Source organism: Vanellus vanellus (genome assembly GCF_965231255.1).
Source record: "Vanellus vanellus genome assembly, chromosome: 15".
NCBI classification, from domain to species: Eukaryota; Metazoa; Chordata; class Aves; order Charadriiformes; family Charadriidae; genus Vanellus; species Vanellus vanellus.
Genome location: NC_138920.1, coordinates 7,008,646 through 7,118,096, shown reverse-complemented (window position 1 = coordinate 7,118,096; position 109,451 = coordinate 7,008,646). Strand labels below are relative to the sequence as shown.

At 52.8% G+C, this 109,451-nt stretch overlaps 2 protein-coding genes across 3 annotated transcripts; one reads left to right on the top strand and one right to left on the bottom strand.

The window, feature by feature from the left end:
* Positions 1 to 48,830: 48,830 nt before the first annotated feature.
* On the top strand, positions 48,831 to 53,512 carry ZHX3 (zinc fingers and homeoboxes 3; the record flags this gene model as incomplete). Its single annotated transcript, XM_082491189.1, has 2 exons — positions 48,831 to 51,401; positions 53,161 to 53,512. 2 exons carry the CDS (start codon positions 48,831 to 48,833, stop codon positions 53,263 to 53,265), a joined length of 2,676 nt encoding a protein of 891 aa, XP_082347315.1. The 3' UTR covers positions 53,266 to 53,512.
* Positions 53,513 to 59,540: 6,028 nt separating this feature from the next.
* PLCG1 (phospholipase C gamma 1) lies at positions 59,541 to 109,056 on the bottom strand. Of its 2 annotated transcripts, none has more exons than XM_082491015.1 (32): positions 108,794 to 109,056; positions 85,567 to 85,719; positions 84,322 to 84,415; positions 83,715 to 83,762; positions 78,740 to 78,824; positions 77,779 to 77,862; positions 77,414 to 77,436; positions 76,180 to 76,252; positions 75,069 to 75,170; positions 74,189 to 74,307; positions 73,346 to 73,431; positions 72,895 to 73,015; positions 72,287 to 72,455; positions 71,736 to 71,858; positions 70,733 to 70,834; positions 70,312 to 70,499; positions 69,810 to 70,010; positions 69,222 to 69,341; positions 68,752 to 68,932; positions 68,333 to 68,410; positions 67,786 to 67,889; positions 67,444 to 67,540; positions 67,246 to 67,315; positions 66,290 to 66,447; positions 65,649 to 65,745; positions 64,966 to 65,190; positions 63,961 to 64,109; positions 61,973 to 62,087; positions 61,642 to 61,803; positions 61,247 to 61,335; positions 60,506 to 60,693; positions 59,541 to 60,171 (listed from the first exon to the last, which is right to left on the bottom strand). In XM_082491015.1, the coding sequence occupies exons 1-32, from the start codon at positions 108,993 to 108,995 to the stop codon at positions 60,129 to 60,131; spliced, it is 3,849 nt and encodes a 1,282-aa protein (XP_082347141.1). In that variant the 5' UTR covers positions 108,996 to 109,056; the 3' UTR covers positions 59,541 to 60,128. The 2 variants fall into 2 exon arrangements, with proteins under 2 accessions (XP_082347141.1, XP_082347142.1); XM_082491016.1 differs by having other exon boundaries at positions 60,506 to 60,690.
* Between the last annotated feature and the right edge of the window lie 395 nt (positions 109,057 to 109,451).

Below are 109,451 nucleotides of genomic sequence, written 5' to 3'. Positions count from 1 at the left end.
CCCCACCATGAGTGGAGGAGGTCCATTAGGGAAGTGAAGAATAAGTTACACTCTGGAGAGAGATTAATAGGTGGACAGAGCAAGAGAAGGTATTTTCAAGCCACCACAAAGACACCAAGCCACATTCAACAAATAAACCCTACAGAGGAACAGGGCATCCCCACCCCTCCACCCCAGAACCAGCAGGATCGCAGCTCTTCACCCCGCAGCTCTTGCGGAGGGCAAAGGGAGCAATCCTCCCCCATGGAGGCAACACAGCTCATACCCACCTCTCCAGTTAAAAAGCATCCCAAAATAAGCCAGATGCTTTGCTCACACTAGCCTGCTCTGCTCCTAGGTGGCAGCAAGCTTGACCACCCCACAAGCAGCACACCCTTCCCACACTGGCCACCCATCGTGCGCTGCAAACTGCCCAGCACCTTCCCCGTTACCTGGGCAGCTGCTGAACCTCAGCACCTCCTCAACTTCGGGGCAACCAGCCCAGAAAGCCCAGGAGCTGCTCTCCGCCAGCAGCAACACTCACCCTTCAGCTCCTCCTCTCCCGGCTGCTTCCTTCCTCTCACCTGAGCAAGGGGAGGGCCCCGTCTCCCAAACAGCACCCACGCCATGCCTCCCGCTGAGCCTATGAGGGTTCCCTGCGAGGCCAGAGGGCGGATTTGGGGAGCAGCTGTGTCTCATTGCAACCAGATCATCTGCTCCAAGCAGCTCTGGGCACAGCTGCCGACTGCCCTGCACTGATGGAGACCCTTCCTCCCTCCTTCTCCAACCCACCATCCTGCGAGGCCACTGCAGACCGACCCACCCAGCTGGAATTGCCAAAGATAGTCCTTCTTTCATTTTCCAGACCAGATCTCCCAGCGTTTAACCCCTCAGGACCCCAGGGGAGGCTGAGCCCTCTGGAAAAGGTGCTCGAAGAGGCTGAGCATGCAGCTCTGGGAAAGATCTGCCCCTCTTTAAAAAGCTGCCTTGCAATGGCTGGAGAGCATCCTCACCCAGCCATGGCCAGGCTGAGGACAGTCCAGAGTGGGAAGTATCTTGCCAGGGAGCCCATGCCAGGTGCTAATTTCTTCTTCCTCCACGGGGCTATAGGGATTGCTATAAGGTCGTATGGACTGGGACTGCAAAGGGTGGGTAGGGCGATAATTGCTGTGTTGCTCACTTAATTGCTCCTGGATGTAAGATTGGATGTGCCTTGGCTAGGTTTGGACTGGGAGGAGTGTGGAAGGTGCTGGTGTGTGGTGCTTGTAAGGAGGAATGAAGCTTCACCAGCACCCAAGGTTTTGGGGGATTTGGAGCTGCTCCTCAATAACTTCAAACTTTGGAAGAGTGAATTTGGGTGAGTTTATTTCATTGTGCAACTTGGGACCGGGACATCAGGACCTCTTGCACAAGCCAGCCTGTGCTGCTGGGCAAGCAGGGGAGGGTAACGTTTCCTACTGGGGCATCACAGGCTGTGACAGAGCTAATGACACCCACCCTCCTGCAAAGTCCTCCAAGGCTGCTGCTGTGCCATACGCTGCAGGGAGCCTGGTCTGTTCGCTGCGCCCACCCTCCGCACTCCTGGGTGCAGCCCTGGGGGCTCCACAGAACTGTCGCCACAGGGTGGTGGCTTTCCCTCCCCTTCCAGCCCTCCCTGCCCTTCCCCTGCACTGCACAGCCCCAGGGTGCGGGTTCCCTGCACCCCAGCAGTCCCTGCCCACAGCCCCGCGTCACCTCTCCACCTCCATCATTGTCGCTTTCTGCCTTTTTGGGGTTTCCGGGTTTTTGTTTGTTTGTGGTTTTTTTTTCTTCCTCCCTGGCCTTAGGAAAGCTTTAGGACCCAAAGGAACACCGAGCATCATTTTACAGAGGCACCACCAAAGCCCACAGTGGAAGCCTTAACAAGACATAAAGGGAGGGAGTGGGTGGCCAAGCTCCAGGGGCCCCTCTGCCCTGTGTTATCTCCAGTGGGATGAGAAAACAGAGCACAAGTTGAAAGCAAAGCACAAAAAAGGAGTGACTTAAAGAAGACTGAAGCTCTTCAGACCTCGATGGCCCTGACAGCGCTGGGGAAGTGATGCAGGAATAGCCAGGTGGGACTCAGGTGAGGAACTGAGGTGGTGGGGTGTTTTGTGCCCCCAAAAAAGTGCTTTGGCTCCCACCGGACTATGACTCCCCACAGGTAGGGAAGTGGCTGCTGTGGGCTCTGCCCCGTGTCCGCCCGACCTGCTGTGCAGGTGATTCCCCAGCACCCTCTGTGCGGAGTTTTGGAGTGTACATGGAAGGAGTGGCTGCAACTCCTGGTCTGCACAAGAGCTGGTGGCACTTTCAGGACGAAGGCTTTTCTGCTGGTGTGCGTTCATGGCTCTCTCACCCATCATGTACAGAGCTGACATTGCTCTGTGAGAGCAGGGAAGCGCCCAAGTTGGAGGGTGGCTGCTTAGGACCTCTTTAGTCCCCGAGAAGAAGCATCCAAACCACCCAAGGTCGCTCACAGCTGATCTGCAGAAATGCCACAGCTCATTCCCAGACAAACCCTGTTACCTCCCTGTGCCTCAGTTTCCCCAGCTGTGCCATCCTGGTAAGGTTGATGGCAGTGGGAGGCATGGAGATCCCCCCTGTGCCTGTACAGCGCCGAGCACAGCCTGGACACCAGGTCCCAGACCCAATATGGGAACTTTCCTAAAGGCGGTGACCATTCAGCTAAGGAAGGAAGCTTGTTTTCCAGCAGCTTAATATTTCTGAGCGCTCTACCCTTCGGTGAAATTGGACTGAAAGCAGTTATTGTGGGTGGCCAGGCACGGCTGTGGTCCCCGAGGAGGGTGGGCTGGCACCGGGCAGCACCGGCTGCTGACCCCTGCAGGGCTCGTGGGGAGCCCGGGGTGGGTGGCTGCCACCGAACCCCGCAGCCCATGGCCAGGTCACTAGGCACTCACCCCTGCTGTAACCCCAGCCTAGACACCTTGGGATGTGACATCTCAGGTGCTTTGTCCTTGTCACGGCATGTTAGACTAGTGCTCAGAGATGCCACCAGAGCAGGTCTCACCCGGGGCAGTGGTTTACACCCTGGAAACCCTGGGGCTGTAACACAACCCCAGGGCTGGAACGCAAAAGCAAGGACAAATCTGGGATGCAGATGCCTGGTACCCGGTCAAAAATGCCACAGTGCACTTTTCAGCAGAGGACACTATTTCTTCCTTATCCAGCTGAACTCATCCTCAGGTGGGCGCAGAGAAGGGAAGGCAAAGCCAGCAGGACCACGCGGCAGCTCAGCCTTGCTATGGCTCCGATCCCCCACCCTCCGGACACGGGGGAGAGCACTTGGCGCTTGGGCACCCTGCAGAAGTAGCTTCCCCCATCACTTACCTCCAAGGCTCCTTGCTCAGCTAGTTTTCCCTGCTGGCTCTTACACCCAGCTCCTGACACACTGGGCTTTCCTCGTCCCCCAGCGGTGCCATGGCTGTACCTCCCTCTGTGCTACCCTGCAATCCAGCCCCGGGGCGTTTTACTTACCTCTTTCTCCTCCAAAGAGCTTAAAGCACTTTTAATTGCTATGGTAATTTTTTGCAAAGCCAAACAATCATTTTTGGTTTCTGCCAGCCACTTTTTATACCCTCTCTTGCCCCCCCTTTCTCTTTTTTTGGAAGGTGAGCCCTGCAGATCCATCCCTCCCTGGGCTTGTAACCCTGAGCACCCCAATTTCTCTGTGTATCTTCTGCATCCTCCCCCCAGCAGCTGCTCCAACAGGGAGAGATTTCTTCCCCCTTTTGGGAACTCCACAACCCACAGATGTCTGCAATGAGCCTTTGCAAAACAAGACGGGTTTTTTATTAGTCAACTGAGATGCAATATTTTCAGCTCCTTGCATTCCAGAAAGCTCACACCCGCATCCATCTTGGCAGCTTTCGTCCTGCATCCCTGGTGCTCCCCATCCTTCTTGGATCACAGCCTTCACCCCGCATGGGGTAGCAGTGCGGCCGGCCGCACTCTGGTCCCTCGGCGCTGCCTTGCGGGCTGTGCCACGCTGGCAGCACTGCAATCCATGATCCCGGCATTTCCAGTGCCTCTCCAGAAAAACTGCATCCATCCATCCATCCATCCATCCATCCATCCATCCACTTGGCAGTTGGGACCACCCCAGGCACTCGCTGCCTGGGAGACTCCTAAATTTTCCTCTGTCCCAGAAAAACAAGTCATGTCTTCAGTTGCAGGGCGGGAGAGGGGACAAGCCGTGTCAAAGACGGGCTTGTTTTTCCCCCTCTTTGTATTTTGACAGCTGCTGCAGACGAGCCAGGCCACAGCCAATTCTTTGGCTGCCTCCAAGGTAGGAGTTGATGGGGGTTTTGCCTCCTCCCTCAGTCGTCACATTATTTCTCCGGGATTTTCTCAGCTGATTAAGCTCATCTTTGAGCAGCCCCACAGTCCCTCGGGACACTTCTCCTTGGACACCCCCCAGCTCCTTGCCTCCTGCTTCTTCATGGGTCTGGGGTGAAACATCTGGAGGGAGGACGGACAATCCAGCTGCAAAAGAGAGCCAGGACACTGGCCAACCTGCCTGCCTCCATGCTGGCTGAGGCCTGACAGAGCTCAGTTCATCAGAGAGGCTGCAGAGGAGCAAGAAGCTCTCCCAGGCAGGAGGGGAACGGAGTTGACAGAAAGGGTCCCGCTTTGCTGTGCGGACAAGCGAAGCTGGGGCTGGGACAGGGGCAATCCTTGCAGCCGAGGGGCTCACATAGTAACTGGGGACACCAGTACCATTTGACGGCTGGAGGCCCACCTTGCCAAGCCACTTACTGCAGCATCCAAATCCTCTTCCCACCCCTGAGCCAGGGTGCCGCATTCTCCTGCTCCCTTTCCCACACTGGAAGGATGCTCCAGGACCTTGCTGCTCTGGGGCATGATCTTTTGATGGCCACTAGCCTGGTCCATTTCTCCCTGGGCTTGCCCTGTCCTTTAACCTCACCAGCGTCCCCTTTACACCGGGGTTTCCTGGGATGCCAGCAAAATCCAAGGCCGTGACACAAAAAGGAAAAATGCCTTTCCCTGAATTCCATGCAGCCACTGAGCAGGATGCTGCGAGCACCAAACACCAGGTGTGAGATGGCCAGAGCCATTGAGTTTCTTGGGCTGGGTGACCCAGATGTGGGACTGACAGCTGTCAATCAGCCCAGCAGGTCCAAGGTCCCTGTGCCCGGCAGCTCCCTGGAGCACCTCCCTGCTGCTGGCGGGGCTGTCATCCCTTACCGACATCCCTCCACTGTGACCCTCCAGGGAATCCCCGCCAGAAGCTGGGATGTAAAAGGGCTTTCCCGTTATCACAGCCCCTACTCCCAGCAGAGAGAAGCAGCCTTTCACAAGGAGCGGGGGCGCAGGGAAGGCTGGCAGAGCTTCCTGCCCCTCTCAGCTAGCCGAGCAGGGGCTCCTATTTCCTTCCCCGGATCATCAAAGAGCTCCAAAGGCTTGTGAAAGGGGTGATTCAGCAAAACAGGATGAGAGAGGCAGAAACAGCAAGTCAGCACAGCTGGATGGGGTTGCATTCCCATCCCGTGAAAGCTACATGGAGCAAGGCTCAGGTGTCCTGCTCCCTTGGCGATGGGGGCAATTCCTGGAGGACCAGCTGCTCCAAGTGCTGGCCCTGGAACCAAGAATACAACAGAAAAACAGTGTTGTTGGGTTTGAGGTTTTTTTTTTATTCCCAGAAAGATCAGGTCAGACTAGTCTGGCGTGTGATGGAGTGGGTGGGAAAGCCATTTTGCCTGAAGAGGAGGAAATGCCATCCTGTCGCCAATCACAAGCATTGAAAAAGCTGAATTACAGCCACAGGACTGGTCGAAAACCATCCATTCTGGTTTATAAACATGCTCTGCTGATTTGGCTCCTAGTTCCTGACCTGTTAAAAGTTCACATTTCTTCCGTAAACACAAGAAAAACCAGAAAGTTACAATTCCCACGCAGTTGTGTGGCTCCAAGAGCCAGGGCTCACAGAGAAATCCAGCCATACTCTCAAACCAGGAGAGCTGACAGCCCTGAGCACTAAATGGTCCTGAAAAATGAAGTCTCTGAACTTGTGATACACTGAGTGCCCTTAGTTTTTTTGTCCCAGCTGCCGATAATCCAGACCTGTGCTCTAAAGCCAACAGCTTTAGATAAGCGACATCATATTTACACCAACGTAACTCTGAGCAGAGTTTGACCATTAGCTCTGAATCCAGGAAAAGTGGAATGACGTTCACATTTAGGCAGCTGGAAAATCTTTTATCTTTTGTCCAAAGCTGGTGTCTTATTTCAAGACAGACAATGTTTCCAAGCCACACTTTTTTTAAAAAATAGTTGGTGCTCTGTTCAATCTCCGACCTGCTCATAGTGTGCTATTACTAAATGCTGCCAAAGCCCTGGGGGAGCAGTGGTTTGGCCACCCCGAGGGCACCTCTCCAGCGCCCAGAGCACAGTGATGCTCAGAGCCCCCCACCATGCAGCTGGACCCCCTCAAGCCCCCAGTGGCCTCCATCCTCCACCGGGGAGCCAAAGGTCGGGAGCAGGAAGGGGCAGGGTGCTTCCAGCTGCCAAACTGCCTGTGCCAAGCTCCACCAGCGCTGGCACAAGGCGCAGAGCTGCTCACGGCTGGGTGGGATTTTCTTGGTAGCACCGATGGTGCTCATGGACAGACCATGCCTGACCCATGGCCCTTCTCCCAGCCCACAGCATGTCAACAGCGGGGCATACGGCCCCTCTGTCCCCCTGGCCAACCTCCGCTCAGCCAGTTTAGCTCCCTAAGCCGGCAGGAGCTGCCTGCTCGGCTTTGGATGGGGCTGGGGCACCGAAAGGCTGTGGCAGTGACACAAGGTGGTTGGGAGCGTCTGTCCTTTAGCCAAGAAAGGTTGGACCCAACATAAGAAGGACATGGACCTGTTGGAGCGGATCCAGAGGAGAGCCACAAGGATGATCCGAGGGCTGGAGCACCTCTCCTGAGGACAGGCTGAGAGCTGGGGCTGTTCAGCCTGGAAAAGAGAAAGCTCCGGGGAGACCTTATTGCGGCCTTCCAGTACCTAAAGGGGCTCCAGGAGAGCTGGGAAGGGATTTTTTACAAGAGCATGTAGTGATAGAATGAGGGGGAATGGCTTTAAACTGGAAGAGGGCAGATTTAGATTAGATATTAGGAAGAAATTTTTCACTTTAAGGGTGGTAAGGCACTGGTGCAGGGTGCCCAGAGCAGCTGTGGCTGCCCCATCCCTGGAGGTGTTCAAGGCCAGGCTGGACGGGGCTTGGAGCAACCTGGGCTGGGGGGGGTGTCCCTGCCCAGGGCAGGGGGGTGGGAACGAGATGATCTTCCAAGGTCCCTTCCAACCCAAACCACTCTATGATTCTATGATCAGGTGATCGCCGAGGTCCCTTTCGACCTGGTGTGCAGTGATCCCGTGATTCACCCACAGCACGCCCACGCCATCCTCCCGCACCTCTGGCTGCACACTCCCCCTCCTCCTCCTGCACCACCCCGCGCACACCCCCGGGACACGCACCCCACCAGCACTCGGCTGCCCGGTGCGCGCTCCTCCCGGCCTCCCCGGGGCCGCACACCCCCGGTGCAGACGCCCGGTGACAAGGCCGCGGTGCATGCACAGGTGCCACCCCCCGACCTCCCCGGTGCAGGGACCCGGCGCAGACGCTGCTGCCGCCCCCCTCCATGCATGGACCCGGTGCATGCCCAGCTGCCGCCCCCACCCCGGTGCCCGAACCCGAGCCCGAACCCGAACCCGAACCCGAACCCGAACCCGAACCCGAACCCGAACCCGGAGCCCGGTCCCCCGCACGCGCCGCCCCGCCGCCAGCTGTGCCGCACGCAAGCGCATTCGCCGCCCTGGTCCGGCTCCGGTGACGTCACCCCCCCCGCCCCGTATCCCCGCCCGGCGATGGAGCCTGGCTAATGCCGGTGTGTGTCGCGCCCGCCCGCCCCGCGCTCTCCCCCCCTCCCGCCTCCCTCAGTCTTCCCCTCCACCGCCCCCCCCCCGCCGATGCCTGGGCTCGGCGGCGCCCGCCCGGCAGCCCCGCTGCGCCGCCCGCCCCGCCCGCCCCGCGCTCGCCGCCGGGGCCGGGGCCTCCGCCGGACCGCGCCGAGCCAAGCCGAGCCGCCACGGCGGCCCGGGGACCTGCCGCGGGTGAGTGTCGAGCGCCCGGCGCGGCGGGGAGGCTCCCGCGCCTCTTGCCTCGCCACCGCCGTCCCGCCCGCACTCTCTTCCCCCCCCCCCCCAGCCCCGTTCCCCGGGATCGCAGACCCCGGGCAGGTGTGGGGGGCCGGGGGAGAAGGCGCTCCCGCGGCCCCCCTCCCTTTGCCGGCCTCCAACCCGCGGGGTCGGGACACGCGTGTCCGGTCCCCCCCCCTCCTCCTCCGCCGCCGCCGCCCCGGTCCGCCCAGCCCTGCCGCGGGGCGGGGAACCGGCGGGCTGCGCTGCCCTTTGCTGCCATGGGCTCGCCAGCAATTAAAATTTAAATTAAAATCAATTACATTAAAAATCTGCCGGCCCGGCTGCTGTGGGAGCTCTGCGTGAGCGCCCGGCTGCGTGGGGCTGCCCGGGACACGGCCCCTTCTCCCTCGGAGCGGTGTGGGTTTGTCGGTCTTTTTTTGTTGTTTTTTTGTTTGTTTTCTTTTTTAAATCTGGGTCTTTAGAAGAAGAGAAGTCCTTTTTTTGTTTTCCAGCCCTCACTGGCTCTGGGGACTGAGGGGCGGCTGACCCCACTCGTGTCGCAGCTGGGGGGGTGGGAAGGTTGGTCACGAGTGGGCTTTTTTGTGTCTCCTGGTGTTGACACGATGCCGGGTTTAACGTGTGTGGCCTTGGGACAGCCCGGGATGGGAGCAGGCGGCATCTCCCTCCTCACACAGGTAGGAAAACCCACCCGCGGCTAAGTGACGTGCCCGAGGCCGTGTGGGAAATCCGTGGCAGAGCTGGGACCGACCCCCGCCTGGCTCTGTTCTGGGTTCCCCTCGGGTCCTTGCCTTGCCCGGCTGGGGACGGCAGTTCGGCCGGGCACCCTGGGGCTGCCAGGGTAAAGTCCTGCCCGGGCTATGCCAGCTCCTCATCAGGCTCCCGGGGTGGCAGCCGGGTGCGTGGCCGGTTGCCAGTGGGGTGAGGCTCCCCCGCTGGGCTTGGGGAGCAGGAGGTTTTCGGTAAGGGGGGTGCGGGTCCAAGGTGAAGAGTAGGCACGCGCCCCTCGGGCACCACGTTTGCTTGGACGTGTCTGAGAGTGACTGCGCAGCTCATGCTCAGGGCTTGAAACTCCATCCTCCCGTTCGGGGTGTGCTTAGTCTGCGCCCACAAAACTCAAGCAATAAGGTTTTTCCAGGGGGTCCTCTTCTGTTGTGGTTGTGAGATGGGAAACTTTTGGGGCAGAGGTGGGTGATGGGGGAGATGTAGATGGTGTGTCTCATTAGGCCAACTGACATACCCGGGGAAAAAACGTATCCAAGAGCTTCTTGAGCTGTGTTTTCCCATTTCTGCTCCGTTTCCCATTTCTGCTCTGCCCGGCTGTGGGCTTTCCCCTCTGCCCAGCGTGGGAGGGTGGCTCTGGCCACGCAGGGAGGGTCTCGCTGCTCCTGCCCACCTCCTCCGGCTGTAGTCCCCAACCCAGAATCACGCTGTCCTGAGGAACCATTCTCCACGGGTAGGAAGCCAGAAGTTTACTTCATTATCTGGAACAGCTTATTCTAAAGTAATTTCTCTTTAAGAGATGAGGAGGAGGAGAAAAAAAAAAAAAAAAACAACCCAGAAGATCAGAGGCATTTTATTTACCATAGAAGAAAGCAGCAATTTAATGATAACTTCTATTAACTAGATTGAGTCCGGGACCTTGATGTATTTCCCGACTCGGGATGCGTAGCTGAGAAGAGGGAGCAGACTGTTCCAGTCTGTTTATTGTTTCCTCTTCATTCATCCCAATAACTTGCCGAATGCGGATGCCCACACAGTTTTGGAGCCCTGACCCACCTTTGGGGGTGGCTGTTGGATTGCGTTTTGCTTCAGAGACAGCCTAATCTGTAGGTTGTGTTAATTATATTATAGATGGGTTGGGGTTTAGCATGGGGTTTTCCAACAGGGCTCAGCCTCCGCAATTCTTGCTACAGTAAGAAAGCCATAGTAACTTGAAGCCCCGAAGTCACTCATGGGAGCACATCTCTATCAATAAAATCCTTGTTGGGAAGCCAAGCAAAACCAACCCCATGGGGGCTGCTGGCTTTTGTCAGGGGGATGTAGGGACCGATGCAGGCGGTGCTGACAGCCCGGAGCGGAGAAGCTGGGAGCTGGTGAGCCGAGCTGGTAGTAAGAGCTGCCTGGGTTGTCCATGGGGGGAGATTTAAGCAGCAGTGTGGCTCCAGTTCCCCTTTATACAAATGTGTCCCCTCGTTCCATGGGAAGGTTTTCCTTCTATTTAGACCCCCTCTTCCTCCCCTCCAAAAATGAGGTGCCCTTGTGTATGCAAGCTTTATCATCCGCCTCGGTTACTATGGTGTTACTACGTAAAAGCAGCTCGTCTTGTAGCTCCTGGAATTATCTACAACTTGGGTTTGCAGCCCAACCTGGGGACGCGGGACTGCGTCTGTCCCTTGCCAAGCCTTTCCCTGGTTGTGGGGTGGGACGGGTCCGGAGGCAGCATCGTTTGCAGGCCACGGCTGTGGCTTGGTCTCCCCGGGAGCCCTCTCCAGAGGGCTGTGGGTGTTCTGTAGGTGCATCGTTTGCTATTTCTGAATGTGGGGCTGTATCCTGGGCAGGGATGAGCCCTGGGAGACCCACTCGTGTTCATCCCCCCCGCAGGCAGGGCGTTAGCTTCCCCAAGAAAACTGTTGGGAGCAGAAACAAATAATTGAGGGTCTGTGGAAATCTGTGCAAATAAAAGGCAGAAGATGGGAGCAGACTTCTGCCCCCTACACCACCGTCATGCTCAGCACCCCCAGTCCCTTGCTCCCCGTCTCCTGTCTTTTATTTGTTTTCTTTCCCCCCCCCCATCTTTTCCACCAGATTTGTATGTAAAAAAGCACAAGGGAGATTGATCCTGCAGAGAGGTCCTTGTTTTGCACACTGTTAATATAAGTTATTGTCACCCTTGTTCTTGCAGGGAGCTGGCACGGTCCTGAAATAGGGGGATTTGCTTGGGAGAGCAGGAGCCCAGAGCCGGGTCCGGGTTCTCCCCACCTTGATCATCCTAAGGGTGATTTGCCCCCTGCAGACTTGGAGTCACCCCCCGAGGTACCACGCTCTTTACATTAACTCACCAGGAGCCCAGGATGATTATGTTTGTAACTTAGGCACCTGTTCTAGGTGGGATGAGTCTAGTCCTGCTACGGAGCCTAATTTGGAGAAGGTCCTGCTTGCTTCAGGTTGTTGGGGTGAAGGTCAGCAGCATCTCTCCCTCTTGCAGCTGCAATGGCTTTTCTGCTTTGTTGAGTAGGAGAGGGGTGATGTTTCTAATTAAGAAGAAGAAAAAAAAAAGTCTTCTACTTCCCCTCTTCTTTGTTTGTTTGTTTTTTCTCTTTTTTTTTTTTTCTGGACAAATGTTCTAAATAACAATGCTTAACATACAAATGGAGTGAGTTTGCGTGAAGTCACTGGAGAAGCCCCTGGTCAGCTGAGGACTGCGGTGGAGTCAGAGGAGCTGGTGATGACACATGGCACAAGAGCAGAGCCGGAGCGGTTGGGTTGTCACCAGATGCAGTCACAGCCATTGCAGCCAGGGCTTATCCCTCCGTGGAGGGCGTTCTCCTGTGTTTCAAAGACTTCATGGTTTCTCTTTCCTCTCCCCTGTTGGAGGGATGCTGTGTGAGGGTGCCCTCTCCTTTTTCTACATGCACGATAAGGGGATATTTAACTGAACTCCCTTCTTATCTGCATGCTCACTGCTCCTTATTCCTACTTTTTTTTTTTTTTTTTAAGAAATAGAAAAATTGGAGAATGAGCCTTCTAAACTGTGCGTTCAATTGCAGTGATGGCATTTGTAATGTTTCTCCTACTGAAGGCAAGCACTGCCCTCCCTGCTCCAGCCAGCCCACCCCCCCAAGGTGCTTTAGCACTTGCTTGGGGGAAAAAAATGAAATAAAATAGCATGGTGTAAAGGTTGCAAAAGTTTCCATTGTAGCTCCACCCGAATGCTCCTGCCCAGTAACGCTCAGAAAATTCAGTCTGGGTGATGGGGCTTCCCTACCTGCTGTGCCGCTGGGCTGCTCAAGGGGAAGGGGAAGAACTTTGGGGGTTTTGTTCTTTGTTTGTTTTGGTTTTTTTTTTCCCTTTAATACAGAGATGCTCTAGAGGGCCATGTCAGGAATAGGGTGGGGAATGAGCCCTGGCATTTGGCTGGCAGAGTGTCCTTAATAAAGAGCCTGGGTGGGACAGGTTTAAGGAGCCAGCGCTTAAAAATCCACTGAGGCAAGAGGCAGGTGAATCAGTTGAAGGGGTCTTCCAGCAAGGTAGCTCTCTGCTATTTGTGTCGGTATCTCTTAACTCTTCCTCTCCTGAACAGGTGTCTTGATGTGGGTTTCAGGCTTTTTCATCCTGCTGATGTAAAGGGTATGAGTTTGCTCCCGCAAAAAGAGAGCTAGTCACTCCTGGAGCCTGGCTTGGCCTGCGGGATGCTCACGCATGCTCTGTTCTCGTGCTTTGATAAATGAAGAGGTTTTCATGGAACTTATAAAAACTTCTCTTTTGGAAATAGGTCAAGCAAATATTTATTTCCCTAAGGTGTCAACACCAGTATTGCACAAATACTTAATGGATAGCCATTTTACTTTTCTCTGCTTTGTTTCTTTTTAAGCATATCCAGTGCTTTTTTTCCCAGTGGTGTAGAGCCATGCATTAATAATTGTATGTAATCAGTGCTGTCGGTCTCTCTTTCCACCTGGAAGTCTGTGCACCTCCTATTTACTCGTGCTCTACAATTGCAGTGCTGTAAATCAGAAGCTGTGACACCACCTTCTTTATATCCAGGTGCTTATCAGAAAGCTGGGGGGATATGTGTTGTTCTTGGGAGGAGTTCAGGTCAGCTGTGGGATCGACTGCGTAAATCAATTTAAAAACAAAACTCCCAGAATACAGCGAATCTTAACAAAATGGCCATACCGGTGGTTTGCTTTCCCATCCTGCAGCCCCAGCCGTGGTGTCGCTGGGTACTTGGAGTATCCTTAGTGTAAGAGGGCGTTTGAGACGAGGTTGTCTTGGATGCTTTTTGATGTGTAGCATATTTAATGGTCTTGGGTCTGTGCATCAAGGATGCAACCATATTGCCGGCTCCTCATGCCTGTGCAGAGAGCAGGCTTCAATGGATGGAGACCTTTCTGGTGGCTCCAGGTCCTACCTTGGGGCACAAAGACCATTTCAGCCTCTAATGCTAGCCGATGCGCTGGGCTTTCTCTTGCAGCCTGTGTTGTGCTTTCTGGCTGTGGTCAACCTTGTAGAGGTGGCCACCTCTAAACCAGCACCTCGAGCGTGTTCTTGGTGGCTTTGGAGTCCTTGATGGCTTGGATGTGACACCAGTGGGGCTTCTTGATATGCAATTTTTCACAGCCCTGGCAAGACGGGTGTGTTTACTCTCTGCATTAAGGTTAATTGGCTCTTACGTGTGTTCCTAGTTGTAGGGTCGTCATTAGAGACAAGTCATGCTGCAGCGCGTGCAGGAGGTTATGTGAGCCTGTTGTGTTGGCACTTTGGTTTGTTAAGTGGGATGTAAAAGCAGACTCCTCTTCTGAAGTGTATCCTGCCCCCTTTTCCTTCGCTAGGAATCATTTCCATGTCAGAAGATATTTAAGACAAGGGGAGTGTCTCTGTTTTATAGAGGCAGAGCTAATTTAAAACCAAGAATCCGGACACAAAACCCCCTCAGCCGTGCTAGCAGAGGGCAAAGCAGACTTGTGGTCTGGACTCGGAGCAAGCAGATGAATGTGAATATTTCATTAAGACCATAATCCACCTGCTAGGCTCCGCTCCTCCGCTCCTGCGTGTACTGGGAAGGGCAGCAGATGTTTTAAATAGCAGCTTGCGCTGCCTGCTCCCAGTGTCTGCTGTTTCCATGTTGCTTTACAGGCAGGAAAGACAGAGACCGAGGGTGATCTATCAGCCGCTGTGGGTTTGCAGGTCCTTTGCTTTTTAACCTCTTTCCCCCCGTGGGCGATGTCTGTCTCGGTGGTGTCCAGCTCACCCAGCCTGTGTTCGGCGTGCTCGGCTGTGTTTTCTTGGCCACGTGCGGGCACTGTTTCTGGAGGTCGGAAATTTGGCCCTGGTAATCATGGTAGTGCCTAGTGTGCTAGAAATGAAGGTGCTTTGGAGGAGGCATCTTTGGAGCCAGTGCACTGGAGGTTCCTCATGCAAAACCCCTTTCTGGTGAATAGTCATTGCCGTGTCCACCTGGACCTAACCCCTTCCCGAGCTACTCCACGTTCTCCTGATTTTGCTGGCATCCTCGTCTTGCCGACCTGCACGTCTGGATCACAGCAAACCCCCCGATCCCCCTCTGCCTTAATTTTGGAGTGCTGGCCCCACCGCCCAGCCCTCAGGAGGTGGCAAAATGAGCCTCACCAGGAGCCACCCTGGTGCCAGGCCGGACCCCTCTGCTAGGCCGTGCTGCTGCTGCCTCATGGCTATCCATTAGATGTGTTTTTTCAATCTTATTTTCTGCTCTGGGGACACCTGCACATTTTTCTGGGGTGGTGTTGATTCCCTTTGGCGTTGCAGGTCTGTGGGTTGAGGGACATTTGCTTTTCTTGTTGCCTTCTAGGGAGGCCCCAGAGCAGCTTGTGGGAGCACAGCGGTGGGTGGGGAGCAGGAGATCGGGTCATTTAAAGGAGCTTTAGAGCTTTCATGCTCCTACTTTGATCTTCTCTGACACCTAGGATAGGTTTTGGGGTTGGTTTTTTTAATATATTTTTTTAATTTAATTGTACTTTTCAATAGGCCGGTTGGAGCTAAGAGGGTGGAGGTGAGAAGGACCCCTTGCTTTCAGGGGTAGCCCCCCAATAAACAGCGCTGTGAGGCAAACACAAAGCCCTTTGTGTGCTCCAAGCCCTGCTGTTGACAATACTGGTGTACCGACACGTGTCCTTGCCCAGGTTAAATGAGGTGGTAAATAGTGTTTGAGATTCACTCAGCAAAATTAGGGGTCTCTCTGCTGGGTGCCTTCAGAAGAGGGTCTCCACCAGGGGCCTGTGCTCAGCTGGTAGACCTGGTAGCTGGAGAACCCGGTCTTTGCCCGGTGAGTGTTGTGGACACGTGTTGCTCTGTCCCTCTCGCTCTTCTGGGGTGAGGATGAAGCCACCCCAGTCCATCAGAGCTGCTGATGGGGCGGGGGCCATCATGGGAAGCATCTGCCATCGCCACCTCTGGTCCCTGCTCCTGCCTCATTCGGGTGTTCCAGCATGGCTGGAGTCCTGGGCTTGGAAATGGGGGGTTATTTCCCACACCTGGGGAGGTTTTCTTTCTTAATGATGAATGTTGGCCAAGTGGAAAAGGGTACAGGTGGCATGAGGCAGCAGAGGATGCTGTGAACAACAGAGATACTGATGAGCACGGGAGGCTTGCTTTGCCTTCCCGGAGTGTCTGCTCCGGAGATGTCACTGCTGTTCTGCCCCTCAGCGCTGGGAAACGCTGCCTTGTGCATCTGTGCTGCTGGGGTTGAGTTTGTCAGGTCCTTGTAGGCATGGGGCTCAGAAGAAAATTTTTTTAAAATAATGTTGAATTTAAAATGTCATTGATTTTTTTTTTTTCTCTTGGTATTTTTCTTCTAATTTAATCAATTCCCTACTGTGCTGCAAATTCCAAATGTGAATGGGAAATAATCCCACCAGTACAATAATTAGCATGTAACCAGCAGATGAAGAAAACCCAAACTGCTGAGCTGATTGGTGAATGCCAACTATTTTCCGAATTAATTTCAATAATCACATCTCCCATTAAAAAGAAGACAGGGTGGGGAGGAAGTCTTAAATTTTCCTCAAGCTCAGTGTAGTGAAAAATGGTATGTGCGGCGCTCTCCATGTGGTTATAAAAAAGAGATGAGGGAGCTTCTTGAAACTGAATTGCAGATACAAAGTATTGCTAATTTTGCAACTGAGCAGCTTAATTTCAGTTGCTTTTGGGGGGGGAGAAATAGAAATTGTAAGTCCAATATCCGTAATTTTATGTAGGTGTGTGACAGTAAATAGTCTACTGGAAGAAGAAAACATTCTCTACTTTGCTGTAGGATGCAAAAATAAGTCCGCTGGAGGCCATTAACAGTGAAATTTGTTTCTGTGTTTACCGTGCATCCATCCAGCTCACGAATATTTTGTTGTGCTTTGAAGGGGTGGCTGGAGTTCAGCATTTGGGAAGGGGCGATTTCAGAGCATCCAGGAGCTGGGCACCCTCTTGCCACAGGGATCTGTGGCGGTTTTCTGCCCTGCCTTCCTCTGCTGCTTTTTTTGGCTAGTTCTGCCCCAAAGGTGGGTGGTCGGAGAAGTCCTCTCTCTGCCTTGCTACCTCCATGGTGTCGTGTCCAGGCAGCCTCAGGAAAGGTCACCTCTGCAGAGCTGTACCTGGCAGCTGGTGTAATTACGCACCTGAATTCACAGTCAGTATTAACAGAGATGATTTTATCTCCTAATGATGTTTTTCCCCTCCTGGAGCAGCTCTGGTCATCTCCTGGCCATGGCCACCTCACCCTCAGGACTTCCTTTCCAATAGCAAAGCGCAGGCGATGCTGCTACTGGGTGTCGAACCAGAGCATCGCTGTAGAGATGCTTTTTCATTTCAGTTTGAACTTAATTTTAGGAACATTTGCTAAGTTGTGATATAGTTTGGTGCTCGTAGGCCTAAAAATATTTTATTTAGAAATATAGGGGATGTTCTGTTGAAACCCTGGCCCTACCTACGAGCGTACCGCACTGCGCTGCAAAGGCAAGAAATCCCAGTGCCTTTGATGGAGCAGCCTTTTTTTATTAAGGTGTTTGCAGGATTAGGGCAATTGGAGGTGCCTGTGATGTGAAATGCTCGCTCTGGCATCATGCTGGTGATCCGGTGTGCCCCCCTCTGTTTTCGGCATGGGGAATGAGAGCTGCCCAGAGCCACCCTGTGGTGTTGACAACCAGGTCCCAGGGAGCATCCCTGGTGTGTGGCTCTCAGGTCCTCTCCCTCCCAAAGGCTCAGGATATGGTGATGTTGTCAGTTGTTATTTAAAAAAAAAAAAATTAAAAAAAAGTCAGGCCAGTCCAAGTGCTTTGAAACAGTATTTATTATTTTATAAACTCAAGCCCGGCGCTCTGTGGGAAGGTATGCAAGCGGATCACTACGGTATTTTCTTTGCATATTTTCCTAATGTTAGAGACGGTGTCAAAAAAGTATCGCATTGTTTCATTTCCCTTCCACACTTCATGTTTTTCTAAAAATAAAAGCTAATGTCAACAATCCTACAATAACGAATGAGTGAATGTGCACGTCCTGCACCCGATTAATTTTTTTCTTTTTTTTTTTTGGTTAAAAGCAAGATTTAGCTGGTAATCACATTATGAGCAATGGATAAAAATGTATCTTTTAAACCACCTCACTGATGGCTTTTTCTTTTTGCCTTTTAAAAATGCCATTAATCAAGTTAGAAGCTGAAAATACTCTGGCTAAGCAGAGACCAAGAAAAGTCACTTGAGGTGAGTAAACAAGTTGTTGTGTTTTTTTTTATGGAAGCCAAAAAAATGGCCCGCTGCCGCTACGTGTGTTAAGGGTACCTTAAAAACAGTCTCCTTCGGTGCTGACAGGCGTCCCAAACACCTTTATAACAAACCTCTAATTATAGCTTAGTGACTCTATAGGTTCTTCAGAGCAACTTGGCAATATTGCACCAAAAACCAGGGAGAATATTTATATTTTTTACGACTGATGGGTGAACCAAATTTAGAGCTGGAGCTGGTGAGCGTGGTACATAGTGATGTATTTATAGAGTATTGGAGAGTTGTGCTTGCTGCTGCATGATACAATTCTGGGGTTAAACTCTGCATTTTGGGAAATACTTCCCGAATGCATCGGTGTGGATTCCAGCTGAGCTGGATGGAAAAGGGTTCGGCTGGCGGCCAGCTCCTGCAGGCCCTCACTATCTCCTGACCTCTGATGCTTGGATTAAAGCCCAGCACTCGGAACTAGGAACTTTAGTGAAAAACTCAGCTTTTTAAAGAAAAAAGACCTCCAGAGCTTTGTGGTTATGGAGAAAAGCTGGAAAATGGGAATTCTTGGGCAGAGAGGGGTAAGGAGATGCCTTACTCACCACCCTGCATTAGCCTGGCTGTTTCCCAGTATCCCAGACTGGGAGCCAGTGCTGTGGTGTTTAGGGCTTGACTTATGGCTTTAGAAGTTGGCATGGCTGATACTGGCAAGTTGATTCTTTTCTCCTCCGTTTATTTATTTCTCCCCCCATCTTCATTTTAATACCGTCTCCTGGGAGATTCCAGCTGAAATCTATTCATTGCTGAGATGTTTCTCTTCCCTTGTGCCGTGCATGCCGAGTTGGGTTTGGCTGTGGTTTGTTTCTGGCATGGAAGGGAAGAGCAGCAGGACAGAAGAGCTGTGCTTGCTGTCAGGTGTGTGTGCATACGTCCCTGTGAAGATACCCTAGAGGTGTTACACACTTGTTGTGTTGTGGGCTCAGCCCCTCTTCCACAGAAACAGCAAAGCTTGCCATCCATGCCACCAGGGCTTGTCCTCCTTCATCAAGACCTCCATCTCCTGGGCTTTGATGGACTTGCCTCGCCATGCTACTGAGTCAGCGTGGGGTCTTATTTCCATTTATATTTCCCTTGTAAACGTAAGTTAGAGGTTTTTGAGACAGCTGGTCTGACGTGATGGTTAGGGATAACAGCAGACGGCTTTCTGCTGGTGCAGAACCTCTTGGAGAGGTCTGGCACATGCTCAGGGGTAGGGAGGGACCACAGGGGCAAGGGTAGGGAGATGTGGGGGTGAGTGATGGCAGAGCAAGACCTGCTTTTTTTTTGGTGGGGTTAAGTGGCTAGATCGTGGACGCATACCCTTTCTTAGGCAAGTAGTGTGTCCCTGTTCAGCTGAGCTCCAAAGTCCATGCTTCCAGCCATGTGGGACCTCTGTGGCTCTGCCTGCATGTAGTTGCTGAAGAGTGATGTGGCACTGGGGACAGCCACTGTCCCCAGCACTTGCAAAGCATTTGTTCTGATGGTGTTTCCAGGGCTGAAGTTCACAGCACGGTTCCCCCCCACACACACACCAAAATATTCCGAAGTCACCAGTAAGACTTTGCGAAGTCCTGAAGCTGGATCAAATCAAGTGATAATCCATCAGAGGATCCCTCTGCTTGGTCTTCAGTCCTTGGAAATCTGGGTCACGTTTGCAGTCCTGCTTGAGAGTTTTTCTCCAGAATTGTGTCTAGACATCTGTTTTTCTCTCCCTTTTTTTTTTCCCTGATGAAATCTGAGGTTCTTGTGGCCCCAAGAGCTGAAACTTCTCCTAGCTGATGCTCCCAGCAAGCGCATCTTTTCTTTCTCCAAATATTTTTGAAGCTCGTGATAAAATTGCGAGGCTTTGGCAATGCCACTTTGGCTGCTATTTGTGTGCCAAATCCTGCTGAATACGTCTTTTATCGCAGATTTGTAACAGTAGCTGTTGGAGGGGGAGCTTCACAGGAGAAGTGCTTTCGGAAGAATGCTTTTATAAAGGAACGCTGTCCTGAAAAAAAAAAAAAGTGCCTTCCAGGGGGAAAAAAAACCTCAAGCCCAACATTTTTCTTGTGTTCATGTTGTAAAATTTGCCCATTAATTTGGGCGAATAAGGTTTTGCTTCTATTTCTAGACAATTTTGTTTGTCCTCTTTGTACAAACAAGCACTGTTGTGCTCCAGGCATTTTGGGGGGGCATGGGGGTGCATTTAGATTCTGACTAAGAAATGCCGAAATCCTTGTTTTGTGTAACTCTCTGCAGGCTGAGCCCCAGCCAGGTCCCTGGAGGAGCTGGGATCGGGACACGACGGGCGGTTTGCTCAGACAGGGCTCGCTTGTTAGTGGGAAGAGCAAAGATGGGCCCGTTCATCTGTTCCACCTCAAGCAGAAGGAGAGTTTAGGGAGAAGACAAGGCGGTAGGGTTTCTGAGCAGCACATGTAGTACTAAGAGAGGATGTAGAGCCTCTGGGAGGGGGCAGTGGTGTGTTCAGCTCTTAAATCTGCTCTGGGTCCCCCTGACCTTCCCTTTGTGTCCACTGTTGAGTTGAGCTGTTTCTGGTCTCTGCAAGAGCCGGGTATTTCTCAACGGCAGAAGTGTAAAGCTTGTCCTCCCATGCGTTTGCCTCACGATTAAAAATGCTTTTCTTAAAAAAAAATTTTAAAAACGGGTTTTTCAAGGGAAAACCTGCTTTAAAATTACTCTGGCATCTGAAAGTGTTTTGGCTACTGTGTTACAGCCAACACCTAAGGACACTTTTGCTGAGCATCCCCCATCCCCGCGAGGATTTGCAGTTTTTGTTTGGATCATCATACACAGTTCTTAAGTAGCCATTTACTCTCTTTCCCATCTCTTTGGCACAGAAGCAAGAAAATAAAACATTAAAAGAGGAATGTGATTATAATCCCGTAAAAATTGACAGAGGAATTTGGCAGTGGTTGCAGACTGTGAATGTAATACATAATATTTTATTCATTTTTTAAAATGATTAGGTTTCAAGCTGACAGTTTAAATGACAAATCACCTTAAAAAGATATTGTGGACAGCGTAAAAACTGTCAGTGTGGTTTCCTTTGCAAAATGTGGTGTTTGCAAGGTCCGTGCACCATAAAAATAGGATCCTTTGGCTTTAGGCAAGCTGCATGTGGAGGCTGGGAGTGATGAGGTCCCTCATATTAATAATTTGCATTATAATAGTATAGTCGCTGCTGGCTTGCAGGTTTTTTTTATACCTGAGTTAACAGCAGTGCTGCCTGTCCCAGCGTGCTCAGGGGGACTTCTTGGTCAAAGGGAATTTTTTTTTTTTTTGAAAAAAAATTATTTTTGCTTTTGTTCTTGGCTCCTTGCTCCTGCAAACCGTTTGTGAACGGGACCAGTAATTGTAGCTGAAAGAGGCTGGAGTTAAGGGCAGAGGAACTGTTCAGAGATGTTACTGAACGTATTGACTGTTTAGATATGTTATTCAGCGTGGAAAGCAGATCCCAGGGGACTGACAGGGTTCCCCATCCCAGAATATCCTAGCTCTCAGCGGGAGCTGGAGCTAACGATGCAAAACCCACCAGGCAGTGCAGGAGCTGCAGCTTCCCACGTCCTGCGGGATGCTGCAGGCTTGAGATTTTTGGACGAAATGGAAACCAGTGCTCTTCTGTTTCAGCCGAACTGGATAATCACACAAATGATCAGAGCCCCATTAGGCCTTGTATAAAACATGTAACAAAGTGATGATTTCTGCCTTCTAATAGAGAGCAAAATTTAGATATTTGCGTCCCCTGTAGTCCTCAGAGCATCCCTGTGGGCAGTGAAATGAAAATGAGAAGAGCAGGAGTCTGCTCTGTTGTTTCCTTTTCTTGGAGCAAGAAGCTGACTGTCGTTTGCTGAGCTTTAATGCTCAATGATGTGTATACCTCTTTTTTTTTTAAAATCCAACCTGAATTGGATTTAAAATTTTTAACACTCTGCAATAGGAATTTTTAGATTAACGAGAATATTCCATTCTCTTTGTGATGGAAAAAATGACTAAAGTAGACGTGAATTGGACCATGTCTCTATCTGCTTGTAAATTCTTGCAGATTGGGCATAAAACTCATCTCTCCTTAGCTGAAAATAAGCATCCTGGAGTAGATAAGTGTGTAGCGCAGTAGGCTGGGGGTTCAGCCCACTGCTCTGAACAAACCCGAGTTGTTTGTCTCTAGGTAAGAGAAGAGCGAGGGAGGAAATCTATCTTCAGGTCCCTAAAAGGGAAGGTTGTGTTTGCTTTCTGCATTCACTGTGGATAGGGCAAGAGGTTGTGATCCTAAAATCATAGAGAAAAAAAATCAAATTAAATATTGGGCAATACTTTCCCTAACAGTAACAACCGATTTGATGGTCTGAAGAGCTTGTGGAGCATCAGTTGTTGGACGATGAAAATGGCTTGGAAATGGCTTTCTAATATTTCTTGATGGTCATTCTCATGTGATGGGGGTGCAGTTTATTCTCCTGCAAGTGGGAGTTGTCTCGATGCTTTCCTGTGCTCCCTTCCTACAGTGCTGGCATGGCGTGGTGAGGCTAGAAAAGGGTTGTTTTCAGTCTAAAATAAGCAAGAGATGACAAATGGTGTTCTGGGGCTTAAATTTTCAGGCACTTAAAAAGATTGAAGTGACTGAAGATAATGTAAGTTTGCATGCCTCTCTACAAAAGCGGATGTTAGCTAGAAATATTTTATGCTCTTTGATTCTAAAATTGAATGTTACGGATGTTAAATTGTATGACTTGCCTCTATGATACAGCCTTTCCAGGACACAGGTTCACTTGAGTTGGAAGAGACAGAGAGGGGGCGTGAGTGATGTTGCCTTTAGTATAGCTATTTCTCTTTAAAGAAATATCAGTAAAGACAAGTTCCCAGCTCAGTGTATATACTGGAGAAATAGAAACAGCCACTTTAGAGACCCTAAATGGTAACTTGGCAGTCTTTTAATTGTACCTTGGGAATGGGAACCTTCTTCAAACAGCATCCCATGCGCAGCAGAGCCTGCAGGACCAGACAGTCTCTGCTGGTCTGTCTCTGGAGGTCCCACGTGGCTGAGATGTTTCTTCCACACGCATCCTTTGCAGGTCAGGACCATGCTCTGCAGCGTCCTCTGCACACTCTTTCCTCCAAGAGCCCAAGAGCCTTATCAAAGATGCCAGTTTTCTTTCTCTTTCTTTTTTTTTTTTTTGTTTAACTGTGGGGATCAAGTGTTTTATAGTGAAGAGCAGGGAGCAGATCTGTGCTGTTGATTCACAAACAAGATGCAAAATCTCAGGCTGGCTAAGAAAGTTAGTTCTTCCTTGGCCACAACTGTGCATCACTGCACTTTGCGTTTTTTTGTTAGATCCACACAAATCAACTCAGGTCTCAAGGTATAAATGCACTTTTTGCTCCTTGCTAGATATAGCACTATCTTTAATCAACGTAAAGACCATCTGTGAGATCTGCTAAATCATAACTGTTGTAAACTGGACTGCCGCGCTCGTAGAAGGGAACAGAAAGATGTGTTTTGTTGTGGGTGTTGGGAAGCAGAGCAGCAGTGAGGAAACCGTGCCATGTTCTTGGCTTCTGAGGCAGAAGGTCCCGTGGACCACAGGAAGGTCCACATGGGCACCACCGTAAGATGCCCATGTCTGTCAAAGTCCTGGGAACAGCAAGAAAAGGTGAAGCATCCCCCAAAGCATCCCCTTTGGGGACTGCCAGGCAGGGAAATAATTTTTGTCTTTTTCTGTATCGGTTTTCTCTTCCTCGGCCTGCCCTCCGGTGGGGCAGAGTGCTGAGAGCCAGGCTTGGGGTGCCTTGTCTGCTTGTGCGAGTGTCAGGTTGAACTGGCTTTGCTCTGCAAGGAGGCTTTGTTCTGGGACAGCCTTGTTCCCTTTTGTGCCCAGTGAAAACAAACAAACAAACAAACAAAAAAACAACAACAAAAAGCAAAAACAAAAGAGAGCAAGAAGAGAGCTAACAGCCATTTAAAAAATAAATAAATCTGAGATGGGGTTGCCAGGTGAAAGGAGAACAGAATAATCTCTATTCTTGAGGCTTTGCAGCAGTTTTGACCTTTAAATGTATAGATCCTTGGTGGATGCCTGCCCAGGGATGCTGCCGGGAGGCTGGCGTTCCTCCCTCCCTGTTCACAAGCCTGCTGTCCCAGCTGGTTCAGCCGTTACGGTTTTAAACCCTCAGGTATATATGAGGATGACTTATTCTGTGGCGAGTCTGATATTTGGGGAATATATTCTCCATTCTTGAACTGTTTGCAGGTTGTGAGCTGCTCAGTCAAGCCTGAGGAAACCATAAGGCTTGGAAAGGATGGCAGCGGGCTGGTGACGATGATCAGTGGCTCCAGCAGACAGTGGAAATCCCTGAGACAGAAGGACCCGAGTGTGTCGTGGCTATCAGATGCTGGGATTTTAATATCTGAAATAGGTTAGGAAAAAAAGCATGCCTTGGTCGTCCTTGCTGCTGTTCCAGTTTCAGTGATAAACAGCTGAATTATTGCATGTGCTGCTTGGAGGAAACCCCGACCCTGCCCCCTTGCCCCAGCTCTCTCCTATATTATTTCACTTGAAGCAGCAGCTTCAAGCCATTCAAGGAGGAGCTGCTAGGATAATAGTGGCTCACGGTGCCAGATTTGCAGGGTTTCTGCTCCATATTTCAGAACAGGGTTTTGGGGAAACTCAGATTTTTCTCTGCCTCCAGCTTAAGTTTCTATTTAAACCTCCTTTAATTTCAGGAAGCGTGAAGCTGCTCAGGCTGCTGTGATCAAGGTCACTCTTCTTAATTTAGGTACTTCAAGGATCACAAAATCTGTTTGTTAAAGTCTTAGGCGTATGTTGAATCCCTAAAGGAGCGTGTGAATGATATTAAACTATCATAGCAGAGAGAGCTCGTGTAATACAGGGAGAGGAGCAATAGTGTTCTCGAAGGAGGAATGGCAGATAAGCAGCCGGAGCTGTGCTGTTATCACTTCATTTGGGAGATGGTAGTGTTGTGCAAGTCGTTACAGGACATTTACACAAATTGCTGGAATAAAAACCCACTCCATCAGCAGTCTAATATTTGTTTCTTATTATATGTTAAACTTTTTCTGGCACAGAAAAGCTTGTCACCTGTTATGTCAAGGTCCCGGCATTCAACACTGGGCTCTTTCCAAGTGTGTTGAAACCCAGTGGGTTCAGAATAAGCCTTTCCTTCATTTTAGCGGAGGAAAAAAGAAAAGCAAGGAAAAAAGAAAAAGCTGTGGCATCTAGCAGGCATTTAAAGCATTTTTTCTTGTTCTCTGAACTCCTGTGATTTGCCAGACTTAGGGCTGAATTTTCTGCCAGTTTTGTGCTCTCTTTGCCTTTCCTGTGAATTAAATTGAAAAAATAATATACAGCAAATAACATAGAGCAACCAGCACTGTGGGTCTGGGGGAAACTTTGTCCAAGCGTAGCTCTTCGGCAGGGAGCATTGAGACACCTGAGTCCTTAGCGAGGGAAAACCTTCATATGTCCTTCAACACTTGTCCAATTCCTTTGCTTTTTTTTTTTTTTTTCTTTTCTTTTTTTAACTCCTGCTGGGGTCCGGTCTGTGCGGTTACAGCCAGAGTAGATGCTTCTTGTCTGCAGGACTTTGGATGGGGTCTGGGAGCGCCTTTCCAAGTTTTAATGCATCTGTTCTAGTTATTTGGTGAAATCTCTCCATGCTTTTTATTTACTTATTTTAATCAAAGAAACTCACTGGTTGTGAGCAAGGGGGACGGTCAGCAGGATCCAACCTGAGAAGCGGAGCAGCAGGGCTTTGGCAGGGGAACTTTAGCTTGAGCACGCACACGCTGGCCGAAGCAGAGACACTTGGGACGTGTTGCTGGGGGAGGAGAACCTGTCATTGGCCACGCTCCGGCAGGACCATCTAACGAGCTTAAATTTTCCTTTACTCAGGAATCACAACATAATTTTCCTATTTTTTTCACCCTTGTTACGAGCTCTGGCTCACCTTTTTCCAGGGTGACTCTTTGTTTTTCAGTACACTGTTTTCTCCCCCAGTTTGAACTTGATCCCAGAAATCCACTTGGCTGGTTATCCCTTTAGACGGTTAAGTTTAGAAATTATGAAATACATCAGGCTGGCTCTGCTGCTTCTCTGGGGATGAGGGACCGGGGACTGGACAACAGCAGAGGAAGGTGGAGGGGAGAGAGGAAGCCCACAGCTCCAAGCAGAGCTGCAGGTTATATATAGCTGCAGGCTGCGGCAGTGTCGGCCGGGGTGCTGTGATTGCTTCTCTAAATATGTTCTTGGCCAGTTGAGGTTTCCAGTCCTGTTAACGAACTGAGCCCCTGAGTGGTGGCCGAGAGCTGGGAAGCAGCGTCGCTGGTCTCCAGCCCATTGTAGCTGGGAGGTTTTTACTTTTACTGGGTTGAGAGCAGCACGGTTGAGTGCTTGGCGATTAATTCAGCGTACTTGCTTAACGTCTCATAAATGATGTCTTTGCTAATAGAGTGGGGAAAAAAAAGTCAAAGGTGTGTGTTTTGGGATGCTTCAGTGAGGATGTGCTGTGGGAGCACACCTGGGTGGATGGCATGGGCTGGGAGACCCCTTAAACTGATCGATGTTTTATTTTTACTTTTAGCATTTACTAACCAAGGGTCACCTTCTCCTTCAGAAGTGCAGCAGTAATTTTTGATGTGATGCCTTCTCTTCCAGCCCTGAATCCCGGCGCTGCTGAAGCGACTACAGGCACTTTAAAGATGCACGTGAGCGTGGAGGAGGAACTGGAGAAGGACAGGCTGAGGACATGGTCCCTCGTGCAGGTAGGTCACTGTTGCCACCTCGAGCTCCATGCATGATATGGACCTTAGGGAGCTTTAAGAATCTTTCTGTCTTATGTAGTTTGGGCAGAGAAATGGGGCTATTTCAGTGTCCTGCAGGATTCTCCCATGAAGGCTGTTCTAGCCCGGTGGCTGAAATAAATGATCGTGCAATGGTTTCTCCATTAACCTTTGAGCCTTGCTCTGCTCTGTGCTCAGTACAGGTCTTGGGTTATGCTCCCAGGTGTCCCTGAGATGGGGGCAATTTTTTTGCTTCTGAACGTCACGCTTTGGACAGGACAGAGTTTAAATGTCCTGTGCATTTGTACTCTTCTCCTGGCTAGTGCTCCTCTGTCTTTGTGCTAGATAGCTAATGTATTCCCCCCCTCCCCCAGTATCCATATAGCTTAATAAATGTTCATCTGTCCCATCTTGTGGATGGGGGTTCAGGAAAGCAATGTGTTTTTCTCCTTGGCTTCTGGGGATGGAAGAAGTGTGCTTGGAAATAGCACTCTGGTTTTCCATTATGCCGATCCAGGTTTTTGAAGAAGAAAATGAGTCTCATACCAGAGCAAAGCCATTTTATTTGTAAGAAACGAAGCTCCATGGTTAAGCATTAGTGAGCAGACTGGTGGAGAATTCATTCACCCAGTTCATGTCTGTGTGATAAATGACAGCGTCCCCATGGAAATGGGGATTTTCAAACCCTAGAGTGATTTCTGCCCAGATTGTGGCACGCCTGGAGACTGCTTGCTTCTAGACTTTACTCAATAATCGGTGTTGGGAGTACAACAGCTGGACTGATGGTGTTTGCTGTAGCTTTCCTGACACACTTCCAGTTCTGCAGGCTAAATCCAGCCTGTTAAACTGGTAGGAATAAACTAACGGACCTGGCTGTAGGACATGATGTACTGGGACCCACCTGCACCCTCAGTCTCCCGAGAGCTGTCCTCCTTGAAGTTGCCTCAATTAATTGCGTACTAGGTGGCTCCTCAAATGCCTTATGACAGTAAACTTGCAAACGCAGCGGATGTTGTTGCTCTCTGGGTTGTTTTACCATTGTAGATGGAGAGCTCAGCAGGAGGAAGAGCTTCACTCTACCTTGGTAAACAGAGTCAGGGCCTCTTGGGAGGGAGAGTAGGGAGAAGGGACTTAAATTTTGTATCCCTTGGTATTTGCCACTGAAAGATAGTAATGATGCATTTGGATGCTTTGTGTGGAAGGTCACTGGGTAAGTGGGAAGGATTCCTTTGTGTTACATCTGCAGAAAATAATGTCGTTTACTACTGAAGGGCTTGCACCCAGAGACAGATCGTGGCATTGTAGCAACATGTGTCATCCTCCCTGCGTGCTCGCCGTCCTGCGCCGGCACGCACGGGCTTTCCAGTATCTTCTTAGGGAGCTTTAAGAACCGAACTCAGGATCTCTGCTCTAGGACTTGGCCCCTCTTTCTCCACTCCTCCTTTCCCCCTCACCCTCCTCTGGTGTCCTCTCCCTCCCAATTCATTTGTTTTTAAAACGATTGTGCTATTGTGTGCATCAATATGCGCATAGTCTGTCTTGTTTTTCTCTTGGACTGAAAGTGCAAAGCAAATCTGTTTATGGTTTTGGTGAGCTAATTCTTCCCCACCCTAGATTTTTAAATAGACTCTTTCTTTACCAAGCTTGCAGAGCTTGCAGGATGTATTGAAGTAATGGGAAAAATATGTTGTGTGTTAACCTTCCTTTTTGGTAAAACTTTGTTTACAACACCCTATTCCTAGCAGTGCGTTTGGGAAGTGCATATCTGGATGCTGAAGCAAGTAGAAGACTTTGAACTAGAAAAATGGGAATTTAATGCATTCAGGGGGAAATGTTTTGAGTTTTCAACTTTCAGCACTTGGATTGTGGAACAAAATCTAGCGAGCTGTGCTTAGTTCTCCCTTCAACGATTTACTTGCCTTCCCCTCCTACAAATCCCAGTTCTCAAGCTCGGCTGTTCCCTGGGCTGCCTGTTGCTTTCAAACAGGCTTCTCCAAAGCTGTTGTTGACTCGCACCTTACAGATGAAGGTAAGAGCAGCGAGGAATGCTCTTGGCCTGTAAATAGTCCATTGGATTAAGGGCTAAGTATGTCACTGGTGTGTTGGAAATGATATTTTTACCTCTTGATTTCATCCTTCCTATGAATGAATCTCAGACCTGTCTGTTTAGGTTAACAACTTTTTTCCGTGTCCTGGCGGGGGGTTGCAGAGTGCGGTCCTGCTCCCTGCGCAGCGTTTTCAGCGGGGCGTTTTGGCTGCTGGAGGCAGGGCTGAGCTCTGCTCTGGGAGCACTGGAAAAGCCCTGGGGACAGGGGTGGCTGCAGTGTCCGGCTGGTGGCTCAGCTCGCAGCACTTCTGCAGGAGCTCTCTCTACAGCCCATCACCCCACTGCTGCTCCTCCTCTCCTCAAAACCTGAGCCATGGTGTTTATTCCTACTGTAAAATTATTAGCTGCTTGTTCCTGGCCACGAGGCGGGAGCTCTGCATGGAGATGGCCACTACATGTGCAAATGCACTTCTCCAGCCCGAGCTCTGTAGGGCAGATGTTGGCTTGGCTGAGGCCTCTGGGTACTCCTGTTAACATAAATAAGCAGGAGTAGGATTTCAAAGCAAGCAAATTTTTGACATAGTTGATGTCACGCCTCTTCAGCCCTGCGTTTAGGGCCCATGGACCTGGAGGCCCACGGCTGCTAGTTTGGTCTTGTTGCTAATAACCTGCTGGAGGTGCTTCTGCTGAGCTGGTTCTTGCAGAAGGCTGAGGGGTTCAGCCCGGCCGGACGGCGTGGTTGTACTGAAGACAGGACCCATGGCGTGAAAAGAGTGCGGTGCTTTCACAAAACTATGTGCTCTGCATGAAATCTCTGGTCCCGGCTACAGCACTGAAGGTGCTCCTCACCGGGGTTTATGGTCAGGTGCTGCGCAGTTGACAGCGAGGTCTCCTGGTGAGTAGCCTTAAGGCAAAATGGGCTGGGGCAGGGTTGTTAACGCTCACAGGGCTGCGAGCGGCTATCCCACCAAACAGCTGCCTCTGCTCCACCAGTAAAGAAGAGATGGGGAAAAGATATATTTAACTTTCCCATCCTGAGAAAGAAATTTTTCCTGAGAGCAATTGTTTACCTGCAAATCTGCAGCGGAGCACAAAGGAAAGAATTCCCCACTCAAAGGCTTTTGCAAAAGGAGTTGTCCTTTATCCCTTTAATTTGGTAGTGCTTGGGTGTTTGTTTTTTTCTGTAGCAGAGTGTTAGTGGAGGCAAAGTTCTCTCTTTTTTATTTTTTCTTCTCTCTTCCTGTTTAGCCAATGGAGTTCAGTGCTCCCTAGGAATGTGGTAGTTGGGGGTCAGTACCGAATAATGCTCCTCGTTCCTCAAGCAGGTGGCTGTAGCCCTGAGCATGGAGCTGTGAAGCTGTTCTGGGATCTGACCACAGTGGTCTACCTCTGTTTTCATTTTCATATGTCCCCAGTCAGTACGTAACTGTAAAGTTTTCCCAACTTACAGCTCAGATGCCGTTTTCCTGATGGGGATGTTTCCCTGGGGTGGGGATGGAACCTCATCCCTCCCTCCCTACTCTTATTTCTTATTGACATATCTGCTCAGGGCATGTATACAAGATCAGTGTGACAAATTACATTGCTTGTACACAGAAAGATGAGGCCACTGGATATTTAAAAGCTGCATAAGCTTCTTGGTTAGACCCCTACTAACTGTTTTGACTCCCCCCCTGTGCAGCCCACATTGTATTGCATGAAAGGTGAATTCCATCCTGCGTGGCCTTTTCCAAACCTATTGCCCAACACTTTCACTATTTGTCATCAGCTGAAAATTATCTGAGTGCTGTAGACATCCGTGGACGTGGTTTGGTTGTCTGTTGTGTTAAAAATTGCATCTATCTGTTGGAAGGTTTGGGGTTTTGTTGTTCCTGTGTGCATGTGCGCGGGCTTCTCCTCGTGCTGGGGAGCGATGCTGCAGCCTGGGCTCTGCTGTTCCTCTGGGCTCTGTGGGCAAGGCGAGCTGGCCCCCAGGAAGGCATCGGGGTGAGTAGGAGGTGGTACTGCTGGGGCTCCAGCAGCAGCCGTCCCCATCCCGCAGACTCACAGGAGCAGCCAGCCTGGATGCTACCGAGATGCTTCCAACCAGCCCTGCCTGGTGAGGGTACCCTGAGGGTTTGGAATGCTCCAGCAAAGGCCATTTCTAGTTTCTGTGAAGGGACTGGGGTATGCTGAGAGATGCTGTAGGCACATTTTCTTTAGCAAGGCAAAGAGCCGTGCTCATGGCCCATGACAGCATGGGTAAAGTCCATTTGGTTGTTTTTGTAGCAACACAAACTCATGGCACACTGGGTTCAAGGAGAGGCCTCGTGCGAAGGGAAAGGCTTTTTGCCGTTTGGTTCAGTGCTAAGGCTGCAATATTCTGTTTCATCCAGAGGTATTTATGAATGAAGATGCAAATCCAAGGTGAAACTCTGGAACTGGTAAGCTCTTACTTACTGGAGGCTACCCTTCAAAACAACATGATTAACTGCGGAGGAAAAACACCTCCTTATCTCCCAGCTTGATCTGGAGCCTTACAAGCACTTTGGTGGTTCATCTGTCTGCAGTGCTCGAGGAGTTGTCTGTTCCGGCACACCAAATATGCTGCAAGTTTTATTTTATTTCCAAAACAACCCTTTGAGCATATTGGGCTGGAAGGGAAACTTGTAATAATTCTCTGTGCCGATGCAATTCAGCGTAATCTCTTGGCAGTGCTTTTGTATACAAACTGGGAGGATTTCTGACTATAGGTGACCAATTAAAAGGATTATCTCTGATAAATAACTAGACTGGGGGCTCACAAGTCCTGAGTTCAATTACTTGCTTTGCTGTAAGCTTCCTGTGACCTTGGGCGAGTTATTTAAAATTGTTCTGTGCCTCATTTCCCTTTCTGTAACACGGCGGTGACAGCATTTCCCTTCCAGCCAGGAGCTGTGGCAGTGGGAAGGCAGTCCGTACCCTTTTCCATAGCCAGTATGTGAAGAACCTGGATGGAGGAGAAAGCACAATCATCTCATGGGGCTTTCTTCTGTTTCTGAACAGGATGGTCCATTTAAATGGTTTTATATGTGCCCAGAACTCTTGCTCTGTGAGATCCTGGGCCTCCCTGCAGAACTGCAGACGTGCACTAGGAAGATGACTGCTCCTTCAGTGGAGAAGCCTTCCTTAACATCACTTTCAGTTTTTACTTTAGCTTTAAATTGATAGCCAGTTTGGGTAGGGCAGGTTTCTGGTGCTCCTGTGGCCTTGGCAGGAAGTTTTCCTTTAATGTGGTGTTCCGCATTTGCTCCTGTGCTGTCTTTCTGCTTTAAACCCAGGTGGATGCTAGGGAGAGGTGATGGCTCTGTGAATAAAGATGCTGATACCTGGTGCTGCACCCTGCTGCAGTGTGCGGATGTACCTCGGGCAGATTTTCTCATCTCTCCCCGCTTCTGTTTCTTCCTTTCCAGTGGGGGGTAACAGTGCTGACCACCCCTTTTACCACTAACTACATGTCAAGACAGGCTTTTCGGCATCCCTGAAACATGCTAAAACCTCCCAGTTGGGAAGGCAGACAACCGGGGGGGGCAGAGGGCTTGCTGGTTCCCATGTTTTGCCATGAAGACCCCTTGCCATTCTCATGGGAAGCCTCCACGTGACAGCCGCATCCAGGCACGGGAAGGAGCTGCCTCCAGCTGCCTGCATTTCAGGTGCAGCAGAGCTGCAGAAGGAGTGACACTGAATCTCCTTTGTCCTCAAGGCATGCAGCCACTCTTCATCAGGCAAGAGCCTGATGGTCCAGGGGTGGATTTGGGAGAGCCGCTGGCCTGAGACCCCCTCCCTGTGTTGGCACCTCCAGCAGCCACTGAGCTCCAGCTGGTGTGGGATGCTGTGGTTGAAGAGATGGAAATGAGCATCTTTAAGATGTGGCAGAAAATCTGGCCTTGTGGTGTTTGTGGGTGGGTAAAGATGCTCCTGGGGCATATCTGACTTTCCAGAAATAATGAAAATACAGATATGTGTATTTCCCTCTGGTCGTATAGTTGGGTTCAATGGCTTGTGCAGCCTGTTGAGAAGCACACCAAAACAACTTAGCAGCAGAATGTAAATTGGGGCCAGCTCTTTCATCTTTGGTGGGAATATTTGTCATATGAAGTTTTTATCACTTATGCAAGAGGCATGGCCTAGCAGTTGGGAAAATCCACCCCTTTTGGACAGAAGCTTTGTTTGCATCTCCATTCTGCCCTCCCAAAAAAGAAAACCCCCAACCCTTTCCTCTTTAAGGTATCTTGAGTTATTTCATGACATGCCGGGTGGGATGCTGCGAGGCTGGGCAGCTGTCTAGGGCAGGATAACAAGTTGGGGCTGCTTTGAGACCAGGAGGTTGTAAACCTCAGACTTCAGGTAGGTCTGTCAGCTCTGCTCTTACGCTCTGCCTGTAGCTGGGAACCCTCCTGGAGTAAAACTGTCTTGAACAGCAACCCTGACACTGGTAAAAGGGAAGAAATCAAATTGTCCATACAGGGGATGTGGTATCTACAGGCACTTATCCTGTCTAACCACCTTCTTTTCCCCTTATGTGGTTTGTGTGAGCCTCATGCTGGGACAATGCACATTTAGGGCTGTAGACTTTTCCCAAAGTTGTGGGTCTTTTAATCAGTCAAGCCACTTTGTGCATTGAGGAGGGTGAGCTCCGGACTGGGGGATGTGTGTGTATGGAAGTTCACACAGACATGTGACTTCTGAGAGCGTCCAGAGTTGTCTCTTGGAGGATCCTAAAAGGAGGTGCTCCGGGGAAAAGCTCAGCAAGTGTCCCTTGGGGAGAATCTAAAATGCCATGGAAATAATAAACTAAAAGAGGGTGGATTTTGACTAGATATAAGGAAGAAATTTTTTACACTGAGGGTGCTGAAACACCAGCCCAGGTTGCCCAGAGAGGTGGTGGATGCCCCATCCCTGGAAACATTCCAGGTCAGGTTGGACGGGGCTCTGAGCAACCTGATCTAGTTGAAGATGTCCCTCCTCACAGCAGGGGAGGTGGACTAGATGATCTTTCAAGCTCCCTTCCAACCCAAACCATTCTATGATTCTCTAACTGCTGGCAGAGGAAAGGAGGCATAAGGAGCAGATGCCAGGCAACAAGGAGGAGGCTTGCGGCAATTTCCTAACATTAATGATCCCTCATGAATGGTTTCAGAACACCTGTGTGCTCTGGGGGATGGCAAGTGGTGTGTTGCTCACTGTAACTTGAATATCACAGCGGGGAGCTGTGATCCCGTGGGACTTTGCCCAAGATGACAACTTGTGTAACTAAAAGGTGAGGGTATCTTCTTCACTACCAGCTTTTCACCACTCAACAGTGCTTGCCAGGTGGTGATGAGACTTGCGCCTGATTTTAGAAGGGATGAAGGGTATGGATGGGAACAGCTGGCCCTGAATTTCATGTGCTGCCCTGAGCGATTGCTTAGGTCCATTTGATGTGAAAGCAGATGGTCTAGAAGAACCTCAAAAAGAGTGGCAGTATAGGTCTTCAGTATTTTGGACAGTGCTGCAAACCACTTCCTCAGCTGTCACTGGAAGGTACGTATGCTTTTACAGCATTAATCGGGGGAGAGTTCACTTAATGAACCCTTTCGCTCAGCTGCTCTGCCTGATCCTGGGCACTTGGGTAAGCAGCTTGACACAGGGATTTGTGTGATTGATCTTAAGAGCATTACCCTTGTGGGGTTTCACTGTGAAGCTACCTTGTCTGCTTCTGACTTCATTGGGGACGAGTCCTGCAGACTGTGAACACGTCTTCCCCTTGCTCCCCTGACATTGTAGACATCTATTCGCTTAATCTTTTGTCGGTAGCCGAGTGTGGAGGGAGTTCCTGCTGTCCTGAGCTTTATCCAGGGTGACACGCTGTCATTTTGGTGCAATATTGTTGAGACGCTTCCAAGTCTGCTCTCTCCCAGCCCAAGGAAGAAAGCAGGTGCCTGGAGGTCCACGTTCTGCTAACGCGGCTACGATTTGGACTGCTGCCCTAGAAATGAAAGGCTCCGTTGGGCCATTACCAAGCCCCTGAGCCAGCCGGTCATCCCCATTCCTGTATTTGCAGACTGCTTGCTGACACAGCATAAATGTTATTTTTACATTAAAGCCCCCCTGCGCTGACTCCTCCTGCACTTGAGTTTATCCTGCTGTTTTCTTAGTTATGTTAAGCAGAGTTAATAATATATACTGTGCGATTCACCCTAATGATGATGATGATGAATGTTTTAGACTGGTGTAATGAGACCACTCTTCATTTTTTTCTGAAAAAGGAGGAGGAAGTCTTGATTTCTGTTTCTCTGAGGTTCCAACATTAGGCCGTGATGCTTTTGGTCGTGTAAATCAGAAATATTTCTGTTATCCATAGTATACTTTGCAATGAGAACTTTTCCACATTCAGTTGAAGGGCTGGGAAATTTTAGGTTCCTGAAAGACAGCTTTTCTCCAAAGGCTTCAAATTAAATTGGCTCTAATGCAATGAGAGCCTTCAAACAGGCAAACTGATTTATTTATTTTTTTTTAATTAACTCTTATTTCATTTCATTCTTTGGTTATTCCCTTATTCCCCTGGAAAGATGTGGTTCCTGTCCTGCTAGTCCTGCACCCAGTCTTGTCTAACTCGCACAATTGTTTGCGAAGGGTGGGATGATTTCAAAAGGGCAAAATGCAGCAGTTGGCTCTGCTTTAAGCAGTGTAAGGATAGAAAACAGGCACAAATCCTTTCCCTTTTTTCTTCTGTCTCTTCCCTTTATGTCACCTGTCTGCATGTCTGATGGGGCAAATAAAGCAGCTGTTAGTAAACTCTATTTGCTGTTGTCACAAGAAAGGCCAAAAAATCTTGGGACGTGTCTGCATTTTTTTCTTTCTTTCTTTTTTTTTTTTTTTTTTTTTTTTTTGAGCAATTCATCTGAATTTTTGAAAGAAGTGTTACTCAACGATCTCTGTAAATTACACAAGTGGCCAGAAAGCTATTCTGTACTCATGGAGCAGAAGGTTGTAGGAAGCAGGAGCTGGGTACTGATAGGCAGCTTCGCCTGCCTGGTGAAGAATTGATGGAAAAGGCTTTGCTGGGAGCTGGGGGTTGGCCCAGATGTCCTCCAGCGGTCCCTCCCAGCTGCAGTTGTTATGTGTTTCTATGGCACCCGCAAAGGCCCCAAAATAGGACACCGGGGAGCCGAGCCAGCAATGCGGCTCAGCAGTGGCCTTAATTCTGCAAAGGGAGCTGCACAGAGCTCTTCGGAAAAGCAAGTGGTGTCGTTCTTTCAAGGTGAGCCAGCACCCGCTTGTGAGGACGGGGCTGAGGTTCCTACCACGCGGGCAAGACCCAAACACGTGTGGCAGGAGCCCTGGGGCTGGCACATTGCTGTCAGGACCCAGAGCCGCCTCTCTCCTCTGCGGGACTGTCCTAAGCAGACAATGAGCGGTGAGGTGGCAGCAAGCCTCGCTGCACTTGTATGAACATATTAAATATTTAGAAAACTCATCTAATACAGCTGTTGGAGATGTACTAGTAACTTCACACTTGGCTGCACGCACAGAAAGCAGGGATTTCCTTGGGTTGTAATTTTGATGGGTGCATTTTTGAAGCCTATGGCCAAGACCTGAAGACAGGTTCAGCATGGCTTGGCAGTAGTGGGGCAGTATTTGCATAATGATAGTAATTTCCTCTTTCTTATTTCCTAAATTTGGTTTACAAGACCATGCATCAAGTGACTTAAAGCTGTAAGTATTTGTCTCTGTTGGCAGTTGGAAATGTAGTATTAGCTGTGACTCTTTACAGAAATAACTGTTCAGTGTTGGAGCTAAATTGAATAATATGGTGGTGTTCAAATCTTAATCTTCCAAATAGCTCTCTTAAGTTCGCTACATTGATGTCTGAAAGGTTTAAAAATAATAAACTCCATTGTATAGAGTTTTGAATACAGAGTGGAGGCTTGGTAATTGCTGGCAGTTCATGGGTAGACTTGCTAACACATGGCAAGGAGGCAATTTTCCCAGCATGTCTGTTTTTTTTTATTTTTTTATTTTTTAAAGAATCTCCTTGTATCAAGGCCTTGTGATCCACAAATCAATGAGTACATCAATATTTTGAATAAAGGCTTGCAGGAGACCTCAGTCCAAAACCCCAAACACTTTACTTGGGCCATCATACCATTTTCAAACGCCTCTTGTCTTCCTCATCAGTCTGCTGAAGGCTGTTTCCCTCCCCCGGCTATTGAGCAGGGTAGGTGGAGGTGAGCTCCTCTTCCAGCCAGCAAGATACTCCACCAGTTGGCCATGGGCAGAGAGCTGAAGTCCTGAGCCCCTGTCCCCTGGAGCAGGGGAACAGCCCAACTCCCAAACTGCTGCTCTTCACAGGTGAGGGGGGAAAAAAGCCAAGTACTTGTTGGCTTGTACTTTTTTTTTTCTTTTTTTCTTTTTTTAACTGTGTTCAACAAATGAAGTCCTTGGGGAATCAAGTGTCAAAGGGAGAGCTCTGATAGCAGGGATCTGGCTTGGGTGATTTTTCTCAGAAGATGCCTGTACCATCCCCTGCATCCTTGTGAATGAATTTTTAAATGAGGAGTGGCTGAGGGCAGCTAAGGAAAAGGCTGGTTGTACCAGCAGGCGTGATTTAAAAAACCAACCAACCAACCAAAAAAACAGGAGAAGGAAAGAATGAGAACATGATTTGTTTATCACAACTCTACTTGAAACTAACTTTAAAAGTCTGTCTTCTGAGAGTAAGGAAATCCCTTTAGCTTCCAGCAGTAAATAACTGGGATGCTTTCAGCTCACAGCTGTCCTACAGAGGATAGTGAGTTTTCAACTAAAAAAAATAATTGACTCTCCAGTAAGGACAATCCATTCCAAGTGTCACTAAACAGCTGGAGAAGGACAAGAGTCCTGACAAGCACGGTTCATATCACAAATAACCCTTGAACTTTGTTCTGTATGTCTGCGTACTGTCTGGGGTGGCTTGACAAATGGTTTTGAACAAATACAGTTTTCAACTCAGAGAGCAGACGACAAGGATTGCGTTTGGCTGGCAGGTGTGCGCTTTGGATGCCTGGATCTTGCCCACTGAGATCTCAAATGAAATCCCAAATCCGTTTTTCTCTTACAGTCAATCCTAAAAGGAACGATGACTATTTCAGAGGAAGGGAGAAGGTTGTCACTTGTGAGCTCTCAGGGGTCAGCGGATGAGGGTTTGGTGGTAAGGATGATGTAGGTCTCCATGCATGCTCTTCTTGGCAACTGAGTTGGCGGAACACCTCGTGTTAGCTGCACCGAGGAGGACTTCTAAAGCTCAGCTTCTCATCAGGCATACCTCAGCAAAGGGTTTGGCCATTAGAGTGCTGAGCTCTCTTAATGGTCTGCCCTACTCTATACCGGCAGGACCTTTTGGGAAGTGGGGTCTTCTGGGAGTCTGTCACTTATGTAGATACTAAAAAGGAGCTGGACTTTTTTGGAAAATGGTGTTTCAGCTGAAGGAGCTGAACACTTGCCAGTCTGACCATATGCATCTGAAGTTCTTGTGGTTCAACGCTTTAGACCAGGGCATTGTCTATTTAAGGCAATGGAAGAAAACCCTGTGCCACTCTTGCAGGGTAGGCATGTGAACTGTAAGCATTGGGACCGAATGGTAGTTCTAGAATTAGATGGTGTCCCTAATTTCCCTCTTCAGTTTTAAGTGGATGCAGCATTCTTCACTTACCGTCTCAACTGTTGTGTTGCATTGTTGTATGGGGTTGAACATCTGCCCCTTCCAGCCACAAAAGTGGCTGTGTTCCAGTGGTGGGTGGTTTCTTTCTATTCAGGGATCCTCTGAAGCCTGGAAGAGCTTGAGTATTAGGCATGACATACTGTCAACTGTTGCAGATCCCCTTGGCTCCCCTCCTCCCAACATCTGCAAGGGCAGAGTTGGCCGTCTTGGTTTGTCCGTGCACCATGCACAGCAGAGAAAGACACCGACCCTACCAGCTGCTGCTGCTGAACAGGGAGTGGGGCCTCACCAGCAACCTGTCCATCCAACGCCAAACACATTTGTGGTCCCAGCCTCTAGGAGAGGGAAGATCTGTCATCAGCTCCCTAGGGAGGGCCGTGTTACTGGGACCACAGTGCCGGGTCCTTCCCCACCCATAGCACCCTCGCTAGTGGATGCTTATCCTCCGTGCAGCATCTCTGCTCCAGTGGTGTTGTCCTGCTGTGTGGCAGGGAAAGGAGCAGGCAGAGTGGCCGTGGCACCCTGCAAACCTCTGCAAGAGTACTTTGCCCCATGTTAAAATGGTTGGGATGCTAAAGCAGAGCAGGGGACAAGGTGCCAGTCCCACGCAGGTCTCTCAGCCCAGTATTTCTTTTCCCCAGCATTGTGCTGGTGATTGACTGGCATTCACTGGGCAAAAGCCTTTTGAATATTCATTTGGCTGACGGGAGATGAGAGTACGATAGCTCCTTGAAATCAGCTTGGGGAGGGGAAGCAAATAAGACTGCCTTTTCTTGCTACTAGTGCTACTTGAACTCTCTCAAATGCATACTTCACACAGATAAACGATTGCGGAGATCTCAGCCTACCTAACAAGCCTGCTCTTGTAAAGCAAAATTATAGTGCCTGCATACTTGCCATCCTCATTCAAAAACCCATTCCTCATTAATATCACTTTCTACGTATTATTGCAGCTCGAAATGCCATTCCTCTTCTCCCCACCCATTTCCTTGACTGGCTGTGACATACAGGAACTACACCCAGTGCTTGACTCGCCTCTCCTGACCTTTTGTAACTTGGCTCCAAACTCCTTTTTTTGGGTCTTTTGCAAAACACTGTCAGAAGGGAAAAATCCTTTGTTAAAACACAGCCAACTCCTGCCTCAACGTGGAACAGTTTGTTCTGCTGAAAGAATGAGCCAGTTCAGTGAACAGAAAAACATTGCCATAAACCAGCGGACTCAGTAAGCTGCAAAAGCCATCGGCTGCACTCAAGGTCTGAAAGGATGACTCTGAAGCAGGATCCACAGGGGAGGAAAAAAAAAAAATCCACGATGCCGACCTGCCAAGGCCCGTTTCCTTGCTTTCAGCCAAAGTATTTTGCAGTTGTCTTTTTGGTTATAGCAACTGTAAGTGGGGGAATGGGAGCCGATGCTGAGCCAGAACGTACTGCAGCGTTCGAAGCTAGCATATTGCAAAAGGGCACAGTGGATGAAGTAATCCAAAAATACTCAGCTGGGAAGGGGCTGCAGCGCCGTAAGAGTCTTCAGTCTGTGCTGCAGATGATCAGCTCCAGCGCCCTACGCTTGCTGTCTGGTACTATTTAGTAGCTCAGTTTAGTCCTTCCCACCCACATCTCGTTTTAAAGCTCTGGACACTCTTTATTTCCCTGGAATTGCTGCGGGTCTGTCCCTTACATGGCCGCTCGGTAGCTGGTGATCAGCCTGTCTTCAGCAAGTGTTTCTTCGTTGCACGAGGGACTTGGATGCTCGGTGAGAAAACCGTGTGACCCTCTAGCAGGTTTTTGGGTTTGTGGTTGTGCAGCGGGGTTGTTTTGGTGCTGGTATAAAAGCTGACGCTGTTTTTCTTTTAACAATAAATTTGGTGCTAGCGTCTAGCGCTGTGGTTCCCTAATTTGGGGTGATGGCCCCCAAATAGGGTCACCCATATGGAGGTGGATGGGCAAACCTGGAAGTGGGGTTGTGAGCAAAAGTGTTCCACGGGCTCAGAGGCTTCCCCCAAAATGCCTCCTTGGGACCGGGCAGGCTGCAGCAGCACTGAGAGCACGGTGGGTTCTGCGCTTCGCGTCCTCTGTTGCCATCGGCTGTGAACTCCTCACCAGCTTGGCCGAGCGTTTCCTGCTGATTTAAAAGACTCGCGTTACCCTTGTCAGAAGTTTAGCACAGACCAACATCTACCTCTGGTTCTCATTTTGCTTTGGGAACCAGGAGTCTTTACTCCAAGATCCCCAATAGGGTTTTTTTTGGCTTGGAGCCAGCACAGCAATTTCAGATAATAAAAATACGAAGTAGCATATTTTAGGTGTAACCTACCCCTTCTCACATGCATTCCAAAGGGCTGCATCTGCCAAAGCTGGTCTTGCCCTACCTAAATGGTGATGCTTGATAATAAGCTGTAAGCATGGGGTCGCAAGGTGTGTGGCAAGTTTGAATGCGGCATGGCAGAATATTACTGCCCTGTGTGGGGCCCTTTGAGGAGCTGGTGATCAAGCAGCAATCACAAACTGATCCCTGACAATGCAAGCGAAAAGAAAACCTCCTAGAGAAAGCACAAGGGGCTGAAATCGGAGCCCCTGTGCATTTAAAAACATGACTGATGTTCTCATGCTGTCCTGTTCCGGCACCAACCACCCCACTGGTATTCACCAGCTGAGTGCGAGGTGATGGGAGACCCAGATACCGATGAGCTGAGGGACTTCTTGAAGCTCCGTTAATGCTATCTGGTGTCCTCTGCTGGTAGCGTTAACCTTGGAGCTGGCTCTGTCGAGAGATGATTATCTGTCTGCTGGACCCTTTCCTTTGGGGAAACGCCAGGAATGTTTTGCAACATGGACAAAATGTGAGGATTGAAGCTATGGAGATGGGTCCCCGGGATGCTGGGACTGTGAACCCTGCTAAGGTAGTGTAACTTGGAGCAAATCTGTAATGAAGCCTCTCTGCCAAAAGAGATTATTATTTTTTTTGGAAGACGTTAATGGTATGATTGCATAACATTTATTTTGTGCTTGATCAAATGGATGAGGGCAGAGGAAAAGGAGTGAGTGAATTAATGTTAGTTGTTAGTGATGTTCAAACAGAAGCACGCAAAGCTCCGAGGGATGATCAGTGGTTTTGTTTTGATGTGCGTTGCGGTTTTTTTTTATTCCTGACATTCTCCTGAAATATAGCACGCAGGCTTGTCTCTAAGGGGGGCACATTGCCAATAGTCTAAAGGTTATATTATCCTAGTGACCTATTTTTATACTCTAATCGCGTTCTGTTTCAGCTGCCCCTTTTCAGCCTTCTATCTCGCTCGGTTTTGTGCTCCTCTGAAAAAACAGCAGAGATAATTACCGTTAGTCCCCAAGTGCTAAGGCAGCAAGGCAGCCTCTACCCAGGTAACAGCAGCAAAGGTGTTTTGGAAGCAGGAGGGCAATCCAAAAACACAGCTCATAAATGGGCAACGACTTGAAACAGGGCGAGGAGGAGTGTTGCAGGGCAGAGGAGAGAGGTCTTCTCTTAAAGGCAAATTTTAAATGGAGAAGTACAGCAGTTTGTAGAAGGGTGAAATTTTAATGAATAGCTCTGTTTAACTAGCCTAAATGGAAAAGACGCTTTTCTACTCTAGGCCTGCCAAGTAACGGAGAATGAATACGATTGTTCGGTCAACCAGCTTCCACTGCCTTTAGACTGTACATGCATTTTCAAAGCCAGGCTTAAGCTACAAAGCACCCTGACCAGTCGACATAAAGAGAAATTGTTCCTTAGTACAAATGTTGACTATGTGATGCTGTTTGAAGCTCCAAACTGCTGAAATTTGTGCGTGTGTTTGTACATTTGTGCAGTGCAAAATAATAAGATGCAAAGAGGCTTTTCCTGCCTGCGTGGCTTCTCTCAGGTTGTAGTTATTTTATTGCTAGTTGCTTTCTTTGTTCTTGTTGAGAGCACCTGAATTTTGAGTGCCTGCAGTGTTAGTGCAGTAGCCATCTGCTCTGGAGGAGAAAATCCCATTGGCTGTTCGTTCATGGGAACTTGCAGTCCTGTGTGGGGTTAAACCCCAAAAGAATTGTGTCACCCCTTGATCTGGGTTATGGACCAGGCTCTGGATGGCAGATAGGTGACAGCCTGATTTACCCTTTGCCAGTGCCAGCCCGAGGCAAGGGCATGGTGTGGAGACACGCACCGCTTGCTGGGAGGTGGGGTGATGCTCTGCTGCGGGCATTTTTAGGCTGCTGGAGATGGTCCCATCCTGTGACTTCCAGCTGCAGGCTTTGCAAAGTTACCCAGGGAGGATGGCTGGACCCCAGCTAGCCAGGATGCACAGCCACAGACCAGGAACAGAGGAGCTTAGCCCTGCCAAATCTTGCCTTTTCTTCTCTCACAGAGCTGTGCTGGCGCACCTAAAAGGGAGGTCCCATCTGCACCTGGGAATTTGCTCTGGAGAGGTGGGCTGTTCCCTCTAACTGTGTCCACATTGAACCACAGGGATGTAGCCTGGAGAGGTCTTTGCCGAGTTGCCGGAGCGTGTCCATCCATGTAGTGTGTCCCTGAGATGGATTGACAATAGCTGCCCTGTTCCTGGCCGGGGACTGTGTTCTCGAAGCCCGTTGGTGATGCTGCTGCATGCCCTCTTCCCGCACTTTGTTATGCTTTTGTCTTAACCAAAGCCTGTGATTCCAAGTCTGTGGTGATGAAACCCAGGTGAGAGCTGGCGTAGGGCAGCCTTTGGCTGGGGAATGAGCCTGTGCCCTTCTCACCTGGGTCTGGAGAGTGCAGAATTCTCCAGCCTTCCTCTCCTGCCAGTCCATGCTGGACATGTTTTGCCAATAAATTAATAAAACTGGTGAAACTCCTACATGACTTCTCCAGAACGGACTCCAAATGCAAAACTAATGTTAATGCCCAGCCAAAGAGAAAGAATCCTGGGAATGCCATGGCGGGCAACAGGGGTGGCCAAGGGGCTGTGCCTGCGCTCACTGCTGCCTGGACCTGTTGCTTTCCTCCCCTCTCCAGCACCCGGGTAAATGCACCCAGTCCCAGGCTACTGAGCTGGCACCCAGCGCTGCCCAGAGCAAACTGGGTGTCTGTCGTGCTGGGGGGGACCACTGCGAAACACGGTGGGATTTCCCTCTTGGATGCTTGGTGGTGGGAAGGGGAAGGCAGGTCAGCTCTTGAATCTGGGTGCTGCAGAGAGAACCTGCTTGTTGGTGCTGGCCATAGGGATCTTTTCTTTACTGGCTTTTACCTGCTAATTACCAGTGGGGAGTTGGGAAGTCATCTGTGGACTTCCCAAAGACAGACGTGCATCTTCTGGGCCTGGCTGGAGGTAGGGCCTAAAGGGGAGAGACAAAAAACTCTCCAACGTAGACTTTTTTTTTCCTCCTTTGTCTTTTTTCTTCTTTCATTCCCCCCTTCCCCCCCCTCCCCCATTATGCTATCAACTGGGGCCTGCAGAGTTTCAGCTTAAAAACAAACCATTATTATTTAAAGTGCCAATATTGTGCTTGGCTTCATATGAGACAGAAACATCAACTTTGTCTCTGACCTGGGGAGTGTGTCTGCCTGCCTAGCAGGCACCAAAAGTGTTGAGAAAACTGTTATTTTACTTCTATTTTGGTGTCAATTTTTTTTTTTTTTTTAGATTTAATTTTTTTTTCAGCTGAGCATTTACTCTTCAGCAGAGCTGCATCAAACACCAGAGCGCCCAGTAGAGTACATAGCCATCCTATGTGTCCATGTGGAGTCTTGTCCCCAGTGTGAGCATTGGGCACCCAGGAGATAGCTGGGCTGGGGGCAGAGAAAGGTGACTGTCCCGTCGTGCCTGTGCCTGGGCGCTGGGACCGGAGCTGCTGTGTGCGGCGGCGCGCTGCGTGGCCGGTGATGCTGCCTGGTGGGTTTTCTGGTTGTTGTTTCTAGGCGAGGTTTGCAAAAGGTCACAAAAATTAATCTTCTAACTGGGGACCTTGGCACTGCGCGGAATGAATGTTTTGCATTAACAACCTAACTCATTAATTCACTGAAACATTTAAAACCAAACCAGTTATATCCAGCCAAGCTGGAAAAAGCTGAAAGTTCATACTCAGCAGTGCAGATTTCGAAACCTCCCTTTGTTAATCTCTGCAGAAGTAAATTTTCTGAAATTGCTAAGCTCACTTTGACCGGTCTGGGCATTGTTTTATTCAGCAGAGGCAAAGCTGCTCTGCAGAGGGTTAGCAGTGTGTACCTGGACCCGCCGATGGGGCTGGGAAGGCTCTGGTGCTGGGGAGGAAGGAGGGCTGGTGTGGGGTGCATTGCAGGAGGGGAGTCCTCGTAGCAGCGTTGTAGGTTTTGGGCTGTCTGTAGCAGAAATGCATTGTTTTCATAGATTGGGATCCTGGATTTCACAGTTTCCATCTTCCTCCTCTATTATTATTTTCTGAATTGCTATGGATAGTTGAAATCACGTCTTGTGGTACACCGCTGCCTTGTTTGTAGGCTGGAGGTGGGTTGCTGGTGTGTGGCCTTCGTGGGTCTCCTGCAGGGAGGAGAGCTGGGCAGAGCCAGGCAGCGCAGGAGCCTGTGGTTCCCCTGCCCTCGCCGCTGGCTCTGAGTATGGGACTTGCCACTTCTGAGCCACAACCCGCAAGAAACTGATGGGTGGCCACCAACCTGGCTGTCCCTATAGACATCATGTGGTGACAACAGCATAAAACTGCATCTGCCACTGGAGATGATATTTCCCATGGTGGTGTTTTTTGGTTTGGTTTTTTTTTTAGCTGTTTTAAGTTGGAGGCTGTGCAGAGAAGCAGTCATGGCTGTGCATGAAGGATGGGGAACCACAACCCAACCCAAGCTGTTCACCTGGGTTCGTGCCTGCCTGGTGCAAAGGCTGGGCTGCTCGTCCCTGTCACAGGAGCGGGGTGTGCAGCGTTGTCTCGCTGTCCTGTGAGCGAACATGCATCAGCCCCAGGGATCAGTTCCTGGTGCTTTAGATAGAATGTACCTCCAGCCACGTGCTGGGATCCGACCTGGCCAAAGGAGCCTTTGAGCTGCCTTTCCTTCCAGCGTTAGCCTCTCTGGAAGCACCACTGGGACCGAATCAGTTTGACTCTGCTTTAAGTCAGTTTTCCAATTTCCAATAGCAGTGGCAGGTTTCTCTGCTACCTCACTATTAAGTTAGCAGGTATAAATTAAATAGGAACCATGAATTTAAGTACAATCCTTTTGTCTTCCTGGCTGCCAGGTAGCTATTCCATTCAGCTAATGTCTCTTTATTTCCTGTGTATTATTTTATGATGAGCTGGAGCAAACTTCTTTGCACATGGCTGTGCAAATTGGTATGAGACATTTGCAGTGGTGGTATGCTGAGCTCCGTTGTAAGGTTGGTTTTTAATTGATTAATTTTTCTGCCCTTAATTTACCCTATTCATTAAAACAGCCTCGCTTATTTTAATGATGGAGAAATCGGTGAATTATCCATTCTGTTATATATTAGTGGTGTATTAAAGTATTAGTGCATTCCAGAAGGTGAGCAGGGAATAAAACATGCTCTGAACATGTGGTTATGCAACTGTTCCATGGAAATGAAACGGACAAACAGTACACTTGATTAATTTTTTTTTCCCCAGTAAATTGGCACTGTGATTCACTTCCAGCTAAATTTGCAATCTGTGTTCTCAGGTGGCATTAATATTGGAGCCCCAGCAGGAGAGCTGTGGCGGCTGGGGCTGCTTTGATTGCATTTTTAACGAAAGTTGTTGGAGAGAGCACAGAGCTTGATGCAAATGTGCTGGTAAATGAAATGCAGAGCTTTTAGGTTCTCTGTAGGTGGGTCAGGCCGTTCACATTTACCCAAAATAATAGTGACGGCGTGCTCAGGAGAGGCACTCTGTAAATGTGGCACAATGGGGGTCTTTGTGTATCTCCGTTGCTCTGTATCAAATTTACTCTGTTCACAGATAAAAATCATCTTTTTGATATCTGGTGACTCCATAAACACTAGGTAAGATCCATCTGGGACTCGAGCTGTCTCAGTAATGGAGACTTTGGAACTGGATCTCTATCATGAGTTTGATGGAAATGAAAAAGCTTGCAGAGGGCCCAGCAGTTTCCCCCTGACCTGTGGCAGAGCTGCAAAATAAAATTAAATGAGAATTCACTTTTACCGTTGCTTCCCTGACACGAAAATCCTTTCAGCCTTTAAAGCTATATTTTGTAGCCTTCAGGCTGGTCTTATTGTTTTTTTCCTAATTGACTCGACTTGAAAAGGTCATCGCACCCTGCTAGATTGTGTAATATTTAACTTAGCATCAAAAATGAGGATCTTGGAATTGGTGTCAAATGGATGCTGTTCCCCACTGAATAGCAAAGCCCATTCATAGTCATCCAAGTATTCAACTTGCTAATGCTAATGAATAACTTTCTGGCCCTCTGCAGAGGGAAAGACTAACCACGAAAAGGTGGGATGAGAGAAGCATAAAGCAGGTATTGAAAGCACGCAGTTCACACCATCTTAATCCAGATCACAGCTGTAATACCCTTTTTTTATTTATAGATGTTTTTAAAAGTCATAATTTCTAGCCTTTCATGAAGCTTTAGCATAGCAAACAGTCTTTTCTGATGCCAAGTTCAGTGATGACTAACACTATTTACAGGACTGTTTTGTAATCTCAGATCAGCCCACATTAACGGGAAGTTACGTTTTCCCATCAGTCTTTTAAACGGTGCCTGAGAGTTGCTGAGGCCAGAGCCGGCCATCTAGGCTCTCCTGTTTGGAAAAAATGATGTCAGCTTTCAGACAATTTTTAAAAAAAGTTCTAAAGTAGTTAGGGAGGTCAAATTGTACTTCCTCCATTTGATTTTTTGCATTAGGACCTTTCATTCCTCTGTTCTAAAAGCTACTGACAAAAATAAGCAGAGGAGGTATTGCATAAGCACCACCACGAAGTCATTCGCCCGATCTGCATTTCTCAGTGCATGAGATCAGCTCAGAATATCTGATATGAGAAAGCTACTGGTACACAACTGCCGTAACTGATAGAAGTTACCTCTGTGAGTCATCTGGTAGGATGGTAAGTTGTTGGGTTTTTGGTTTGGGGTTTTTTTTAAGTTCAAGTTTTTATGAGTGTTTTTATAAAGCTCCATCGCTGTTACTGTAAATCCTGGGAAAATCTGGCACAGAGTCTTTGTAATGTGAAATCATGCTTCCAAGTGACCATGCAATCTGGAAAAATACCATTTTATCCCCATGTTTAAAAGAAAAAAGCCAAGTTGTTTTATAAAAGGTTGGCAGAGGGATTAAGGCAGAGATGTTACTCCCTCAGATGTGCTGCCTTCCCTGCCATCGGGACCCAGTCACCAGGCAAGTGACTCCTGGTGCCAGCTACAGCAGACAGCCTTACTGCCCTCCGGTCATGATCTCGGGCACTGAGCATCCGCTGTGCAGATGGTGAAGCTACATCAGGCCAGAAATAAGGTTGTGGCTAATGCCCCAGCCAGCCTTAGCCTTTCACAGGCTGGAGCAGTTTGGGAAAGACTTTAGCTTCAGGGGGGGGAAAAAAACAAAACCACAAACCAAACAAACAGAGTGGAAAAAAAATTACTCTTTTTTTTTTTCTTTTTTTTTTTTTTTTTTAAATGTGACAGTTCTCTGGTCACCCCATGACCAGCAAAATGGGCTTGTGTTGTGGAGAAATTACACTTTCCTAGGAAACATCTCCAGTGCATTGGGAGGGGAAAGCTGGGAGCCAGGAACATGTGTGTGATGCTGCCCTTGAGTTTTGGGGCCTTACCTTCTCTTGCAGCTCCAGCTGAAGACTCAACAGATGCTGTTAAATCTGTAACAAACTGTGCGTGGGGTGGGAAGAGAATCTCGCAAATGCTTTGGGCGCTTGCTGAGCAAGGAGGGCTAAAACACATGGCCCTGGCTGCAGCCTCCTTGCTCCCCGCAGCAAAGCTCCAGGCGTCTCTGCAGGCAGAGGCCCTTGGCACGGTGCTTTTAGCTGGCGAGAAACTTCCTGACAGGATGGTTGGAAAATGCCGATTTTGAAGAAATCGAAACGTTCTGTGGGGAACGTGTTGATTTTTCATCAGGTTTTTCTGATGGAAAGCAGGCGGGTTTCCCAGAGTGACCCTCGCCTCCTGAGTGCTGCTGAGCTGGGAGCCCGGGCACGCAGGGAGCCCAGGCACTGCTCTCCCTGCCGAAACACTGATGATGAGTCTTGGCAGGGCAAGGTGAGAGGAAATTTTGGTGGTTTTCCTCTTCAAATGAGAATTTGATGTGGGCTGTAAAAGAGGCATGTTTGTGTGTTTGTTTTTAAACAGGTAATCCACAGATTGTATGTGTGAAAATACAGTAAATCCAAGGTCAAGTTAAATTTTTCCAGCGAAAGAGGCTGAAAATGATTTATCGAGTGAAACAGTTAAATACCAGGACAGTTGTGCTTTGTCTAATGCCAAGGGAACTAACCCTTCTGCCTCTCCTTGTCCTCAGGTTCAGTGGCAAATATGAACATTTGTCAACATTTGACAACATTTGACAACAGCTTCTTGGGACATCATGAATTTGCTGGAATCTAGACCACGGAGCACTTGCAATAGCGCTTCTTAAATTTTAATTTCATTTAAGTGAAAGAAAAATAATCATCTGGATCAACTGTAGTGATGGCTAGCAAAAGAAAATCCACAACTCCCTGCATGATACCAGTAAAAACACTGGTGCTTCAGGAGACTGAACTGGACTCTGTAGAAGGTGGTCGTGAAGGAACGCAACAAGATGCTCCTGTGGAAGGGCCAACAGCTAGTGATGCTGCTGCCAGTAACAGCAATAACGGAGCTTTGTCTAACGGGCACCGTGGTATTGCTGATAGTGACACTTATATCTGCAAGTCTTGTGACTTTGGATCTCAAGACGTTCATCACTTCTTTGGGCACTTGGACTCTGAGCACTTAGACTTTAGCAAAGACCCTGCATTTGCGTGTGTTGCGTGCAACTTTCTGGCAAATAGTCATGAAGGGCTCTCACACCACAATACAGAGTTGCACACCAGTGAAACAAGCTTCATCTGGAGGGTGACTAAACAGGACAATCGTACAACTGTGGAGCAAAGTCTCTGTGAGGCTGCCAGCAGCCATGATCTTCCAGGAGAGGTCCCTGAAGAAGGGGTGGATGGTCAGTCTGAAATTATCATTACCAAAACCCCCATCATGAAGATAATGAAAGGTAAACCGGAGGCCAAAAAAATCCACACGCTGAAGGAGAATGTGTCAAGTCAAATGGGCAGTGAGTCAGAAGTAAAAGATGGAGAGCACTCATTCCCAAACGGGTCTGTGCCGGTCAGCCAGCCCACTGCAAGTTCAACAAAATCATCTCATATAGTGAACGGCTCCATCATAGGAAACGTGCCTGTCCTGCAGGCGGGCGTTGCACAACTTGTGTCTCTGCAGCAGCAACCGCCGTTGCATCAGCAGCTACCGACGTCCAAGTCCCTTCCCAAGGTGATGATTCCCCTGAGCAGCATTCCAACATACAACGCCGCCATGGACTCCAACAGCTTCCTCAAAAACTCTTTCCACAAGTTCCCCTACCCCACTAAAGCTGAGCTCTGCTACTTGACCGTGGTGACAAAGTACCCAGAAGAGCAGCTGAAGATCTGGTTCACTGCCCAGAGGTTGAAGCAGGGCATCAGCTGGTCACCGGAGGAAATCGAAGATGCCAGGAAGAAGATGTTCAACACTGTTATTCAGTCCGTGCCACAACCCACGATTACAGTTTTGAACACGCCGCTGGTTGCGAATCCCGGGAGCGTCCCCCATCTTATTCAGGCAACTTTACCAGGCCACGTGGTGGGGCAGCCAGAGGGGACGGGGGGTCTGCTGGTCACACAGCCCATCATGGCAAATGGGTTGAAGGGCACCAGCTCCTCTTTCACCTTGGCGGTGACTTCTGTCCCCAAGCCACAGCCGGCAACGCAGCACAGCACGGTGAGCTCCAGCAATGCGTCGGGGGTGAAGGTGGTCAACAGCGGCCAGTCACTGCTCACCGCCTGCCCGGCCATCTCCTCACAGACCTTCCTGGATCCCAACGTATACAAAAACAAGAAGTCCCACGAGCAGCTCTCGGCCTTGAAAGGCAGCTTCTGTAGAAACCAGTTCCCCGGCCAGGCTGAAGTTGAGCGGCTGACAAAAATCACGGGCCTCTCCACCAAGGAGATTCGAAAATGGTTCAGCGATAGGAGGTACCACTACAGGAACGTGAGAGGTGGCCGGGCCATCTTCCCTGGAGACAGCGCTCTGGATTCCCTGCCTGAAATAACCTTTGATGTCTCACCCAGAGGAGCTGAGCTGAGCCCGGCGGCGGCAGCGACCACCCCGGCCCCTCACCACCCGCCGCGGCGGCAGTCATGGCACCAGGCACCCGACTTCACGCCCACCAAGTACAAAGAGCGGGCGCCGGAGCAGCTGAAGGCCCTGGAGAGCAGTTTTGCCCAAAATCCCCTTCCTGCGGAGGAAGAGGTGAACCGCCTGAGGGGGGAAACAAAGATGACGCGGAGGGAGATCGATAGCTGGTTCTCAGAGAGGAGGAAGAAGAAGGTGGCGGAGGAAAATAAGAAAGTGGAGGAGGTGGCTCGGCAGGAGGAGGAGGAGGCGGAAAATGATGGTGGGGAAGGGGAAGACTCCTCGGATGAGCTGAGGGCTGCGAGCGAAAATGGCTCAGTCGATGCCTCCGGCAACAACCCAAACTCGGTGGAGCGGAAAGTCAGTCCCATCAAAATCAACCTGAAAAACCTCCGAGTGACTGAGTCCAACGGCAAAAGCGAGTTACTGGGGGCTGGTGCAATCGAGAAAGGGGACGGCAGCTCCAGCCGGCCGCCCACCCCTCCGAAAACCAAACTGAACTTTAAAAAAACGGCCCAGCAGCGGCATTTGCTGAAGCAAATGTTTGTGCAGACCCAGCGGCCCACGAACCAGGAGTACGACGCCATAGTTTCCCAGACGGGCCTGCCGCGGGCCGAGGTCATTCGCTGGTTCGGGGACAGCCGCTACGGCTACAAGAACGGGCAGCTGAAGTGGTATGAGAACTACAGGCGGGGGGTTTTCCCCCCGGGGCTGGTGGAGGTGAGCCCCGCAGGCCGGGAGGTGCTGGAGGACTACTACGAGAAGCACAAGGGGCTGCGGGAGGAGGATGTGCCCGGCCTCTGCGAGCGCTCCCACCTCAGCGCCCAGCAGCTCAAGGTGTGGTTTGCGGTGAAGGCGGAGGAGGAGAGCAGGGCCGCCGGCCCCGAGGAGGCCTGCACCAGTGAGGCGGCGGGAAGCCAGAAAGGGCCGTGTGAGACCGGCTCGGAGGTGTCGGAGAGCAGCGAGTCGTGGGAGCCAGGCGGCCGGGAAGGCAGCGCTGGGACCCCCGACGCCCCCGGCCCACCGCCCACGGCACGGCTCGGTAAGGGCCCTGCGGGAGGGTCTGGGGGAGCACGGGGCACCGGGTGATTCCCACTTGGGAAACGGAGGCTTTAGGGAAGGGTTTAGTGTCTGGCCATGCTGTTTGGGATTTAATGGAGGAAGCGGTGAGGAGCTGCCGCTGGGATAGAAGGGGGTCAGGGAAGGAGGATGAGGAGGGTCTGGTGAAATGCTGTGGGTGCCACTGCCTGCTTGCCCCTGCCTGCCTCAGGCACTGGGTGTGGGCTCCATGCTGAAGCCAAATCCTGGCTTTATTTTAAACCTAAGTAAAACCATCAGGAGTGTCTGGTCCCTTTACCTTCCCCGCGGGAAGGTGGCCCTTGGGTTTATTTATAAAGAGGACTGGTATTTGGGAAAGAAGGGTCCTGGCTGCTCTGTCCCATGCCACCAGCTCCTTCCATGCCTCCCCCTGGCCTTGGGCAGCAGATGTAACCCCTGCTTGCCTGCGCAGGTAAGAGCCTCCTCCCTCTGCTCTCCTGCTGCCCGCTCTCCAGATGTGATCATCCTTTTTTGGCATGGGGCAAGGCTCGGGTGGTGAAGATGCAGGCTGCAAAGAGGAAAAGGACATGGAGGGCTGGCATTCACAGCTGCTGGCCCTATTCCTCCTCCAGGACTCACTTTTGAAAGGCATATGTGTGCGTGCATGTGCGTGTGGAGGAGAGGAGAGGTAGTTTCCAAGCCCTCCATGGGCTCTTCAGGAGTGCAGCTGGGGGCTGTTTCCTCCCTGGCGGGGTTCCTACCAGATGGGGATGGCCAAGCGCTCGCCCTGTCCTGCCACGGGCTGCACAGCCCCTCACCTGCTCCACGCACGCAGCCCCTTGTCAGCGTGCTGTGTAGCTGGGATCTTCTCCAGCCCCACTGCCTTGCTTTGGAGCTTCCCACACCACCTCTGCCATGGCTGCGGGCTTTAAAAAAAAAATATAAAAATATATAAAAATTTACAAAAAATCAACTAAAATTCATTGCTTCCCTCCCCTCTCTAATGCAGAGGAGATGGCACATGGGTTCAAATGGGGCTCTGTGCCTCTTGCAGCTGGAGGTCTGGACATGCGCTGAACATGCGCTCTGCTGGGGAGCGTCTGCAGCCGCAGGAGCGGGATGGGGAGGCGTTGCAGCGGGAGCAGTTTGGGGAAGGGTGGTGGGCCAGCTTTTGTGCCCGTGCCAGGGCGATGGCAGTGCCCCTGCTAGCACCCTCCGAGCATGACTTTATGCCACCCAGAGCAAGGTGGTCCCCTCACCCCTCATGGCACAAAGGCTGAGGTGCTCAGCAAGGGTGCACAGCTTTGGACCACTGCGGGTTGCATCCCACCTTAGCCCAGCCGCTGGCCAAAGCCCAGGTCTGCTCCCATGAGGATTTTGGGTTTCCTGGCCCCTCTGAAAGGGTCTGGCCTCTTCTCCACAGCTGACACCATCAAGGCTCCTGATTTTGCCCATCCCAAGGCCCTCCTGCACTTCTTCCTCCCCACCCAGCACCCCACCTGGGTTGCAAGCCCCTGCAGTGAGCTGAAGCATCTCTCACATTTCTGTTCTTTTTCAGAAACAGACTGAATTCAAACCATCAGCCCCGGAGGATCCGCTCTTACCCTTGAGAAGAAATTTTTGGTCTTTAAGAAACCCATGGGCCGGCCTGATCCAAACCTAAGGAGCAGGACGTGGTGATAAAGCACTGCCATAAATGAGACCTTTGAGCACAGCACAAGAGAGAGCACGCGTGCAAAAACTGGGCACTTAGTGCAGAGCTCTCGGTAGCCTGGCTGAGGAGATGGATGAGAGCTGGCGGAGGCAGGGGCTCAGCTCGACCCAGGAAATAGGATGCTCTTGTTTGCTTTTCAGCGGACAGACTTTCAGATTTCATATTCATATACCGATGCCTACAGCTGCCTATACAAGCATAACTGAATCTCAGACATTGTGTAAACAAGGTCATTGCTTAGATATGGACTATCATGGCACAGTACTTTTTTTTTTTTTCTTTTTTTTCATCTGTCCATTAAGGTGTTTGTTCTCTAAAGGTTGGCATGGCTGCATATATCCTCTCCGCCCTTTCTGGTCCTTAAGCCCTGGAAATGAAGGGCTTTGCAGGCACACGAGTGTGTATGTGTGTGTTAGGAAAGGAAAGGTATCTGAGAAGAAAACTGCCAGTCTTGCATTAAAGTCCAGTGGGATCTGAGTGAGATTTTCATCCCTACAGATGAGGTTAGATTTAGCGTTGCTACAATAAGTAGCAGGTTCCAAAACCCAGACAACCCAGGAGATGGAGTTTGGTGTCGTTTGTCCCTTGCTGGCTAGAATATTTTCCTTGCGCTCCTGGAGACTGACTAGCAGGCTATTAAATGTCCAAGTCTCCCTTTAATCACTGAGAAGTAGCACATAATAATTTTTCCATCCTGACCTGGAATCCTTTTCATTGTTCAGCGAGAACAAGCTGTTCTGCAGAGAACAAACGCAGAGAATATGCAGTGTTGCTGTGAGTGGTTCAAGTCATTGTTGTCTCCAAGGGATCCGTGAGGCAGCAGCTCTTCTGCAATCAGGAAGTTTCCCTCTTGCAGCCCTACATGGCAGATCCTGCTGCAGCAGCACTCGTAACTTGAAGTGTTTGCTCCTGTCTGTTTTTTTCTTCTTTTTTTTTTTTTTCTAGTCCATTTGCAATAGTTCTGGCGAAAGAGCAAAATAAATTTCTCAGTTAACCTTCCCGCTTCTCGGTACCTGTACATTTTAACGTGCCCATGTTGTCTTGGGTAGTTGCTGTGTGATGCAACTTCTTGACGATTTTTTTAATACTCTTTTCTAATAGAAAACAAGGTCTAGAAGGGAAGCTCTTGAGCTGAATAGTCCAGCCAAATGCTGTGTCAGACCGTTCTGTCACAAACTAATCAAATCCCAGCTCAAAATTGGTTCCATGTCTTGCCTTCACTTTTGCTCTTGGAAGGCTGTTCCAGAACTTGACTGCCTTTGAATGGTTAGAAACTTTATTTAAATTTCTAGTTTGAATTAATTCGTGGCCGGTTCATTCCTGGTTTGTTTTGGAGCCAACATTGTCCTTTAACTTAAATAGTTTTTGGTGTTTATCCGCTGATGTATTTATGGAGAGTAGTCATAGCTCCTTATTTTTGCCAAGCTAGCTCAGCCAGGCTTTTTCAGTAGAAGGTTTTTATTTAGTGAGAGCTTTTTAATGTGGGAGACTTTATTGTTGGTGGTAAATGATATTTATTAGAAGGGTGGGTAGCAAGCCCCAAAGGATCAGATCCAGAGATTTACAAAAAAATCTGGTTTAAAAACAAAAAAGCTCTTTCAGAACCTCTTCCAAAGATGGTGTCCGATTTCTACCTTTAATTGCCCTTGCTTTTCCAATTCTTTCTTCCTCCCTTCTTTAAGAGGCCGCCTTGCTCAACTGCTAGGAGGGATTTTATCTGCCCAGTGCTTTGCAAGAGAGAGGAGGGAGGCTTCCTCTCCCTGGCAGTGCCTACGTGGTAGGTGCCAGCGCCTGAGCTCGCGTAGCTCCCCTGGTACAAGGTGTAACCCCCACTGCCAAGTGTGAGCATCTGCTTGGGAAGATGACCTGCACCCTAAAGAGAGCTGGGGGCGACGTGCTCAGGTGCAGACACCAACACTGCAGCCGTCCCTTAGCAGTCAGACGAACCCTGCCCAAAACGCTGCGAGCAGGGGTGATGTCAACCCGCAGCACCCTGCTGACACCAGGGTCCCTAAATCTCTTTCTCTTTAGAAGCACTATTGCCGGTCATGCCGTGGTTGGAGGCATAACCGGCAGCCATCCCGCTTCAGCCTTGTGCCGGCTCTGCCGGGCAGCATCCCTGTGGCTCTTCTCCGGCAGAGCAGGGGTGACCGCACTGTGAAGATGGCCAGAGCCCCAGGGGTTCACCCTCGCGGGTGCAATCCTGCGTACCCCAAAATCCCGCAGGTGACGGGGGAAGCTGGGTGGCCCTAGAGCCGGAGGTAGCAGATCTGGGAGTGTTGCGGCCTGAGAGTATGAGTGTATGTACGGTGTTACCTTCAGAGAACAAATACAGGTAGGTCATTTACTCTCTAGTGTCTATGTACATGCAGGTTTATTTAAGTACACATGTATACAGTTCAGATATGCCATTGATTCTTTATTGCATTAAGATGTACATTAAAAATGTACACTTTTACTAACTACTTGCTATATAAATATGTTGGAAGTGTAGTTTGCCCATTCAAGGTGATTTTCTGTGGGATTTTTGGTGTACACTTAAAGGCCTAAGGCTAATTGGAAGAGTGGTCCCCGCTCCACCTACAGAAATGCTTAAGGACTATAGTATGAACTGGCCCCTTTGAACCATTTTTCCATGCACTAGCTGAAATTTTTTGCACTCGGATTGTATTTGGCCAGTTTTCCAGAAAAATTGAAAAGAGAAGTCTTGTGAGCTGGAGGGAGAATTTCCCGGTGTACACAGAAAAACCAGCCTTGAGGGTTGGAAGCTGCTGAGGTTTTTGAGCTTTGTCTCCATGCATTCATACAAGCACAGCAGGAGTTTTCTTTCTTTTGGGTCAGAGGAATTTTAAAAAGTGGTTCCATGCAGACTCCCCTCAGACGCGGTGACCGGGCTGGCAAGCCCCTTTGCGTGGGGAGGGTAAGATTTAGAGGCAAAACCATCAAAAAGTAATCGAGTTCCCTTTCTAACTCCCACATTCCTTGTTATCTGCATTTTTTTAGTTGACTTGAAATTTCCATGAAAGTATAAACTGAAGATTTTTGAGGGCTTAGCTCTGTGGTCCTCTGTTTCCGTAATCGTCATTTTTGAAGCTGAGGAGAAGCAGGTGCCATCTCCAAATCGACTCAGGTTTTGGTGCAGGACATTAAAATATGTTTGCATCTGAAACCAAAAGGAATAATTGAGAGGTGGCTTGACAGTCCCAGCAGCAGCTCTTCTGGTGTTAAGAGGAAGCATCACCACAGTTCTACACAGCGTGTGAATATTTATCATCATCTAATCAAAGATGACTATCTCGACTTGAAAGTAGGGGTGTAAGTTAGAGGTCGCATAGCCAGCATCAGTAAGGAAGGGAAATAAATTCTTCACCTCCTTCTGCTGTGTGTGAGCTTGGGCTTGACAGACACAGTAACCATCATTTTAATCCATGTGAATCTTGTTACTTATGTCTCTGAGGCTGCAAGGGCACAATCCAATTGCTTAATAACCGAAAACCCTGATTTGTGCCGTACCTGGCTTGCTCATGTAAAGGGCTGCTGGTTCTCCTGATGCAAGGAACAGTTCCTTTATTCATTATCAGCGGGCCCTGCTATGAGATTGAGATTTTTAGACGTGGCTCTGCGTTTCATTTGGGTAGCTTATTTTTCAGCTCTTTAATTAGCATCATCCTGGAAATCATTCTTTTTTTTTTTTTTTAAGCAGAACACTAAACAAACCATGATTTACTGGCTCCAATTTCCACTTGCCTGAGAACTGAGTGCTGCTGCACGTGAAGCCCACAGCCATGGCAAGCAGAAGGGGCTCGGGTGCTTGCTTCGATGCATGGCATGCAGCGGTCAGCATACGCCCGCAGAGCTCCAGGCACAGGTATCGAGTGCAGCTGCATGTCCCCTCCCTGCCAGGGGCTTGCGTTGGTCACCATGAGAATTCACCGGCAAAAGCAGTAGCTGCTGGCAGCTGTGATGAGAAACCCTGTAGTCAGCCCACAGCTGAACGCAGACCCTTAACCTGCCTGGGTGACACTTGCACAGAAGCTGGAGCTGCAAGATACCTGCTTGGTTTTGGTAGGTGTCCCCTGTCTGCTCAGGAGGAAAAGGAGGATGTAGAAGGCTGGTTTTCCATTTAGGGCTTTGGGTATATATTTAAATTTTATTTTTTTTTAATGAAAAGTGAGAATTTTTGGTCACAGAAGTGTTGCACTCTGTCTTCCCTGCAACCCCTCCCAGAGATGCTACAGAGGCAACCTGATCAGAAGGCGATGTTTGGAAGCTGGGTCACTGGGAATCAGAAGAGAAAGATGATTTTCAGCACTTAGGCACAAATCAGAAAGTTAACATGATGCTGCACCTTCCCGTCAAGTTTGTAGTATTTAAAACGCTTGTAAACTTCTCTCTCCTGTTGCTCAGATAATTTTGGCTTTGCTTTTTTCAAATCAATCAGTGGCCTGATGTGATTCAGCTCACTGCAGTATCCTTTGTTGTAATTTCTCAGTTGATCACACAACCAGCAGGGTAAGATTAGGCAACACTACAAATGGAGGAGGGGATGAGACACTTTGAAGATGTTTTTGGTTTTGTTTTTTTTTTTTTTCAAGTTTAGTTTCTGCTGTATGTTTTACTGGCAGTGGTCCCTGCCAGGAATGCTGGATTGGCATGGCAAAATGTTAAAGCAGAGCAAGGGAGCTCTGTTACCTAAGCAGTGATATTTTTTTTATTATTATTATTTTCTTGTTATTGCCTGTTCCAGTAAAGAGTGCTCTGTTGGCTGACATTGGCCATATTTTGATGGCACAATTCAAGCCACTGTTTCCCTGTACTGGAGGGTGGTATTAGGAGGACTCTTGCTTACTGGTGCTAGTGAAGGTTGGGCTAGGAATCCATGGCATAGAAAACTTCTTGCTAAAAATTGCACTTTCTCTCTGCCCCATCTGGCTCGTGGTGGTGTTATGGGTACGTGGCTGTGATTCCCCTTGCACATACTAACATTGCACTAAAAGAGAGACTTTGGGAACAGCGTGTTGATCACTTTGTTTCTCAGCAGACCACAAAGTCAGCCTAATGGGGGTCTCTTTTTTTTTTTTTTTTTAATTATTGTTATTTAGAAATCATGCTGGTGCTGAATGACCTGGAATTTTTGCTTGGATTTATCCAAAGGAAAATGTAATTGTAGCTGCAATGGGACCTTTCATAAGGGTGGCCGTGCAGCTAGGGAGCAGAGCGAGGGCTCTGCTGTGTAAAACGTCTTTGTACCGGGGAGGTGTGGGGGGGTTCCAGTGGGGTTATTATTGTGTTGGGTTTTTTTTAAGACCACAATTTTAGATGGTCACCTTGGCAATCGTGTGAGACAGGAAATAGTTTTTACTTTTGGTAAAGGTTTTAAAGAGGAAAGAAAAAAGTGAAGCTGCCTGTGATTGTGGGCTGTGGCTATTACTAGGGCTAGGGTAGCTTGTACCTGCTATGGACTTTACCTGCTCTTATTCTGAGGGCAAGAACTCCCTGTAGCAACAATGCCACTTCTGAGAAGTGAACGGCAAGTTTCCCTTCCTTTTGTATATGTGGATGTGAGGGTGGGCGAGGGGAAGAGCTTGCTTGTACAGTTTGTTGAAATGAAACCAGACATTTTTGGTTGTTCCTAAATAAAGAGCGTAAAAGACGAATGTGAGTCGGCTGGTGATTGCACTCGGCTGTGGGGAAGCCTGTGGGGTGCTGCGGTGCCATGGGGATGGCTGCTGCTGATGCTGGGTGATGGCAAGAGCCACCCCGTGCAGGGAGATGTTTGCTTGTCCAGGAGTGGGGAATGCTCTGTCACAACCCTCCCAATTCATTTTAAAAGCATGACAACTTAAATGCGGGGTAAGGCCGTGAGCGAGTGACCCCGGCAGCGTGCTGGAGCCCGAATCCCTCCATCCTGGGAGCCCTCCTGCAGCCAGGAGTCGCTGCTGAGCCTCGGTCCGATTCACAAAAACGCGGTCAGCTGTAGCGCATGCCCTTGTTTTACCCTTTTGAGTGAACATTAAACCTGGGGCTGCTCCTGGTTATTTTTTCCACCAGTAGCTCCAAATTCCCCAAAGGCAGGAGGGAGCTGTGCAGATCCCCCCAGGCAGCAGGGCTGCACCCCAGCTTCCCCCGCGGCACCGGCACTGCTTCAGGGGGGCAAACTGCCAGGCACCCAAGCCACCACACAGGTAATACTGACACTTTTATTGTCGTTTAAAGCTAGAGCGGCCTTGTAAACGTTGAGTTTCACTACTGGACCCAGAGGCAGTGGCTATACAGGTAGGTAGATGCGATGCCACCAGGACAGAGATAGGTGCTGCCTCGGTCGCTTAAATTGTCCCCCCTGCCCGGCGCGCTGGGAACGGGTACAGCAAAGGATGGCTGCAAAGGGCCTCCGGCAGCAGCGTGGGAGCAGGATCGCCGGGAATACAGGCAGAGCAGCGACGGCAGAGGGCTGGTTGGAGCTTGGGGTTTGTTTTTTTTTTTTTGGGTCTCTTTCCTTGAGATTATAGACAGTTGTGTCTCACCTCGGCGGCTCGCGGGCTGTACGCACCCATGCGCTTCATTAAGGGCTTGGTGGTGAAGGTTGGTGGGTGTTTGGGGTTGGTAGGGCTTTTTTTTTGTTGGTTTTTTGTTTGTTTGTTTTTCCCCCAATATTTTTTTTTTTTTTAGTTCTCCACTGGAACACACTTCAGCAGAGAAACTGGAAAAGCTGCCTGAAAGTAGGCCATAGCAGTGCCGTTTCCATAGAAACCAGTTCACAGCGTGCCGTGAGATTCACAAGCACTGGAGGTGCTTTCGCCCGCCGAGATGGGCTACAGCCGGTTGTCCCCGTTGATCCGGGTCCTCCGCAGTACCCTGCAGGGGGCACAGAGAGAGGGGACACAGCTCAGGATGACCAAGGGCAACGCTCCCCTGTCAAAAGCTGCCCCCCTGGAGGAAAGTGGGGCCATGCTGTGGGAAAATGCCACCGGCTGCAGAGTGGCAGCTCCTTGTCCCACCCTACTCCCACGGTCCCCAAAGCAGCGACTCCCATAAGGACTGGCACAACTTTCATGCTGAAATTCAGGGTTTCCACGCAGCAAATGAGGCTGCAGCTCTGCTCTGGGTCTGCGTTTATCAGCCTGCACCAAGGAGACCAGATGCTGGGGGTCATCTCATGCTGGAAAGAGCTCAGCCAGCAGCGGCATACCTTCGCTCCCGGCTCTCGAAGTGGTCAGCTAGCTGCTCCTGTGACACACGGAAATCTTCAAAGGGCTGCTGGTACCGCGACTCAAAGGATCCCTCCCTGCCCCTGCTCGCCAGCAGCTGAGTGGAAGCATCCCCTGCTCGTTCCCGTAGGGCTGAAGCACTGAAGAGGTTTATTTCGCCATTCTCCTGCTTGGATTAGAAAAAAAATTAAAATATAGTAATGGGGATTTCAAAGTATATGGCTCATAGCAAAGGCTGCTGCAGGGACCCGCTGCCCTGCGAGCTGCCACGCAGGGTGCGCAGGGCTCCTGGGGGTTTGCAACGCACAGCTGCTATGTCCTTAACAAACATCACTTTAAATGAAGAAATAAAAGAAACAGCTGTCTCTGAAAGAGCTCTGCCCTCCTCTTATGCCAAGGCCGATGGCCCCGGGCCAGCCGGGCTCCGTGATACTGAGCTGTAACTCCCCCGGAGCGCAGATGGAACCGGGACAGAGCAAATCCGCCTTCTTTGGCTTTTGCTGAAGGGATATCTGGGCAAGTCACACACAGCCCAGGCAGGACCCCGACTGAAACACCCCGGCTCACTGCAGGAGGTGAACCCAGTGCTCGCCATCCCACCAGCCCTCCGCGCAGCACTGGAAACGCAGCTGTCCCGCAGGCACTCTCAGGCCAGGCAAACCTGAGCTGCAGAGCCGTGCCGCTGCGGGGACGAGCAGACCAGGACACTCTCCTGTCCTTACCTTGCTGGGGAAAATGTCAATCTTGACGAGTAAGGAAGCCAGCTCCAGGTTCTCGCTGTAGTTGTTCTTCAGGGGCACAGCTCGGAAACCTACAGCAGGGACAGCCCCGGCATCACTCCCGGCACCAGCAGTGACGTGTCAGTCCCCTGGCACAGAACTCAAGGGGGTCTTCTCTGCTCCCCCCACCCCAGCTCCCCTCAAGTGGCAGTTGGCCCCAAGGGATGTTAGCAAACGGCTTCTTGCTTCCTTCAGCTGGTTGGGCATGGGGATGGGAGGGACTGTGCCACCCGGGGGACTGACAGCGTCCTCCCATGAAACTCAGTGTCTCCCCAGCTAACAGTGCAATTAGCAAACTGGTGAGGACCACCATGTCACCCCCTCCCCGAGCGCTGTACCTGTCTTCAAGCCTTTCACCAGGAAGGTGGCCTGAGCCAGGAAGTTCTCGTCACTGAACATGTCCTCCTCGTACACCACGAAGCGCAGGAAGGCAAAGTCAGGGTTGCTGACCTGAAAGTGGAACTGCTTCGGGGTCCAGAGAGGGTTCAGTCCATTGTCCGCTAGTCAGAAAACCCTGGTGTCAATGGCAGCCCCCGCCGAGCCCCCTGCCCCCCTGCTGCCCCCCACAGCCGATGCTGAGCCCGGGGGCAGCCCCAGCCTGGAGCTGGGCTTCGCCATGGCCAGGAGTGATGGTGCATCCCTCTCCCTTCCCTTCGCTAACCCACTCACCCACGATCTCCGTTTTCTGCTTGGCGTTGTCGTACTCAGCCCCGGACACCTCTACCTCCACGAAAGGACAAACGATCCCCCTTCCGTTTTTGGGAAGGTGCCGGGCACCCAGGACCTGGGCAGAGAGCAGGAGAGACTTGGTAAGAGATGGGAGCAAAGGAAAAAAAAAAAAAATTGTTTGTATAGCAAGACATTTTCTTTCCAAATAAATCACCCTGGCTCTGCTAATTGGAGAAAGAAGAGGCACTGACAGCCAGCCCAGCCCAACCTGCCTCTTGGAGAAAAACTGTTCCTGCCCCTGGAAGCTGCTATGGTGTTACCGATGACCAGTTTGATGTGTAAGCCCTAAAAAAAGGCAGCTGAACTGCCCCAGGTTCCTGTCCACCACCTGCACAGCCAGGCCTGGGACCACAGCACCCCTGGGACCACAGCATCCCTCCTTCCCCTGCCTGCAGGGCTATGCCGGACACCCCCTTCTTCGACCAAACTTCTCAGCCCTCCTGCCTTGGCCTGAGGATGAGAAGGAGCTGCTCTCTGCTGCTGCTCTGCCTCCTGTGCGTAGCACAGTCTGTGCTCAACTCAAATGACAACCTGTTTCCTTGCAGGAGAAAGAAATCCCAGCTCCCTCTTGCCAGTGGCCATATGTCACTCCAGCGTGCTGTCGGCACGCTGCTGTTGCAGGGGAAGGACGCGCTGCCAATGCTGGATCATGTGCTTTGAGTCATGCTGGGCTCGAGACGGCTTCTCCGTCCGTGAAAGCTGGCTTTGGTGGGGACATCGGGCAATTTTGCCAAGGGACAAAAGGCTGAGCCCGTCTCTTAAAGGAGACGGTGACAAGCCACGTCACAGTGACTCTTGACACCTGGTTGCTGCAGCCGCATCCCGGGATGCAGGAATAGTTTGGAAAACAGACGGTGCAGGGAAACCGTGCCAGGGATTTTTAGGGAGACAGTAGATACAGGGTCAATGGTGCAGATGGGACATGATGGGGTGTGCTCACTGAGAAGGGCTGTGGCTGTCTTAGGTGGGATCACTCCAGAACACAGGTGGCCTCAGAGGAGCTGCAGTTCGCGCGTGTTGTCAGAAACCTGTGAGCACCTGAAGGCAGGGTCTCCGCTGCCTCCTCCTCCCCAGGGTCTGCTTGAGCTGAAGGGAATTGCAAAGGAGACTGCCGACCCACAGCTCGGCTCCGAGACCACGGTACAGGCTCGTGGGACAGCCACTGGTGACAGCCATCTGGTTTGGCACAGCCACAGCCTTCCCATCCCTCCAGGAGCTTTGTCTGGCGAGCTGCCCCATACCCCTGCAGACCCTCTGCTGCGCAGCTCTGTGAGCTGACATGGGAACGGTCCAGCCCCAGAACCGCCATCCGGGAAGAAAAAGATTCACTGAGCACCTGCAGTCCATCCTCTGGTACCCCCCACCAGCAGCCCCCCCTCCTCTTATCATCACCAGTCGTACAACACAGAAATGAGCTGAAAAGTCCGCTCCAACCTCAACTGTCTTCCCAAGAGGGGCCATGAGCAATGGGACACGGAAACGTGAAGCCCAGAGCAAGTGAGCGACAAGGAGGGGACAAGGCACAGCTCCTCTGTTAGCCTGTTGGGAGCCATCCTGTCCTCGGGCAGTCCCAGCCGAGCTCTGGGGACAGGGATGCCACCTCCATGGCTCGTGTATGCCACCTGCCGGCATGGGGCCCTGGGCGGGAGGGGTCCTGGGGGAGCACCCAGGGATGCTCCTGCTACTCCTCTGCAGGCACCCGGGGAGGTTGGCAGTGCTTCCCTCAGCAGCACCCACAGGTCTCCCCCTCCAGCGAGGGCTCTCCGAGCCTGCGCTGCAAGCAGCTCGTAGGCAGGGCTGAGGGCTTTGGAGAGGAGCAGCTGCGGACACAGGCCAGGAACCCGGAAAAACCATTTTATCACCCCAAGCTTGGTATAACCACCTGGATCCGACCCCGTCTTCCTCCCACGCGGGGAGGAGGTACTGACCTCAATGGAGATGGAGAGCGGCTCAACCCCCCGCAGCGTGCTCTTGTCGAAGGGGTCGAAGATGTCATCGCGCATGTTGGTGGGCTGCAAGACGTACCCACACTGGCCGCTGGACATGAACAAGGCCTGGTTCATCTGCATGGGCTTGTCTGGAGAGCACAGGCAGGAGATGGAGGGAGGAGACCCTGTGCCCTTTCCATAAGCCAGATCACCTGGGTTATTGGTGCCTCGTGCGAAGCCCTTGGCAGGGGGACCTGGCCCATCCCTTGGCACTGCCTCGGTGCGCCACGGCTGTGCTGCAGCCTGTGCACACGCTGGGGACGTGAGGTGACTTTTTCATGCGCAACCTGCCCAACCACCCAGTGCTCCGTGGCTCACCCCCTTCTTTTCCTCCCTCTCCTTTCAGCTTTCCTTGTGCTGGCTCTAGCGTTTGCCAAACTGCCCTGCGAGACGGTCGAATTCACAAAAGGAATGAAAAAGCCAGCGGGGAAAAAAGAGGCAGGCAGTTTTCTGGTGGGTTGGTGAGCTGAACGGGTCACAGCAGGGTTTGGCAAGGGCCAGGGAAAGGGGAAGGCTGGACTGCACGGCAGGAGCTGGGGAAAGGTGAGCAGAGCGGCGAGCTTGACTCAGACCCTGCACCCTGCTGGTGTCCCAAGGCTGGGGCTGCACCATCCCCTTTGGTACCTCCCCTGCCCATCACCAGGGACCTCAGGGAAACTCCCTGCTCCGTCTCCAGTTCTTCTTGTCCTCGAGGCAACCACCACCTCCTGGCTCAGCCCAGCCCCCCAGGTCAATCCAGCCCCCTGGAGCACATTTCCCCTGTGGCAACCACACGCCTGGACATGAACACCAGGTCTCGCTCCCTGCAGAGCTCCTCCTAGACCCGGAGCCCCTTCTAGACACCTCATTTGCCAGGACCAGGTTAGCAGGGGTGCAGGCAGGTGGCTGGGAGGAGGCACCGGGTACCCCAGGAGCACGTCCGCCTTCCCTGCCTGCTGCCCTCACCTGGGGTCTGGAAGTTGAGCGCTACCAGCTGGCTGCCGCAGATCCACATGGGCAGGGGGTCGTAGTTGGAGGAGTCGAGGCGCTGGCCCTTGGGGTAGATGCGGGAGAGCTGCAGGCGGTTGTACTGAAGGAACTTCTTGCCTTTGATCTTGTTGACGTACTTTTCCGCCTTGGTCTCGGGGAAGGAGGACATATCTCGGTAACAGGCCCTCTCTGTGCCGATCTCTGGGAGGAGACAACACAGTGTAAGCCAGGAGCACATTCCCTTTCAACCCTTCAACCACCTTAGGCCCCTTCCTAACAAACATCCTCTCCTCCCCTGGCTCAGCCACCACCAGGTTGTGCAGACCCTGCTCTGCCCCGGTGGGGATTTGCCGGGTGCCCAACACCGATGGCTGAAAGCATCGAAGCTGCTTTTTGTGACCGGGCATGATGCTCCTCAGCCCCACTCCCTCAGCAGCTGCTCTGGATGGTGACATTTCCCAGCAACAGAGGGATGAGGAAAGGAACTTCCACCCTCCGGAGAAAGACATTTCTAGAGCTTCAATGTAAACTGGTTCCAACTTGCTTTGGACACCTGCCCTGTGCTGACACCTAACCAAAGCAGCACCTCGGGGGACACCACGGGGTCTATAACACCATGGTGACTGCCTGTGGTGGCCACCAGACCAGCAGATGCTCACTGTCTTCATCGAAGGGCACAGGTCGGCAATAGACCACCAGCTCTGAAAGCTCCAGGGCAATCTTCTTCCTCCTCTCCATCATCTTCCCTTCGGAGAGCTGCCAAGAGAGAGAGAGAGGTGTCAGGGCCAGGTGGGAGCAGTAGCGTTGGATAACCCACCTCACCAACTATGGTCAATGGCAGTGCTGGCCTAGTGTGGCCGCTCCTGCCCACACTGTGGGAACCACTAGCAGGTCTGCATGGGGGGACAACACAAAAACATTCATTGGAAGGGCCCTTGGTGGGTCCTATCTCCTGGAGCAAGACTGGCACTGGTATCAGTGCAGGACAGCTGTGGCCTTGTAGCTGAGCCTTGCCACCCTCCATGGACGGAGATCCTCTACCTCCCGAGGCTGCAACACCCTCCCGATAGACCAATCTTTCCAGATGTCCAGCCTGAACCTCATAAGCCACAATGCGTGGCCACCACCCCTATATTGTCAAAGATTACTCTGTCTTTATCGTCTACGTAGCTGCTCTGCCAGTTGCCGCACACTGCCATCTCACCACCTCCCCCACCACCCTCCACCTGCTCCTCAGCTCCTGGGAAACCCAGGACTTGGCAAGGAGGTGTCTCCCCTGCCAAGGGCTCTCCAGACTCACCCGTGCGTCAGCCGTCTGGGCTGCCTCCCGGATCTTCTTCACCCAGTCCAGCAGGTCCTCGTGCGTGTCGGCTGCCACATCAAGGGACAAGCGTGACACCGAGGCCATGCTAATGGAGAAGACGAAGAGGCGGTTGTTCTTCCCCTCGGGGCGGATAGCTGTGTGGGAAGAGGGAGCAGACAGCAAGGTCACAAGCAGATGCTGAGCCAAGTCCTTCACACCATAGAGGGAGGAAGGGAGAGGACAGACACTGAGGTACTCTCACGGCTGCCCCAGGACTCTCCAGCTAAGAGGAGAAGCTCCCATTTCTGGTCATTGGAGGCAACAGATGGAGCCCAGGAAGCGATAGGTGAGGATGCAGAGTGTATCCTGAGGGGGCTGAGAAGCCTCATGGGGCCTCTGTAATTCCCTCCTTCCTCCCATTCCTGCACCTTTTTCACTCTGTGCCCTGAAGTGCCCAGGTGGGAACAGCCACCTGAAGCACAACGTCCTCTGGGGAGCCGAGGGACGGCAGGGAGCTGCAGGCTGCACCCATGTCGGCCAGCACCCAGGAGGCCCAGAGCCTGGACCACATGTATGTGAAGTAGGACAAATCCTTACAGAAAAGAAGGAGCCTACAAAAGCGGTCTGAGCTCCTTGCCCGTGGGGTGGCTGCTCCCCGAGAGCAGGTTCAAGGTGTGCTGGAGCGGCTCCTCGGAACAACCCTGGGGTGCTCCTCGGCTGTACTCAGGCTGCAGGGACACACCTGAGCCCCACACCCCGAGGAACCCTCTGTGCCGGCAGCAGCAGCAGCAGCAGAGTGTGCCACTGCACGGCAAGCACACACCATAGACATGCATTCACTCGCGGCAGGCACAGGGGTGCCTAGAGACAGATGGAGATTAAAGCCCTTCAGCCCAGAAGACCTGCAAACGGCTCTAACACCCCCCACTTCTCCATCCCACCCTGGCACTCACCAATCTGGCAGGAGGGCACATCCAGGACACCTCCAAGCAGGTCTCCTAGGGGGCTGTTCTCATCCAGCTGCTGCTGGGAATGAAGCACAGGCAGGATGGTGCTGGGCACGGTGCTGGGCAGCACAGCCGAGCGCGGGGGGCTGCACACACACGCTCCTCCCCACCGCCCCTCCTTGCTCCGCGCAGACACACGCTCACCTCCCGCTCCGGCTCCAGGCTGCTGGGACCAGTAATTTCCTCTACGTAGTTGGAAGGGAACCACAGCTGCTTCTTGCCGCCATAATCTCCTCTCCACCTGGAAGAGAGGGAAGGGGCAGCATCAGCACCCACCACAGGATCCCGAGCATCCTGACTAGGGGGTCACGGGTGACAGGCAGCTCCTCCATCATCTACTTTTTAGGGTTCGTGAGGCTTTGGGGTGGTGCAGCTTGTGGGCAATCCCCAAACGGACCCAACCCTAGAGGGGACACACCTTTGTATGGACGGTGACACCAAGGTTTGTGTCCCTGAAGGGAAAAAAGAGGCTCAGGACCAACTCACCAGCCTCCTTCCTGTTTCTCCACATTCTGGATGATGGCATTTTTGGTGAAGGTGAGCTCGTCCTCCCGCTGCGCCTTGTAGTCGAACAGGGCTTTGACTGCGCACTGCAATGAGGAGGGGTCCCGTGAGGCCGGGCAGTGGATGGACACATGGACAACAAGCCCATGGGATGAGGGATGTGTTTTCTGGGGGGGCTGTGAGACACGTGGTGTGCAGGCAGCACCCAACCCTGCTGCCAGAGGCTGCCAGACCCTAGGGACTCTTGCAGAACAAATCAAGACCCCCATCTATGCCAAACCAGAGGTCACAAGTCTGGTACGGCCCCACAAAGGCATGTTCCTTTGCGCCAGAGCCACTGATGGGTTTAGTTTGGAAAGTTCAGAAGAAGAGGCAGTCCAGCCTGGGAACCTGCAGGCTCAGCCTAGAGCGTGTCTCCCTGCATGGTCTAGAAATGAGCGTGCAAAATAACACAGCTCTTGGAAAATAAAGAGACACCTGCTAAACCCTCAGGCCCTGCAGGTTGTTTCATGCCAAGCAGTGAGTGTACCTTGAAAGTGGGCATGGGGTTGGCTTCCACGTAGAACCCGGGGTGGCGTCCTTCGTAAAGGGCTCCGTAGTCCGGCTCCTGTGGGAGCAAAGGGCCAGTGGTGATAAGTGTGGCTTTGCAGAACAGGGCCCCTGCCTTGGGAGAGGTAGGGAGAACGCCCCAGGGAAGGCACAAGACCGAAGATACTGCTGCACACAGCAGACAGAGGCCTGAGCCCACACTCCCTGCTGGCCTTGCTCAGAGGGGCAGCAATAGATCTCGCTCAAGCCAATAGGTGTTTCCAAGAGGGCACGAAGCCCCAAGAGGTGTGGGCTGTGAAGCACAGCGATGGCTCACACACCACCACTTAAGGAACCAGCTCAAAACAGACATGTCCATCATCCTTTGGCTTAGCTCTTCCAATGGCCACCCACACTCACCGCTGTCCCTATCTTCTCTAGCGTCTCCTCGTTGATGGGGTACCTCAGCTTCATCTTGCGGTACAGTGGGTGCTTTTCATAGTAGCTGATCAAGTCCACCAGGCTCTCGAACTCAGAGTTGCCGAGCAGCACGGTCTGGCCCTCCTGCTGCACTCGGCAGTGTTTGATCTTCCCTTCTGCCCTGGCAGGTGGAAAGACAGAGAGAAGCCACTTGGCACGTAGCAAGAGAGGATCTCTGCCAAAACAAAGACACTCAAGCAAAAGGTGCCCCTGGGCTGGCTGCTGAGCGCCGTCATCTCCCATCAGGAGACGATGGGAGGAGGAGGGGGGTCCTAAAGGCTCTCAAGGGCTGTAAGATTTACCCAGAGCCATCCAGGAGAGAGAAGAGCTCTGGGAGGGCTCACGGCCCCTCTCCTGCTCTTTCACGCACCGCAGCATGCCAGCCCACCACCCTTGTCCCCAGGACGCACCGGAAGGAGATGGCGTAGGAGCTGGGCTCGCTCCTCTTGCGCACCAGGAAGGCTCCGTCGCGTGGCACCCGCATCAGCATGTGCTCGGCTTGGGCCCGGGTGAGGTTGGCATGGTACCACCTTTCAGGAAAGACACATCACTGTGCACAGGTCTCTGTGCATCCAGCTCACCCCACACCTCTGCCATACCACACGGCCTCCCCTCCAGCCCACGAAAGGTTGCCTAAATCCTCTAAAGGAGGACAGGGAGCAGAGATCATCATATATGTAACACTGCAACAGGGTTGTCTTCTCCTCTCTGTGGGACAGGCAGGAACAGAGCAATTTGGTGTCATGCGGCACGGGCAAGGGCATCCCAACCAAGCCTGGTACCTCCCTTCTTTGCACCGACCTACCAAGACAACCAGCTCCATCAACAACAAAGCTGGCCAGCACGGATGCTGTGACACAGAGAGCTCCACGGGGAGCAAGTGCACACCACAGAGCCCCAAGCAAGGAAGGACGGACTGCAGCAAGACCTGGGAAGGTTTCCCATGGGGTCCCAGTTGCCCAGAGCACACGACCCACCTTCCCCAAACACGCACTCACTCTTTGCTCTCATGGGCATTGGTCTGCGGCACCGGCTCCGTCAGCCTCATCTCAAACTCATTGCACCTCAGCGGCACCTCCTGGTAGTGGGTGATGAGGTCGTAGAGGCTGTCGAACACCAGGTTGTCCGTCAGGAAGAACTTGGGGCTGCCGGCATCCTGCCGGGAGTGGATCCGGCAGTGCTGCACCTTCCCGTTGCGCCTGCAGAAGAGAGAGGGGATAAACCAGGGTCGGCTGTGGAGGTTTTGCATCTGCCTCAGGCACAGCTCCAGCCTGGACACAGCATTCCTGCCCCACAGGAGACCCATCGCACAAGGGTCCCAAGGGACTTCACCCTTCTGCACTGGGACAGCAAGTTGACATGATGTTGGGGCACAGAAAAAGGGGAGAAACCTGCTCGTGGATCACTGGGGAACGGGACCCCACCACTGAAGATGGTGTCAAAATGAAGGACTACCCCAGGAGTGACACCGAGCAGCGGGCTGGCGCCTGTGTCCCTCACCAGAAGGAGAGGGTGTAGTCTCCAACGAAGGTCTCGCTCTCTCTGACGAGGAAGGAGCCGTCGGGGGCCCCCGTCTCGATGCAGTATTCGGTCAGCAGCCGCTCCGCGATGTGCCGCCCGTCGCGTCCCGCTCCCAGCTTGCCGTGAAACCACTTCTCCGTGGAGTGAAGCTCGGTGCTGTTGCTCACCTGGCAGGGGGAAAACCCACCAGCTGGGGTTACTGAGGGCAGGCTCGCCGTGCCGGGGTCTGCTCTGCTCAGGGGGCTTCCAGCCAGGACCAGGGAGTTTCTAAAGTAGCTCCCACCCTTCCTACCACAGGGTCTCCCCCTGAAGTCAGCTGGCAGTGGGGATGCTCAGTCCCTTGAGCAGTCAGGTCCTTTCTCTAGGGGAACAACTTAGCATCACGCAAGGGAGCCCTCACCTCCTTTTGCTCTTCCTCATCCTCGTTTCCTTGGTCACTGGTTGTCTCCCCAGAGTAATAGATCTTGCTGCTGGTCAGGACAAAGTAATGTGGGTTCCACTCCTGCAAGGAAACAACCTCTGAGCAAAGAGACCCCCTGAGGAAGCACCAAGCTGGCCCACCACCCATCCATGGGATCATCTCTTCCTCATCAGCACAAGCAGTGAGGGGTGATCGGGTTTATTTTAGTGAAGTCACAGAAACTTCAAAGATCTGAAGCACAGATTTATCAGTAGCAAAAAAAGGCATGTGATAGGTCTTATGTCCAAAGTGGCTGCAGATGGCACTGCAAACACCCCAGCACGTATTAAAAGGAGATAACCAAATGAAGAGCAAATCAATGCAAAAAAACACCCTGCATGGATTCAGCACGGGGGCTACCAGAGATGAGGATATCAGAGATGGTTATGCGGCTTTACCATTGCACTTTCCTATTTTCCAAAAATCTGTTTCATTCGCACGTGACTTTGCCTGACAGACCCTCAGCAAAGCAAAGCAGCTGAAGAAGTGGACTGTGTATAAGTAAACGCGCACAGTAAAACGAACGCTCGGCGCTTTACAAAGCAGAATAATGCTCGTTTAGGTGGGTTAGGTGGCACTTGGTAAGAGGCAGCCAGGTCTAGAAACACAGGCCATCGCTGGGACTTACTGCAGCACCAGACAACAGCTATGCGGATTACACAAGAGCAGCTGCAGTGCATCAGCCCAGAGCTCCCTCTAGCTCAGCCTTCTGCCTCTAACAAGGGCCCACAGGAGATGCCTAGGGAAGAGCACAGGAGAGAGCCAGCATAAAAACTCCCCCAGCCTTCAGAGACTCCTGAGAAACAGCATAGGCCAACGGCCCCTTGCATCATTTGCACCACAGCCCTTCCTTCCAGCACCACGTGGTGCCCTACAGAGTTACCGTGTCATTGACGGAGCCCACAGAGTGGGGCCACAGTGACAGCGGCAGAGAGAGACGTACGTGATTGATGGGGTCTTCCAGGTAGAGGATCCCATTCTTGATAGAGTTGCTGATGTCATTCTCTGAATACATTACGGACGTGGGTAGCTCCTCATAAGCACTGCCCTCTGCCAGCTTCTTGTGCTGTGGGACGAGAGAGCAGGTCAGGCACCTTGAGGGGAACAGGCACCCAAAAAGCAGCATGGATTTCCTGGCGAACAACCCAAAACTCCAGGTCTGCTGTGGTGGGCTCCTCTGGACTAAAAGGACCAAGGTAAGACCCATGCCACAGCGATAATCAAATGGCACGAAAGTCCCACCCTTTCTTCCCAGGGGTGATTCCTGCAGCAGAAATACCAACATCCCACAAGCTCGCAAGAAAGGCAGCGCCCAGCTGCTGAGCTCATTTCCCAGCAGCTCCTCTGATCGTTTTTAGCATCGGGTCCCCACTTCCAACCCTGCACTGCCAACCAACCCCTTCCAGAGGTAAGCAGCTGCCCTTGGTCCCACACCCTCACCCCATCTGCCCCCATTCTCTCCACTTAGGAGCCTTGCTGGGGAAGGGAGTTCACCTTGATGAGAATCTTCCTTTTGAGCTGGTTTGGAGAGGGAAGGCCGTCAGCAGAAATATCTACTGGTTTGGTCAAGAGCATGTCCCCAAAGACCTTCTTGAAATTCTGAGCCATGTTCCTCTGCTGAGCAATGCTGCAGTGGTCCTCGATGGACAGAATGACAGGGAAACTGGGAGAAGGAAAAGAGCCATCAGAACCAGCATGGTGTATGGATGGAACTAATGCCTTCTGAGCTCTGTCAAAACCTGGACTCTGGGCCTTCAAAGAGCAGTTTGCATCAACAAAGATCTGTGCTGTCTTGAGCATTCAACATAGCCACCCTACAGCAAGGTGTCCCTACCGCTGCTGGCAACGCACACAGTGAAGAAGGACTGGCAAACTACTGGGGCTTACCCAAAGCCTTCCTCCCACAACTGTTTTCTGGGAGAAATCTCCCTTTGGCTAGGAGACAGAATGACACCCTTTCTTCCCACCGAATCCCAGGCACGTGGTCTTGCGTTGGATCTCTGGATAAAGGTGGACTTCACTTTGCTACAGCCTTGGCTCTACCATCTCTTTGCCTTCCCGGCAGCTCTGCTAGATGAAGTCCAGGTCCCTGCTGTACTCACTCAGAGGTGACAAAGGCATGCTCCTTGATAGTGACCAAGACATCAGAGAACTTTATCTTGGTGGTTAAGGTGTGTCCATGGTAGATGACCGGCATGCCATCGGGACCGTCCCAGCAATCCACTGAAAGAGACGCACAGGGTTAACTTAGCCTAAAGGCTGGAATATAGGCAGGACACGGACATGGGAGGGACTGAACTAAGCACTGCTGGGAACTGTGTTGGATGGTAATAAAGGAGCAAAGTGAAAGTTCAGATCTTTCTGGGGGACAAAAGCTTGGGCAGATACCACCCACTCTCACAAAGCAAATGACCTCAGCCCTTTTGGCACATTCTGGTGACGTTGCTGCCACTGGCACGTCAACCTTCATCCCTGCCTTCCACGCGAAGCCTTCCCCGACTACCGCAAGCTATCGCGACGATGGAGACAGCAGTGCCGGCTCCGGGTACTCACGTTCGATACAGCGGCATCCCATGCGCAAGCAGCGGGCGTACGCCTCCAGCGAGGACTCGCTTGAGAACTGATCCCCCGTCAGGTACCTTTCACGTGAGAGAACACATCAGCAAAGCAACACGCTCACCGCGGGCATGGATGTCTGCTGGGACATCGCGGAGCTGCCTCTGTGATGTAAGGAATGGCGAGAGCGACTTTCCCCCAGACCTGTCACCTTCCCCCGGTGAGGGGTTCACCTCCACCCCTACTGCTGGGGGCTGCAGGCACTACTCTGAGCTCCAGCCTTCCTGCTGGCTCTTGAGATAAGCCTCAAACAGTGATACCAGTGTCGGTGCCACAAAGAGCCCCCAGTACCCGCCAGAAGCAGCCCAAGAGCAGGGTTAGACCGGCTCTCGGTCCTTTAAACTTGGGCTGATGTGCTACCGCTGCATCCCATCAACGGGCAGCACAGACAGAGCCTGTCTGCACAGAACACACCTCCTGCCAGATTCTTCTAGCAGCAGAGAAGGAAAATGGCCAATTTCAGCCTCCAGGTTTTTATCACATCTGTCCTTAGAGGACATCGCCAATGGTAAGAAATCGCCCGAGTGACAGCCCGGGACCTGACAGCACAGTCTGCGCAGATGCGTGATGCTGACAACGACTGAGCGAAACATTGATGGTTAAATGATGGAGGGAGGACTGGGGCACCAAGAGGAAGGTCTCTGATGTACTGACCCCAGTTTGGAAAAGTCTACTTGACCCATCACTGGGATCAGGCAGAATCGGGAGAGTCCCACCCTGGCACAGGGGAAGCGGACGCTGGGAGCGGACGGGTGGAGAGAGCCATCCCCTGGTCCTTACGTGTTGTGTGAGGAGGAGATCCAGTAATGGGAGAGGGGGTTGTTCATGTTCTCCGGACACACCATGTCCAGTTGCGAGTTCCAGATGCTGTTCTCTTTGGAAAACAGGAAGGTGAGAAACTGCTCAGGAAGAAACAGAAGCGTGTTAATGATGCGGAGGAGCCGGGCGCTGTGGTTTAGCTTCACACACATCTCACTCTCCACGGCAGCAGCTACGGCACAGGTGGCTAAGCTCAGCCCAGACTGACCAGAGGCAACTATGACAGCGCACAGCTACCTGACCCAGCGTGCTTGAGTAACCACAGCGCCAGGCGTTGCCACCTATCCTCTGAGCCGTGCCAGGTATCTGTGTGCAAATCCTCTGACCCAGCTGGGGACAAATTAATTGCTCTGCATTTTATTTCGCAGCTCACACGACAGACAGTAGCACATTAAGACCATGTGGATCAAGGGACCTTTGCATGGGAGTCAGTCCAGAGTGCCAGGGACACGGTCACCTCCAGTTGTTTTTATTCTTTTGTTTTCAGCTCTTCTTGCTTTAAGAAAATCCTTACATGCCCCAAAGGGGCATTAAGCCAAATGCAGCCCCTTTCCTCCCCACAAATGAACTGCCTGATGAGCACTCCCAGCTGCACACATTCAGCACAAGAAGAGAGCCCAGAAGTCATTCCCTTCACCAGCCAGCTCTTGTGCAACACGGTGACCCACCATGTCCGTCCACCTCATGCAGCCATGCAGCTTACGGGCGGTGCAATCCTTTAAGCGCCACCACCCCGCAGTGAACAGACAGCAGAGCTGTCGCACCACAGCACACATCGCACCGGGCATGTCACACCCTACTCCACCCCACTCCATACCCGCTAGAGTTCAAGGTCTCTTACTTCGTCCAGGGAGAAATAGGGCTCATCAATCTCTCTCAAAGGGTCTCTCAGAAAGTTGAACATGAATTCCTGTACCTGAAGGGTATCTGCAGCCCAGAGCTCCTGCAAACCCCAAGAGAGACATAAAAAATAAACAATTTCAGAGAGTATTATTCAAAACACGCAACTCATCCAGCTAGAAGCTTTAACCATCAAGGAGGCAGTCTTTAATGCAAGACCATCGCTGTCAGGAATTCAACGGTCAGCACAAATGCCAGATAGCACGCAACTGCAGAAATCTGTCCTGTTTCTAAGTGGGCTTCATTTTCTCATTGCTGTGCATTTTTCTCTCCGATAGCTCCTTTGCGCACATCTGCCATCCCTCCTCCTTCAGCAGCAGAAGCCAACTCGGCTTCCTTCTGCTTCTCTCTCTCCCTGGGTGTCTTTTGCTAGGCCATCGAAACGGCTGTGTCTCTTCGCTGGTTAACTCTCCGCTCGCTGCAGACCACAGGCAGGGAGGCGGCTGTGGGAGATGGGGAGGATGGTGCAAAGCAGAAGGCCCCACGCTCTCGTGCTTTCACGAGCCACCCCTGTCCTCTTGGGTGCCCAGCAATGAGATCGGACCCCGGCAAGAGTTGAAATAAAGGGTCTGTGCAGCCCACAAACGCACTGCTTGCACCTCGTGCACGTCCAAGCGTGCATGCTGTGCTTGCTGGACAACCTAAATGGAAAGGTCAGCAAAATCCACTGGCTGCTCCTCAGGACCTGCTGAGACCTCCCAAGGGTGGACCATGACGTTTTGGTTGCTGCAAACCTTCAGAACCAGCCGAGGTCACAGGGACTGGGTAAATTTCCACTGATCAGTTCCTCCCTCCTGGGACCTCCACGCCTCTCAGATCTTCTGCTCTCGGTCCCTTTTCTGACCAGGGTGCCTGGCTGGGGCCATGTTCACCCTCACCAGCGCCTCCCCTGCATCACCTCCTGGTCTAGGAAAGATGCGCTCAGGTTGTGGCTGTGCCAGGCAGAGCACCCCACAGCCGAATCATCCCAGCCCCACGGCAAGGCTACCCTTGGAGTACCGGATCCCTACTGGCACTCCCTCATCCCTTCCCTGGGCTTGTGTTGAGCTCACCCTCTGGTACTCCAGCAGGAACTTCTGCAACTCCAGCAGTGAGACCCTGAAGTGCTCGGACCTTTCTCCACCCCTGAAAGGAGAGAATGAGAAGCTTTGGTCACTCATGCAGCACATCACGACCAGCTGTTACTGGCATCACGTGAGATGCCATCCACAACCGCCATGGTGCGTACAAGCAACACATGCCCCGAGCAAGCAGCGCTGCAAGAGCAGAGCAGGATGCGCAGAGAGAGCCGAGGAGGGCACGACAGCAAACACACAGCAGCTGAGATTGTATGTCCACGTCTTGGAGCCAGGGACCGCTCCCGGAGCGGTCCAGGAGTCATACTGCCAAGAGTACAACCACATGAAACTCTGGTGAAGGGCAGCAAAAATCCTCAGAGGGACTGATTTGTACAGGAAATAGAGGTTGGAGTGTACAGGAGTGAAAAGAACGAAATAGGTGCAGGGCAGCCAAGGGGTGATTGTAGACAGGACAGACCTACAGGTATCCAGAGGACATAGACTCAAGGAAAGGGATGAAGAAGAGAACCCGTTTGTAGCTGATTATCTCAAAAGACTTGTCCATGAACATACTAAGCTGCAATGGACAGCCAAGGGCCATGCTGGGGACTAATACCAAAAAAAAACCAGAAATGGACTGGGCAGTGCTGGCTGCCCTGGGCAGAGGGATGAACCAGATGGTCTGCTGAGGTCGCTGCCAACTCTTTGTCTATGGTTATAGGAAAAAAAGAGAGGAAACCATGAGGAATTGCCTGGACAAGTTAACAAGTCTTTCACTTTTTAGCTTTCGTGCCTAAATTCAAGCTCTTTTTATGACGGCAGAGATGTGCACAGGGCAGGGAAGGGCAATGGCACCACAGGCACTGCCTCCACAGTCCCCGGCACTGTGGCCAACCAGCACCAACCATGAGGAGAACCTCTGGGAGATGGCTCAAGGTCAGATTACTTCACAAAAACCAACTGACCGTTTTTGGAGGTGGCTGACCCGAGCTGGAGACCCGAGCTGGACCTCAGCGGGATGTCTGGGAGGAAGAGGGCCCCTTACTGACCCGAGCTGCGGTGTCTACAGCAAAGATGCTCATTCAGAGTGCAAAAATGCAAGCAGCGTGGTGGCAAGCAAAAGGTGTGCAGCATGCCTCGTCCCCGACACGCCGCGGCAGGCACCGAAGCACATTATGGAGGAAAAGAAAACAGCCCCTTCCCCAAGCAAATACAGAGAATTATCCACCTTTCTAGGAACGGGACATCCATCTGCAAAAGAAGAAGCACAAACGTTAGGTTTGCACTCAATCTCACCAACGCACGTGAAAGTACAAATTGATCAAGAAGGTAACGGGGAGAGCAAACCGGCACTGTGCAGCGTGGCTTTCCTTACAGCCACTGCTCACACACCGCCTCCCCCGGCCCCAGCAGCCCCCTGCCAACCAGCCTAAAGCAACAGCCCCTTTACTCCCTGTCATCCCTGGCCCAGAGGTAGGAGACAAGAGCTATCAGCTGAGGGCAGCAGGGTTAAAAAGCCAATTAAGAGGGGATGCCCATTAACAAATATGGTCCCTCCCTCCCCTTCCCGGCCCTGGAGAATTCAGCTCTCACCATTTTCTGGGCGCTGAACATCAGGCTGCGGTAGAGCTGCGCGAACTGCCCGTATGTGATATCCCCATTCCTCTGCTCCACGTCCTGCGGCAAAAAAATACCTGAGGTTTTACGAGGGCCACAGGTAGCTCTGCACGGCCCAAGGAGTATCTCCTCCCACCAGGATTCCCACGGAGAAAGCAGGGGGGAAAGGCCAAAACCTGGCCAGACTTTGCCTCCTAATTTTACTCATCTCTGCTGGGGGCAGTGGGACCCCATAGTGCCCCAGACACGGGCACATCCTAAACCAAGTTACACGATTCCCCAAGCTCATCCGCATCATGGCATCACAGTGCTGATTATAAAGTGTTATCATTTACCCGAATAGTTACAAAAGGATCGTTTTAATTTTTGTTTGCAGAGAACATCTGATGTGTCTGGAAACAGCAAGACCCCAAAGCGCGTGCTCTCCTTCAGATACACCGCTCTTTGGCCGGGGAGACCAGTGCTGGTGGAAATGGCTGGTCATTACGGGATGACCCTTCGTTCCTAGGTCTGCAGTAACGCTGGCGGAGCTGGCTGGCTGTCACCCAGCAGCAACGGGATGCAGGACCCTGGGATGCAGGACCCTGGGATGCTGGACCCCGGGATGCTGGACCTGCTGCCTGTCTTCCTGCGCTCTCCCCCACCATGGCAAAGCCCTAGACCCGAGCCAGGAGCAATGTGGGTCGCGGGGGAGGCAGGGTGGGGCGAAGAGAGGGCGCTGGCCACAAACGGGGCCAGGGTGCGGCACCCAGTGGGAGCTGGCACCTCTTCAGTCGCTGCCGTGGGTGGGGGCCCTCCCGGGAAAGGCCGGGAGCCTCTGCAATATGCAAACGTGCCGTGGGAGTTTAACCACCACCAGGTTTTGCTCAAAGGCAGGCAACGGGCTGCCGGGGGTCCCCAGTGTGAAGAAGGAGAGCGGAGGGGGTCGCATACTCACCGTGAGTCTCTCCCGCAGGAACCTCATGTTGGGGACCCGGTAGTTGACCTGAGACAGCATGTTCTTGAGATCCTTGGCGGAGATCCTGGCTCGGCAGGGGAAAGAGGGGAAATACATTCAGGAGGTCTGGGATGGAGGGGTCTCACCCTGGGACTGGGACACCGCGGGCGCTGAGCGGCCGTACCCAACGGGGCATCAGCTGTGACACACCAGGATGGATGCGTGTCCCCAGGAGGACAGCAGGGTCGGGACCAAAGGCAGGACAGCAGAATATTTTCCACCCCAATGAACTCTGCACCTATGCTGCACGTGGGGAGCAGAGAGAGGTGCTCGCATCCCAGTGGGAACCGCAGACCCCGCTCCGGCAGGCTCCCAGCACCGTCAGCCCGCTGCAGCCCATGCCGCAATGGGCACGCAGCGCCTACTGCTTTATGGGGATGAGCAGGCAGAAACATCTTTCAAGTATCTGTGCCCCAAAATGGATGCTGGGTGACCAAACCACTTCCAAACCCCACTCCCTGGCCTGCGGAGGGCAGGCTTTGCAAGTGCTCTGGGCCTGGCTAATTTTATCCTGAAGAGAGAGGAAAAAAAGCCATTTTCAGCATCTAGCCCCAGGCATAACACTGCTGTCCTCTACCAGAGGCCCTTGGCACCAACCATGCCAGTTCCCGGACTGGGGAGGGCTCCGGTGCCAACCCCGAGTGGGATCCCGCACGCCGAGGGGGGCAGCGAGGAGGAGCCCTGGGCTGCCCCTGCCCGCGCCGGCGTTGTTCCTCCATGGGGCAACGGCCCTGCAGCAAGGAAAAACGCGGATGTCTCCCATCTGCGGGATTTAAGAAGCCAAGAGGTCTGCCTGCAATCATTTTTCTGGCAGCCCCTGCTGCAAAAGCAAGTCCTCAGAGTCCGCCCCAGCAATCGCAGATGCTGCTTTTGCTCCCCAACTGAGCGAGTGGGAGCCCGGGACCCTACAGGATGCTCCCCCATCCCGCAAAGCGTAGGGCAGCTCTGACCCTGGGAACGCTCGCGGCTTTGGGGTGCAAATATAAATATGCCGGAGACGATGTCCCGTGCAGGGGTCACACTGTCGCCTGCAGCAATGCGGAGGAGCAGTGTGAACCACATCCGTTTTATCCTCTTCCCTGAAAAACAGGGTGATCTCAAAGGACACAGAAAGGAGGGGGGATGGAGGGAGCCCCAAGGAGAGGGAGAAACCGGCTGGTGTCAGGCGCTGCAGAGCCGAGGGCCGCTGCAGCCGGTGGGACACAGAGAGCCCTTGTTTCTGGGCTCAGAGCCACGGGGGACCGGGACGCACGCGCGGCCAGAGCGGGACCTGGCCCGGCTCCCGTGCCGTGCCCAAGGCCAGCACCCGGCCGGCCAAGGACCGTGCAGGCAGTGTCCTGCCACTCGCTGGCAGGACAAGGGGAAAAAAAAAAAAAAAAAAAAGCAGCAGCTGGCAAATGGCACCAGGGTCCCCTTCCCTCACGGCTGTGCGAGCTGCAGAGCCAGCGACACGCTCAGCACCAGCAGCGGCTTTGATATCCCCCCCCACATCTCCACCTCCCCTGGCAGAAGTCACCCCAGTGGCTCCGCGTGAGCGTTTTGGGGAGGGGAAGCCTGCCCCTTCCCTTCCCCAAGGCACCCAGCATCCACGGCCACGTGCAGGGTGCTGTGCAACCCCCAGGGCAGGGGGGTCCCAGCTATGGGGTCCTGGGCAACAGGGAAATGGGGTGATGCGGGGGGGGGGGGGGAGAGAGCCAGGAGCGTAACAGCGGCTCATGAGAGGTGCCCTCATGTGTCATGGACCACAGCACGCAACAGCTCTCATGGGACCCCTGATGGGACACCGAGTCCCCAGGGCCGCCCAGCAGCATTCCTGCCTTGGTGAGAGGCTGAGACTGCAAAAACGCTCCTGGAAAAGGTGCAGGAGGGGCTGCAGCGGCAGGACCGGCAGGAAGCATCGGGCTGGAGACGCGCTGGAGCCCGTGCCTGGTACTGGTGACACTGGGCTGTTTCACAGGGACGCGTTGGACCATGGCACTGCTCGTCAGCGTGACGGCACCAGGAGAGGCGAGAGCAAACCCTGTGAAAGCCGTGAGCAGCATTTCCCTCTCTGCTTTGGTGGGTGACAGAGTATGGAAGGATTTTATTTACTGTGTGTTATTAATAATGTCGAAGTGTTGGAGATCTTGGATAAACAGCCTGGTACTATTTTGAGACTAGAAAGTAAAAACCAAATAAACAAACTAATTTCTTCTGCGGAAGTTTTTTAAGGTCTTATGACAAACAGGCCAAAGGACAGATCCAGCCCTCTCACAGGCGCTGAAAACATTCCCCAGTGCCATAACTCTGCTCCCGGCCACGGGCAGCTCTCCTAGCCAGAGGTGAAACAGTCTCCTCTGCAGCAGCTCGGAAAAAAAAAAAAAAAAACCAGCATCCAGTTATCCTCCTCTTTCCACCTAACCTCCCTTGGAAAAACAAATACCCAAAGGTCCAGCAGCCAGTGAAAACAGCCAACATCTGCCGGCGTGCTGGAAGGTATGCACAGGCACCCAGCCGGGAGAAGGCGGAAAGGAGAGGGCTCCGGCGCAGAGGGCCGGGGTGCGGGGCGAGCACGGGGTACACGAGCACCAGGAATTATTTCTTCAGCTGCCAAAAACCTGCCCGTTCTGGAAAGGACCAAGGATGGTTTGCAAAAGAAGTATTTTTTTTAAAACAACAACAACAACAACAAAACAAAACAAAACACAAAAAAAACCCCACAACTTGCTGTTCGCTTTTCAAACCCATTTCCAGGCTCAGAAGGAAAAGCAAAAAGCCCACCGACACCAAAGTTAACGCAAACGGCAAAGATTTCATCCAAGACATGTACATGCCCCATGACAGCTGCCTCCGCTTTGCAGAAAACGCACGGATGCTTGTAAAATGGGGAGACCCAAAATCTTTCCGCATTCCCCCTCTACTGCTGTTTTGTTCCTTTCACTGCCTGGGATGGAGCAGCAGCTCTTCCAGTTAAGCACTTTGCATTGAAACCTCTCCCCTTGGTTGAAAGGTAAGGAATACATTGCATTTTGCTGCCTTAATTCTAAATGCTAATAGAAATATATTAAGAAAAACAAGAGCGATGCAACAGGCTGGCTTTCAGCGCTGCTGACTATGCCTCGAGCAGACGAATCTGTACGTGCAGTCTCCCGCTGGGATGCCATTTCATCAGTTTTACTGTATAACCAGAAGAGAAAAAGACCGATTTTTTCCATTTCTCCTGCCTTCATCCTCCAAAACCCCCATGCAGCCACCCCAGCACCTGCCTCTGTGCTCTCCGTTGCTGAATTAGCAAATATTATGCCCGGTCACCACTGAAAACCAGTTCACCACGCATAAAACCCAAGCCTGGAGTTGAAAGGTGTGTGGCATATGCAGAGCAGCTGCAACAGATTAAAGGCGCTTCTCCTTCCCTTTCTGCCTCTGCGAGGATTTATCCCTCCTCCGCAAAATCCCCGTGCACCCAACGGTGCTCTCGCCACACCACAATATAAATCATTCCAAAGGCGAAAACGTCCAATGCAGCAGGATTTCCCCAACGCACCACACTCCCGCTCCGCTCCGCAATGTATACAGGTTGAATTTAACCCCTGCCTGCCCGACGGCGGGGCCGTCTGCCTCTCCTGGCCATCACAGGGCAGCACGCTGCGGCTGGGAGGCAGGGACAGCAGTGGGGACCAAAGCGGGACGAGAGGACCAGTTTGCTTCCCCAGATGAGTACGGAGCAGTGATTTTCACCTGCCAACCCACAGGACCGACCTATCTGACCACAGTCACCCGCAGCTCCCCAGCGGCATGCCCCTGGCGCAGACAGCCGGGTTTGCAGGGTGTTTCTTGGCAGGAGCTTACAGCAAGGATGAGGGGGACTCCGGGGCTCAGGGTGAAACGTGGAAATCGGTAGCTGTGCGAGATCAATGGCACCAGCACGGAGCAAGCAGAGGACGCTCTGGAGCATCCCGGTGCTCTGCAGTGAGCCCTGCCCGGGCGCCCGGGCACACGGCGGGGGCAGATGGGGCCAAGGTGCTCCACCGCAGCCGGGGGCACGAGCTGATGTGTGAGCGGTGTCTCCAGCGCTGCCCTTTGCAGAGCAGGGCCGGAGGAATCCCCCTACCCCAGGGGAGCGCATCAACATGGAAATCAATGCTGAAAGGTTAATGGGCTCAGTTAACATCACAGGGGAAAAGCGCGTCCCAGGGCTGAAAGGAGGCAAATAACAGCACCTCGGGAAGAGGGGACTGGCAGCCGGCGTGGGGCCGGGGAAAGCAGGCTCCAGCAGCGGTGGCAGAAAGCAGAGCATGGTGGAACTCGCCTCCTCGGCAGGGAAACGTCCCTCCCTTTACCTCCCCATGATGGATTACGATGCAATTCCCCTCCCTTACCTCCTCGTGACGGGTCCAAGCATGACATTTCACCCGCTAGGACATCACTAAGCGTTCACCCAAGAACCCCACAAGCAGTGGCCCTGCTGCTGCCCATCAGCCTGGAAGCCAAGCAGTGGGATGACCCGTGGCCTCACGGACCTCAGAGGAGGAGAATAAACCACGCAGGGTGGAGAGTAACACACACAACCCCGTTCAGCCCCGACGGGGTGGCCAGAGCCACTCGTTGGCTCTTTGGTGTCTGCCTCCTCGGGCGATGCCAGCCGGGGGTGAAGGTCTTTCACGGCTATGGGGTCTTAAGGTGTTATCTAAACAGCTGGGAAATAGGTCAGGGAAACCAGACAATTTTTTGACACTTTTTTAATTCAGTGAAAATCAGCCAGGGAAGGATTGGGACTTGAATTAAGGTTCCTTGGAAATGAAAATTAAAAACCTAAAAAACCCAAGAAAAAAGCGAAAGCAAAGGCTGGGGCTTCGGGTCACAGGTAAACCCTTCCAGCCCAAACCCTTCTGCGAATGTGCAAGTCTGTGCAAGCGAGCGTTTTCTCTCTCCTTACCTGTCTTCCCGGTTGCGATCCAACGAGTAGAACTGCTTCCGGAGCCACCTGAACGGAAAGGCACAAACCCGCACACAACTTAGCCCCAGCTCCACAACAACAAGCCCGTCCGGTTTGGTGCTGCCTCTGGAAGATGCTCGACACCTTGCCATCGGCTCCCGCAGCCCTCCTTCCCACCACAGAACTTGGCTCTGCTCCCCTTCCGGAGGCAGCCCACCCTGTCTTCATGCAGGCGACCTGCCCCCCTTGAGAACTCTCTCTGTCTGAAAGCGACCCCACGGATAAGATGAAAAAAACAAAGGTGTTCTCTTCTACACGCCTCCACGCTGAATTGCTACAGATAGCACAGGTCGGGCACACATAAAAACATCTGTTTTGTGGTAAAGCTCCTTTTTCCTTCACGCATGTGAGATCAAACTCTGGGCACAGGTGATGCAGCAGAGCGGGTCAATGGGGTGAAGCCTCGCGAGTGCAGAGACAGGGGTACCAGGGCAGGGATGAGATGTCACTGCGGTCACCTTTTTCTTTCACAAAAGGACAGAAAAGGGGAAAAAAAAAAAAAAAAGATAAAAAAGAAAAGAATGCAGGACAAGGAAAAGTTCCTCACCTTTCAATCTGCAGGGGGGTGGCAGCCCTTAGAGTGTCCGCCACCAGCCAGTTCAGCCCCTTGATCCACATGTTGACCTCATCCTCAGAAGTGGCTGTGGAGAGCGCACAGGAGAAATGGGAGGAGGGGATGCAGAAGCTGATCACCAACCCAAACCTCTTGAGACTATCCCCAGCATCTTAAATCCCCTCTTCCTTCCTTCGTCCCCCTTCTGGCTAAAGCCAGATCTCCCCTGCAGATCTGTCCGGCTCCTCTCCCCGCCACGCTCCTGTTCCTCTCCCCGCCATGCTCCTGCTCCCCTCCCGTGGGATGCCCGTGGCTGGCTGGACCCCTCACCCCTGCACGCCACTCTCTTTCCTCCCTTTGGTTCCCAAGATCTGGGGGTTATCTTTGTCCCCAAGCAGTAATGCCCTGGCTGGGCTGGGTGACAGGCCAGCACCTCCTTGGGAACGCGTGCCAGCTCCTCCATAACCTCCCTGACAGCTTTCTGAGGGCAGCAGCGCTGCCTCTGTCCCCGTGTGCCACAGCACCAGCCAGAAGGCAGAGCTGCCACGGAGGTCAAAGAGGCGGCACGACTGCCTCCACCAGTGCTCGTCTGCGTGGGTTTAAACGAGACACGAGAGCGCGTACGGTTAGCAGAAAAAGATATTGTCCATCAGCTGAACTGCAGCCGGTCGTTATGAGCCTGTCCTCCATCCAAACAGGATAAACAGCATAAACCTCCCGTCTTTCAGTAGCAAAACATAAGGCTGGGTGGTCCAAGTCCAGCTTAAACCAACAGACAAGGCGTCGAGGAAAGCCGAGACCAACACCCCAGAGGTACCGGGGCTTCGTGAGTTACCGTTTGCCACTGGCAACGATTTCTCACTCAGAATTGCAAAGCAGAAGTGAGTGAGATTTTACCACTTCGTGCACGTGGCCAGTTACCACGACGCAGCTGATGAACACCAACAAGCCAAGCTGAGATATTACACCTGATTTCAAGCACACATTTGAACTAGGGGCTTCAGTTCACACAATTTTGGGTTTACCAGGCAAATTAACTGACTTAACTAGGGGTTGAATGCGTACCCTTCAGGGAACCGGTGTCACCTTCTTCTGAAGACACCCCCTTGGTGTAGCAAAAAGAGCATCTGCCCAGGGATAGGCTCCAGCTCATGCATGGAAGGATGCATTGAAAGTTTGGGTGCTGAGGTGCCTGTCCAACCCTGCCCTGGCACAGCCCAGGGGCCACGAGCGCTTTACCTTGCAAGCTGAGGGTCTTCAGCCTGAATTCTGTGCCATAGAGGACAACGAAGCAATGAGACTGGTCTGGTCGGAAACATGGATCCTCCTGGTACCGGTCAAAGTCACGTGAATTTTTGCCTGGACGAATCTCTTTGATTTCACGAATATCCACTAAGAGAGAAAGGGAAAACAAAAAGAGAGTTCAGCGAATAGCTTGAAATTCCCATGAGGATGGATGAGAAGGAAGGGCCAGGATAAAGCAGTTTTAGTTATCTGAAGAGCTGGATTACCACCCATCACGTGATGGCAGACCCGGGCATGCCTATGGCACTGGGGAACCGTGTTTCCCTGGCTGTGCTGGAAAGCAGGGGTGGCCCGACTGCCCCAGCTCCGTGGACAGTGGGCAGGTACTGGGGACGGTGCCCGGTAGAGGACTTTCTGCATTCGGGCAACAAGTGAGCCATCACAGCAGCCTCCCGCTCCTCTCTTGCCGTGGGCTGAAGAGACGAGCTGCACCCAGAGCTCCAGCACAGCACCGCCAGCCCGGTCCTCAGCACAGCCGCAGGCGCCCAGGTCCTCCCAGAGAAGTTGCCCTCACCTCTCACCTTAGACAAGCCCTTCCAGAGCCCCAGCTCGCTCCTCAACCTTCCAAAGCAGCACGCAGATCCCACCACTTATCCTGCACATCTCTCTTGCCACGTGTACGTGGTTGTGCGTGCACACAAGCCTGCGAGCACAGCTGCTCCCCAGTCACCACCCCCCTATTTACCTCTGTCCCCCCAAGAAGGGTCGGATGTCTCACCCGTGGTGGTCCCCAGGCACGATGAGCAGAAGGCAGCGCTACCACTACAGCAAACTCCTTCCCCCTTCACCTTCACACCTCATGCTTCCCTTTGCCTCCACCCAACATACATCTGCAAACTGTATTTTTTTTTGTCTTTCAAGAGAGCAACTTTTTTTTTTTTTAAAAAAAAAAAAAAAAAGCAAGCTTTCTACTGAGGGCAGCTGGATGAAATCCCGTTTGCAGCTACCACATCTTGCAAACACCACACTTTTAAGATCCACTCCTCTCCAAATCCAAGTTAGATACCGAAACTTGAGTTGATTCCTGGTTTAAGCAACTCAGTGGTGCCCCTGCCTCCCCCCTCCCCACTTTCACCCTAAATTATGCCTGTAATTTCTGGCATCTCCCCTCTGCCCCGTTAGCATCCTCACAGCCCCTCCGAGCGCTACCAGGACGCCCGGGGCAGTCCCTGCCTTCACACACGCGCCGTCTTTACCAAGAAAACTCTGTCCTTTCCTACCCAAAGAGGGACAAAACCTTTATCACCTCTGGGTGGTGTTCAGAAGGCAACAGAAGAAAGCACAGTGCAAGGATCAACCAAGCCCAGCCTCCGGAGGTCCAGTTGTGGTGGATCTGCCACAGCTCTGGAGCACATTCGACTGCCTGTGACCCCCCCATACTTCCAGGCAGAATCCCCTTCCCCACCTCACTGCCAAACGCCTTCCAGAGAGAAAACTAGAAAACACACGAAACCAGCCACATCTCTGGAGATCATTTGGATTACAGACACCAGCAGGGAGGTTTGGTATCAAGACCCTCAGCATATGCAAGGCGCTGGTCAGAACTCGAGCCGAGGGAGGTGGGATAACAGCTCAGGGCTCCCACCTCTCACGGTTTTGTACCATACACGTAAAATGAGTCCCATGGGCTTTATTTAAAAAAATCCTAGCTTCTCTCTGAACCGCCGTCGGTGGCAGAGGGGGTTGTTGTGGGGGGTGAGCCCAGATTGCAGAGGAAAGCTCAGAAAGTTGCACCTCAGATGGGAGACGGCAGGGTCCAGGGTGACAAAGCTGGTAACCGGGCTGGACAGCGTGTCACCCCAGCCAGAGCTTGGGCTGGCGCCTCCAGGGAGCTGTGCTTGCATTTATTACCCTCACACGCTTCCCTAATGGCAATTCCTCCAGGGAACGGCTGAAGAGAGCACGATGCACTGCAGGCAACCAAGCCGTGGCCAGAGGAAACCCCCAAACGGTGCCCGGCAGATGATGGCTGGGACAGGGCTGGCATCGGGCTACTGCGACACGGGGACAGCATCGTCCTGAGGATACTCCTCAGGCTATAGGGCTGGTGTCACATCCCAGCAGCTGTCCCCGGTGAGCCAACCCAAAGGTGACCAAACGTAAGGCAGCAGTGTGACCACGAGGGACAGCCCAGGGCGGCGAGAGCGGACCCGGGCAGGTCCTGGCAGCGATGGGCAGGGCAGATCCGGGCATGGGGCTGGGGAGGAGGCAGAGCTGCCAGGCTACACGCGTGGGCGGCGAATCCGATGGCACAGCTACAACATCATCCTGGCAGCTTCAGCTGTGGCTCATGGAGAAGAGGAGCAGATAACTCCAACCAGCAACCTCGGAGCAGTGCTGCTCTGCAAAGGGCAGCTGTGAGCGTGGCGGAGCGTTAAACGCCAAGCGAGGAGAAGGAGCTGAAGAGATGCTGGTAAGGGAACGTCTTGCAGCCTCCCTCCCCAGAGGAAATTCTGGGAAAGGACTCTCATTGCCATAAAACAAAGAGAAAAAAACCCAACTGCAACAACAACAAAAAAAAAAACACAAAAAAACCAAACCCAAGAATCTTTGCTTCCTGGAAAAACAGTTTCTTAAATGCTTGGGGGAATCAAATAACAACATTTCTGAGTCACGTTTCCAAAGCAGATGATGCTTCTGAGCAACGCGGGACGGAGATTACTGCAAACCTGGCATGTAATTCATCCCAATTAAACTCCACTTACTGCACTCACTGTGGATCGACTCGCCTTTTATTTCCATTTACTGCTGTTTAAAACTAGACAGAAATGTGACCTGCTCATCACCCGCAGCCACGGCTGACAGCACCAAACTGCATCGTGAGAGAAGATGCTCGCTCCAAACACACCGTGGCAAGCCAGACACAGGGCTTGACTTTGGGGAGACTGGTTGTGGACCCTGCCCAAGGAATGTGGGACGCTCTCTTGGCCAGATACACCGTGCAGCACCGTGGGTGTACATCTGGAGATGATGGCAGCCCGTGCACTGCCTGACGTGGGAGGTATCCAGACTGACCACTGCAATATCCCCGCAAAGCTCAGCAATTTGGGACAAGAGCACAGAAAGACCCAGTTCCATGGGGCTGCAAAGGGAGGACAGAGAAGCTCCCTAAAATAAGCAAGGGTGTGACTTTTTAAGGCATCACCTACCCTTTGGAAATGAGCTGGCTGGAAGTTCAAACGCTAGCGTGCCCTGCCGTAACCTGCCCATGTGCTCACATCCTTAGTGACACAGCACGTTATTTTAGCCCTTAAAAAAAAAAAAAAAATAACAAATGTATCACAGTTAAGGTCTTTGCATCCAGGACACGCGCAGCAGGGCTAAAGACAGGATTAGACTTTGAAGGGCTCTGGGCTTGACCAACAGAGTGGGAAAGAACTAGCAGCTGGCTCATGGTAGGTTACCAGGCAATAACCACTGAAGGAAGGTGCCAAAACATTAATGGCCTTCCTTTGCATCACGCTGCCAGTGTCCCGTCTCCGCTTCAGGCTGCCGCAGCGTGCTAAGGATGCCCTGCGCTCACCGCTCGCTGCAGGGAGCGCCGGCGGGTTTGTAAGTCAGATGGAGCTATTGTTACAAACTGCATACCTAAAATCCGGGCAGCGGAGAGAGCCCTGGAGCGAGCCGGGCGCTTATCAGAGAGAGAAGCACGCAGGGAATTCCTAGGGCGAAGGGCAGCCTCCGCGAGGACCGCGCACCCGCAGGGAGCGGGGTAAAAACCTCCAGCCCACGCACGCTTGCAGCTGCTTGCTCATCTCTCTCATCCTCCCAAACATGCCTGCGTGTGCCGGGGAGAAAGAAGGCGGTTTGGGGTTTGGTTTGTGCAGCCCTCTTCTTGCCGCAGAGCAGCAGATGAGCCTCGTGAACCCCACTGTCTCCGGCACCTTCCTGGCCCCCTCGCAGCATGGAAGGAAGTGACTCTCGGCAGGAAGCACAGCCAGTACAAATGTCACCATCCCCACCAAGCAAGCGCCCAAACGATGCTTCTCTGCCTCCCTCCCACCCCAGGTCTTCCCTCCAGCACCCCTCCGCCGGCGCGGGACGGGACCCACCGTGCATGGGGGGAGGAGAGATGGGGACGTGTTGCTACAGCCCAGGTCTCGCTGGGGTTTCCTCTCGCTGGTTTTTGCTTGTGTCAGCTGCCGGGGGTAACCCCGGCTTTGCACGGCGCCAGCTGAGCGGTGCAAGCCCTGCTTGGGGTGGGTTTTGCAGCCGGGGCTGAGCACGGCTCAACCTCAGCTTTGCCACCGGCAGAAAGGCTGCAGGTAAGCCCGCGGCCAGCTGGTGGGCCTGCCGGCAACGGGGGCAGAGATGACAAACCCCGTCTCCGTGCGAGCCAGGGGAGGGCGAGGGGACTCCTCTCTCCCACATCCGGGTACCACTCTCTCCATCCTCCCACCTGTCCCCGCCACCGTCACAGCCAGGCACATTATGGAACCATAGAATGGTTGGGGTTGGAAGGGACATTAAAGGTCATCCAGTTCCAACCCCCCGCCATGGGCAGGGACACCTCCCCCCAGCCCAGGTTGCTCCAAGCCCCATCCAGCCTGGCCTTGAACACCTCCAGGGATGGGGCAGCCACAGCTTCTTGGGGCAACCCGGGCCAGTGCCTCACCACCCTCACAGTCAAGGATTTCTTCCTAATATCTACTCTAAATCTCCCCTCTTTCAGTGTAAAACCGTTTCCCCTCATCCTATCACTCCCCCCCCCCCCGATCCAGAGTCCTTCCCCAGGTCTCCCGGAGCCCCTTTAGGCACTGGAAGGGGCTCTAAGGTCTCCCCACAGCCTTCTCTTCTCCAGGCTGAACCCCCCCAGCTCTCAGCCTGTCCTCCCAGCAGAGGGGCTCCAGCCCTCCCAGCATCTCCGTGGCCTCCTCTGGTCCCGCTCCAGCAGGTCCATGTCCTTATTATTACTATTCCAGACAACAACCCACACTCTGGCCCGTAACTATTTCCACCGTGGCGTGCCAGAGCCCCAGGTCGCACACGGCCGTCCCCGCACGCCCCAGCCGCCCTCCCGCTGGTAAACAGGAAGCCCAGTGCCAGCAGCAGCCTCCTGCCCTCCGGGGCTTGGGCCACCTCTGGCGTGTAATGCCCCCCCAGACGGCTCCCACCGCGGTTGCTGCAGCAAATGCCGCTGGCTGCTGATCCCACGCGCTTGGATCTGCTCGCCAGCGCCTGCGTTTCCTCGGGCAGAGCCCCGCGGCTTTGCAAACCTACAGGGAGGGCTGTTGGGGGGAGCCCGGACCCCCCAGGGCAGGCAGGCAGGGTGGGAGGGGAAGGTGGGAACCAGCCTTGAGCAGGGAGTGGAAATTAGAAAGGAGAGGGCAGATGAGCAGAGGCGAGCTGGAAGCACAGCAGAGGTTCTCCACCAGTGCGATGAACGGAGAACAGCAGAGCGCGTGCTGGAAATGACGTCTAACCACTGCTCCACCACCCTCAGCACCAGCAAACTCCCCAGGAGAGTGGTGGTGTGGGCTCTGCCACAGCAGCCCATGAGTCCCACAATGGGTCCGCACCTCAGGTCCTTGCTGGGAAAGACCTACCAGGGATGCGGCCAAAGACTAAGGAATGAATCCTGGTGGGGTTTCAGCACCACAGGTCATACGCGTGCCCAGGCAGAGGAACAAGTGGCAGGTAATCCAGGATGAACCCTTCAAACATAAGCACCCTGTCACCAAGGCGAGTCGCATCTCCTCCTCCCCAGGCCACCCTCTCCCAGCGCAAGCTGTGGAAGGCAGCACTCACTGCAGAAGGTAGAAACTGGTCTTCATCCCGTGCAGACAGTGGCAGGAGGAGGAACGTGGTGCCACAGCTATAGCAGAGGTAGAGGGAAGCTCTCAGCTGGAATACAAACCCCTCTGAGGTCTGGCAGGGCTGAGATCTCAGAGCAGCGACCAGCAGCGAGCAGGGACAGACGAGCAGCGGATGAGACGGAAGGCTTGGAGCCTCCAGCCCTCCCAGGCAGGCATGCAGGCAACAGCCAGGAGAGGCTCTGGGATGAAGGCAGCAAAGCCCATCCAGGCTGGAGATGCTCTAAGCTCCTCACGTGGTTCCACATTACACGCTGAGCCCTGCAAACAGCTTGTGTCCTTCACAGCCTCCCAAACTTCTCCCCAGTCTACCACCAGCAGAAAGGCCCTCCACTTGCCTCCAGCAATTAAACAAAACAAAACAAACAAACAAACAAGACCTGGTAACATTTCTGGACAAGGAGCCTTCCCTTCAGCAGGAGCGGGTTGCATCAGAAAGAAAAAGCTGACCCCAGATCCACTCCCCGCACCATTTAAGAAAATAATAAAAAAATTAAAAAAACCAACCCAAATTACCCTCTGGTTACATGAAAACCAGATCCACCCTTGAAGTCATTTAAAACCAAAACTTTGTCCAAGCCTGGTTTAACTGCTGATGGATAGGGTGTTGTAACGTGTGAGGATAAGGACACCCTGGAACGAGCTCCGAGGGTTGCAAAACCTCCACCTCCAGAGGATTTTGGGCAAGATGTAAAATTGATTAAATAACAAAAAAAAAAAATCTGACAAAAAGAGAGTTTAGCCCAGATTACCTTCCAGGATGGCTTTATCAGGGACAGCCGCCTAGAAAACACCCACCCCCTCGACAAGCATCACTTGGTGCCTTGTGTCTCCCTGGGGACAAACCGTGCAGTGACAGCTACATAGTTCTTTCTAGCCCAGCTTGACCTCAGCTGGCGGACATGGACTGATCCTGCCCTGGGGCAGCAGAAAAGCCTCCAGGCTACTCACTTTGGCAAAGAAAAAGAGTTTAAAAAAAAAAAAAAATCCTGCTATTTAACATTGTGGATCCCACTAAGCACAACCCTGTGGTCATCCCTAGGGGCTTCCCACCACTGGAAGAGGTGCTGGGTGGTCAGGCCCCCAGGGAAAGGCCGCCAAGGGAGAAAGGAGAAAAAAAGACACTTTTCTCATGTGCATGCGGGTAAAAAGAAGAAAAATCTATTACACAACAGCATGGAAAATAAAGTAGTGCTGTGTCCCTCTTAATATTTCAATGGAAACCCCCTGAAATGGGTATTCAGGCCAGCACTAGACATCAAGAGCTGCAGGACTCTGGAGGAGGACCACAGCCAACCTTCTCATGCCGGGGGTCACCAGATGGTTTATCACCCGCTGAGCGACCCTGGCCCAGCCCAGGGCTGCTCCGCACCCGCTCAACCCTTCGGCTTTGCTGACTGCAACCAAACACCGCTCAGCAGAAAGGGGAAAAAAAAAAAAAAAAAAAAACAAACCCAACCAAAAATCCCCAGTGATTTCAGGGGAACGGGTGAGCGTGCACTAAGTGCTCTGCTGGACGGGGGCCAGAGCCTTCAGCACCTCCCAGTCTGGAGCCCCGTCGCCTGCCCTTCGCTATTTATCAAGTCCCTCTCACCCGCAAAGCTCCGGGCAAGCCCAGATTTTTGTCCCCGCACGGACCCATCGCCGCGTCCACCGGGGATGTCGGAGGAATCGGGCAGGCAGTAACTCTCCGAGTTTGAATTTGGCTACGTTGCAAAAATTAAGGTGGTTTTACCAAATGCACATTTGCACCCGCAACAAAGGCAAAATCGGGGTCCTGCACAATCGCCTCCGCAAGAAGCAAAGCAGTAACCCCAACCTATTAGAAACATTTCCGAGGGAAGAGCCATGCGCCTCTCATTAGTGTAGGTTTCCAGAGTGATGATAGCTCAGCCTCTCAACCCCACACGCTCCCCTTAATCGACAAGACGAAGGCAGACAGTGTAATGGTGAATTAAACGTCTCCGCACAGAGCCGCAGCGATGGGGTTACTGCACCCTCCTCCCGGCCGCCCTCGCTGCCGTGTCTGCCGGCAGCGTTGCTCTGCATCAGCTATCGGGTTTCCGAAGGACAATCCCGTGCCATTAACAGATGGCTTATCCGGACAGGACAACAAGGAACCAGCCGAGGCTTCTAATTTGACCTTACTACTTTTTCAGAGGGCAGGAGGCATGGCTGAGGCATCCGTGGAGGCCAACGTAAATGCCAAACCAGCAGCGCCCTGCGCCCCAGCGAATTCCTCAACCTCTGTGAACGAAAAATGGCCACGCTGCCCTTTTAGCGAGGCACCAAAACCACCCTAAAAAGCTCTCTCGCCCCCACTACCATCCCAGGGAGGAACACAGCCACCCTGGTACTCAGGGGGCCATTGGGTCCCACCGCTCTTGTTGCTGCAAGGTGCAGGTACTTCTGCCTCAGGAGGAGACGCGGGTAAAGCTGCACTCCCCTCCAGCCTCGGCTCAGTCGTGTCCCAGGTTGCTCCGGCGAGTTGCTCCATCTCCCCCGCTACCCGCGTCAGCAAACAGCGATTTTTGCTCTGAGCTTTTGCCATGAAGCGACTGTCACATTAGCTCTACCCCAGAAGCAACAACATCCACGCCGAGAGCACCTTGGGAGAGAAGATGCTGGGAACAAAAATAGCTCAGTGGGCTGGAGATAGGGCGACAGGGAGCTCCCAATTAGCCAGGATGACTGGGACTAGCCTGGGTCCCGACTCGGATCCTGGCTCACCTCTCAACCATCTCCGTCAATCAGCGCGGAGCAGGAGGGTTTGGCAGAGAGCTTAAATGCCGCCCTGGGAGCCGGCACCTCTGCCGGGGCAGCGCGCAGCCCACGCGGGGCACGCAGGGACGTGCCGGCTGCTCTGCGGGCACCGGTGTTTCCTGCCCGCGCCTCCGGCTGCCGCTGCGCCCCTGGGCCACGTGTCCTGCGGCTTCTGAGCTCCAGTTCCTCCCTCCCCTGTTCCCTCCCCAAAATCCTTATCAACTGCAGAGGAAACTAGAGGAGATGCGCAGGGAGATTAGGAGATGCCACGCAGCTGCATCGCTCTGCGGTCGGAGGAGAGGATGCGAGGAACCACCCTTCCCTCCTCCATCCCACACCCCCACGTTCCGGGCTGGAACAGGGAGGCAAAGGTCCTGCCCAAGCATCGCCCTGCTCCCGCTGGGCACTGTGGGCTTCTCCCCAGGCTGACACGGACCTTGCTGCTCCACCAGCTTTAGCCTCATGCAGGTGGCCTTCAAGAGCTCATGAACATCCTCCCAGTGCTTAGAAGCAGAGGTAGCTGTGGGCTGGCAGCTGCCTATCCTGTATCGTCAGCGCATCTCTCCCACTTACTCTCAGCTGCGAGAAAACACGAGTTAAAGAAACCAAAGCCGCTCCCCCGAGCGAGCGAAGCAGGATGCTGCTATCTCACAGCCTCTGCCCACAGCCCAGCACCGACTGGGGACGTAAAGGCTGGTGGTTTCCACTCTGCTGGTCGCAGCCTTCCCAGGGCCAACTTCACGATCGGACCCACCTGGCCTGAGCCACCTCCCTGCCCGCGCTGCCACCGCGACCATCACCACTGCTTGGCCTCAGCACAGCTGAGGAGGTGGTGTTGGACCCATCTCTGCCTCTGGTGGGCTGCGTGACCTTGGGCAAAGCATTCCAGCTCCCCCCCCCCCCGCCCCAGTCCTCCGCTGCACAGCCCCCTCGGATGCACCCCTGGAGCCGTGGGGACGGGGACAGTGCATCACCGGGGGAGCGTGTAGCCCAGAGCTCCTGCTACAAACACCCCACCGGTGTGTCCATCCCAAAGCCAGGCAAGAAACCGCAACAGCAAATAAAGCAAAGGAGCAGAGGTGGGACGCTGATCCCTTGTTGCCGTCACAGCCCAAGCCCCTGAAGAAGCACCGGGAGCCCCCCGGCCCCGAGCAGCCCTGCCTCCGGGCACCTCCAGCCAGCACCTCTCCGGCACGGAGAGAGGCTTGGGAGAAACGGGGGTAGGAGACATCCCCCAGTGCGTCCTGCCCTAACACCGGCTAACTCCACCGGCTAATTCCAACCTAGACAATTCTATTCTAACAGCCAGCAGTCAATTAGCAGGGTTATGACAAGGAGCACCTCCACACCCCCCAGGGGGACCGGCTCTGCTCCCTCCCCTCGGGCTGTTCCGCTGCCAGCAGGGCCTTTGGCAGGGGTGTTTGCTCGGCACACGGGGGGCTTTGCTGGATGCGAAAAGCCAGCGTTGGCCCAGTCCCACAGCCAGGCTCTCCTCCCCGAGCAGATGAACTTCTCATATGGGATGCTGTGCTCCCACTGGCTCTCCCAGGCTCCCCCCAAGCTTTCTCCCACGTCACTGGAAACCGAACATCCCATGCAAGCTGGTCACCGGGGCTCCCTTCGCAGCCCGAGGAGGGACGGGCACTTCAGTCCAACCCTACACAAGCATACACATTAGGTGGGAAGAAACTTCTTAGGAGACACACCTCTCCCACGACTACTGGGCACATCTGGCCCATACCTCATCTTTGCGGTGGCCAGCAGGGAGCAGCGTGTAAAGAGCGAAGAACAGGGCGAGCCCATTTGATTTGGTATCTCCAGATGAGGAGATAGATCCCTCCAGATCTCACCCTCCAACCCTCCACAGTTTGGGGTCTCTTTTAGAGGTTATCTTATCTGTCTACAGCAAGGGTGCAGGCACCCAGTTTTAGGACAGCCATGATGAGGAGGGGTGAATCCCGAGCAACACGAACAGTCTACAAAGCATGAAAGCAGAGTCACAGTTCATGGTGCAGAATTCACCCGGCTCAGCGCTGGGAAGCACAAACCCCCCTTCGCTGGACACCAGCAACCCTGTCCCTCCGGCACAGCCCTGCGAGGGCAGCGGTGGGGGGCTCAAGGAGAGAGGCAGCTAGATGGCAAACACGAGGTGAGGGCCACAGCAATCCCCCTCCTGGGATGCTCCGGGGCTCCCTCTTGTCCTCCATGGAAATTTTGTCTGCGTGAAGTCATGGGGTTTTGCACCGGGATTTCTGGATCGTGCTGCGCATCCAGGGCTGCCGGTTGTATCCACTCCCACGCACAAGGCTGGCACCCACGAGAGCACAGGACTTGTTGCACCTTCACCATGCAGGACACGGGAGCACGTTTCCATCCCAGATAGAGGCAGAGCTACTCCAGGTAGGGTAAGCCCAGGTTTTCGCTTGCACAGACGCTGCTCTGAAGAAGTTCGTGTCCCTTCCCCAGATGAAATAAGGCCGGTGGCAGCCTGCAGAGCCACCCTTCAGTCATCAGCCGGCTCTGTTTGAGAAGCACAAGCTTCCACTGACTCAAATGGAAAGGGGAAGCTCGGCGCTGGTGCTTCTGGACAGACGATCTGTCTAGGGATGGTTCCATAAGCCACCCCCAAGGTGACCTTTTTCCTGCGTGGCATTGAGGGCTCCATCCCCCTCAGCCCTGCCTGGGCGAGAACTGTAATGACCTTACAGGAGCACAATAAAACGGTGGGAGGATGGGGGAAGCTGAGGATCTCCTCCAGCCTGCCTCTCCCGCTCTCCCTCCCTCCCGGGAGGATGCGCAGTGGTAAGGAGATCTGAGAGGTGCCGCAGAGGGCAGGGATGGATCAATGGGGGCACCCGACACAGCGCTGCATCTCGGCATGGAAGGGGGTGAGATACTCAAGAAAACTGCTCCCTGCACAAGTGTCCCCCATCAAAGTGCCCAACAGGGAGCACTTCTGTGCAGCATCCCCGCATCCCTCTCCTTGAGCTTACAGGGTCGCTGATGTCCCCAGACCCTTGGCCAGCTGGAGGACTCCTGCCCACTGCCAGCGCTGCCTGGGAGGGGAAGGGGATGGGACCAAGCAGACTGGCAAAAAAACAAGAAGGAAAGAAGGGCAGACATGACAGTCCAGTGGTTCCTGAGTGCACGAGGCAGCCAAAGGCACAACGCGCAGCCTGACAGCCGGGAGCTTGGCAGGGCCAACGAGGAAGCCCTGGCAGAGGTGGATCTGAGGACCTGGGTGGCCAACAGCAGCAAGCTCTCCTTGGAGCCCTTAGGGGATTTTTGCACCCAACGCAGGTGCCATTTTGACTTTTTCGTGCCCTACCACAAAGCAAACGGAGGCAGGAGCGACCACGCTGTTCCCAGGACAGGACGCAAAGGTGAGGAGTGAAAACTGAAGGACAGAAAAGATTTGTCACACTGGCAGCAAATGCCAGTGATGTTCAGATGCCGTGACTCAGTTTTCATCCAACCCACCAGTCGACGCAATCAAGTTTCTGCGACAGCGATTTAACAGCAAAGACGACTGCTGGCCAGGACACTCAGTGGGCAGCAGGAAGATGGCTCGCTCCTGTCCCTGCCAGGGCTTGAACTCTCCAGTGTTAGGGTAAAGTTGGGCAGAGACAAATAGGATAAAGATCTCATCTGCTGAGCCACTTGCGGTCACCACAACGGCCAGACCACTTCCCCCACCATGCTCAACTCAAGAGCTGTTTTGAGAGAGCAAGGACCGAGTATTCACTAAAGCACAGATGTGATTTCCAGATGTGTGCCCTTCCCTAGATCTCTCTGCGTGCCATTATCTGCGGCAGAGGCCCCAGAGGGCTGTCCCACCTCCACCGATAACGCAGGGAGTAGCCGAGGCACCGCCTTGTGTCACCTCCTCCTCCTGGACTCTCCATGCGAGTCCCTTCCACCCACCACACCGTGAACCAGAGAAAGAGGCAGAGTTACCAGGGCAGCTGCTGGTGAAATCAAACTTGCTCTGTCCCAAAGTGGTTAAAAATGGAAACAATGCATCTCCTCTTCCCTTTTGACCAGTTTTTCCTCTATCTGCACTAACCATGATCAGACCACTGACAGTGCTGGCTTCACCTTCCATTGCCAAGGCAAGAGTATAGTTGGCAACCAGTCAACGGCATCTCCTTACAGCACCATCCAACTGAAGATCTCCAGGCACTGAGCAGATACTACCTAAGTCACACTCTGCCCTAGCAGGAGACATTATCTTCCGTTTGCATGGGAAAAGCAGGAGCTCTTGGTGAAGATCTTCATACCTTCCTCTACCTCAGGCTCCTCTACCACTTGGGTTTGCTTTTTTCTTAATGACGTCACCTGGGATTTATCTGGTCCTCAGAACTAGAGACCTGCTCCTGCTTGCACACCGACCTGCTCCATGGTTCATACCAAACCTGACGCGCCAATGCTCCAAAATTCCATGCCCTCATCTCTAGGCCTTTTCGCGGCATGCCCCAGAGCCTGAGCTGCTGACCTTGAGAAGAGGCTGACACAAGGCATTAAGCGATAGATGAGACATTGAGGGGGAATAAAACAATTTCTGCTGCTTTGCTGGGACATAGAGCCGAGTTGTGTCCCAGCAGAGCCCACTCCCCACTGCCCAGCAAGTGTGGGGAGTGCAGCACCACTCAAGGTCTGCTTGGGGACCTGGGACAGCTTTTTGGTCCTCCGAAGTTGAGGGGGGCTGTGAGCTGGCAAACGTTAGCAGGACAAGGACTGCAGGCTTGAAGGAGAGGGGGTATCCGAAGTACCCTCGGATCCTGGCCAGAGGAACCAGAGGTGGATGAGTGACGCCTGTGGGACAGGCGCTGGCAGAGGAACCGGAGCTCTGCAGCTCGGAGAGAGGAGGCAGCAGGCGCTCTGCTTCTGCTCTGATGCAGCCCAGGAGCACAGGAGCCTTGCCCTTCGCTTGCCCCGAGAAGGACCATGCCAGGCAGCGCCTGAACGCTCAGCAAACACCCCGAGCCAGCCCCCACCCCACCTCTCTGCCAGCTGGAAAGCAGACTTACGGGGTGCAGATTTACAGGGCAGGGTGCCAAGGGGGTTAAAGTCCTCTTGGACATCCCGCGCTTCCAGCACGGCCGAGCTCCCACCTGCAGCCACCCCAGTTATCTGACCCGGCTTACGGGCTGGGGACCGCACGTGTGGAGACACCCCCCAAGAGAAGGGGGGGAGGAGGAGGGATGAAGGACGCACCGGCACAGGCAGGAGGGATGTCCTTTAACCACCACATCACCGGCACTTCTGGGAGCAAGTAAACAGGAAAGAGACTCTCAAGCAGCTGCTCTACCCATCGTCCCCGCGGGGCACCGCCTGCCGCCACAGCCTTCCTTGACACCCCCTCTCGAGGACAACGCTTTCCAACCCCGGCCGGTCTGGCCCTAGCACAGAGAGATGCTCAAATGGAGCAGGATGGGGTTTTGCCCAGCGCAAGCGCAGGAGGAGATGAGCACGGCACACCGCAGAGGGAGTCGGGGAGCTCCAGCAGCGATGGAGAGCAGGACACCGCCGCCACTGCCGCCTCGGAGCAGCTCACGCTGTCAGGAGGCAGCAGAGCAGCCACAGCATCGCTACGTGCTGCCGAGAGCGCAGCGCTCTCGCAGGGGCCTCTTGCGCCCGTCCCTCCAGGTGCCACCACCCCAGCAGCACAGCGGGATGGGTGGCAGCGCGGTGACTGTGTATCCCGCTCCTGGGTGACGGGTCTTGAAGCTAGAGGGAAAAGGCAACCTGAGGCAACCTCAGTCCCCGAGGACAGCCGGCCCCAAGGGCCACGGGCGGGAAGGCGGCAGCCACCACGTCCGGGGGAAGGCAGCATTCCCCCCCACAGCCCCGTATGGGTAAAGGCTGGGGCAAGCGGAGAGGCCGAGCTGCAAACGCGTGGCAGCACAGCTCCGGGTGTGATGATTTTGTGTGTCAAACCAGAAAAAAAAAAAAAAAAAGTTGCATTCCAAAAAAAGAAGAAAAAAAAAAAAAAGATAAAAAATGCGTTTGTAATAGGTTGGGAAGAAAACCAACCCGTAAGGCACCGTCCTGCCCCTTCTGCCATGGCAACTAGCCATTTTGTCCTCAAGGCCTGAGGACAAAGTCAGCTCAGCAAAGCACCCCGTTGGTGGAAGCTCACGTGCTGGACCTCAACCTTTGCTGGGACAATCTTTAAAACGACAGCAGGGGTCTTCCTGCGGGCGCACAGTCAGCCCGGCGTCGGGGAACTGTGCGGCCAGCACGAGAAGAGATGATTGACTGAAACCTCAGAACCACAAGTTTTTGCAAACAGAAGGTAAGGTAGGAGCTGCAGAGGAAAAAGCAAGGGAGATGTCCGCTCCCGACTCTGGAAGGCTTTCCACAGCTCTCCAGCCAGCTCAACTCGGGGGCCCCCGCTCCAAATCGGGCTGAAGAGCCACCAGACCACACAGGCAGCAGAGACGGAGCTGAAAGCCAATCTGAAAATCACAGAGACTTCGGAGTATGGGCTGTCAGCTTTGTAAAGCTCTGCTGGTTTCTACAGATTTTGAGCTGCCAGCTTCTGCTAGAGACACCAGCCCTTGGCCTGTTGCTTTTTGGGTGCTCCACACGAAGATGATCACGTGTCCTCCCGCTGTCTGACACATCAAGGTGTTCGATATGTGACGGGGATATATCAAGAGGCAGCAAGGCGCCCAGAGACAAGGAGAGCTGGGACAGGAGGGACGAGCCCGGCACAGCCCTTGGGCAGAAGCAGACAGCCCTGCCTGCAGCTCCACGTGCCGGGGCATCTTCAGAAAGGCAGAAAATTCTCAGAAATGAGGAAGTTTCTCATTTGAATCAATATCCAAAAGCTCGGAAAAAAAAAAGAAAAGTGGTATTTTCCATGAAAACCAGCTCTTCGTACAACTTTAAAATCCTCAAAACTTAAAGATTAAAACCGTTTCAAAGGAAAGCTTTCTCCAGCACTGCAGTCTCTTTGGGAGTGGCCCTTGTCACTATGTCCCATTGTCACCGTGTCCCCCTCCTGAGGGCTCTCCCGGTCCAGGAGGCACCCTCCCGCCGCTGCTTGATGCAACACCCCCGGCAGAGAAACCCCGCTCGACGGAACAGATGAGCAGGGACGTCGGAGCGGAGGAAAAGCCATGAGATCACCCACCCACCCCCACGCACGGCAGGATACAGTCACTGCGCAGAGGATGTGCCAGATATTAAAGCGATCTCGCAGGCGGTACTGGCAGGAGAGAGCCAGCGGTAGCAAACACCGCAACCAAGTGAGCCAACAAACCTCACAGGTAGGTGTTTGCTGGGACAGTCACATGTTTCCGTGAGCATCCCTGGCTGTCGGATACCTGCAGCTGTACGGAGAAAGTTATTTGGTATCTGTTTAACACACAAACCTTCCTTTACCCTTCCCTAGATAGAGATCCTTCCAGTTGCTCTATTTCAGCATCATCTTCCACCGTCTGCTCTCTAAGCTTGTTGGCCACGGGGAAGAAGGGAGGATGTGGGGGGTAACTTTTCAAAAGCATCGGAAGGACTTCCAAATTTAAGCCCCACCAATTTCTGAATTCTACTGCCCTTAAACCTCAGAGCACAGTAGAGAAGAAAAAAAAGTCTCCACTGACTTAGATACTTCCTTTTATTGTATAACATGGTTCAGCCCATGGTTTAAACTCAGAGCTGCATGGGGTTTTTGTGACTGAAGCCCTGCACCTCCTCACCACATGCTGCAAGCTCTTCCGAGACTCCCCGCGCCCCTCCTTCATCGTGTGCTTCACACCAGGTCCCACCGAACCTGCAACAGTTCAGGAACGGGGACGCAGCACATGGGGCTCGCTGCAGCCCCAGCCAGGCTACCCGGCTCTGAGAAGCACTGTCACACACCTTTGACCCCAAACCACCCGCCCAGCTTTTGGCTGACCTGCCATTAAGCAGAGACTGTTGCAGTTGGCCCCTTCATCCATCTAACGAAGTATGGTGCACCAATGGTGTGGTCCTGCTGCATCTCTACAGCCACGCAGGACTGGCCGTGGCCACGCTCGACGGCGGGCTGAGCTGGAAGAAGTCTCACGGGCGGCCTGGATGAGGTGCTCAGCACAAACCGTTTGCAACACCGACGCCAGCAGGATCCCGCTTTGGCAGAGACAGAGGAGGTGGACACAAAATCTTCACTTCCAGCAGCTTCAGAAGTTACCATGGACAGGCTGAGCTGCTGCAGCTGCTCAGGGCAGGACACAGGCAGAAGTTTATGTGATGTAGTCTAAATTATAAGGCGGTCCCAACCGAGCGCTTGTACTCACAGAGCTCCTGCTCCATCCCAAGCGCTGGCGAGTTCTACATCCCAGCCCGACTGCCCAGCACGGTGCAGCGGTGTCACTTGGGTCACTCCCCAGGGGACACAACAGTCCCAGCGCTGCCTGGAGGGGAAGGTCCCAGCCAAAGAGCAGTGCTCGAGTTCCCAGGGTCACAAAAATTCAACGAAGGCTGCACCCCTGGGGCAACTCGGTGGTCAAGCCTGCTCTGCCACACGCAACGCTTGGGGACAGGGACCTTAGCGCTGCTCGGGCACGAGGACTTTAGCCTCGGCCCTCCCCCAGACTCCTGCTGCGACCGCAGGCAAGCCTCTTCTCCTCCCTCTGCAATCTGCGAGATATGCAGAAGGTCACACTCCTGCTCGCGCAGGGACAGGCGATGGGCACTGCTAACAGCCGGCACGTCTTCGGGACGTTCGCAGCGCGCACCACTGTGATTAGATAACGGAGCCGAGCAAACGCTGCGCCGATAAGAACGACTGCCCCCGCTGCGCCGGCGAGGCAGCTTAAACAAAGAGCAGTAAAAAGGTCACAGATTGGGTCGGGCGACTGCTGGCTCAGCTCGGAGCTGAGGCACGTCAAAAGTCCCGTACGAAATCCCACGACAAAACCGCCCCCGGAGATGGGAGGTGACGGCGCCGAGCATGCGAGGTGCTCCTCCGCAAAGCCAGATGTTCAGATCCAGCTGACTCAGACGCTCCTCTCGCCATACGTGGTGTCCAGCCAACACGGCTGCCCGCAGGCAGGGCGAAAGCCAAGCCACATCGCTTCTGCCCCAAAAAACACGGAGCACTCAGCCCCTCAGCGTAGGTGAGAAGTAATCGGTCCGACACTACGCAAAACCTCTCTGGCACAATTTAATTAATGGGCTTAAAAACCATAAGCCAATAGCTTCCACGTGGCTGACGGGCAAACGAAGGAACCAGACAGACGGACAACACGGGTGCGGGCACCACAGCGGAGCACAGGTCTCCAGCCCGCTGAGCTCTGGCTGCTCTCTAGGCCGCCGAGAAGCTTTTGAGATGCCAAGGGAGGAGGTAATATGTGATGTGCCTTACTGCTGCGTGAGGAGGGGTCTTCTAACCTGTTCCTCCTGGAAGATGCTACCGAGAAGAGAAAGGAGATGACAAAGGGATGCAAAGCGACGGAAAGAGGCTGTTTCAGTTTGGAGGGGAGAGTAGAGCTCATTCACTTCCCCCAGTTTAACACAGATATCCCAGTAAGCAGGAAGGGGACTGGTAACGACACACAAAAAAAACCATCACTTGAGAAACTCCCACAGCAGAGCTTCAGCAGGGGAAGCTCTAACCATTGCAACGGTCACAAGCCGTGCTGTCACCTTCCCACGCCAGCGATTTCTGCACCACCCAGCCCGAGGCACCTCGGGAGCGAGGAGCCCCCCTCCTCCCAGCCCCTGCCCGCCCCGAGGGGCCGTGTCCCGCAGCCCCGGGGGGATGGAGCCGGAGGGGGACCCGCTGGGGCAGGAGCCGTCCTGCACCCCAAGAGGATCCAACTTGGAAGTTTGTTTATCCTTGAAAGCCGTTTCTGGCTTGCTTGCTTCTCAAGAGCTCCAAGCCCCTCAAGCTTAGTCAGATGGCCTCAATAAAATAAAATAAAATAAAATAAAATGCTGTGCCTTGGTGGACTAACGAAAGAAGCAGGTAGTGGGAAAGGATGAGGTGAGTACGAGCCACCCTTCAGAGGCACTTTGTATTACTATTTCACAGTCCCTGCCTTTTCTTTTACGCAGGCGACAGCTTTTCTCCACCTCCACGGGACTGAGCTCATTTCACTGAAAGCAAGAACACAATCAGGGTTTTTTCGAGGTGGTTTTCTTTTCTTTTTTTTTTTTTTTTTTTTTTTTTCTTTTCTCCCCCTCTCTCTCCCCTATAAAACAAACATCTGCTCCAAATTTTCAGCTCGCTCTCTGAGCAAACTCTCTGAATTTTCTGACGTGTTTCAAGGCAAACAGATCAATTAGAAGCTGGCCTATAACCCCCCAGCATGTGAAGTTATGAATGCGAGACCCTTTTATATTAAAAAAAGAATTACGTAACACAGGAAGTTTAAAAAAAAAAAAAGCAAAGCATAAAAGACAACTGACTCGAGGGATTAGCTCTACTTCGCTTTGGGTGATTAACAAAAAGAATAGAAAATTATTACAGCTCTTCCCATCGTAACAGCCAGGCCCTCTGCAGAGTTGATTAGCAAGAAAGCAATGCATTGGTAATTAGAGCTGGCTGAAACCCTTTCGGATAAAAACAAATATTAATTGAAAAAAAACACTTCTTTTTTTTTTTTTCCCCCCCAAACCGGGATTGCATTTTGCAGTTTCAGTTTTGATAAAGTCCAGGAGAAGGAGGGGACTGCTTTTCAAAGCGAAGGGCTTCCCGCCCAGCCAAGTTTGCCCCCTCCTCCCCGTTCCCCAGCTGATCCCGCTCAGAGCCAGGGCGCTCTGCCGCGAGCCGAAGAGCTTAACGAAGAGCAGGAGATGGGCCCTTTCCAAGAGCAGAGGTTCTTCATCGGGGAGCCCGGCTGGCTGGAGCCCCTGCTCTGCCCGCTGCCGAGCCAGAGCTGCTCACGGCAGGGAGGCGTGGGGGACACACGCGGACAATTAACACACAGGGTCACTCTATGCAACGCTCACACAAGGGTCAAAGCGAGGGGACGATGAAGAGGGCTGTCACACCAGCAAGGGCTCCCCCCTCCTCCTGGCACCAATGTACCACGACCCCAACACCTCCGGGCTCGCGGGCAGGAGGAAGGCAAGGCTGGGCAGTTTGATGGTGGCCAACAAGGCTGGCTGGTTGCCTGTACCTCTCTAGCACACGCGGTGACACCACCCAACCCATCAAACACAAGCTACTCCCCGGTCGGCATCCCTCCAGTCCAGTCTCACCGCTGTTAAGAGATGCTGTTCGACGCTAAGTGCTCTGTCCTTACGTGCCAAAAGCTCCTTCCAGAGGCCAGCTCAGATCCCGCTCGCTTCGGTGAGTAACTTGAAATAAAAGATGTCCCATCACCTCCAAGCACAAGCAGCGTGGCCAGCAGGGCTGGCAGCCACAAACCCGTTTGGTCAGGGGGAAGCTGCCAGACTGACAGCGCACCGCTGCTGAGGCATCATCAAGGCACAGGGGATGAGGGTTTCCATGGACCTTCCTCCAGGCATGCTCCTCTCCAGCGGTGGGGTGACCTGAAGCCTGCTCCTGCTCTGCTCCCCTGTAAACTCCAGGTCAGTGTGCACCAGAAAGCCCCCAGCACTGCCCACCCCTCCTTGGGACAAATACACATCTCGTTTCTGCAAAACCCAGCAGGTGCAGAGAAAGGAGCACCGATCCTCCATGCTGGTGTGTTCATGGAGATAGATACCTCTCCAAGACATGACCATCAGCACAGACATTCCTCGAGTCTGGGACTGGTCTCCATATCTCAAGAAACACAAGAACATTCACTACCGACCCATGAACACAGCAGTCTTTCACCTGTAGACCCCCAGACAACGACCGGTGGAGATGCCGTTCCAAGTGAAGGACCGTCTCATCTCCTCACAGCTGGCTGCTCTCCTCTGCTCATGGCCTCACTCATATTGAAAGTTAGGGCCAAACCAGTACTGCCACGAAAAGCAAACCCCAATCTTCCTGCCAGCCCCAACCTCCGCCTCCCTATGCCGCCATGGCCTGTCTTCATGGGAAGAACTGGGTCAGTCATTTGCTCATGGTTAAAACCACCCCATACTGAAAGTAATTAGCTTGACTCCGGTTCGCTTCCCCCCCTGGTTCCCACCATGGCCATGTGAACGCTGTGCCAGTAAAGGCTGGTCTTCAAGGGGAAGATGAGGCAGGCGGGGAATACATCAGCGTATTTGCCACGTGAAGTGGAGCTGTCATGGCACTGGGGTTTTCCCAGGCATCCTTTTGCTGCCCAGAAAGCGCATCCAGATAAAAATAGGGAAGTTGGCCAACAACCTCGTATTGCCGGCCATTGATCGCGTGGCTTTGCCTCGCCTACCTAGATACACAGTCATTATTTGTGTACACAAGCTGATATTTCCACCTGGAGCTCCCACACTTCTGTCCAGGAAGTGTTAAAGCAAAGCTTTACTTCTCAGCCCTGCGAAGGAAGAGGGGTGAGCGGATGGGTGCTGCTCAGGGCGCTGGGTGACACGAGAGGAGGGGACTGAGGACAGGCTGAGATGCTCGGGCGCAGAGAGGAGGCCATGGGGAAAAGCATCCGGCATCAGAGAGATGGGGCTGAAGATATGGCAGCATTTTAGGCTAACGTCCTCCCTCTCCAGCATGGCCCATCTTGCCTCTCGGGAGAGTTGCCCGCACTGCGGGAACATTAACATGCATTGGGAGGCACATGCCAGTGAACCCCGAGCCCGTGGCCACCAGCTGGCCAGCTTGCCTGCAGACAGCAGAGGAGCCCCAAGTAATTTTCCAGCGAGATGCTTAAAATCACACAAGGGAACTGGCTGTCCCGTGTTCCCCAGCTCTTGCTTTTCTTTCACTAGAAACCTGTGGATTTTGTTATTTTTTTAATTTGATCATCTCGGTCCCTGGGACACACTCTCTGCTTTTACCGATCTGCTCTTGGCTGCCTGCACAGCGCAAGAAGTCCTCACAGCCACGACATTATCATCATTGTTACCACCACAGCTTTGGTACAGAAGTTAAAGTTCTCTAAATTTCCCTGAAGTTCAGGTCTCAGCCTTACGAGGACTGCAGCACGTGCTCAGGTCTGCCCGCAGGAACAATCGCCCATGTAGACATCGGTGGGGACCTCTGACCCACCATGGGCCACAGACCCACATGGTCTGTAGACACTGCCAGAAACCAGTACCTCACTAGCAAAACAAATGGGTGCTTTGCCTTAGTTTAAGAACAACTTAAACCCAGTGCTGCACTCTCCTCCCTCTCCCGCTGCCTCAAAGCTCCTAGAGGCCGCTCTGCGATAGGTATGGGGGAGCTTCACGTCCCGGTGATGCTAACGGAGCCCAAGGCTCCCTCCAGATCTGCCTGGAGACGCCTCTGGGCAGAAGCCAGAGGACTCCAAGGGTCTTAAGCCAAACCAAAGCCCCAAACTGGAAACACCAGCATTTTGTGGTCCTGCCACAGAGACGTGACCACCATCTCCACCTCCTTTGTCTGCCTGAGCCCCCTGGCAACACTAAGAGCATCCAACCTTTCCACCCTGGGCCAGCAGCGCTCGCCAGGAGAGACAACAACCCCTCCACGGCCTCGCTGCGCCCCAGGGGCATCCCTCAGCGTGGGGAAGGCTGCTGCGCCAAGGCCAGCGCCAGGACTTACGTCACATCGCCTTCGTGCGCGTCCCCTCTTCCTCGCCTCCAGCATCGGACAGACACACTGTCCCCGCGCTGGTGCGCGTGGGGGCGGGAAAGGTAATTTAAGAGAAACAGCGGTAACCTAGGAAACCAACGCCGAGGTTAAAAGTTTCCCGGTGCGGGGCCTCCCTGCTCTCTCCCCCTTCCCACCCATCTTTGTGGTTTGACGCTCACATTTCTTACGCATCTTTTCCCCTGCCCTCCTCCTGCTGGAGCGCCGCACCACGCGCGGGAACCCGAAGCTGCTCTGCCCCGAGCTGCACCCACGGCGGCACAGAGCGGGACCCGGCCCGAGGCTCGGCGTGCTCCACCGGAGCCCCTGCCACCAGCCTGGGGCAGATGCGCAGAATTACGTTACAATATTTTGGTGTTGGTTTTGCCTTTCCCCCCCCCCCGCTGTTCGCTCTTTCCGTGTCATCTTATCTGTTGCTCCGAGATGCGACCCCAAAAGGGCTCCTACCTCCTTTGGAGGCTCCTTACGGCTTTTAGGTGCTGTTAGCCAAGGCAGCACCCGGGAAAAAAAAAAAAATACAAAAAAAAAAAAAGCACCTAGTTTATCCCAGGGGAAGTTCGATGCCGAAGAGTGATGCGGAAAGTCGGGAGGCGGCGCCGGGGGCGGCCATGGCGGTACCCGCCCGCGCATCCCCCGCCGCAGCCGCAGCCGGCCCCGGCCAGGGACACCGGGCACCTTCCCCGCCAGCCCGAGCTGCTCCGCGGGGAGATGCCGGGCACGGAAAGGTTGGCGTTTCGTTTGTTTTTCTTTTTTATTGGGGTTTATTTCCCCCCCCTCCCCCCTTCCTCCTCCCCACCCGGCCTCAACGCCCCGCTCCCCGGGACGGCTCCGGCCGGGGCCGCCCCGCACCCATCGCCCCGAGGGACCCGGAGCCCTTCTCCTCCCCTTCCCGCCCGGTTTTCCCGGCCCTTCCCGGCCCTCCCGCACTCACCGGCTCCCTCGATCTTCTCGGAACCGCGGCTCCAGGTGACCTGCCGCGTTTCCAGCTTCACCTGGAAAGTTTTCCGTTCGGGTCGCTGCGACTTTTTGGAGTAAAAAAGGGTCATGACGGTGCCTACTTCCAGGTTGCGACAGAGGTGGGCGACCTCCGCTTCGCTGGGTGCCCCGGGGCCGCTGCCCGGCCCGGCCGCCATCAGCGCCGCCAAACAAAGAGGAGCGGGAGCGCCCGGAGCGCCGCCGCCGCGCTCAGCGCCGCCCGCCGCGCCCCATGCCCGGCGGCTGCGGGAGGAGGAGGAGGAGGAGGAGGAGGAGGAGCGAGGAAGGAGGAGGGAAGGGAAAAGGGGCGGCGGGGGCGGAGCGCAGCGCGGCCCCCACGCTGGAGGAGGGGGTGGGGGGGAAGGGACACGGCACGCGTGGGGTCCCCGTGGGGTGCGCACACCCCCCCCACACCCACACCCCGCCCGCCGGGGGTGCTCGGCGGGGTGGCGCAGAGCCGAGGGGGGCGCCGCGGGGGGAGAGGGGGGGGGCACGCGTGGGCGGGGGGTGCGGGGTGCCATCCCACGGCTGGTGCGGGGTCCCAGGGCTACGTGCCTCACCGCATGCCTGGGATGCCGGGGGTACCCTGCACCCCGCAGCACTCCGGGGGTACC

Excerpts from the sequence above, each read along its gene's own strand:
- PLCG1 (XM_082491015.1), bottom strand. The coding sequence starts at position 108,995 with ATGGCGGCCGGGCCGGGCAGCGGCCCCGGGGCACCCAGCGAAGCGGAG. Across the intron at positions 77,863-78,739 it reads TCCTGCGGGAGAGACTCACG|GACGTGGAGCAGAGGAATGG; the intron begins GTGAGTATGCGA and ends TTTTTGCCGCAG. Across the intron at positions 67,316-67,443 it reads GCCTGGAGCCGGAGCGGGAG|CAGCTGGATGAGAACAGCCC; the intron begins GTGAGCGTGTGT and ends CATTCCCAGCAG.